General features: G+C 43.8%; 4 protein-coding genes across 10 annotated transcripts in view; 2 read left to right on the plus strand and 2 right to left on the minus strand.

Moving 5' to 3' along the window:
* The first annotated feature begins 7,123 nt into the window (after positions 1-7,123).
* LOC121549651 (clavesin-1-like) lies at positions 7,124-18,628 on the plus strand. Of its 2 annotated transcripts, none has more exons than XM_041861438.2 (6): positions 7,124-7,687; positions 11,072-11,642; positions 12,030-12,243; positions 14,095-14,205; positions 14,591-14,823; positions 18,014-18,628. In XM_041861438.2, the coding sequence occupies exons 2-6, from the start codon at positions 11,254-11,256 to the stop codon at positions 18,093-18,095; spliced, it is 1,029 nt and encodes a 342-aa protein (XP_041717372.1). In that variant the 5' UTR covers positions 7,124-7,687; positions 11,072-11,253; the 3' UTR covers positions 18,096-18,628. The 2 variants fall into 2 exon arrangements, with proteins under 2 accessions (XP_041717372.1, XP_041717374.1); XM_041861440.2 differs by having other exon boundaries at positions 7,129-7,687; positions 12,030-12,204.
* Positions 18,629-18,725: 97 nt separating this feature from the next.
* Positions 18,726-78,861, minus strand: LOC121549650 (aspartyl/asparaginyl beta-hydroxylase-like). 6 transcript variants are annotated; one of them, XM_045210368.1, is made up of 25 exons: positions 78,369-78,861; positions 56,064-56,255; positions 55,260-55,307; positions 54,408-54,476; positions 37,355-37,423; positions 34,904-34,930; positions 34,764-34,805; positions 33,780-33,821; positions 28,542-28,574; positions 28,426-28,458; positions 28,230-28,265; positions 27,876-27,929; positions 27,674-27,766; positions 25,549-25,590; positions 24,909-24,994; positions 24,698-24,784; positions 24,367-24,517; positions 23,936-24,072; positions 23,648-23,746; positions 23,341-23,430; positions 22,999-23,136; positions 22,297-22,432; positions 22,067-22,158; positions 21,404-21,537; positions 18,726-21,057 (listed from the first exon to the last, which is right to left on the minus strand). In XM_045210368.1, the coding sequence occupies exons 1-25, from the start codon at positions 78,406-78,408 to the stop codon at positions 20,907-20,909; spliced, it is 2,121 nt and encodes a 706-aa protein (XP_045066303.1). In that variant the 5' UTR covers positions 78,409-78,861; the 3' UTR covers positions 18,726-20,906. The 6 variants fall into 6 exon arrangements, with proteins under 6 accessions (XP_045066303.1, XP_045066304.1, XP_045066305.1 ...); XM_045210369.1 differs by having other exon boundaries at positions 55,260-55,304; positions 78,369-78,860; XM_045210370.1 differs by lacking the exon at positions 34,764-34,805.
* An 8,851-nt stretch (positions 78,862-87,712) lies between these two features.
* On the minus strand, positions 87,713-102,132 carry LOC121549652 (WD repeat-containing protein 48). Its single transcript, XM_041861441.1, has 19 exons — positions 102,055-102,132; positions 99,053-99,193; positions 98,563-98,638; positions 95,548-95,630; positions 95,115-95,244; positions 93,776-93,864; positions 93,469-93,570; positions 92,985-93,209; positions 92,245-92,319; positions 91,937-92,039; positions 91,227-91,324; positions 90,991-91,098; positions 90,789-90,885; positions 90,581-90,673; positions 90,268-90,373; positions 89,927-90,014; positions 89,098-89,174; positions 88,731-88,923; positions 87,713-88,451 (listed from the first exon to the last, which is right to left on the minus strand). The coding sequence occupies exons 1-19, from the start codon at positions 102,100-102,102 to the stop codon at positions 88,356-88,358; spliced, it is 2,028 nt and encodes a 675-aa protein (XP_041717375.1). The 5' UTR covers positions 102,103-102,132; the 3' UTR covers positions 87,713-88,355.
* Positions 102,133-113,994: 11,862 nt separating this feature from the next.
* The window catches only part of LOC121549653 (sodium channel protein type 4 subunit alpha-like), a 212,548-nt gene continuing 182,363 nt past the window's right edge, over positions 113,995-144,179 (plus strand). Inside the window, exon 1 of the mRNA XM_041861442.2 lies at positions 113,995-114,453. The gene's annotated coding sequence lies outside the window, so the exon portion shown is untranslated. The remainder of the gene's footprint in view (positions 114,454-144,179) is intronic.

The following is a 144,179-nucleotide window of genomic DNA, read 5'->3' on the forward strand; positions in this document are numbered from 1 at the left end:
TAGTTTCGATAATCTATCCCAGTCATTTGAAATTGATACATGCAGATTTCTCTCTAATGCATACATTTTATAAACCTTTGATTTTTGGAGGAACTATACAGTACCTTCAAATCAAATCTTTAAGAGCTACACATTCTCACACTATTAAACAGGTAGTGGGTACAGCAGAGAGGAAGAAGCGAAACGAGAGGGTTTACTCTGCCCAAAACACGCCCGGGAAGGTCAATGAGTGTCGAATTTGGTCAACACATTTTTTTATTTCAAATTTGCTACGTGAGGCTTATTTGATAATGGTTTCGTAATGCGCTGATATAAGTGGACACGTAGCCTGTTGTTCACACGCGTATCTGCCCTCTCATTGGCTAGAATGGTCCCACCGGATTCTCGCCTCCTCCCGCCTGCCTTCCATCTTTGAGGACATGTATTTCCATTGTTAGAGCTGTCACTCAACTATCTTGTCAAATATTATAGATAATCTTTGGGTACAGGTAGGGGTGAGGGTCACATGACTGAAAGGTCAGAGAAACAACTCTTCACCTTTGACCTCCAGATAAACCACAGAGTAGACGCCACACATATACATCCCAGAATCCTCTTGAGTCAGCCCAGTGATTGTCACGGTGAACACTCCATCTGTGTTGTTGTCATGGAGAGAGAACCTCCAAGTGTTGTGGTTGGATGTGACTGTAGCCTGTTGTAGACATGTCGAGGGTCGGGTCCCTATGCAGAAGTACTTCTCACTCTCCTTGTGCTGAGGCTTGTAGGGACAGCTTACTGACACAGAAGCTTGGCTGTTGCCCTGGACGAGGGCGCGGTTGTCACAGCACCAGTCTGCCAATCAACTGAGATACACATTTCAGTTCTATTCCATTTCTTCCAAGAGATTATCACACAAAGGGCAAATTCCTTACGGAAAAACCATATGAATTTCACGTAATCACTATTCACATGTAATCTTACGTGAAGTTAATGTGATAACATGTGACAACATGTAAAGATAACATGAAACTACACGTGAATGTTTCTTGCATGTGGAACTGCAAATTTCAAATGTGAATCTGCAATTCACATGTGAAAAGGTGGTGTTAACATGTGAACTCTATATTGAATACATGTGAACATATGTTTTCACATGTCAACAACTGACCTCACATGTCTCTTTTGTTTTCACGCGTGAACATTTCAGCTCAACATGGGAAAACAGCTATTTCACATGTGAAACAGCAAATTTCACGTGTTTTCTTTGTAAAGGAAGTAATAAAAATGGTATGGGGGTTTTAAAGTAAGTGGTTCCCTGTTCAGCTAAAATAGTGTACAAATCTTAAATAAATGACAATATGATTACATTAAACCTAGTTCTGACTCTTCAATAAAACCCCACCTGGGATTTGAACTCACAACTCCTGGGTTGAAGGTGCATTGATCTTTCTGCTGCACCACAAAGTCTGTAAGTCTGAGGCATTCTCAGAAGTCCCCTACACATTCATTACCTATAATACATCTCTGCAGTTAGCAAAATAGTTCCATCTGCACTGTTATTTTAGTTATTAATTAATCCGATTTTTCTCCCATCATTGATTTAATTGACTTATTTCAGCAATTTGAGGGTTTTCTGTATAGTTGTCTAATGTTGGTGGGGCATATTATTCTGTTTAATGTTACTCCTGAATCACTATGATAAATATAATAGTTTTTCTTGAGTGTATTGTGCAAAGCTGAAGTCCAAAGTGTAGGAATAGAGGTGAAATCAGTCATTGACACAAACATGGTGTAGCGTTGCAGGAAGATCGGAATGCCGTGAACCAAGAGGTTGTGAGTTTATAATCCCAGGTGAGGACATGTTGAATAATAATTACTGTATAAATACACACACACAATATAATCATGTATGTCAAATATGTAAATTGAAAACACTGCGATTATTTTGTGACGTTCCAGGGACATCCTAACGAGTCATTTTTGTTTCCAGGATATCATCTGTAAAATCGAATGTGAAAAATATTAATATGTGAAAGGTTATGTGATCACATGTGAAATATCACCACATGGGAAGTGTTCCAAAACCACATGGTTTCACATGATTTCACATGTGAAATAAATTGTTACGTTCAAAACGTGGAAATTTCACGTGAAATCATTCTATAAGGGATGTGCTGGACAAAGCGATTTGAGATACATTATATACAAATACACATGAAACGTTAGTACATGAGCTTAGTTATGTCAAGTTTAGTTATGTCATGAGTTTAGTCAATGCCATCTGTGTCTAAGTGTCTGTAGTCTGTAATGTTTATTTGAAATTGTTAAATGTGCCCGTGTCATATTTGTGTTGATGTTTGTGTAAAAAAAAAAAAATAAATATATATATATATATATATATATATATATATATATATATATATATATACACTACCAGTCAAAAGTTTGGACAAACCTACTCATTCAAGGGTTTTTCTTTATTTTTACTATTTTTACCAAAAGTTTGAGATTTGAGATTCTTCAAAGTAGCCACCCTTTGCTTTGATGACCGCTTTCTTAAAAGTTAATTTGTGGAATTTCTTTCCTTAACTTTTAAGAAGGCACACCTGTTAATTGAAATGCATTCCAGCTGACTACCTCATGAAGCTGGTTGAGATAATGCCAAGAGTGGGCAAAGCTGTCATCAAGGCAAAGGGTGTATATTTGAAGAATCTCAAATATAACATATATTTTTATTTGTTTAACACTTTTTTGGTTACTACATGATTCCATATGTGTGTTATTTCATAGTTTTGATGTCTTCACTATTATTATACAATGTAGAAAATAGTAAAAATAAAGAAAAACCCTGGAATGAGTAGGTATGTCCAAACTTTTGACTGGTACTGTATATAAAAAAAAGGGAACTTACCTTTGACTACTTGAAGTCTGACTTCTGTATAGATGTCTTTCCCATATCTGCTCACCGCACACCAGTATGTCCCAGCGTGTTGTAGGGTTAGTTTAGTGACATTCACAGTGAAGACTCTTCTCTTTATGTCATCATACAGAGAAAAGCTGCCTTTCTTAGTGTGGTGAACTCCCCATTGAGTTTCAATGACAATATCAGAGTAGTAACAGCCCCTATTACAGAGGTACTTCTGGTAATTCTCGTACCCACGGCCATAGGAGCATCTGATCTCTGCTTCTCCTCCCTCATATCCTGATACCACAATCTCATCTGCAATAGATACGCTCCACAGAGCAGCTGGAGAGAGACCACAAGTTCACATCAGACACAGATCTGCCTGTTAGTTATTAGCTGCTTCAGCACAGAGAACAATTAGCTATAAGCAACAGCAAATCAAATGTGTTTAGCAACTGCGACGGTGTCCAGTGTTCTTTAAAGAAGCTTTATTTTATGTTCTGTAGATTCGATGATGAACTCACCAAAGAGGCTAAAGAACACTCTTCGAAGACTTGTCATGATGAACTGCTGTCCTCAGTTTGTCTAAAGTGACTTTATTAAGCTGCTGTGTCCTGTCTCTCACCAGTTCGGTATTTCAGAATGAATCCTACTTCCTCCTAGTGAGGATAGGTTACCTAGTATCGGTGTGTGTGTGTGTTATTCTATTCTCTCCTCTTCAGTGTTTCCTGTGTGTGTCGGCTAGTTTCTGTTGGGGGACACCAGCCCTGCAGATCACACATTGTTGTTCACGCTCATATAAGGCAAAGGGTGTATATATACACCCTTTGCCTTGATGACACATTGTTATAATAATTGTTTTTTAAATATACAAGTAGGAAGGCCTTAAAATAAATAATCCACTTCTTTAGAGAGAAACATTTAGATAATGTTTTAGTAAAGTTGTAATCTGTTGGATGAGTGTGTTGGGGGTAACTTCCCCCCCCCCCCACACTACTATGGGGTAACTGGCCCCTGGGTGCTAGTTACCCCTTTATGGTTATGAATGTGTTTCTACCTGTCATTCAGACAATGACTAGCCCAGTTAGCGCTAGTTTATACTAACTTACTAGCTAACAACTTCACTAGCAGTAAATGCTAGCCTGCTACCAAGTTAGCATAAGCTGCAAGGAATGCTAGCTAGCAACCTTACTACCAGATCGTCTGAGGTAAAATACATTAAAAAGATAACGTAACTTAATTGCAGTTGTAAATGTTTCCACTAGTGACTGATAGCTTTACAGTTAATGTTACTTTATAGCCTTTTAGCTATTTTACACAGCATTTTATGTCATTTTTACATTTTAGTCATTTAGCAGACGCTCTTATCCAGAGCGACTTACAGTTAGTGAGTGCATACATTATTATTTTTTATATATATTTTTTTTTTTACTGGCCCCCCGTGGGAATTGAACCCACAACCCTGGCGTTGCAAACGCCATGCTCAACCAACTGAGCTACATCCCTGCCGGCCATTCCCTCCCCTATCCTGGACGAATTGTGCGCCGCCCCATGGGTCTCCCGGTCGCGGCCGGCTACGACAGAGCCTGGATTCGAACCAGGATCTCTAGTGGCACAGCTAGCACTGCAATACAGTGCCTTAGACCACTGCGCCACTCGGGAGACCACTAATATAGCTAGATAGCTAGATAGCTACAGTTAAAGTCGGAAGTTTACATACACCTTAGCCAAATACATTTAAACTCAGTTTTTCAGAATTCCTGACATTTAATCCTAGTAAAAATGTCCTGTCTAAGGTCAGTTAGGATCACCACTTTATTTTAAGAATGTGAAATGTCAGAATAATAGTATAAATAATTATTTCAGCTTTTATTTATTTCATCACATTCCCAGTGGTTCAGAAGTTTACATACACTCAATTAGTATTTGGTAGCATTGCCTTTAAATTGTTTAACTTGGATCAAACGTTTCGGGTAGCCTTCCACAAGCTTCCCACAATACGTTGGGTGAATTTTGGCCCATTCCTCCCGACAGAGCTGGTGGAACTGTGTCAGGTTTGTAGGCCTCCTTGCTCGCACACGCTTTTTCAGTTCTGCCCACAAATATTCTATAGGATTGAGGTCAGGGCTTTGTGATGGCCACTCCAATACCTTGACTTTGATGTCCTTAAGCCATTTTGCCACAATTTTGGAAGTATGCTTGGGGTCATTGTCCATTTGGAAGACCCATTTGCGACCAAGCTTTAACTTCTTGACCGATGTCTTTAGATGTTGCTTCAATATATCCACATAATTTTCCTTCCTCATGATGCCATCTATTTTGTGAAGTGCACCTGTCCCTCCTGCAGCAAAGCACCCCCACAGCATGATGCTGCCACCCCCCTGCGTCACGGTTGTGATGGTGTTCTTCGGCTTGCAACCTACCCCCTTTTTTCTCCAAACATAACGATGGTCATTATGGCCAAACAGCTCTATTTTTGTTTCATCAGACCAGAGGACATTTCTCCAAAAAGTACGATCTTTGTCCCCAGGTGCAGCTGCAAACCGTAGTCTGGCTTTTTTATGGCGGTTTTGGAGCAGTGGCTTCTTCCTTGCTGAGCGGCCTTTCAGGTTATGTCGATCTAGGACTCGTTTTACTGTGGATATAGATACTTTTGTACCTGTTTCCTCCAGCATCTTCACAAGGTCCTTTGCTGTTGTTCTGGGATTGATTTGCACTTTTCGCACCAAAGTACGTTAATCTCTAGGAGACAGAACGCGTCTCCTTCCTGAGCGGTATGACGGCTGCGTGGTCCCATGGTGTTTATACTTGCGTACTATTGTTTGTACAGATGAATGTGGTACCTTCAGGCGTTTGGAAATTGCTCCCAAGGATGAACCAGACTTGTGGAGGTCTACAATTATTTTTCTGAGGTCTTAGCTGATTTCTTTTGATTTTCCCATGATGTCAAGCAAAGAGGCACTGAGTTTGAAGGTAGGCCTTGAAATACATCCACAGGTACACCTCCAATTGACTCAAATGATGTCAATTAGCCTATCAGAAGCTTCTAAAGCCATGATATCATTTTCTGGAATTTTCCAAGCTGTTTAAAGGCACAATCAACTTAGTGTATGTAAACTTCTGACCCACTGGAATTGTGATACAGTGAATTATAAGTGAAATAATCAGTCGGTAAACAATTGTTGGAAAAATTACTTGTGTCATGCACAAAGTAGATGTCCTAACTGACTTGCCAAAACTGTAGTTTGTTAAAAATAAATTTGTGGAGTGGTTGAAAGACGAGTTTTAATGACTCCAACCTAAGTGTATGTAATCTTCCGATTTCAACTGTAGCTACGTTTTTAAGAGAGAGCTTTTCAAATGGCATCTTTCCCCGTTTTCAGTCACAGGTGGGAACTGGATTAGGTGTGAGCAGAGCAGCAGGTGGACTCATGAGTTGAGCTACAATTTTATTGGGGATAGCTTTATTTGTGACCTATGTACAAATTAGAATCGTGGAATAGCACAGCATAAGAGAGTTGCCACATCAATAGGTCGATTGAGGTTTTACAGACGTGTTTAATAACGTTTTATGTACACACTTTATTAGAATACTTATGAAATGCACATTGTTATATTTGGTAACATGTTTATTTTCCTTCGACTCCAACCCCATTCGATGCATTGAACAGATGTGGGTGGAGCAATGTCTATATGTAGGTCCGGTGTAGCTCAGTTGGTAGAGCATGGCGTTTGCAACGCCAGGGTTGTGGGTTCGATTCCCACGGGGAGCCAGTATGAAAATGTATGCACTCACTAACTGTAAGTCGCTCTGGATAAGAGCGTCTGCTAAATTACTAAAATGTATATAAGGGTGCAAATTACAGAAGGTCTTGAGGCCGATACGTACAGCGTAATAAAGAGCAGTGATACTAGCAAGAAAGAGTGGGTTTATTATTTTTATCTCTCAAGAAATCCAATTCATGAATGAAAATCCTTTTTGAAAAATGTCACTTTTTAAGTCACATTGGAATTGACTGGATTGAAATGGAATTCACCCCGTGATTACACCCAAATGGTCCCAAGTATTTAATAAATTATATGTTAGGCTTATTCTGGCATGTGCAATACGCTATAATAAATTATATTAGGTCTAGTGAAAAGGCAAAAACTTGACTTATTTGTCAAATGTGAAGAAATCAACTGTGCATGAACAGGACAAGGATGCGATGCGCGCGTCCTTCAGAACCCATATTCTAACCAAATAGGCATAATTGCGGCGAACGTAATTGATGGAGACTGCGTACATGTTTTATTGGAGGATTGAAAAGACCATGGGGATGAGAATAGCCTATGGTTTATGTCGTTAGACTGGTGTGATAGTTTGCGGCACAGGGCATTGATCACCGCGGGGTGATTCACCTTCTCTGTGGGTCTCCATCAATATGCTCTCAGTTTGCGTCCGCTTGGTCCGCCTCCAGGCAGAGCGCGTACAACTCCATTCGAAGCAGCTACAGCCGCGCATGGTCGCCAATCTGTCCCGTTTATCGGTCACAGAATCCTTTTAGGCAGCCTTCACCGGAGGATAGCCTACATTTGGACAACGCAGTCCCTTCCGGATTTCAAATAACATTTTACCGGGTATTCTTTCAAGGAATGATTCTCTTTTTCTTTATTTAGGCCAACGTTTTCCTTGACAACTGGATATTTTTTTATTTCTTGAAACCCCTATGGCCAGTCTTTATATCAATGAAATGATACGTCTGCTGTGCGGACCTGCGCGTCATCGGTTACCTTGCTGGTTTTCCCGGGCGTGGTATTCATGTAAGTATTTCATTTATCTCAACGTGGATTTATAAAATGTATATGGAAAAATTATTTATCAATATGTGGCAGGTTTTTACGGGTACATGGCAGGTCGTCCCGATTCACATTGTGGTGGGTGCAGAACGTCATGTGACGCAATTAATCCCTGAACGGCAGATGGATGGAATAGGTATTTGTGTTATTGAGCAGTGGCATAATATTTGTCGCAGCGTTTGCCCCATTAATTGGTGAGCATCACAGTTATCGATAACCTGCTTGTGTACCAGCTAGCTATACGTCAGTCTTGCTAATTATCCTTATTAGTAACATATACTTTTTTTTTTATATACAATAAGGTTTATCATAATAGCCTAATAATAATAATAATAATTAGTATTATTACATAATATTCATCAACTATGTTTGTTGTTAATCATATTTGAGTTTTACATCATATCAAATGCATATATGATTAGCCTACATATTGGCACTGCTTCATTTTAATGAATGCAAATGCATGCCGGTTATAATTGAACTCTTATGACCATGGCCAAGAAAATATAGCTCATGGGTTTCTCCATGAAGTCAGCAATACCCACCAGTGTTTGTGTACAGTGGCTTGCAAAAGTATTCATCCCCCTTGGCGTTTTTCCTATTTTGTTGCCTTACAACCTGGAATAAAAAAAATGTTGGGTGGGGGGGTTTGTATCACTTGATTTACACAACATGCCTACCACTTTGAAGATGCTAAATATTTTTTCTTGTGAAACCAACAAGAAATAAGACAAAAAAACAGAAAACTTGAGCGTGCATAACCCCCCTTCTGCAGCAATTACAGTTGCAAGTTTCTATAAGCTTGGCACATCTAGCCACTGGGATTTTTGCCCATTCTTCAAGGCAAAACTGCTCCAGCACCTTCAAGTTGGATGGGTTCCGCTGGTGTACAGCAATCTTTAAGTCATACCACAGATTCTCAATTGGATTGAGGTCTGGGCTTTGACTAGGCCATTCCAAGACATTTAAATGTTTCCCCTTAAACCACTTGAGTGTTGCTTTAGCAGTATGCTTAGGGTCATTGTCCTGCTGGAAGGTGAACCTCCGTCCCAGTCTCAAATCTCTGGAAGACTGAAACAGGTTTCCCTCAAGAATTTCCCTGTATTTAGCGCCATCCATTATTCCTTCAATTCTGACCAGTTTCCCAGTCCCTGCCGATGAAAAACATCCCCACAGCATGATGCTGCCACCACCATGCTTCACTGTGGGGATGGTGTTCTCGGGGTGATGAGAGATGTTGGGTTTGCGCCAGACATAGCGTTTTCCTTGATGGCCAAAAAGCTCAATTTTAGTCTCATCTGACCAGAGTACCTTCTTCCATATGTTTGGGGAGTCTCCCACATGCCTTTTGGCGAACACCAAACGAGTTTGCTTATTTTTTTCTTTAAGCAATGGCTTTTTTCTGGCCACTCTTCCGTAAAGCCCAGCTCTGTGGAGTGTACGGCTTAAAGTGGTCCTATGGACAGATACTCCAATCTCCGCTGTGGAGCTTTGCCGCTCCTTCAGGGTTATCTTTGGTCTCTTTGTTGCCTCTCTGATTAATGCCCTCCTTGCCTGGTCTGTGAGATTTGGTGGGCGGCCCTCTCTTGGCAGGTTTGTTGTGGTGCCATATTCTTTCAATTTTTTAATAATGGATTTAATGGTGCTCCGTGGGATGTTCAAAGTTTCAGATATTTTTTTATAACCCAACCCTGATCTGTACTTCTCCACAACTTTGTCTCTGACCTGTTTGGAGAGCTCCTTGGTCTTCATGGTGCCACTTGCTTGGTGGTGCCCCTTGCTTAGTGGTGTTGCAGACTCTGGGGCCTTTCAGAACAGGTGTATATATACTGAGATCCTGTGACAGACCATGTGACACTTAGATTGCACACAGGCAGACTTTATTTAACTAATTATGTGACTTCTGAAGGTAATTGGTTGCACCAGATCTTATTTAGGGGCTTCATAGCAAAGGGGGTGAATACATATGCACGCACCACTTTTCCATTATTTATGTTTTTGCATTTTTTGAAACAAGTTCTTTTTTTCATTTCACTTCACCAATTTGGACTATTTTGTATGTCCATTACATGAAATCCAAATCCATTTTAAATTACAGGTTGTAATGCAACAAAATAGGAAAAACGCCAAGGGGGATGAATACTTTTGCAAGGTACTGTATGTCATTGAAATGGTCAGCCCTTATGTATGACCCAAACCTGGGCACTGTTGGAATACTTAAAAAAATGCATCCTTCCTTCCTCCCCTTTCTTGGAATATCTACTGACCTGACATTATTTGATCTGTAATAGATACTGTGCTTGTTTTGGCCAGGAGCTCAACCGAGCTGAGTACCGGCACCTCAAAATTTCTACTGCATTATAGAATATTATCTCAAAAGTATTGTGGAGCTCCTGCACCTAAATATAACCAGTACCGGCACCCACAATGAGTACCATAACTTATTTTTGTCCAAGTCAAACACTGAATAGATGTGTAGTGGAAGCACTACTTTATCCGATCTACACTGAACAGAAATATAAACTCAACATGTAAAGTGTTGGTCCCATGTTTCATGAGCTGAAATAAACGATCCCAGAAACTTTCCATAGACACAAAAAGCTTATTTCTCTCAATTTCTGCGCACAAATTTGTTTACATCCCTGTTAGTGAGCATTTCACATTTGCCAAGATAATCCATCCACCTGACAGGTGTGGCATATCAAGAAGATTAAACAGCATGATCATTACACAGGTGCATCTTGTGCTGGGGACAATAAAAGGCCACTGTAAAATGTGCAGTTTTGTCACACAACACAATGCCACAGATGTCTCAAGTTTTGAGGGAGCATGCAATTAGCATGCTGACTGCAGGAATGTCCAACAGAGCTGTTGCTGCCTCCAACGTCGTTTTAGAGAATTTGGCAGTATGTCCAACCGGCTTCACAACCGCAGACCACGTGTAACCACACCAGCCCAGGACCTCCACAACCGGCTTCTTCACCTAAGGGATGTCTGAGACCAGCCACCCAGACAGCTGATGAAACTGAGGAGTATATCTGTCTGATTGGCTGGGCCTGCCTCCCCGGTGGATGGGCCTATGCCCTTCCAGGCCCACCCATGGCTGCGCCCCTGCCCATAGATTGAATTGATTTCAATTTATATGAACTGTAACTCAGTGAAATCGTTGAAATTGTTGCATGTTGCGTTTAAATTTGTGTTCAGTATAGTTGTGTTGGATCAGTACTTAGCCTATAGGCCTACTCTAAAGAAGAGAGGAAGAAAGTATGCATGTGTTTAATTTTCAAACAGGACCCTGCGATTTTTGTACTGGTGGACCAGTTATGCTAAACCTCTCTCTCATTATAGGCTAGACACTACAGGGGACACAGATCAAGTGTTGTACTGGAAAGACACGTGTGCCGGCAAGACGCCACCAATAACAATGTGCTGTACAGCAATCAAGACTGTTTCCTAAGCAGGCCTAAACAATAGTAGTTATCCAAAACACACATATAGAGAGAGTGTGAACTTGACTAAAGCCCCCCAAAATGACTCACTTGCAAGCGGGCCTGAGCTCCGAGACCACGGAGAAAGCTCGACAGGAGCTCAACGAGAACCCCGACACCCTCCACGCGGACATCCAGCAGGTGCGCGACATGATAGTGACACGGCCAGACATCGGCTTCCTGCGCACGGACGACGACTTTATCCTGAGGTTTCTGCGGGCGCGCAAGTTTAACCAGGCAGAGACCTTCCGGCTCCTGGCCCAGTACTTTCAATTCCGCCAGCAGAACCTGGACATGTTCCAGAGCTTCAAGGTGGACGACCCAGGGATCAAGCGGGCGCTGATGGATGGCTTTCCAGGTGTCTTAGAAACACCGGATCAGCACGGCCGGAAGATACTCATCCTTTTCGCCTCCAACTGGGACCAGGGCAGGTGAGTGTACGGATATTTTAGTATGCACATTTGTCTCAATAAAATGGCTTCAGTGATTTCTCACTGAAATGGCTTCAGAGATGTCTCACTGAAATGGTTTCTGTGATCTAATTGTTTCATTAATCAAATAAGCAATTGTGCTGTAGCTACTGATTGGTACTGATTTGATAGAATACTTTCAAACATTTAATTTGGAACTAAATAGCAAAACTCACATGCACAGAAACTTTACTCCGGCCCTTGTCTGGACAATGTCATTGGTCAGACACACCAGAACGGACCCAGAACAAAAATCATTGAATTATTGTAATAATCTTGATACAGTACAGTGCTGGATTGTTCTGGATTTTATCCCAATCTGATGTCTCTTTCTCTCTCTCTGTGAAGGAACTCTTTCACAGACATCCTCCGGGCCATCCTCCTCTCCCTGGAGGTTCTCATAGAGAACCAGGAACTCCAGATCAACGGCTTCATCTTGATCATGGACTGGAGTAACTTCTCCTTCAAGCAGGCTTCCAAGCTCACGCCTAACATCCTCAAACTGGCAATCGAAGGCCTGCAGGTAGGCCTGACCAGGGATGTGTTCAGTAGGCATGAACAGGTAGGCCTGACCAGGGATGTGTTCAGTAGTTTGGTCCTCTGTAGCTCAATTGGTAGAGCATGGCGCTTGTAACGCCAGGGTAGTGGGTTCGATCCCCGGGACCACCCATACGTAAAAATGTATGCACACATGACTGTAAGTCGCTTTGGATAAAAGCGTCTGCGAAATGGCATATTATTATTAATATTATTATAGTTTACCCATGCAATATGTGGAGCCATCGCACCCCATATGGCCGATTCTACAGTCAACTTTTTTTATTGCATCATTTCATTGTCCTTCTTTATCAGTTCTAAGGACAGAGACAGATAGACAGCGTATCCTGCCTTGCAATGTAGCCTATATGACTACCAGTAAATAAAGATTTCTATACAATATGATGATGATCCTCATTTTAGACCTACATAACGATGGGATGTCCTGTTGCTAAGTAACAAGGTGAAGCACAATGGTTAGTGTATGCCCTGATTTTAAATGCTATGATAATCAGACACTGAATGATGTGGACACATTATATGGGCAGATCAACAAGCAGACAGTGGATATATCAGGGAATATATTAATTTGAAGTTAATTACAAATAGATAGTGAGCCCAAAAGTGTTGTGAAAACACCAAATGCTTATGGCTTATGAGGAAATTATTTAGCATTGGCCATGATACGTCTGAGATGTACAACCAATCTATTGTAGGAGTATACCACTTTACAGAAAACTTTTTTTTTATGCTTTCACAATATTAAATCCCGTGAGACGCATAATTGAATGACCCAGCCGCCTTGTTTTACATGGTTTTGTCACGGGGATTACATTGTTGGTCTTACACTGCAATCATTAAAGGTGTCAATTGCAAGGGTGAAAGGGACATGTCCAAACAATGCACTGTAGCAGTGCTGCACACTGTAGATGGCTAGCACAGTTTCAAACAGCAAGGAAAATCCTCATTATCAGCATCTATTTAAGCAATAAAGCATGAGAAAGCGGGGGATTATTGTGTGAAGGAGCAGCCTTTAGAAGGGTGTTATTCACAATAATTCCCGGGTTCTGGGGCTACTACTTTTGTAAAATGGTTGCCAACATATAAAAAAAGATTAACAACATGTTTTCATTAACAGCGTTATTTTAATGAGTTTTATTTAATCCTTCCACCATAAAATATAGTCTGGGCAAAAGTCAGTCGTTAGTTCTGATATTCTGAAGTTGCTAGCCAAACAGGCTGGTTGTCCATTCTTCCGTTCTAAGCAAAACAGGTTGCTATGAAGGCTAGCTACTTCTCCTTTGCTAGCTAGCCAACTAAAGCTAACACACAATCACATCAAGCAGCTGAAATGACAACAAACTAGGCTGTATGAATTTGGAAATAATTTCTAGATGCTTTTTTCCCAGGGGAGATGAAGTTTATGCCTGTCTGGGCTGTTGGAAAGTGGACGCGCATTGATAAATCAAATGGAACTATTAACATGCATTACCCAGGGATTGTGGTGAATAGCTCCCTGCTCTCAACCAATCAGCATCCAGGATACAAACAACCTGTTTTATAATAGAAACTCTGTCATGCTCTTGGCCTGCTTCCCTAGGTCCCTTTTGCTGCAGGGTACTGTACTGTTAGGTCAAAAACCTTTTCAATAATAGAATGAATGCCATTTCATTTAGCTATAACAATCGAGAAGACCGAGGAACTGGGTTAGCCTACCATTTAATACATTTTTTTTGTTATGCCATTGAATTTCTAAATAATCTCTATTGCAACTAAAATAAAAGAGAGGGAGCAGAGTTTATGAAACAACATTTAGTAAAACATATAACTGTATTTGAGTATCTCAACCAATTTCCCCTTCCCTGCTTCACTACAGGACAGCTTCCCTGCTCGCTTCGGTGGGATCCATTTTGTGAACCAGCCCTGGTACATCCACGCCATGTACACCATTATCAAACCTTTCCTCAAGGACAAGACTAGGAAAAGGGTAATTGCCTTTTTCACTGCTTAGTCACCTTCTCTAACCCCTCCCCCCTTTTCCCATCCATCACTTTATAACTGCCTCAGTTGCAGTTCTATCGAGTGGTTACGCTCTGGCCTGCTAGAGGTACAACACTAATGAGCTGACGAAGCCAGATAAAGAGATGTCATTAAATGCCTTTGCTAGTTGAATAAAATGAAAGGTACCACAAAGGAGATGTATCATTTAGTACTTCAACCTTTCCTCAGGTTAGATCAATGGAAAAGCTAAAAGCTATTTTGTAATACAGCTTCCTTCAAAGATGACGCCGGTCAAACATGAAAAGGGAAAGTAAGATAACAGGAATTGTGGGAGTTCTGAAAATAGAGTCTGAAAACCTTCTTCCCATCAGATTTTCCTCCATGGAAACAACCTCAACAGTTTACACCAGCTAATTCTACCCGATTGTCTGCCGTCCGAGTTCGGCGGCACGCTGCCGCCATATGACATGGGCATCTGGGCACGGACCCTCTTAGGGCCCAACTACAACGACGAGACGGAGTACACACTCACCTACGACGCCCTCCACGTCAAAGAGAACTATGGTGGCGGAGACAAGGAATGTGCCGACAAACTTCTGAAAAGGTGAGCTACAAAAAAGGTGGCAAAATTCCAGTAATTATCAAACTGAAAAATATCTATGGGAATATATGGGATTTGTGGGAATTTACCGGAATGTTTGGACTATTCCCCTCCCTAGCTACAGTATAGTAGTGCAGAAAGCTAACAAAAAAGCTCAACAGAAAGTTAGAGAACACAAACGGTAAATCCAGAGCGGTCATTCTTCTCCGATAGTATTGACAGCCGATTGTTTGAAGTCTGCCAGGGCAATTACGCAGTCCAAAGACTTTCAGATAATGACCGCTATGGGGCTGATCACTGACTAGTGTGAACCCTAAGAAATGCCTGTTTCAATACGAGATGGTCATTACGCTTGAGATTTGCCCACTGCTGTCTCCTAAACAGCTCACTCACTCAGAGACCCACTGCAGTTTTCCATTAATCCTCGCCCCCCAGCTAAAAAAAAGACTCCTCTCTGAAACACAAAAGGTTACACCAGAGCTATGTATAGGAGGTACTGTATATGGCTCTGGGTAACATTACTTTTAGGTTCAGAGCTTTTGGACAACGTACCCTTTTACAAGCTGAAAGCTTATCTATAAGACTGAACATGTATACAGTACTGTAGATGGATGCTCTGTCGAAAGCAATGGGAAAACAGAATGTCTTAGAGACAGAGAGAGAGAGAAGAGAGAGAAATCTAAAAACCTTCTCCACATAAACTGGCCGCATGCACGACTCTCTCCCATCTGCAATCAACAGAAAGCCATGTAGTATCAGGTCTTGGGAGAGCGGGCTCCTCTGAATTTTTTTAATTAAAAAAGCATATAAGAGACCCTCTTCCTGACCCCAGCTAGTGTCTGCTCCAATCCCAGGGTTCCCCAGTTTCATTCGCTTGCCACAATAACCCAGGAGACGACATCTGGAGGGGGCGGGGCGTGGATGGGAGGTTGGTGCAAAGAACATGAACCTGCTCCCGCTACATGGCCAAGCTGCAAAGTCAAAATTGACTATATCGTGAAAATGTATTAGCACGGAAATGAGCGTTTAGTTCTTAATTTAAGGTTGAGTTAGGGCGAGCCACATGGTTAGGGGTATGGTTGAGGTTAGGGTTTGTTTTAAAATCAGATTTGTTTGGAGAAGTTGTCATACGGCCGGCTTTGTAGCTTGGCCGGATAGTGACAACCGTTGATGAGGGATACTGGGAATGCTTGCCTGTTATTGGTCATCTGAGATTGCCATTAGTGCAGCCAGTCAACATAGTAGTTATGAGCAATGAGATGGCATGAGCCCATGGACGCAACGATCGGATGGATAAAACAGATTATTGAAGATTGGGTCGTTTGTGGGTTGGTTGAATACGCTTAGTGTTCTCTGATTAGATCAAGGAGGGCTTGTTAGTCTTTGATTGCTGCTGTTTTGCTCCAGTGTGGAGTAAGTAAGCCATGTTGCCTGTAGTCATACAAGGCTGTGCAGCAGAAGGCCTGACAGATGTAACTGAGATTAAGGCTGCTAGTGAAGAACATCCTCCCAGAAACAAGATGGCAGAATAAACTCACCTCTTGGACTGTACTGACTAGTAGAATTTTGCTACAATTTGATTTGCAAAGCTCCAGATGTAAAGACCCTGCTATATAATCCAGTTCAATAGGTTAGCGACACCTGCTCTTTCCATGACATAGATTGACCAGGTGAATCCAGGTGAAAGCTGTGATCCGTTATTGTTAAATCCACTTCAGTCAGTGTAGATGAAGGGGAGGAGACCGGTTAAAGAAGGATTTGTAAGCCTTGAGACAATTGAGACATGGATTGTGTATGTGTGCCATTCAGAGGGTGAATAGACGAGACAAAATATTTAAGTGTCTTTCGAACAGGTTATGGTAGTAGGTACCAGGTGCACCAGTTTGAGTGTGTCAAGAACTGCAACGCTGCTGGGTTTTTCACGCTCAACAGTTTCCCTTGTGTATCAAGAATGGTCCACCACCCAAAGGACATCCAGCCAATTTGACACAACTGTGGGAAGCATTGGAGTCAACATGGGCAAGCATTCTTGTGGAACGCTTTCGGCACCTTGTAGAGTCCATGCCCCGACGAATTCAGGGATATTCGAAGGGCAAAAGGGGGTGCAATTCAATATTAGGAAGGTATTCCTAACGTTTTGTACACTGAGTGTACATGATCCGTGAAGCTCTATGTAGGTTTTATAAAGGATTATGGAGAGGCTTTATTAAGCTTTATAAGCTATACTTCTGCATTATGAGAGATAATGTGAATTGGGACCTTTCACTGTCATATAAGCGTTTCATTTTGAGAGTTGCATTCAACAATATGAGGCAAAATTGAAAACATTCAATTCAATGCTATATTCATCATCACGTTAAATCGGATAGATATTTAACAAAGCTTATTTTGGGATATCTAAATCTCAGTACTCTCAATGTGACTGTCCTTCCTTCCTTTAGCATTTACATTTTAGTCATTTAGCAGACGCTCTTATCCAGAGCGACTTACAGTTAGTGAGTGCATACATTTTTCATACTTAGCAGAGAGAGTTCTGGGTAGGCTCCATTTTTATCGGCTGTTGATTTTAATCAGTGGGCTTACAAGGGGAGAGGAGAGGAGGGAGTGGAGAGGAGCGGAGCGCTAATCTCCCCCACTCGTGTTAAACAGCACGGAATCAGGGATTTAGTCTTAGCCCCATTGGATTGCCCTCCTCAGCTTGGTCGTTGAGCTCATCTTTAATGGACCAGTCATAACCTAGCATGCTATAAGTACTTCCTGGTAGCTAAAAGAGACAAGAACACAGAGGCTTTGTGATGATGACGCATGGAAATGAGGGTAGATAAGAGCACAAGGAGGAGGAGGAGTGTTTAGGGACGAGGGGTATTGCGTCATGTATTTTACCATTGGCAGTCATGTGTTTTTAGGATATAAAAACAAGTGTGCTATTTTCCTAATCTGGATTTTCCCCCAAAATGGTTGGTTTTCAGTTTGTGTTCAGACATTATAAGGGGGGTGATCCAAACTTAGTCTTACAATGTATTATAATCACATCGTAATGCATCATAACCCCAGATACAGTACGTCTACAGTTCTCTCTTTGATCTCTATTACCCTGGTCCCTGCTGGACTTTCTCCATTATACTGCTGATAGTAGTCCATCTGTGTCTTACAGGAAATTACCATCTCTTACTGTTGTTGTTGTTTATCTCAGGTCCCAGTCAGCCGTGGAGCCGGGTACCCTACGGCAAGCAGACAGGGAGAACACGGCACAGCCACTCCTGGCTCTGGACTGATCTCTCCCTTCCGCCCACACTGGATCGAAACCCCTCTCATTAGGATTCCAACCCCACTGACTCCAAAACCTAAAGCTGAACTTTGAGAAAGTATCAAACTAACTCTAAACCATTGTTCACATGGAGCTGCTGTACTGAAAACCTCTCATCTCTCGACTTTGAGCCAGTGGCAGTTTCAGCTGTGCCATCCACTTTCACAGGCAAACCGATCTGTCACCAGCCATCCAAATCAATGCCGATAGGAGTAGAATGATTAAACGAATGTCAGTGTTACCAGTACCACTAGGAGGGACTGACTGACAAGAGTTAAATGTCAAAAAGTCCAGAGAACGCCAAACTGTATCTTACTGTTTTAGGGGCTGTCGTTACTATGAAAGTCAATATATTTCAAGATTGTATATTTATCAGGGCTACTGCACCATCGAACTGCAATGTATTTAAAGTAATCTTTAAAAGAATGTATAGAAAATGCATTTTCAGTTGTGTGCTAATTACGTGTGTGAATGTTCAGGTTGTCATTGAAAATCACACAAATGAGTAGAATTTCAAATGAGACGAATCAGTGTTACAATATACAAATGAAGCTACCTATGTAATTAATTAAAACTACACAAAATTCTGATCACTTGACACCATTTTGACCAAATGTTTAATTTACTGAAAAATAGCTTTACAATCATTCAGTGCAACTAATTACAACACACAAAATATAATTGAAAGAAACATTACTTACTTGGAAGGCCAGTTACAACAGTTGGAACAGCTCAGTGATATCAACACCATAAAAGTATTAACTTCATATCTAAGATGAGTGATAGCAATTCATAAGAGTACCATAAAAGGTGAAAACTCAAACGATGTGGCTTTGTGAAGGTGCTTGATTTGTTACCCTTGTAACTAAGGAAATCATTTGAAGCATGGAGGAGATAACTTGAGTGTCATCGTCACAACCCAAACTGATAACCACAAATACCCCAAGACACATTTACATTTACATTTTAGTCATTTAGCAGACGCTCTTATCCAGAGCGACTTACAGTACCAATGTCCATGAGACACAACCACAATGTTGAAAGGCAATTCAATGAGCCTAAGGGTTCGACATGGCATTATGATGTATTGACATGCTCCTCTGAAGTAGGGAAGTTGAGGGTAAAATGATGTTACCCAAGTTTCCCACTCGTAGTTCCCACTTGGAAGTTCATTATGAACGGTTTTGGACATCTGAATCTCGTATTGTGACGAGTCCCTGGGATTGCCAAGAATTTGTCAGATATATAATGTTTTATTGTCTCACAGGTGCATTTCATTGCTCCAATGAAGCTGACTACCATTGCCCATAGAGAGTGATTAAATAACATATCTAGAAGAATATGCTTTGGCACTTTTCTTTTGAATATCAACAACATTGGTTAGGCAAAGACCCTCTAATCAGCTCTGCTATACATGGAATGGAGCAGATCTGGGTCCAATACTTTCAAATACTCAAGTATAGTCTATGCTTGATTTAGCTTGGGGTTCTCCTTTTAGGGACTATTCCATTGGTTCCATTGTACAAGGCAAACTAAATTAAGAGCAGATGAAGTATTTGACATGTATTTGACCCAGGTAAGAATGCAGTGTGACAAGACTGGTGTACATTTAACATGCTCCTGCCGAAGTTTTACACAGGGAAATTGTAATTTTATAAAACATTAAAATGTTATGCATCTACAAAATACATGCCTTCAGTCACGTGTTCATATGACACATTTAATAATGTAAATTCACACATTTGGCAGGATTTTAAATGACAAAGACAAGCCTGTTGAGTAGAATGGTTTGTGTGCGCTCCCAGGTCAAGGTGCAGTTGAAAATAGCGTATATTGTTAGCGTACAAAAATAAGATGTGTCAGTCAAGGTTTTCTTGGCAATATTAATTCTGCAATAAAAACATATTCTTGGCATTGTGAAGTCCCATTCATTGATCTAAAGTGACATGCGAAAATCCTACAAGTGAAATGGAATGGCCTAATAAGTACTGTGTCTGTATTTTACAATAGTTTTTCTCCCAAAATACAGTAAGAGGCAGGTTACTGTATAAAGCCATGGAAGTTACAGGAAGTATATTCACAAATTACGTGTTAGAGAAACAACAGATTTAGGTTCCCACTTTCAGCTAGTAGAGGTTTAGCTAGCTTAGCAACATCTTAAAAGGATAGTTTTCTGTGTTTTAACCCATATCATTTACTTACCTCAAAAGTAATCAACTACATTTTCTTGAGGTAAGAAATGAATTATCCCTTTAAAGTATCAGTAAGTGTCCAACAGTAAACTCGCAAACTGCAATAGTACAGCTTTGTGAAGTTCATGTAGGTACTGTATGTTTCAGACATATAGCACTTTGGTTCCCTAATGAAAAAACAAGAATGCACTTGTGAAAAATTTACAACACAACCTACATGATATTCAACCCACACCTTACCGTTCTTATAAATTCATATTTATGCCTAAAAACCTACTTGGTGAGTACCACAGTTAGCAGTCAGTGTTCCCAAGGGTCGTTGTAAGGCTTTTTCCAATCTGAGAGGGCCTTTAGTAACTCTTCAAGATGGAGCCAAAATGGCGCCCTGGACTGAGCAAAGGCAAGTGTCACATTTGTCACGTTTGACCTAAAATGGCTGGCTGTGGGGTCAATACTTGTGAGGGAATGGGTTGACAGATACCTTGGACCCTTCTGTTCTCATGGGTTAAGCGTGTTAACCCCAGCACTCGAGTAGGCGACAGTCTGTCTGCACATCTGTCTGCCTGTCTGACAGTCTGTCGGACAGTCTAAATGGGGGAGAGAGTCTGCCGTTGGTACTGGGTGAGCTCGGGGTGCCACACATCCACGATGAAGATGAGCCGGTAGCTGTCGGCGTCCTGCCACACCTCATGCTCAAAGGAATCATCAAAGATTAGCACTTTCCCCTCCTCCCAAGCCCTGGAAGAGAACAGAACAAACCATAGCCTTTCTATTAATGAAGCCACATGGATGAGTTTATAAACCCAACAGCAGCTCCTCCAGTTAGTTTGGTATAAAGCTGAGAGGGATGGGGCTGGGGAAATGCAATCACTCAAATTCATAGGTGGAGCTATGGATGCAAGAACTTACAGTCCACAAGATCGACAAGATAACGTTAAAGATATTTTGCAACAATACTTAGTCTTGAGTGATATTAAGTACTGAGCACTCAAATGATAAGTCTCACACTGTACCAAAAACTAACAAGTGCGTGATGTTATTAGATGTAAAAAGGCATGACGTTGATAGCTGTGGAAGGTGTTACCTGGTGTCGTTAGTGCACCTGATCTTGCAGCCCGTCTTGGGGACGACCAGGCCCAGGTGCATGCGCAGGCGACAGTTGGTGGGCCCCGTGTGAGGCCAGACATGAGTACCAGACTGCATCACCGAGAACTTGATCTGGAACCCAGGGAGACAGAGACAGAGAGAGACAGAGAGAGACAAGAGACAGAGACACAGAGAGAGACAGAGACAGAGACACAGAGAGAGAGAGACACACAGAGAGAGAGAGAGAGAGATACAGAGAAAGAGAGAGAGAACAGAGACAGAGAGAACAGAGACAGAGAACAGAGACAGACAGAGAGGCGGTCATACACCCAGAGAAAGTGAACACAGCTGAAATTAAAGTATTTAAATGAAGTACGTAAAAAAAAAAGAATTCAGACAATTTATATTTGTTTTTGAAGCAACCTATTAGCTCAAAGGCACATTGGCCAGCCACATACAAAAAACACAAACATTTCCTATTTTTTCAACAGAAATTGAAAGAAATTGCAGTGAGTGCAGCATAGTGCCTTTGTAACTCCATCCATCTCCAGTAGGAGCCTGGAGGGCCAGACTGTCTCTCCATCTATCCTCCCCTGCTCTACAGCAGTGCTGGTTGCCTAATAGTTGGCATGTCAGTCCCGTCTGTGGCGGGGTGACCTACCTGTCCTCTCTTGCAGCCCGTAGCCTCCGGGTAGCGCTCCAACAGGCCACAGGTCTTTGGAACACTGCGGCACGACTCCCCTGCCTTCTTGCCTGCATGACCAGGAGGACAGAGAAACAAGGAATTAGAGGCCAGGTTCAGACACCACTAACCCCTAATCCTAAAGCACTTGTGGGGAGTTTTCAGTCTATTTGTAACAAAGGAAGTTGCCAGGTGTTTGATTGGTTTACCTTGCTGCCAGAGGGTAAACTGACCCCACTCCCCTTTTTCTCTGAGGTTCTCCTCCTCTGGAACAAAGAGGCCGGTGGTTTTATCCATCACTGACAGGGCCTCGTCCCTGATGGTCCTCCAGTTCCTCTCCAGGGTCTGTCCCGTTGACATAGAGACACGTTATTATATTTCTATGGTCTGCCCCTGGCACAGCAAAGGGGATACATGGTCAGAGACTGCTTTACGCCAGTTCAAAACTCAAACGAAGAAGAAAACGATTTTAAAAAAGCAGGCAGCCCATGTTCAATCAATCAATCAAATGTATTTTATAAAACCCTTTTTAAGCAGTTGTCAAAGTGCTATACAGATAACCAACCTTAAATCCCAAACAGCAAGCAATGCAGATGCAGAAGCACAGTGGCTAGCAAAAACTCCCTAAAAAGGCAGGAACCTAGGAAGAAACCTAGAGAGGAACCAGGCTCCGAGGGGTGGCCAGTCCTCTTCTGGCTGTGCCAGGTGGAGATTATAAGAGTGCATTAAGGCCAGATCGTTCTTCAGCTGTCCCTGCCCACGCTGTCACAGAAGTGATCAATGGAATAGAGAGGAAGTACTCCCTCTAGACTTTATTGAACTCCGTCACATTGATCAATCAACTATCAGGGAGAAAAGGCAACCAGCTGAGACATTATCATGTCTATCATAATTATCATCATTTACAGTACCTTGACTAGATCCATATAGCCAGTGTCCTTGGGCGTCCACCACGGCTGGGCTTTGAGACCGTCCACATTGTAGAGAGATCGCTGCCATACGGAGGCAAAGTGACCTCTTTGGTGCCCTATCTCATACCATTTGTAGGCCTGGAAGAGTATTCCAAAACCAACACATTTTAACTCACATACAGTATTTTCAAATGCTCTGTTTTTGTCTTATTGTCAGAAGAAAAATACTATTACGAGAAACCATACTGCTACAATACTCAGTGAAGTTACTATCTAGTGAATACTGCTGGTGCTGAGTCAGTATTGCTGTAAGCTTGGTGTCTGAGTTTGATCTTAACTCACACTGTCATCTCCCATTCTCTGTAAAGCGTCTCCGAGGTGGAAGTAAAACCTGCCGTCGTCTGTGCCAGGGTCTCCTGATTCCAAACCATCCTGCAGTGCAGAGAGAGGGGTTTCAGTGCAGAGAGAGGGGGTTTCAGTGCAGAGAGAGAGGGGTTCAGTGCAGAGAGAGGGGTTTCGGTGCAGAGAGAGGGGTTTCGGCGCAGAGAGAGGGGTTTCGGTGCAGAGAGAAGGGGTTCAGGATCAAAAGAGTGGTTTGAATCTGTGTGAGCATGATTGATTTATTATTTATTATACACACAGTACTTACCCTGAGGAATGGGATGCTCTCTGCTATCTTGTTTTCTGATTTGAGGATGAAGCCGTAATGGACTTTAGCAAAGCCGTCACTTGGTGCAATGGCCAACACCTACCGGGGAATAACATCATTAGAAATCATCAATTGTTAATCAAACAATCAATCATGACACTCATTGAAACTTCCCTACTGAAAATGGCCACATTCCATTTACAAATTACGACCACATTTAAATTGCAACACAATAGCGATACATTTTTAACACATTGTTTCACCAATGTGGTGACGACTTTGGCTCACCTCCTCGTAGACCCTCTTGGCGCTCTTGTTGTCTCCGATGAGCAGATGGGCCACGCCCAGATCGTTCTTCAGGGCCACGTCCTCAGGGAAGATCTGTACCAGTTTCTCCAACGTGGCCAAGGCACCCCTCATACGACCTACACCAGAGAGAGAGAGAGGAAGTCACCCTATGTACAACCAGACTCCCCAGTAATCTCAATTAGACTAAATATTCCAAAATACTGGAGATATAAAAAATATATACTCAATTAAATCTCATTGAGAAAGACAACCACTACAACCCCTTTCCCAAATGGTATTCAAACTAAGTACGCAGGAGAAATGGACAGTATAATATTCTCTCTCCCTTCAAAAATATGTGTTTGTGTGTGTGTGTTTGTGTGTGTTTGTGTGTGTGTGGTCACTCCAGTATGCTGGGCCCTGTGCGTTACCTAGGAACTGCTGACGCTCAGCCCGTTTCTTCAATGTGGCCTTGATGAGGTCAGGCGTGGCGTTGGGCAGCTCTGACGCCTCCTTGTATGTGCCGATGGCCTTCTGCAGCATGTCGTTGCTGAGCATCTTCTCTGCCAGATCATCCTCAGCCTGGACACACACAATGAGCCCCAGAACATTTCAGGCCTTTTCCCTATTTGTACATGGGTGCAATTTGTTTATGCTCATAGTATACAGTAGTGTAAACACTAAGTGTTAAAAATGTTAAAGGGTTACAATTTGTTTAACCAGTTCAATATAAACCAGGAAAATTGAGACAGTTGTTCTCACCAGAGCTTTCCCATAGCGACACCTGGGACTCTGGGGGTACTGCAGAACTAGAGTTTCAAAAGCCCGGACAGCCTCCTCCACTTTCCCCTGGGTGGTGAAACAAGACAACAACAGATCAGCATTGATTCAGCCATTTACTTTCAAGATACATGTTCATTAAAAACCTCACACAGGCTTATAAAGAGGACAACATCAGACCTTTTTTACTTACCTTTTTACGTAACTTCTCAGCAGCGTCAATCTCCGTCTTGATTGTTTTCTCAAATTTATTCAGGAGTTTGGGCTTCTTCTTTTTAGCTGAAACGAAGAACAGAACCTCAGTGAGGGATTGGTTGGATCACTCAAAGCGCGTGTGGCTGCAACCTCAGCATATGGCTACTGTATGCAGTTTCTCAGTGAAAATGGCAGAGCACACTGTAATCTCAGTTATGTTCTACTCTAAAGTCACTTCCTGATGCGTCACTCATTGTGACTGAGTGGGTCGTTTCAAGACATTTCAATGACATCAGTATTCACAGTTAAAAGCTTGACACAGCAACATCATTGGCAGGGCTAGGTGGGAGGCCATTAATGCCGACTGAGGACAATAACTACAATACTACGGTGCGGGGGTGGCCAACCCTCCTGGAGAGCTTCTGAGTGTACAGGATTTTGCTCCAGCCCTACACTTACACACCTGATTCAGTAAATCAAGGTCTCGGGGGAGGATAATTAGTAGGTGTGTCAGAGTAGGGCTGGAGAAAAAAAACCTGCGGCAGGGTAGCTCTCCAGGAGGGTCGGCCACCCCTTGCTATCCTGCTTCTATAAAGCTTGTGTTCGCCATAAAAATAAGGATTAAAAGAAACAATGACCTTTTTCTTTAAGCTTATCCTTGGGTTGGACCTCAGCATTTTCTGAAAGACATACAAAGGGAAGAAAATGACAGCTAGACTAATGCTATGAATGCTATCAACATACTGTAGCACCACAAATAACAAATATTGAATAACGCTTTTCAGATCCATGTAACTAAAGCACGGTCTAAAAAACATTACAAGATTTTCCATAGTGCTTTTAAAGGAAGACACATTTAAGCCCCAAGAACAGATCTGGTTTAAAAAGCATAATGATTTTCTTGGAAAAAACAAAGGTTTATATAAAGGATTCTATTGAGAATGGTGTCCACCAATTCAGTAAAGAAAATAATAATGCCAACAGCAGCAAACCAATGATTTATATACAGTATAAACTAGATGACTGTGCTGAAGCCACCGTGCTTCCATCTTGGCACTCCCCTACCATTAAATGCATCTCTACATTGGTTTTTGCCATGTTTATTATATTACAGATACCTAATGCATACTTTTAAATTATATGAGCTAAACATACAAAAATATATTTATAAAAAATATATTAAAACATTTTCCTCAAAGTATAATTTTTTGAAAGTTCTAATGTTACTGTCCCCATTTCAACAACAAAAAGACAGTCATTTTGTCCTTGAAACATTCAATAGAAATATTGTAGAATTCCATTCATTCTGGAGGACTGCTTCCTCTGGGGAGGACCAATATGGCTGAACAGTGGCTTCAAAGCCTCTCACTGACCAATACATAGCATTTACAACCCAGGGTTTACAAACACTCTGCAATAATAGACACTTGACATTGTAGAGGTCTGCTATTTTCATGATGTATATTGACTGCTCATATTGTACAAATCTCACAGATTACAATAAAACTGACAAGGCCTGATGAAAATGGCACGCAACCAGGAATAAACTGAAGAATTCATTTTAAATTGTGACATGAGCTGACATTTCTCAGCAGTGATGTAAGGTGATTATGTCACAATTGACTAGGCTTATTGGATACAGGCCATAGGCAAGGGATCTGGGGGGCTTTTCAAAGTGCACCCCACACTTCAACTTCAGACCAGTGTTTTTCCTTCTGCTGTATGTGGTCCTCTGTAGCTCAATGTGGTCCTCTGTAGCTCAATTGGTAGAGCATGGCACTTGTAACGCCAGGGTAGTAGGTTCGATCCCCGGGACCACCCATACGTAAAAATGTATGCACACATAACTAAGTCGCTTTGGATAAAAGCGTCTGCTAAATGGCATATTATATTATTATTATTAAAAATTACTGTATAGGCAGTGTTCCTCCCACCACAACATTGTCCTTGCAGTTCATGACCACAAGAGGATGCTGATGGGCCGGTATATCAGTCAAGGCTTATTAGGAGGAACTGAGTGACTTTGATACCTAGTCATGTAGTGATGCACGTCTATTGAACATCTTACTCCACTGTTAAGAGCCAACTCATGTGTCAACTAGTGGCAAAAAGTTATACTACTTCCCGCAGCTATGGGAACCACCCAAAAAAGTATCCAGCACAAACTCGCACAGCACAACCCTCAACATGCAGGTGAAGCCCTCCATAGAAAGGACAGTTACATAAGTGCCTTTGAGGTGGCCTTGAATGACTGGAAGCACTGGGATATGCCAACGGGGGCTATAATTACATACACGCTGCATTGAGCCCCCCGCCACGTCAAGCAAGCCTGCCTGTCAACTGCAGCTGTAGACGGCTGATCCGAGGTCAATAATGCAACTCTACTCTATACAATAACCTGGCCTGCATTAGAGTCCCTATTATAGTCACGTTATTTGACTGCCAACATTAACAGATTTATTATTCAAAATAGCTTTAGCTGTTGACATACAATGTATTTATGCGTGTTCAAATGTTTACTGTGAATAAAGCATAAACGTGTGTGTTGTTGGTGTGCCCACGTTCTGAATCTCCCTCTGGTGTTTTGTCCTCTATCACCACTGGCTCCTCTGCTACAATCCACATGCACAGGTTAGCAGGTACAGTGCAGTTAACGTAGGAAATCAACACTATTCAATGGTAGACACAGGAGCTCTAAGTGAGAATGTTCCTTTAAAAAGCAATGGTTTGAGACTATGGCACAAGACGTGTTATACTCCTAACCTTTCAGTTCTGGGACTGATTCAGCTTCCAGTTCCGGAACAGATTCCACCTCTGGTTCCACGTCAGCCTCCGGTTCTGGGACTGATTCAGCCTCTGCATTGTATCGCAATTGTACTAAAGATTAGATTTCAGTGCCCTTTGTAAGATTGGGGACTTGTCTAAGATATCACATTGGTGTGTGTTGTGTGCATCAGCAACCCACCTGCTTCCTGTGCCTCCTGGGAACCTGACTGGTCATTGTACTGCTCTGACTCTTCTGCAAGACAAGCAAATAAACACTTCATAAATACACAGACCCTTCACAGACCCTTCACAACGTCTAACTATTCACAGACCCTTCACAACGTCTAACTATTCACAGACCCTTCACAACGTCTAACTATTCACAGACCCTTCACCACGTCTAACGATTCACAGACCCTTCACAACGTCTAACTATTCACAGACCCTTCACAACGTCTAACTATTCACAGACCCTTCACAACGTCTAATAAAACACACTGTCACCAATGGTCATACTGAAACGTTTAAATGTAGAATCGGTACTGTAGCTTACCTTCTGTCTGCTGTGGCTGTGCCTTCTCAACCAATTCTGAAAATATACATCCACAGTTTATTTAGTGCAAAACGTTCTGCTTAGTGTTCAGTGCAAGGTCACAGTTAAGACCAGTTAACCAAGGAGAAGGCAGGGAAGGAGAAAGTAGAAGAGTCTATTTGGCCAATGAATAACAAAAACATTCTGAATATCTCACCTCCTTTTGTGTCAATGGCATCGTTTTCACCCTCTAAAAAAGAAATGCAAAACAGACTCATGTAAGTATGAATGACTTAAAAGACACATTGTAAAACAAATCGAAGACATACTAACCATAAGGATGTGTTGCTTCATCTCTACTATCATCTAAAAAAGAGAGACAGGACAGATCATTTAAAAACGTTAACAATCATGCTAAAACACACAGCAGCCTATAAGGGTACTGGCATGATAAGTAGTAGGAATGTAATGACTCTCGATTCAAATGTTTAAGATGCGACTAAATCGGTCTGCTAACCCCAAACCGATCTTAAATGTAGCATGGATCGGTCAGAAAATCGACTCAAACGTTACGAATCGCGATCAACTAAAATGTTTTGCTTATATGACTTTCTTTCTACCTTCCGAAAATACCTATTGTTTTGTGACAACTGATGCGTCCTCTCCTTCAGTGTCGAACTAAGCATGTAACTGTGTTGATCTATAAGTCATTTTGCATACTAGGCCAGGGTTCCACAATTGGCGGCCTGTGGTTTTATTTGGTCCCTCAAGTTTCGGAGCAAAAAATAATAATAATGATATACAGTACCAGTCAAAAGTTTGGACACACCTACTCATTCAAGGGTTTTTCTTTATTTTTACTATTTTCTACATTGTATAATAATAGTGAAGACCTCAAAACTATGAAATAACACATATGGAATCATGAAGTAACCCAAAAAGTGTTAAACTATGTGTTAAACTATATAAATATATAAATATTTTATATTTGAGATTCTTCAAAGTAGCCACCCTTTGCCTTGAACACAGCTTTGCACACTCTTGGCATTCTCTCAACCAGCTTCATGAGGTAGTCACCTGGAATGCTTGAAGGAGTTCCCACATATGCTGAGCACTTGTTGGCTGCTTTTCCTTCACTCTGCGGTCCAACTCATCCCAAACCATCTCAATTCGGTTGAGGTCGGGTGATTGTGGAGGCCAGGTCATCTGATGCAGCACACATCACTCTCCTTCTTGGTCAAATAGCCCTTACACAGCCTGGAGGTGTGTTTTGGGTCATTGTCCTTTTGAAAAACAAATGATAGTCCCACTAAGCGCAAACCAGATGGGATGGCGTATTGCTGCAGAATGCTGTGGTAGCCATGCTGGTTAAGTGTGCCTTGAAATCTAAATAAAATCACAGACAGTGTCACCAGCAAAGCACCCCCACACCATCACATCTCCTCTTCCATGCTTCACGGTGGGAACCAGACATGCAGAGATCATCCGTTCACCTACTCTGCGTCTCACAAAGACACGGCGGTTGAGTCTCAAATTTGGACTCATCAGACAAAAGGACACATTTCCACCGGTCTAATGTCCATTGCTCGTGTTTCTTGGCTCAAGCAAGTCTCTTCTTCTTATTGGTGTCCTTTAGTAGTGGTTTCTTTGCAGCAATTTGACCATGAAGGCCTGATTCATGCAGTCTCCTTTGAACAGTTGATGTTGAGATGTGTCTGTTACTTGAACTCTGTGAAGCATTTATTTGGGCTGCAATCTGAGGTGCAGTTAATTGCCGATTTCTGAGGCTGGTAACTCTAGTGAACTTATCCTCTGCAGCAGAGGTAACTCTGGGTCTTCCTTTCCTGTGGCGGTCCTCATGAGAGCCAGTTTCATTCTTTAAAAGTGCTTTCCTCTCCATCTTAAATAAGCATGCCCCATTCAAAAAATGCAGAACTAAGAACAGATATAGCCCCTGGTTCACCCCAGACTTGACTGCCCTTGACCAGCACAAAAACATCTGCATTAGCATGGAACAGCCCCCGCGATATGCAACTTTTCAGGGAAGTCAGGAACTAATATACACAATCAGTTAGGAAAGCAAAGGCTAGCTTTTTCAAACAGAAATTTGCCCATGCCCCCCCCGCTTCTCCTTCACCCAAATTCAGACAGCTGATGTTCTGAAAGAGCTGCAAAATCTGGATCCCTACAAATCAGCTGGGCTAGACAATCTGGACCCTTTCTTTCTAATATTAGCCGCAGAAATTGTCACAACCCCTATTACTAGCCTGTTCAACCTCTCTTTCGTATCGTCTGAGATCCCCAGAGATTGGAAAGCTGCCACGGTCATCCCCCTCTTCAAAGGGGGTGACACTCTAGATTCAAACTGTTACAGACCGATATCCATCCTGCCCTGCCTTTCGAAAGTATTTGAAAGCCAAGTTAACAAACAGATCACCGACCATTTCGAATCCCACCGTACTTTCTCCGCTATGCAATCTGGTTTCCGAGCTGGTCATGGGTGCACCTCAGCCACGCTCAAGTTCCTAAACGATATTATAACCGCGATCGATAAAAGACAGTACTGTGCAGCAGTCTTCATCGACCTGGCCAAGGCTTTCGACTCTGTCAATCACCGCATTCTTATTGGCAGACTAAATAGCCTAGGTTTCTCAAATGACTGCCTCGTCTGGTTCACCAACTACTTCTCAGATAGAGTTCAATGTGTCAAATCGGAGGGCCTGTTGTCTGGACCTCTGGCAGTCTCTATGGGGGTGCCACAGGGTTCAATTCTCGGGCCGACTCTATTCTCTGTGTATATCAATGATGTCACTCTTGCTGTTGGTGACTCTCAGATCCACCTCTACGCAGATGACACCATTTTGTATACATCTGGCCCTTCATTGGACACGGTGTTAACAAACCTCCAAACGAGCTTCAATGCCATACAACACTCCATCCGTAGCCTCCAACTGCTCTTAAACGCTAGTAAAACTAAATGCATGCTCTTCAATCGAACGCTGCTTGCACCCGCCCGCCCGACTAGAATCACTACTCTCGGCGGGTCTGACTTAGAATATGTGGACAACTACAAATACCTAGGTGTCTGGTTAGACTGTAAACTCTCCTTCCAGTCTCACATTAAGCATATCCAATCCAAAGATAAATCTAGAATCGGCTTCCTATTTTGCAACAAAGCCTCCGTCACTCATGCTGCCAAACATGCCCTCGTAAAACTGACTATCCTACCGATCCTTGACTTTGGCGATGTCATTTACAAAATAGCCTCCAACACTCTACTCAGCAAATTGGATGTAGTTTATCACAGTGCCATCCCTTTTGTCACCAAAGCCCCATATACTACCCACCATTGTGACCTGTACACTCTGGTTGGCTGGCCCTCACTACATATTCGTCGCCAAATCCACTGGCTCCAGGTCATCTATAAATCACTGCTAGGCAAATCCCCGCCTTATCTTAGCTCATTGGTCACCATAGCAACACCCACCCGTAGTATGCGCTCCAGCAGGTATATCTCACTGGTCATCCCCAAAGCCAACACCTCCTTTGGCTGCCATTCCTTCCAGTTCTCTGCTGCCAATGACTGGAACGAACTGCAAAAAGCTCTGAAGCTGGAGACACTTATCTCCCTCACTAACTTTAAGCATCAGTTGTCAGAGCAGCTTACCAATCACTGCACCTGTACACAGCCCATCTTTAATTAGCCCACACAACTACTTCATCCCCATATTGTTATTTATTTTGCTTATTTGCACCCCAGTATCTCTATTTGCACATCATCTTCTGCACATCTATTACTCCAGTGTTAATACTAAACTGTAATTATTTTGCACTATGGCCTATTTATTGCCTTACCTCCATAACTTACTACATTTGCACACACTGTATATAGATTTTCTATTGTGTTATTGACTGTATGTTTTGTTTATCCCATATGTAACTCTGTGTTGTTGTTGTTTTTAATCGCACTGCTTTGCTTTATCTTGGCCAGGTCGCAGGTAGCTTAGTGGTTAAGAGCGTTGTGCCAGTAACCGAAAGGTCGCTGGTTCTAATCCCCGAGCCGACTATGTGAAAAATCTGTCGATGTGCCCTTGAGCAAGGCACTTAACCCTAATTGCTCCTGTAAGTCGCTCTGGATAAGAGCGTCTGCTAAATGACCTATTTATTTATTTGTAAATGAGAACTTGTTCTAAACTGGCTTGCCTGGTTAAATAAAGGTGCATTTAAAAAAAAAATATCATAGCACTTGATGGTTTTTGCAACTGCACTTGAAGAAACGTTCAATGTTCATTCCAGGTGACTACCTCATGAAGCTGGTTGAGAGAATGCCAAGAGTGTGCAAAGCTGTCAAAGGCAAAAGGTTGCTACTTTGAAGAATCTAAAATACATTATTTAAAGAAAAACCCTTGAATGAGTAGGTGTGTCCAAACTTTGTACTGTACTGTATATAAATAAATGTTTTCATTGTTTGTCATAAAAGACCATAACAACACCAGGAAAATCAGCACCAAGTGATTTTAATTTTGGAAATCTATTCCCAAGTATTACCACACATAATAGAGAGACACATGATCATATACAAATGTAAGCAAGGTTCGAAGAATTATGTTTTAGTCAAATATTATATATGTTTGGGCTTCTTGCGGTCTATTCACAGTCTGCTAATTATTTGTGATTATGTTCCAGCCTCCCGACCATCAACTCAAGAAAAAAAAAATGTCCAGCGGCTGAATCTAGTTGAGAAACCCTGCTGTATATGGTAATTTTTAGATATACAGAGTAAAGTATATCATTTCATAATGAGGAATCACTTTTGTGAGGTGCACTGCATGGCCAAAGCGGGAGGGGAAAAGAAGCTCACTAAACTTCCAACCGGTCAAAGCCATTCAATTTTGAGATGAGGGTGAAATCCATAGTTGTGCTACATATTCATTGGCTATGTCATTTGTAAACAATAAATATTGATACATTACTGGCTCAAAACACTTAATTTGCAAAAATGACAAGTTAATTTGAGGATAATTAACATAGCAGGTTAGGAGAATTAGGTTAAAGTTAGTAAAAGGGTTAGCAAAAATGCATTAAAAGAAAATCTACTTTTAATGTTAATTTGACAAAAGCTGAATCCCTTCTAGCCATGACCCAGATCAGGTGTCTACATAGTATATACACCATAGACGTACATCACACGTGCACGTCAGCTCAGACAGATCCAGCTCAGAGGCCCATCAGCAGCAGATTTTAATTTTGAATGGAAAATGAATGTGTTTATGCAACAAATGTTAATGCATCAAATTGCATCGATTCGTTCTCTAATCAAACCGAATTGAAACAAATAGTTTCAAACTAAAACGTATCGTTTCTGTATTATATCAGAGCCCATGTATCTAGATATGTATCTAATCATCTTAAACGGGAGAGATGCACATCGCTAATGAGTAGATACAGTACAAGTATGTATAAGAGTCCGTTTTGTGATTCATAATAACATGTTGTGATAGCCATTGCTAAAACATTGCATGTCATTTATAATTGTTGTCACGTTTCAGTAAGAGGAGATGCAAAACATACCTGGGATAAAATCATCTGATATCGGGGGGAGAGGGACAGCAGCTGAAATGATATTGACATGAAGCTTGAGGAAGATAGAATAAATACTGAAACGTGGAAGGCAGTCACACCATACTGTACAGCAGAAGCTTTTTAACTAGGGTTAAACTGAGCTTGATGGGAAAAAAACTAAGCCGGTTTGCAGTTATGTGCTTAGCCTATTGCTGTAGCAGCCATTGACAGCTACAGTATGCTTTCATTGGCAGGAAGAAGGCCAATCCAGTGTCTTCCCATTACGACCAGGTGGGTCGTATCAGGTTGTGCAGTTTCCAGAAACACTCCTGCTGCCTTTTCGGGTGGTTCCTGCCTTTCTTTGTGACACACCCAATTGCAATTACTTTTTCCAGGTGGTTTTCAAGGCCCCCAAAGCAACATCCATTTTCTATTGGAAAATGGGCCAAGCAGGTTACTGGTCCTGCCATTGCTTTGACCTCTCCAATCCTTTCAGAAGGACGAGTCATCACAGTAAGTATAAAGGTATGGTGTTAAATGAATGGAGCCTAGCCATTCCCCCATCTTTCCAAAGGTATTATCATGACATATGCAGCAGTGCAATCTCTATACAAAAAAACCCCAATGTTGTTATGATAAGATCTCTGAATCTGAATTGCAGCTTTTGATTGAATTCCAAATCAGAGATTTAGTATCCATCCTAAATGGATTGGGCCAATGGTTCTTCTATGGGTTCATACGTTGAGGTTTGGTAGAGACATAAGACAGCCATCCATTATTTGTCCATCATTTTTATGCTATGTGCGTAGAAAGTTGAAATTAGTAAAAAAAAAAGAAATCTTGATTAACGGATGTGTAATGTCTTCTTCAGGCATTTCATCCATCTCTGTGAGGCCGGGACCAAGGAGGATACATGACTGAGGTGAGTGGAGGGAAAAGCACTACAAGATCTTGACTACCTCTATCATGTACAATAGTCTGATTCACACAAACCTTGGATTTCAGACTCCACATCCGTGTTTTGAGCTCCATCAACTGTTATGAGTAATGACATTACAAAAGGTTAGTGGTTAGGTTAGTGAATGTTACAGTCTGATGGTTAAGACAGAGAGAGAGAAAATATACCGACTTACCATCATCATCAGGAGTGGGGACAGCATCTGGAAGGAACAGACAGGACATGTATTGCAAACTGACAGAAACCAATTATATTCTGTGATTCCATAATTCTGCAATGAAGCACAACGACAGAGTGAGTGGAAGGTATTTGTCTCAAGAGTCACAGTGAACATATCTCTCCACTGAAACTGTATGCCAGCAGATTGACACATTGGTGGGACAGCGTTTAGCTACACATGGAGGAAATGGAACAGCAGTAGATATGAGCCATGATGACAATATGTACCAGGTGATAATGAGGTGGTTTACATTCGTACCCTGGTGGGATTGGGACGGACAATGTTTTATCAAGAGGGGTATTCACCTTCCTCTACCTGGACAGCAGGCCTCAGAGAGAGCCTCAAGTTATCCTGCCTCAACCTCCAGTTTCCCCACAAAAGCTTCCTCAGAGGTAGCTTCCGATAATGACCGGATCTCCCTCTGCATCCGGACTCTCCCCTTCAGGGGCCTGCTGTTCCTGTGATGGGGTCGGTGGATGCTCAGTCCCCTCTGCGTCCGGACTCTCCCATTCAGGGGCCTGCTGTTCCTGTGATGGGGTCGGTGGATGCTCAGTCCCCTCTGCGTCCGGACTCTCCCATTCAGGGGCCTGCTACTCCTGTGATGGGGTCGGTGGATGCTCAGTCCCCTCTGCGTCCGGACTCTCCCATTCAGGGGCCTGCTGTTCCTGTGATGGGGTCGGTGGATGCTCAGTCCCCTCTGCGTCCGGACTCTCCCATTCAGGGGCCTGCTACTCCTGTGATGGGGTAGGTGGATGCTCAGTCTCCTCTGCATCCGGACTCTCCCATTCAGGGGCCTGCTGTTCCTGTGATGGGGTCGGTGGATGCTCAGTCCCCTCTGCGTCCGGACTCTCCCATTCAGGGGCCTGCTGTTCCTGTGATGGGGTCGGTGGATGCTCAGTCCCCTCTGCGTCCGGACTCTCCCATTCAGGGGCCTGCTACTCCTGTGATGGGGTAGGTGGATGCTCAGTCTCCTCTGCATCCGGACTCTCCCATTCAGGGGCCTGCTGTTCCTGTGATGGGGTCGGTGGATGCTCAGTCCCCTCTGCGTCCGGACTCTCCCATTCAGGGGCCTGCTGTTCCTGTGATGGGGTCGGTGGATGCTCAGTCCCCTCTGCGTCCGGAGTCTCCCATTCAGGGGCCTGCTGTTCCTGTGATGGGGTAGGTGGATGCTCAGTCCCCTCTGCGTCCGGAGTCTCCCATTCAGGGGCCTGCTGCTCCTGTGATGGGGTCGGTGGATGCTCAGTCCCCTCTGCGTCCGGACTCTCCCATTCAGGGGCCTGCTACTCCTGTGATGGGGTCGGTGGATGCTCAGTCCCCTCTGCGTCCGGACTCTCCCATTCAGGGGCCTGCTACTCCTGTGATGGGGTCGGTGGATGCTCAGTCCCCTCTGCGTCCGGACTCTCCCATTCAGGGGCCTGCTACTCCTGTGATGGGGTCGGTGGATGCTCAGTCCCCTCTGCGTCCGGACTCTCCCATTCAGGGGCCTGCTACTCCTGTGATGGGGTCGGTGGATGCTGCTCTTCTTCCTCAGTCCCTTCCGTTGTCTGGACGACTTCCTCCACAATGGGCTCGGCTAAAAGTTGAATTTTACAATCCAAGGACATTCGTTTAGGGCAGGGACTATATCCTTATGAAGACATGTTTGTCGAAACGCATCGGTCGTAAGTGGGAGTTTGACTGATCTTCGAGATACAAACCACAGGTTACTTTGCTTTTTGTCATTCATTTTTAAGACTAGGTGTGTACTGCATGTCCAGGCAGTGCAGCACAACCCCTTCATAGTTAGTCATTTTAGCTCTATGGGGTTCTGCTGGCCGGAGGTCATGCATACGTTTCTCATTCAAATATCTTCCTATCCGTGACGGTCTCTGACCAAACACCAACGTCAGGCTAGATAATGTCTACCGGTTGTGGGTCATTCCATGGGTCCTACAGTGCAAACTCCGCCCACCACGTTGGATGAGCTTATCCAACGCACCTATTCTAGGTGGTGTTTTAAGACGTTTATCCGGCTAACGAAACATGGATGGTTAGCTGTAGGACAGGACAAATGCCTTTTCTGATAACAAATAAGCCCAGAGGGCGTCATTTGAGTGACAGTTACACCCAACCTAACCCATTCTACACCCACTCTAAACTGTCCCCTAAAAAAAAATCTGGTGAGGATATGTACACAGGCATCTTTGACATTCCGGTAATTATTTCAACGTAGTATCATTTCCTCATTGTCTCTTGGTAATGGAAGATGGAACAGATCACATTATCCGTCTGTGTTTTTGGAGTAAGAAGAGTGTGTTCGTTTACGTAAGATAATACCTTGCTATATGTAATGTGAAGGGACACTATGTTTGGTCCTTGCACAGAATCCCTGAAAAACAAATCAGCCTCAAGAAGGTGTGGTCTTACCTGGTTCTTTCACAGCAGATTCCTCCTTGGTTTCCCTCAGCACCACAGAAACCGGCCTCTCCTTCAGACCTGTTCATTTGTAAATGTTCATGCGGGCACGTGAAACATTAGGTAAAAAGAAATATGCCATTTCTCACCACCACACAACTCTAGAAACCCAATCTCGGCTAGTCTATTTGCAACACAGACAAAAAAAATAGCTATTTCACAAGAGTATCATTTTCGACTGTCAGGAATATGATTCATTTAAAAACATTAATACGTTTGAAGAAGTGAGAATAACCAAAGACTTAGGCCTAAGTCTTTTGTAGAGCCCGACCGATATATTGGTTCACCGATATTAATAATCTGCCTTTTATCGATATATTGCTATCAGTCGATAATTCAACCGATAACCAATATTCAATAAATAGGATGAAAAAAGGGACAGTTTCTATAAAGATTAAGGGAAATGAAATGAAAGAAGTCATCAACAATGCACAACTGACTTGGGTTTACAGCTTGTCGTACCAGTGCCTGACCCAGCAGGTATGGGAACACTTCCATGGGCCATCAGTCACACAGCAGGATATGACATCCTGAACTATTAACCCCCTCCCATCTTGTTTGGTTATTTTAAGAGGATCCTTTGACAGTCCTGGCCATGCCCTAAGCAATGTCAACATTGACAGTTTATCAATCACATATCAGGGCTACTGGGAATCTGAGAGAATAGAGCTCTACTTACAACACTAACGTAAAGAACATCAAATATGTACTACATGCTCCAAGATTAAACATGTTGGGGTTGGGCTACAACATTTTGTATGAAAGTTGCTATAGATAAAGTAATTATTGCTATTGAACGAGCACACACGCCAATTTGAGAACAGATCTTTAATAAATCAGAGAGGCTTTACATTTTGAGGACACAAGCTTTCCTTATCTGGTATCATTTCATTTTTGGACCATAAACTGTAAGTCAGTAATGACTTCAGGTTTTCAGCAGGACTACCAGCACCTGATAAGATTTTAGTTTCATCAAATCAAGAAAAGGCCTTAATCTGATTATGAAAATACACCTCAGCTGTTTCAAACACAAAGACACAAAAAACAAAACAAAAGTATTTTTTCTGTCATACAATTTCTAAATAATACCTTTACAGCAATAAAATACAGTACAGGTAGGATTTACAACTGGTAAATGGCAATAAGAGTGCTCCAAAAGGAGTTGGTAGGTTGTTCCACCCGGAGAGTTTCACCCTTTCACCAAAACAGCATAATCAAGTCTAAATAATGTACAGCCTGGTTTCATAAGACTTCTCACATAATATGCAAAGAAGCACCCAGGATATACTGCAGATACATGTTCTCTCTAAAGAAACAATCTTATTGTCATCATACATAAACACCTAGCTAGCTAACACAATACATATTATTTAACTAGCATATAACTGGAAAGCGAGAACTGACAGCACACAGTTGATAGTTAACAATTTAGGCTATAGCGCTTGTATTTAAATCTGTATTTATGATAGGTATTTTAAAAGACATTTGAATTCACTGAGAAACACCTTAAAAACAAAAACAGAAATATTCTCTGTTTCATTTTCAAATGGAAAAAAACTCACTTCAAGCAAATTATTATACTTCATGTCTCTAGTCTGAAATTGTATATGGTTTTTCTGTCATTATCTTTTGACATTATGACATTACCACTTTTATGTCAGAAAAATGGTAGGATGATGTAAATGTTTGTAGCAAAGTAAAAAAAAATATATAAGTTAATTGTCACTCTTATATTGCATTGTAACTAGTTTTAAAGTAGAGTACGCACATTCTGTGACTTGCAGGTTCAGGGTACAAAAAGTACACTAATGAAAGAAAGACAGACACCCACACACTAATGAATGCTTCCGCAGTTTTAATGAATGCTCCCAGAGTTGTATCTGTGGCAGCACTTATCAGTGCGCAGGTACCAATTTGTATTTCATTATTACATTGTATTGTGGGATAACAGTGGAGCGAAAGGGGGAACCCAACCCTCTGATTTGTATGAGCCAATGTCCAAAACAAAAGTCACAGACCACCACAGACCAGCCATAACATATTTAGCACTGAAAGTGATTGAGTTCAGCACCACCAATTCCTAGCCCCTCCTTAGACACACTTGTAGATCTGAAGGGGTGGGATAGGCGTAAGCAATATGGCGGAACATCCATCCAGCCAATCAGAAGCAAAGGTGAAGCAAACACTGCATTGTGTATACCTTTCTGATCCCTTCAGATATACAGGATTGTCTTTAGGGAGGATTTATAACATCAGCCTGATCTGCGCAGTTTCACTTCTTGTTCACCTTGGTGGCTTTAGGCTTTAAGGTTTATTAGGCTAGAAGGTTTATTGCAGCCAACTTTTCCTCATTCATGATTATTTCCTTCTTGTTTGTAGTAGTGCAGTTGTTTGTATTCTTCTCAGGCATCTCTTCTTTAGCCTGTTTGGACTTTTTCTCCTCTTTCACAACTATCTCCATTTCTCCACTCTTTTTCAGCTCTCTCCTTCCCTGTCTTGACCTTGGTTAACTGTTCCGTCTCGACCTTGGCCTTTGCAGTCTTTTCTTTGACTAAGCGCTCATTCGCTAACCACTCTTTTTCTTTAGCAGCTCTCTCTTTGGCTCGTTGCTCTTTCTCCGCTCTCTCCTTCTCTGCCCTCTCTTTGGCCACCCTCTCCTTTTCTGATTTTTCCTTGGCTACCAGTTCTCTCGCCACCCTCTCCTTTTCTGATTTTTCCTTGGCTACCTGTTCTCTCTCTCCATCCTCTCCTTTTCTGATTTTTCCTTGGCTACCTGTTCTCTCTCAATCCTCTCCTTTTCTTTGGCGGCCTGTTCCTTCTCAATCCTCTCCCTCTCCTTTTCTTTGGCGGTCCGTTCCTTCTCAATCCTCTCCTTTTCTGCTCCCTCTTTCTCCATTCTTTCCAGCTCTGCCTTCTCCTTTTCTATCCGCTCTTTTTGTCTCTCCTCCTCAGCTTCCCGCTCTTTCTCCAGCCTCTCTTTCTCCAGCCTCTCTTTCTCTGCTTGCTCCTGTGCTCTCCTCTCAGCCTCTTTTCTCTTCTTGTTCTCTTTCCTCCCCCTCTCTTTCCTCCCCCTCTTTTTCCATCCTAAGATGAGCCGCTAGCATTTCCTGGCCTTTTTGTGCCGCCTCTTGCCTCTTAAGCTCCAGAGCATTGACAAATTGTCTCTCTTCCTCCTCTTCGGCCATGATCCTCCTCACTTCAGCCAGAGCCATTGCAGAATTTTTTTGGCTTCAATCTTCTCATGGATCATCCTCAACTGTTCCTTTAATGTGCCTTTAATTTCCTCCCAAGTTCTCTAGTTGGATGCTCTGGGGGTTGGAAACTTGTTTTAAAGGGCAGTATGTCAACACCCCTTCCATTTTCCACTGCCCATGCCAGAAGGTTTAACATTATGCTATGTTTAGGGCTGTCAAATGACAAAAAATAAAACATTTGAGTTAATTTGCTGTGATTAATCACAAATTCGGAATTTGCTCAAATTAAGCTGCAAAGTAAGTTTGTTTTTATAAAAAGCATTAGGAGAATATTTCCAAATACCAAATTTAACAGCATGTTAATTTTCAAAACCTTAAATTTCTAAAAAATAATACAAAAATAAACACAAGTTGACAGTGTCCAAGAGCAAGCTGGAAAGTGAAAAATGGCTATATTGTGAAAATGTATGAACACGAAAATGTGCTTTTTGGTTAAAGGGTTAGGTAAAAGGTTAGCAGAATGGTTAAGGTTAGATTTTTAGCAGAAATGACAGAAGTTCCGGCTTTGCAGCTTGGCCAGTTGCTTAGAAACTATTTAACGCTGCCTGGTTGCTTTAGACCTTAAGCTCCATCTTAGAATTACCCTTAAAAAAGGTAGAATCCGCAGTCACCCTGCCTCCGTTTTGGATGGCCTGGAGAAATGTAACCACTCTCAAATTCATAGACAGAGCTATGGATGCAAGGACTGACCATCCATGATATCAAAAGTTTTTCAACAGGGAAAGTAAAAAAATGCCTGGAGTGCATCTTTAAAGCTAGAATCCTTAGTTGAGACATTCGTTTTTGGACTTAAATGAATCATATACAGTGGGGAGAACAAGTATTTGATACACTGCCGATTTTGCAGGTTTTCCTACTTACAAAAGGTACACTTCAACTGTGAGAGACGGAATCTAAAACAAAAATCCAGAAAATCACATTGTAGGATTTTAAAGTAATTAATTTGCATTTTATTGCATGACATAAGTATTTGCTACATCAGAAAAGCAGAACTTAATATTTGGTACAGAAACCTTTGTTTGCAATTACAGATATCATACGTTTCCTGTAGGTCTTGACCAGGTTTGCACACACTGCAGCAAGGATTTTGGCCCACTCCTCCATACAGACCTTCTCCAGATCCTTCAGGTTTCGGGGCTGTCGCTGGGCAATACGGACTTTCAGCGCCCTCCAAAGATTTTCTATTGGGTTCAGGTCTGGAGACTGGCTAGGCCACTCCAGGACCTTGAGATGCTTCTTACGGAGCCACTCCTTAGTTGCCCTGGCTGTGTGTTTCGGGTCGTTGTCATGCTGGAAGACCCAGCCACGACTCCATCTTCAATGCTCTTACTGAGGGAAGGAGGTTGTTGGCCAAGATCTCACGATACATGGCCCCATCCATCCTCCCCTCAATACGGTGCAGTCGTCCTGTCCCCTTTGCAGAAAAGCATCCCCAAAGAATGATGTTTCCACCTCCATGCTTCACGGTTGGGATGGTGTTCTTGGGGTTGTACTCATCCTTCTTCTTCCTCCAAACACGGCGAGTGGAGTTTAGACCAAAAAGCTATATTTTTGTCTCATCAGACCACATGACCTTCTCCCATTCCTCCTCTGGATCATCCAGATGGTCATTGGAAAACTTCAGACGGGCCTGGACATGCGCTGGCTTGAGCAGGGGGACCTTGCGTGCGCTGCAGGATTTTCATCCATGACGGTGTAGTGTGTTACTAATGGTTTTCTTTGAGACTGTGGTCCCAGCTCTCTTCAGGTCATTGACCAGGTCCTGCCATGTAGTTCTGGGCTGATCCCTCACCTTCCTCATGATCATTGATGCCCCACGAGGTGAGATCTTGCATAGAGCCCCAGACCGAGGGTGATTGACCATCATCTTGAACTTCTTCCATTTTCTAATAATTGCGCCAACAGTTGTTGCCTTCTCACCAAGCTGCTTGCCTATTGTCCTGTAGCCCATCCCAGCCTTGTGCAGGTCTACAATTTTATCCCTGATGTCCTTACACAGCTCTCTGGTCTTGACAATTGTGGAGAGGTTGGAGTCTGTTTGATTGAGTGTGTGGACAGGTGTCTTTTATACAGGTAACGAGTTCAAACAGGTGCAGTTAATACAGATAATGAGTGGAGAACAGGAGGGCTTCTTAAACAACAACTAACAGGACTGTGAGAGCCGGAATTCTTACTGGTTGGTAGGTGATCAAATACTTATGTCATGCAATAAAATGCAAATTAATTACTTAAAAATCATACAATGTGATTTTCTGGATTTTTGTTTTAGATTCTGTCTCTCACAGTTGAAGTGTACCTATGATAAAAATTACAGACCTCTACATGCTTTGTAAGTAGAAAAACCTGCAAAATGGGCCGACACTTTTCTCCGTGTATATCAATGATGTCGCTCTTGCTGCTGGTGACTCTCAGATCCACCTCTACGCAGACGACACCATTTTGTATACATCTGGCCCTTCATTGGACACTGTGTTAACAAACCTCCAAACGAGCTTCAATGCCATACAACAATCCTTCAGTAGCCTCCAACTGCTCTTAAACACTAGTAAAACTAAATGCATGCTTTTCAATCGAACGCTGCTGGCACCCGCCCACCCGACTAGAATCACCACTCTCGACGGGTCTGACCTAGAGTATGTGGACAACTACAAATACCTAGGTGTCTGGTTAGACTGTAAACTCAACTTCCAGACTCACATAAAGAATCTCCAATCCAAAGTTAAATCTAGAATCGGCTTCCTATTTCGCAACAAAGCCTCCTTCACTCATGCTGCCAAACATGCCCTCGTAAAACTGACTATCCTACCGATCCTTGACTTCGGCGATGTCATTTATAAAATAGCCTCCAACACTCTACTCAGCAAATTGGATGTAGTCTATCACAGTGCCATCCGTTTTGTCTCCAAAGCCCCATACACTACCCACCACTGTGACCTGTACGCTCTTGTTGGCTGGTCCTCACTACATGTTCGGTCGTCAAACCCACTGGCTCCAGGCCATCTATAAATCACTGCTAGGCAAATCCCCGCCTTATCTTAGCTCATTGGTCACCATAGCAGCACCCACCCGTAGTCTGCGCTCCAGCAGGTATATCTCACTGGTCATTCCCAAAGCCAACACCTCCTTTGGCCGCCATTCCTTCCAGTTCTCTGCTGCCAATGACTGGAACGAATTGCAAAAATCTCTGAAGCTGGAGACTCTTATCTCCCTCAATAACTTTAAGCATCAGTTGTCAGAGCACCTTACCGATCACTGCACCTGTACACAGCCCATCTGAAATTAGCCCACCCAACTACCTCATCCCTATATTGTTATTTATTTTGCTCTTTTGCACCCCAGTATCTCTATTTGCACATAATCTCTTGCACATCTAGCATTCCAGTGTTAATACTATTGTAATTATTCTGCACTATAGCCTATTTATTGCCTTACCTCCATAACTTGCTACATTTGCACACACTGTATATATATTTTCTGTTGTATTTTTGACTTTATGTTTTTTTTACCCCATATGTAACTCTGTGTTGTTTTTATTGCACTGCTTTGCTTTATCTTGGCCAGGTCGCAGTTGTAAATGAGAACCTGTTCTCAACTGGTTTACCTGGTTAAATAAAGGTGAAATAAAATAAAAATAAAATAAATAAATAAATAAAAGTATCAAATACTTGTTCTCCCCACTGTATACCCATTGATTCTTGAAGAATATAACTTCTAAAATGCCTCATGAGCTTAGTTCAACTGTCTTAACCCATCAGACTCCACAATACAAGCTTGTTTTACGCCAATGTTTGTAAACAACGCAAATGTCAACAAACACTGTATAGGGTTCAGGCATAGCAATGGTATAGTTATCCAAATCAGCCATCTGATTCACGCTGTAATTGGCTATCGTGGTTCTGCAGCAGACATATGCAGTAGTTCTGCAGCAGACATATAGTGAGCAATATGTTTGGAACATCGAATCACAATACATATAGAATCGTGAGAATCGCAATACATATCGGCACGTAAGTGTCATGATAATATCGTATCATGTAGTCCCTGGCAATTCCCAGCCCTACCCAATAACCCACAATAAAACCAAGTAACGTGCATGATTTGTCATTGTCAAAACCCACCAACAATGAGAGAGCAGTGGACTTAGCTATCCCACCAGGTTTACTCCTCCATTAATGTTTTTGTTGCCATTTTAACGGCACGATTTATTGCATCCATTTTTCTTTTCTCTTCCCATAGGTTTCTTAACTGACATTTTGTTGCCGGGTTGAATTAGATTTTTTTTTATATACGTTTTCTCTTCCAGTAGTCTTCTAGAAGTAACTGTCAAAGAATAAATGCCATTAGTTTTATCTAGCTTCTCTGCTAGAAATGTACAGTTGTTTTGGTAAGTGTGTAATGTTCATACCATAACTGCAGCAAATCACTTAAGGTTTTCCCTTACATGAGGAAAATGTTTGAGGGGCTAAATGTAATGTTCCCAAACTTGGTTGGTCTGTGACCCCATTTTGATATGTTTTTCCACACCATGTAACAAAAGTGACATAAATCAACAGCCAATGTTTACTTTCTTATTTGGGGCTATGACACCATTACAAAATCAGTCTGACAGTACTTCATTCTGAAGACGGTATGGTTTGAAGTGATTGAAATGCATCAGAAAGGTATTGGGAAGTTCAGAAGATCATCAAGCAATAATTGTGTATGATTTTCTGTGTACAACAGAACACCATCTTTGCTTTCAATGATGTTCATTTCCCCCCAGTCTGATTTGGTGCCTGGTCCTGTCCAGTTGGATTGTGAGCAGTGTAGAGGGAAACAGAAGACACATACACTACCGGTCAAAAGTTTTAGAACACCTACACATTCAAGGGTTTTTATTTATTTTTTACTATTTTCTACATTGTAGAATAATAGTGAAGACATTAAAACTTTGAAATAACACATATGGAATCATGTAGTAACCAAAAAGTGTTAAACAAATCAAAATATATTTTATATTTGAGATTCTTCAAATAGCCACCCTTTGCCTTGATGACAGCTTTGCACACTCTTGGCATTCTCTCAACCAGCTTCATGAGGTAGTCACCTGGAATGCATTTCAATTAACAGGTGTGCCTTCTTAAAAGTTAATTTGTGGAATTTCTTTCCTTCTTAATGCGTTTGAGCCAATCAGTTGTGTTGTGACAAGGTAGGGGTGGTATACAGAAGATAGCCCTATTTGGTAAAAGACCAAGTCCATATTATGGCAAGAACAGCTCAAATAAGCATAGAGAAACGACAGTCGATCATTACTTTAAGACATGAAGGTCAGTCAATATGGAACATTTCAAGAACTTTGAAAGTTTCTTCAAGTGCAGTCGCAAAAACCATGATGAAACTGGCTCTCATGAGGACCACCACAGGAATGAAAGACCCAGAGTTACCTCTGCTGCAGAGGATAAGGTCATTAGAGTTACCAGACTCAGAAATTGCTGCCCAAATAAATGCTTCACAGAGTTCAAGTAACAGACACATCTCAACATCAACTGTTCAGAGGAGACTGTGTGAATCAGGCCTTCATGGTCGAATTGTTGCAAAGAAACCACTACTAAAGGACACCAATAAGAAGAAGAGACTTGCTTGGGCCAAGAAACACGAGCAATGGACATTAGACCGCTGGAAATGTGTCCAAATTGGAGATTTTTGGTTCTAACCGCCGTGTCTTTGTGAGACGCGGTGTGGGTGAACGGATGATCTCTGCATATGTATTTCCCACCGCAAAGCATGGAGGAGGAGGTGTTATGGTGTGGGGGTGCTTTGCTGGTGACACGGTCTGTGATTTATTTAGAATTCAAGGCACACTTAACCAGCATGTTTACCACAGCATTCTGCAGCAATACGCCATCCCATCCGGTTTGGGCTTAGTGGGACTATCATTTGTTTTTCAACAGGACAATAACCCAACACACCTCCAGGCTGTGTAAGGGCCATTTTACCAAGAAGGAGAGTGATGGAGTGCTGCATCAGATAACCTGGCCTCCACAATCCCCCGACCTCAACCAAATTGAGATGGTTTGGGATGAGTCGGACCGCAGAGTGAAGGAAAAGCAGCCAACAAGTGCTCAGCATATGTGGGAACTCCTTCAAGACTGTTGGAAAAGCATTCCAGGTGAAGCTGGTTGAGAGAATGCCAAGAGCTTGCAAAGCTGTCATCAAGGCAAAGGGTAGCTATTTGAAGAATCTCAAATATATTTTGATTTGTTTAACACTTTTTTAGTTACATGATTCCATATGTGTTATTTCAAAGTTTTGATGTCTTCACTATTATTCTACAATGTAGAAAATAGTAAAAATAAAGAAAAACCCTTGAATGAGTAGGTGTTCTAAACCTTTTAACCGGTAGTGTACGTGTTTCTGAGAGTTTCTTCACTTTCAGGAATGGGGTCATAAAAGCTTATATCTCCAACCATTTAAAAAGTTAGAGCCACATTTGTAGGAAGAAAACAGAAACCGTTCTGTTTGTCACACTCACATTTAATATTGAATATCGGAGGTTACTTACGTAACCGCGGTTCTCTAAACCAAGCGGAACAGTTTCTCTCGCGACCCCATTTTCAAATCAGGCGAACCCACATGGGGTCGCGACCTCTAGTTTGGGAAACGCTGCACTAAGGTAAGGGGAAATCATTCTTTAAGGTAGATCCTTAAGGAAAACCCTTAAGATGTTTTATGCAACCAGGCACAATACTGTTTACCACTGTAGCGAAGTCTTCAATCATTTAACCAACTCAAAAATGGTTGTCTGTATTGCGTGTATCCCTTTGTGTAAAGGGTGGTGTGACCAACCTACTATAGTAAGAAAGGTGAAGATGCACAGATGCAAAAGAGAACATTCCGGTTCCTTTCTTATTACTTCACATCTATGGAAATAAGTGTTTGGCGCTAGGAACACAAGCATTTCGCTACACCCGCAATAACATCTGCTAAGTATGTGTATGTGACCAATAACATTTGATTTATGATTTATTTAAGTGTTAAAAGCAGCCACAGCCTGCTCCAAAAAAACACACACCGACAGGAGGAGATGTGAATCAACGCAACGTACTGATCTAATGGCGGATGATTCCACAACTCTTTATGGAGTTAATTCATCCAAAACAACTCACTCCAGTCATTTCAACACCACTAAATCAAAACGAAACAAATCACATCAGAAAAACAAGGTTATTCAGACTATGGCACACATTAGGTATTAGGACAACCAATCAATCTTAAATACCATTCTCAATCCAGCGTTTTTGTCACGTTTTAAAACCAAGAGGGATGCAAGCAAACACAAACCAGTTGTCAGTTTTGACAAAGCCTGTGCACGTCAGGTAAAACAACCACAAACCAGAGAAGTTCACTTTATTCTTACAACCAAATGCAACATGCTGATACCTTTTGTTCTGTTCTTTTTAGAAGCCACCTCTCCAGAACTCATCTGATTTGGGAGAGGAAGAACAGTAATAGAACAGCGAGGCCATTAGTGCTAATTCACAATAAATTACAGCCATGGTTGATAGTTAGCCTGTTAGACCCTTAAAATTCAGTGACCTTTAAACTTGCCGGAATACTTAGTGTAGCCCCCAGTGCCCTTTGCTTTAGGAAGGGATTAAAGACGTAGCACAGTAGTTAGAAATACAATGGGTGTGAAAACGGTGGCACACACAACTATGCAGTTAGGCCTACGTGAAAAGTTATGTGAGCAAATGTTACCACATATCGTATAAACTACTCACAAGGTAAGACAATGGTAAGCTCTACCGTTAAACAACTACTCAAACAAGTAGCTTTGCAATAGCCACCCTCTTCGTCCGCTAACCCAAAATCTTTCAAGTATATTCAGCAATTAGACTTAAGAATGCAAAGTTGTCCTGAATGCAAACAACTTTAGTTTGGGTCAACATTAATGGTTTTGGGGTTATTACAAATACTGTATTTCCTCATACAATGTTAAATCTACGTACCTCTGACTCTTGTCCATGCCCCACAGAAATGTGGTCTGATGCAGAATCAAAACTCAACTTCTCCAAAAGTATGACTGATGATTGTATTCATGAATCAATGAATGAATGAATGTTAACCTCACACATATGCAAACACAAGCAAACACATAACCTTTTTTTTTATCCTGAGAGTAAAACTAAATGAAAAATGGAAACAAACTAAATATCAGGTAAAGTACCTTCAGGTTTGACTTTATCTAGCATCCACAGGCTTGTCTTTAATTTTTTTCAAAGAAAGGAAGAGCTTTTAGCTTCAGCAATGGTCAACAACAATGTAGACTACTCATACAACAGACTCACAACCATTAAAAGAAGTAGGCTATCTTTTGGCTTTTCTGTTTTTGGAACAGGAACCTCTAAAATTATGGTGGAAAATAAGTATTTGGTCACCTACAAACAAGCAAGATTTCTGGCTCTCACAGACCTGTAACTTCTTCTTTAAGAGGCTCCTCTGTCCTCCACTCGTTACCTGTTTTAATGGCACCTGTTTGAACTTGTTATCAGTATAAAAAGACCTGTCCACAACCTCAAACAGTCACACTCCAAACTCCACTATGGCCAAGACCAAAGAGCTGTCAAAGGACACCAGAAACAAAATTGTAGACCTGCACCAGGCTGGGAAGACTGAATCTGCAATAGGTAAGCAGCTTGGTTTGAAGAAATCAACTGTGGGAGCAATTAATAGGAAATGGAAGACATACAAGACCACTGATAATCTCCCTCGATCTGGGGCTCCATGCAAGATCTCACCCCGTGGGGTCAAAATGATCACAAGATCATCAAAAATCCGAGAACCACATGGGGGTACCTAGTGAATGACCTGCAGAGAGCTGGGACCAAAGTAACAAAGCCTACCATCAGTAACACACTACGCCACCAGGGACTCAAATCCTGCAGTGCCAGACGTGTCCCCCTGCTTAAGCCAGTACATGTCCAGGCCCGTCTGAAGTTTGCTAGAGTGCATTTGGATGATCCAGAAGAGGATTGGGAGAATGTCATATGGTCAGATGAAACCAAAATATAACTTTTTGGTAAAAACACAACTCGTCGTGTTTGGAGGACAAAGAATGCTGAGTTACATCCAAAGAACACCATACCTACTGTGAAGCATGGGGGTGGAAACATCATGCTTTGGGGCTGTTTTTCTGCAAAGGGACCAGGACGACTGATCCGTGTAAAGGAAAGAATGAATGGGGCCATGTATCGTGAGATTTTGAGTGAAAACCTCCTTCCATCAGCAAGGGCATTGAAGATGAAACGTGGCTGGGTCTTTCAGCATGACAATGATCCCAAACACACCGCCCGGGCAACGAAGGAGTGGCTTCGTAAGAAGCATTTTAAGGTCCTGGAGTGGCCTAGCCAGTCTCCAGATCTCAACCCCATAGAAAATCTTTGGAGGGAGTTGAAAGTCTGTGTTGCCCAGCGACAGCCCCAAAACATCACTGCTCTAGAGGAGATCTGCATGGAGGAATGGGCCAAAATACCAGCAACAGTGTGTGAAAACCTTGTGAAGACTTACAGAAAACATTTGACCTGTGTCATTGCCAACAAAAGGTATATAAACAAAGTATTGAGAAAGTTTTGTTATTTACCAAATACTTATTTTCCACCATAATTTGCAAATAAATTCATTAAAAATCCTACAATGTGATTTTCAGGATTTTTTTCCCTCATTTTGTCTGTCATAGTTGACGTGTACCTATGATACATTACAGGCCTCTCATATTTTTAAGTGGGAGAACTTGCACAATTGGTGGCTGACTAAATACTTTTTTTCCCCCACTGTATATCTATATATAGAAAAATTAACTTTGAAGAATTAGATCAATTCTGAACAGGGAACAACTTGAATCCACTACTGAGATGTCATTGTACCATACAAAAGCCTGCAGGAGCTGCAGTTCGTCTTACATCATACACATTTAGTCTAACCACAAAATAGAGAGGATTTAGGCTCAAAGCTTGAATTGGGCAGGATCGTAGACTAGCAGGTCAACTACCTCTGGATGGAGAAAACAGATGAACAGTCTAATTTAAAATGGAACATTTAAAAAGAATCCAGCCTCTCTAAACTCAAATTGCACAATTTGAGTTCGAACTCAGGCCTTCGTTGGCTACACGAGCCAAAACTCCTATCTTTTCTCTCCTTCTTCAAAATGAGAGGCAACAGTGCAACACAAGCTAATTCAACCACAGTTTTGACTGAGGTGTTGCATGAGGTTTTTTCTACTATGATTTGCTTCCAGGTCAAAACACCACGTGATTGATACGATACAAGTCTTCTACCTCTGATCCCTGACTGCTGGCAAATCGCGTTTTCAAAATCCCTGGTGCACACGCAAACAGAGCTAAGGGTCACAGTCCAGAGAAAGTTGATTCTCACACAAAGTGTGCCCATGTCATGCCCACCATAAATCAATTGTCTTACTTAAAAACACATACGCAACACGCAGACAAACAGGACAATTGTATTCCCAAAGGAGAATTCAATCATTCTGGAAAAGAAATAACTCGGGGAAAGATACCTTTGGTTTGGATTATTTTATTGTCCTCTAATTATGTCAAAGGAAAGAAGAATCATTAGCTACAGTGACATATTTTGACATAGTATGTTTTTTTTAAAGGACTGGTCCATTTGCTAGGCAATATGCAGGAGTTGAGCAACAAAAAAACATTTTAGGCCAAAGGGCAACACGCACAGGGAGCAACCAACCAGGACGAAGTACCTTTTTTCAGCCTTTCCTTTTTGGGAGCAGGAACTTTTACATCTAACATACAAACAAAACAAAAAATGAAATTAGAGACAGCATGGACCATGTCGGAGGGGACTGTACGTGCCAATTTCAAAGAGTGCACTGTGCATCATACTGCCAATTTAACACAATCGCTCAATCAATATCAAACAGAAACCAGTCACTTATTCCTGTCATGATCCTTTCCTGTACAAAAATGCATAAAATACTTCATCGATGCCCATAACCGTTGATAGTGACCATGCTTGTAGATCATAGACACTACACATAAGAGTTCAAACAACATATTTATTCGATAGACAGACGTTTAAACTACCTCACAACATAAACAAAATGCAGTGTTCAGATATTTTATGTCAAGATATTAACAGGCTTACATCTTGCAATATGCCTCCTTAAAATAGCTGTTTCATAAAATGGCCTAAACTGGGCAATTGTCCCTCCAGTCTGAAACAGAAATAGACCCCTCTTAGTCACCATGACCTTCGGTAAATAAAAACTGAAAACAGTCTGAAACCCCTCCGTAAATACTTAGCCCACATGACCACAAGTCAACGTGGACGACATTCCTAAACTCTGGGGTTCAGGCTGACCTTTATGGGGCTGTTTAGCAAGAGATGGGTGAACGTTTGGATTGAAGATAAGTTCCCATAATAGCATGGTGGTATATTAGCAGTTATAGTTTAACAAACATTTGCAACAAACAGAAGTATCAAAACATTAGTTCCACATTCAGAGAATAGGCCCTGCTCAAGTATTCATTCCCATTGCATCATTCCAACAACACACTCAGTGTTTTCACTTCCCATATGTAAGCCTAATACCATCAAGTCATAGGAATTTAGGCACATCAGTCTTCCTAGACCTACTTCTGGGAAAAGAGAGGCGACTGCTAGACTTAGGACAGACAATGCAAATAGATACAGCACGCTTTGAATTAAGTTTACATTACTACCAGCACAACAAGCTAATTAAACAAAGGTGATCATCACTGACGTCATCTGTTATAGAGTATAAAAACTGCATGAAATGCAGTATCTAACATTGCTTTGCTTAAAAGCTACATGACATCATATTTCTTTTCTAATTAAACTAGGAGTCACCTGAACTGCAACATCCAACGTTATCAGAAGCCTGAACAGTGTTATGCGGATGGTTATATAGATAGAATAAATGGAAATAGCTCATTACAGTAAAAGGAATTACTGTAAGGCTTAAGAGTATAGATTAAGTGATTCATTTACATTTAAAAAATGTATTACAACTAAACGCGAAACAGTTTAACTGGCAAAATGAAAAGATTAGAATAGCACAAAGGATTAATTCAGGCCAGAACACAGATGAGCAAAGAATTAGTGCATCACAAAGACGGTGAGAAGGACAGATTGCAGAATCTTAGAAAAAGTGCAAAGCATAGTCCCAAAAGTCCAGGTCAATATTCCCAATGGCAAGCGCCATCGCAGCAAGGCCAAAGTCGAGGAGGACAAAAACATAATATCCTTTTCTCAGACACACTGTCCTTCCTTTGACAGGACCAGCGCCAGATTCAACTTCCTCCAGTTACAGTTGGGGGGGGGGGGGGGGTGACCTTTGACCTCACCCAGTAGACTAGTCTCGTTCTGCTCCTCATGGATGGCAGGCTAGGAGACGAACGCTCAGGAGCTTTTGGCTATTGATCCTGTAGGTCTAATATAACGCCCTGAACCCCACCGTCGTTCTGGGACGTACCATCCTCCTCCTCTGCTCTCTGACTCTCTGGATCCTTCTCTACGGGAGGTGTGATCACGTCATAGAGAAACGTGAAGAAGCCGTAAAACCAATCAGAGCCCTCCTCGGCTAAAATACCGAAGACTTCCTCTAGGGAATCTGCGTTTTCATTAGTAATTTCACCGCCATCTTTGGTCAAGCCTGACAAGAGAGAGAGAGGAGAAAAACAAAGGGAAGGGAAGAGGAGCGAGAGAGAGAGAGAGAGAGAGAGAGAGAGAGAGAGAGAGAGAGAGAGAGAGAGAGAGAGAGAGAGAGAGAGAGAGAGAGGGGATGAGAGAGGATGAGAGAAGAGGAGCGAGAGGATAGAGAGAGAAGCAAGAGAGAGAGAAGAGAAGCAAGAGAGAGAGAAGAGAAGCAAGAGAGAGAGAACAGGAGCGAGAGAGAGAGAGAGAGAGAGAGAGAGAGAGAGAGAGGATGAGAGAAGAGGAGCGAGAGGATAGAGAGAGAAGCAAGAGAGAGAGAAGAGGAGCGAGAGAGAGAGAGAGAGAGAGAGATTGGATAGAGGATGGAGAGAGAGGGGGAAGAGGAGAGAGAGGGGGAAGAGGAGCGAGAGGATGGATGGAGAAAGAGAGGGAAGAGTGACAACAAAATACCCTCTTTAATAGTTGAGAATAGCTCTCTCGAAGTGCAGAATTACGAAAGGTCGTTGCCAACTATGCTCAGGGATTGTTGTCGGTAAGGTACAGTCATGTGTTCTGGTCTTTGATTGGTTAAGACTTTATTAGTCCCTTTATTTGTTAGGATACAAAGGACAAGAGCTATTAGGCTAGGCATTGTGTGAAATGGGAAGTGTCAATAATAAGCCAGTATTTTAGATACTGTACATGCAGCAGGTGAACAACGTTGCAATATTGTTGGTTTTCAGCGCAACTGCACTACAGAAATGTAGATTGTTGTTGCAATGGTTGTTGGAGTTAAATAACGCTGTGTAGATGCTGCCAGAGGACTTCAAGCTCTTTTGAGCCGCATACTAAACTAAATAGCTACTTCTGAACAACAGGAGTACTTACATGGAACTATTTGTTTATGTGAAGTTTTAGTACCGATTCATAGGGAAGTTAACAAAGATTGGCTGTTTTTAAAGCCACACACTTGGGTTTTTCCAATTGAAGTAAGCTCATGGCACTGGTACTCAAACACAATAAAACCAAGTCAGTCATGCATGAGTAACATTTTAGAGATCACTATTAGAAAATGCACTTGCCGAGTAGTACTTTGGCGTCCTCCACATCGAAGTCGCCATCGCCATCTGCGTCATACGCTGAAAGTTTACCTGCAAAAAGGGAATAGTCTTAAAGTCATGTCATAAAAAAAATTCCACAAATAAGCCTGTTCTTGGCCTTTCCATCAAAATCATTGCGAGGGGGGGTTGACTCAGAAAATACCAGTCTAAGGGACATACACTTCCTCTGTAATTACAAACAGTTAATAGGTCATTGTGATTGTTTTAAATGTGATCCTCCTGGTTTTAGTGATACTTCACTACTTGCCAATGAAGTCATACTATGGTGTTCAGAGTGGAACCGTATCTTATCTACAGCTCAGCTCTGAATTTCTTCTGCATTTCTGAGAGGGAAGTTGTGGTCATGGTGATACTGCTGACCTGCAGTCACTAGCTCTCCCACAGTCAGACTGATGTAGCCAACAACCCCATGGATAGGACGCTAGTCTGTCACAGGACCTTGATGAAATCAAGCTATACCTTCAATCCAAACAATTTGCTTCTTCAAAATCAGATATGAGAAATAAAACATTTAGTATGAGTCAAATAAATAAAAGGGACAAGTAAAGAGAAGCCATGCAACATAATATATATATATATGCCATTTAGCAGACTCTTATCTAAAGTGACTTACAGTCATGTGTGCATACATTTTCGTATGGGTGTTCCCAGAGGGAACATCAGCAAGCTAAGACAAGTGCATACTGCTAAATCATTATTTTGAGGCATATTATAACGTAACCTATTCAAAACTAATAACCGATAGAACTGAAGGTATTTTTGTGAAGTATGATGCTTGAATTGTTTGGTGATACATGCAAGTAAAGACCATACCTTGTAAAACCTCTGAAAAGTTATAACGGAATTCCTTTGCTCTCTCTGCTTGCAAGATTTAAAAAGACACACACAGGAGCAGTTTGTTTAAAGGGGCATCATCAGTAACAGTGTCAATATTACGTCACGTTACACATATTCAATACACATTCTTTTTTTTTCTTTTTTTTACAAAAACTATTACTAATTTCAGTAGGAATTCCTCTTTCCCCTTAATTTTCTTCTTCATAAGGTGCCTGAAATGTGTTTATTTCTAAACCACATACAACATTTCAGTTCCTGTATTATTCAGAGAAGGCATTAAGTGCAGTTCTCATGCACCTACAGAAAGGTTTGTGGTCAGAACATCATCTAGAGGGTATTCCTCAATTTAGGCTAAACATTGCAGGTTGAAATGTAGCATACAAACAGCCCAATGCCCTACATTCTACATGATATTATACTGTATATTGCAATACATACATTTTGTAACGTTGTGCATTCTTATATTTAAATCAGATATAACTTATTTCTTATGCTATTGTAAGACAATAAGAGGCAATAGTTTACTTAATTTACAGCCTGCAGATAGTTACTTAGAAATAACTTCTGTACACTTTGTTTTCTTTGAGATTCATTGACATACGTGTCACTACCATTTGATAGTTAGTAGTTACCAATAGTGTGTAATTCTTTGAGGTGAGTATTGTAAAACACAAAGTTCCTTTGTTAATAACATGTCAATACCAAGTACCAGCTTAAACCGGGCTGTAAAATAAAGCATTACTATTTATCATAGGGATGAGGGGAGGTCAGGTGACTCACCGATGACGTTGTCGTAGTCCACCAGGTCAAACCACACCACGGCCACGGAGCTCCACACCCCCAGCAGAGCCAGCACCATGAACCAGGTGAAGATCTTTGTGCCGCTAAAACCACCAGCACCACCACCACCCCCACTAGCAGCAGTCTCCATTTTCACGCCATTCTTATTCACCACTGCTGCGGGCTTCACCTCTGGAAAAGAAAGGACAAAATGAGTATGTTAGTCATTCTGACTGGAGCACAGGCTACCGGGACATATCTCAGTCACTCTGACTGGAGCACAGGCTACCGGGACATACAGTGCCTTGCAAAAGTATTCAGACCCCTTGGATTTCTACACATTTTGTTGTGTTACAAAGTGGGATTAAAATGGATTTCATTGTAATGTTTTCTCAACAATCTACACAAAATATTCTGTCATGTGGAAGTGGAAGATTTAACATATTTCTTTGAACAACTAATAAAAATTAAAGTCGTTGCATAAGTTAACACACTATTGGTAGTTTGTTGTAACCAAGTATTGGTGCTAAACTGTGTGTTATTGGATGCCAGCATGCTAGTTAGCTATGGCGTCATAGTTAGCTAGCTGAATAAAGTAAGTTGAGTCTAGTCCTTGAAACATTGAACCGCTGTAGTTTACATCAATTCTAATTTCTAAAGTGGAAGTTGGGAGAGTTTTATTCGGGTGGTTCAGTGAAACAATTATAGTTTCTGAAGTGGAAGTTGGGAGTTATATTTTTTTTTGGGTGAGGGAGGCCTTGCTCTCTCCTTTCCCAGATGTTTAGTTCATTTCATTCCGATCTCCTCTGCATTATTGTAGCCATCTGCTACAGCCTGTCAACTATGCCTCTGCCTATCCCTGTTCTCTCCTCTCCGCACAGGCTACACAAACGCCTCACACCGCGTGGCTGCTGCCTCTCTAACCTGGTGGTCCCTGCACGCACCACACACCTGGAGTTCCAGGTCTCAGGCAGCCTCTGGAACTGCCGTTCTGCTGCCAACAAGGCTGACTTCATCCCAGCCTATGCTACCCTCCAGTCCCTCGACTTCCTGGCGCTGACGGAAACATAGATTACCACTGAAAACACTGCTACTCCTACTGCTCTCTCCTCGTCTGACCATGTGTTCTCGCATACCCCGAGAGCATCTGGTCAGAGGGGTGGTGGCACAGGAATCCTCATCTCTCCCAAGTGGTCATTCTCAATTTTTCCCCTAACCCATCTGTCCATCTCCTCATTTGAATTCCACGCTGTCACAGTCACTAGCCCATTTAAGCTTAATATCCTTGTCATCTATCGCCCTCCAGGTTCCCTTGGAGAGTTCATCAATGAGCTTGACGCCTTGATAAGTTCCTTTCCTGAGGATAGCTCACCCTTCACAGTTTTGGGGGATTTCAACCTCCCTACGTCTACATTTGACTCATTTCTCTCTGCCTCCTTCTTTCCACTCCTCTCCTCTTTTGACCTCTCCCTCTCACCGTCCCCCCCTACTCACAAGGCAGGCAATACGCTTGACTTCATCTGTACTAGATGTTGCTCTTCTACTAATCTCACTGCAACTCCCCTCCATGTCTCCGACCACTACTTTGTATCCTTTTCTCTCTCGCTCTCCTCCAACACTACTCACTCTGCCCCTACACAGATGGTAACGCGCCTCCGCAACCTTCGCTCTCTCTCTCCCACTACTCTCTCCTCTTCCATCCTATCATCTCTTCCCTCTGCTCAATCCTTCTCCCTCCAATCTCCTGATTCTGCCTCCTCAACCCTCCTCTCCTCCCTTTCTGCATCCTTTGACTCCCTGTGTCCCCTATCCTCCCGGCCGGCTCGGTCCTCCCCTCCAGCTCCATGGCTTGACGACTCATTGCGAGCTCACAGAACAGAGCTCCGGGCAGCTGAGCGGAAATGGAAGAAAACTAAACTCCCTGCCGACCAGGCATCTTTTCACTCCCTCCTCTCTACATTTTCTTCATCTGTTTCTGCTGCTAAGGCCACTTTCTACCACTCTAAATTCCAAGCATCTGCCTCTAACCCTAGGAAGCTCTTTGCCACATTCTCCTCACTGCTGAATCCTCCCCCCCCTCCTCCCTCTCTGTGGATGACTTCGTCAACCACTTTGAAAAGAAGGTTGACGACATCCGATCCTCGTTTGTTAAGTCTAATGACACTGCTGGTCCTGCTCACACTGCCCTACCCTATGCTTTGACTTCTTTCTCCCCTCTCTCTCCAGATAAAATCTTGCGACTAGTGACTGCAGGCCGCCCAACAACCTGCCCGCTTGACCCCATCCCCTCCTCTCTTCTCCAGACCATCTCCGGTGACCTTCTCCCCTACCTCACCTCGCTGATCAACTCATCCTTGACCGCTGGCTATGTCCCTTCCGTCTTCAAGAGAGCGAGAGTTGCACCCCTTCTCAAAAAACCAACACTCGATCTCACTGATGTCAACAGCTACAGACCAGTATCCCTTCTTTCTTTTCTTTCCAAAACTATTGAGCGTGCCGTCTTTAGCCAACTCTCTTGCTATCTCTCTCAGAATGACCTTCTTGATCCAAACCAGTCATGTTTCAGGACTGGTCATTCAACTGAGACTGCTCTTCTCTGTGTCACGGAGGCTCTCCGCACTGCTAAAGCTAACTCTCTCTCCTCTGCTCTTGTCCTTCTAGACCTGTCTGCTGCCTTTGATACTGTGAACCATCAGATCCTCCTCTCCACCCTCTCCGAGCTGGGCATCTCCGGCGCGGCTCACTCCTGGATTGCGTCCTACCTGACCGGTCGCTCCTACCAAGTGGCGTGGCGAGAAGCTGTCTCCGCACCACGTGCTCTCACCACTGGTGTCCCCCAGGGCTCAGTTCTAGGCCCTCTCCTTTTCTCCCCTATACACCAAGTCACTTGGCTCTGTCATATCCTCACATGGCCTCTCCTATCATTGCTACGCTGACGATACACAACTAATCTTCTCCTTTCCCCCTTCTGATAACCAGGTGGCGAATCGCATCTCTGCTTGTCTGGCAGACATATCAGTATGGATGACGGATCACCACCTCAAGCTGAACCCTGGCAAGACGGAGCTGCTCTTCCTCCCGGGGAAGGACTGCCCGTTCCATGATCTCGCCATCACGGTTGACAACTCCGTTGTGTCCTCCTCCCAGAGTGCGAAGAGCCTTGGCGTGACCCTGGACAACACCCTGTCGTTCTCCGCTAACATCAAGGCGGTGACCCGATCCTGCAGGTTCATGCTCTACAACATTCGGAGAGTACGACCCTGCCTTACACAGGAAGCGGCACAGGTCCTAATCCAGGCACTTGTCAACCCCGTCTGGATTACTGCAACTCGCTGTTGGCTGGGCTCCCTGCCTGTGCCATTAAACCCCTACAACTCATCCAGAATGCCGCAGCCCGTCTGGTGTTCAACCTTCCCAAGTTCTCTCACGTCACCCCCCTCCTCCGCACACTCCACTGGCTTCCAGTTGAAGCTCGCATCCGTTACAAGACCATGGTGCTTGCCTATGGAGCAGTGAGGGGAACGGCACCTCCGTACCTTCAGGCTCTGATCAGTCCCTACACCCAAACGAGGGCATTGCGTTCATCCACCTCTGGCCTGCTGGCTCCCCTTCCTCTGCGGAAGCATAGTTCCCGCTCAGCCCAGTCAAAACTGTTCGCTGCTCTGGCACCCCAATGGTGGAACAAACTCCCTCACGACGCCAGGACAGCGGAGTCACTCACCACCTTCCGGAGACATTTGAAACCCCACCTCTTTAAGGAATACCTGGGATAGGATAAAGTAATCCTTCTAAAAAAAAAAAAATATTTGGAAAGTGGTTATCCCACTAGCTATAGGGTGAATGCACCAATTTGTAAGTCGCTCTGGATAAGAGCGTCTGCTAAATGACGTAAATGTGCCCTTGAGCAAGGCACTTAACCCTAATTGCTCCTGTAAGTCGCTCTGGATAAGAGCGTCTGCTAAATGACTAAAATGTAAATGTAAATGTAAGTATTCAGCTCCCTGAGTCAATACATGTTAGAAACACCTTTGGCATCGATTACAGCTTTGAGTCTTCTTGGGGAAGTCTATAAGAGCCTTGCACACCTGGATTGTGGAATATTTGCCCATTATTCTTTTCAAAAATGTTGAACTGTCAAGATGCTGGGGATCATGGATAAACAGCTATTTTCAGGTCTTGCCATAGATTTAAGTCAAAAATGTAACTTGGCCACAAAGGAACATTGTCTTCTTGGTAAACAACTCCAGTGTAGATTTGGCCTTGTATTGTAGGTTATTGTCCTGCTGAAAGGTGAATTCCTCTCCCAGTGTCTGGTGTAAAGCAGACTGAAGCAGGTTTTCCTCTAGGATTTTTCCTGTGCATAGCTCCATCCCGTTTCTTTTTATCCTGAAAAACTCTCCAGTACTTGCCGATGTCAAGCATACCCATACCATGATGCAGCCACAACCAAGCTTGAAAATATGGAGGCAGTTACTCACTCAGTGATGTGTTGGATTTGCCCCAAACATAAGGCTTTGCATTCAGGCCAAAAAGTGTGTTCTTGCACTGGCTCAATGCACACACACTAGACTCTACCCACACACACTACAGACAGTACCCCTACCCCACATGTACATACTGTATTACCTCAACTACCTCGTACCCCTGCACATTGACTCAGTACCGGCGCTCCTTGTATATAGCCTCATTATTTTGGGTGACTATTTTATTTTTTGCAAATTTTTCTTACTTTTTAACTCAGCATTGTTGGGAATGGGCTTGTAAGTAAGCATTCCATGGTAAAGTTTACACCTGTTGTATTCGGCGCATTTGACCAATACAAATTGATTTGATTCCATTGCAGTGTTATTTTGCAGTATTACTTTAGTGCCTTGTTACATACATAAGCATGTTTTGGAATGCTTTCTGTATATTTGTATTCTTCCATTCACTCTGTCATTTAGGTCATTATTGTGGAGTCACTACAATGTTGTTGATCGATCCTCAGAGTCCTCCCGTTTCCTCCCACTGAACTCTGTAGCCGTTTTAAAATCACCAATGGGCTCATGGTAACATCCCTGAGCAGTTTCATTCCTGTCCTGCAGCTCAGTTCAGAAGGACGATTCATGTCAACCCCTATTATTTCACAGAGTGAGTCCATGTAACTTATCTGATTTGTTAAGCCAAACGTTATTTCTGAACTAATTTAGGCTTGCCTAAACAAAGGGGCAGAATACTTATGCAACAACTATATTTTAGTTATGAATTTTTTATGCACTTTTTTCTTCCACTTTGACATTAGAGTACATTGTATACATTGTTAATCCCACTACGTAACACAATAAAATGTGAAGGAATCCAAAAGGGTCTGAATACTTTTGCAACTATTCAGACCCCTTGACTTTTTCCACATTTTGTTATCGCATTATTCTAAAATGGTTTACATTAGTTTTTTTCCTCATCAATCTACACACAATATCCCATAATGACAAAGCAAAAACAGGTTTTTAGAATTTTTTGCACATTTATAGAAATACCTTATTTACATAAGTATTAAGAACCTTTGCTATGAGACTCAAAATTGAGCTCCGGTGCATCCTGTTTCCATTGATCATCCTTGACATGTTTCTACAACTTGATTGGAGTCCACCTGTGGTAAATTCAATTGATTGGACATGATTTGGAAAGGCGCACACACCTGTCTATATAAGGTCCCACAGTTGTCGGTACATGTCAGAGCAAAAACCAAGCCATGAGGTTGAAGGAATTATCCGTAGAGCTCCGAGACAGGATTGTGTCGAGGCACAGATCTGGGGAAGGGTACCTTCATTGAAGGTCCCAAAGAACACAGTGGCTTCCATCATTCTTAAATGGAAGAATTTGGAATCACCAAGACTCTTCATAGAGCTGACCGCTCGGCCAAACTGAGCAATCGGGGGAGAAGGGCCTTGGTCAGGGAGGTGACCAAAAAGCCGATGGTCACTCTGACAGAGCTCCAGAGTTCCTCTGTGGAGATAGGAGAACCTCCCAGAAGGACAACCATCTCTGCAGCACTCCACCAATCAGGCCTTTATGGTAGAGTGGCCAAACGGAAGCCACTCCTCAGTAAAAACCACATGACAGCCCGCTTGGAGTTTGCCTAAAGGTCTCTCACACCATGAGAAACAAGATTCTCTGGTCTGATGAAACTCATTGGCCTGAATCCCAAGCTTCACGTCTGGAGGAAACCTGGCACCATCCCTACGGTAAGCATGGTGGTGGCAGCATCATGCTGTGGGGATGTTTTTCAGTGGCAGGGACTGGGAGACTAGTCAGGATCGAGGGAAAGATGAACAGACGAAAGTACAGAGAGATCCTTGATGAAAACCTGCTCCAGAGCGCTCAGGACCTCAGAATGGGGCGAAGGTTCACCTACCAACAGGACAATGACCCTAAGCACACAGCCAAGGCAACGCAGGAGTGGCTTCAGGACAAGTCTCTGAATGTCCTTGAGTGGCCCAGCTAGTACAGTTTGCCGGACAGTAGCAGAAGGAACAGTCTATGGCTTGGGTGGCTGGAGTCTTTGGCAATTTTTCTGGCCTTCCTCTGACACCGCCTGGTATAGAGGTCCTGGATGGCAGGGAGCTCTGCCCCAGTGATGTACTGGGCTGTCTGCACCACCCTCTGTAGCGCCTTGCGGTCAAGGGCGGTGCTATTGCCATACCAAGCGGTGATGCAGCCAGTCAAGATGATCTCGATTGTGCAGCTGTAGAACCTTTTGAGGATCCGAGGTCCCATGCCAAATCTTTTCAGCCTCCTGATGGGCAAGAGGTGCTGCCGTGCCCTCTTCACGACTGTGTTGGTGTGTGTGGACCATGTTAAGTCCTTAGTGTTGTGGACGCCAAGGAACTTGAAGCTCTCGACCCACTCGATAGGGGGTGTGCTCTGCCCTCTTTCTTCTATAGTCCGTGATCAGCTCCTTGGTCTGACGTTGAGTGAGAGGTTGTGGTCCTGGCACCACACTGATAAGTCTCTGACCTCCTCCCTGTAGGCAGACTCATCACCGTCGTCGATCAGGCCTACCACCGTCGTGTCGTCAGCAAACTTGATGATGGTGTTGAAGTCGTGCGTGGCCACGCAGTCATGGGTGAACAGGGAGTACAGGAGGGGACTGAGCATGCACCCCTGAGGTACTAGGGGTGTAGTTGGACAAAACTTAATGTTTAATTTTTATTGGCCAGTCTGAGATATGTTTTTTTCTTTGCAACTCTGCCTAGAAGGTCAGCATCCCAGAGTCGCCTCTTCCCTGTTGACGTTGAGACTGGTGTTTACGGGTACTATTTAATGAAGCTGCCAGTTGAGGACCTGTGAGGCATCTGTTTCTCAAAATAGACACTAATATATTTGTCCTCCTGCTCAGTTGTGCACGGGGCCTCCCACTCCTCTTTCCATTCTGGTTAGAGCCAGTTTGCGCGGTTCTGTGAAGGGAGTAGTACACAGCGTTGTACGAGATCTTCAGTTTCTTGGCAATTTCTAGCATGGAATAGCCTTCATTTCTCAGAACAAGAAAAGACTGACGAGTTTCAGAAGAAAGTGCTTTGTTTCTGGCCATTTTGAGCCTGTAATCGAACCCACAATTGCTGATGCTCAAGATACTCAACTAGTCTCAAGAAGGCCAGTTTTATTGCTTCTTTAATAAGCACAACAGTTTACAGCTCTGCTAACATAATTGCAAAAGGGTTTTCTAATGATCAATTAGCCTTTTAAAATGATAAACTTGGATTAGCAAACACAACGTGCCATTGGAACACAGGACTGATGGTTTCTGATAATGGGCCTCTGTATGCCTATGTAGATATTCCATTAAAAATCAGCCGTTTCCAGATACAATATTAACAATGTCTACACTGTATTTCTGATCAATTTGCTGTTATTTTAATGGACAAAAAGAAAATGCTTTTCTTTCGAAAACAAGGAAATTTCTAAGTGACCCCAAACTTTTGAACGGTAGTATATATATATATATATATATATATATATCAGTTGAAGTCGGAAGTTTACATACACTTAGGTTGGAGTCATTAAAACTCATTTTTCAACCACTCCACAAATTTCTTGTTAACAAACTATAGTTTTGGCAAGTCAGTTAGGACATCTACTTTGTGCATGACACAAGTAATTTTTCCAACAATTATTTACAGACAGATTATTTCACTTATAATTCACTGTATCACAATTCCAGTGGGTCAGAAGTTTACATCCACTAAGTTGACTGTGCCTTTAAACAGCTTGGAAAATTCCAGAAAATGATGTCATGGCTTTAGAAGCTTCTGATAGGCTAATTGACATCAATTGAGTCAATTGGAGGTGTACCTGTGGATCTATTTCAAGGCCTACCTTCAAACTCAGTGCCTCTTTGCTTGACATCATGGGAAAATCAAAAGAAATCAGCCTCAGAAAAAAAGTTGTACACCTCCACAAGCCTGGTTCATCCTTGGGCGCAATTTCCAAACGCCTGAAGGTACCACGTTCATCTGTACAAACAATAGTACGTAACTATAAACACCATGGGACCACGCAGCCATCATACCGCTCAGGAAGGAGACACGTTCTGTCTCCTACAGATGAACGTACTGCTGCGAATCAATCCCAGAACATCAGCAAAGGACCTTGTGAAGATGCTGGAGGAAACAGGTACAAAAGTATCTACAGTGGGGAGAACAAGTATTCGATACACTGCCGATTTAGCAGGTTTTCCTACTTACAAAGCATGTAGAGGTCTGTAATTTTTATCATAGGTACACTTCAACTGTGAGAGACGGAATCTAAAACAAAAATCCAGAAAATCACATTGTATGATTTTTAAGTAATTAATTTGCATTTTGCATTGCAATACTTGTTCTCCCCACTGTTTATCCACAGTAAAACGAGTCCTATTTCCATTGTTATGTTTGGAGGAAAAAGGGGGTTGCTTGTAAGCTGAAGAACACCATCCCAACCGTGAAGCATGGGGGTGGCAGTATTATGCTGTGGGGGTGCTTTGCTGCAGGAGGGACTGGTGCACTTCACAAAATAGATGGCATCATGAGGAAGGAAAATTACGTGGATATATTGAAGCAACATCTCAAGACATCAGTCAGGAAGTTAAAGCTTGGTCGCAAATGGGTCTTCCAAATGGACAATGACCCCAAGCATACTTCCAAGGTTGTGGCAAAATGGCTTAAGGACAACAAAGTCAAGATATTGGTGTGGCCATCACACAGCCCTGACCTCAATCCTATAGAAAACGTGTGGGCAGAACTGAAAAAGTGTGTGCGAGCAAGGAGGCCTACTTTTATTTTATTTTATTTTTATTTCACCTTTATTTAACCAGGTAAGCCAGTTGAGAACAGGTTCTCATTTACAACTGCGACCTGGCCAAGACAAAGCAAAGTAGTGCAACAAAAACAACACAGAGTTACATATGGGGTAAAAAAAAAACATAGTCAGAAATACAACAGAAAATATATATACAGTGTGTGCAAATGTAGCAAGTTATGGAGGTAAGGCAATAAATAGGCTATAGTGCAGAATAATTACAATAGTATTAACACTGGAATGCTAGATGTGCAAGAGATTATGTGCAAATAGAGATACTGGGGTGCAAAAGAGCAAATTAAATAGCAATATAGGGATGAGGTAGTTGGGTGGGCTAATTTCAGATGGGCTGTGTACAGGTGCAGTGATCGGTAAGGTGCTCTGACAACTGATGCTTAAAGTTATTGAGGGAGATAAGAGTCTCCAGCTTCAGAGATTTTTGCAATTCGTTCCAGTCATTGGCAGCAGAGAACTGGAAGGAATGGCGGCCAAAGGAGGTGTTGGCTTTGGGAATGACCAGTGAGATATACCTGCTGGAGCGCAGACTACGGGTGGGTGCTGCTATGGTGACCAATGAGCTAAGATAAGGCGGGGATTTGCCTAGCAGTGATTTATAGATGGCCTGGAGCCAGTGGGTTTGACGACGAACATGTAGTGAGGACCAGCCAACAAGAGCGTACAGGTCACAGTGGTGGGTAGTGTATGGGGCTTTGGAGACAAAACGGATGGCACTGTGATAGACTACATCCAATTTGCTGAGTAGAGTGTTGGAGGCTATTTTATAAATGACATCGCCGAAGTCAAGGATCGGTAGGATAGTCAGTTTTACGAGGGCATGTTTGGCAGCATGAGTGAAGGAGGCTTTGTTGCGAAATAGGAAGCCGATTCTAGATTTAACTTTGGATTGGAGATTCTTTATGTGAGTCTGGAAGTTGAGTTTACAGTCTAACCAGACACCTAGATATTTGTAGTTGTCCACATACTCTAGGTCAGACCCGTCGAGAGTGGTGATTCTAGTCGGGTGGGCGGGTGCTAGCAGCGTTCGATTGAAAAGCATGCATTTAGTTTTACTAGTGTTTAAGAGCAGTTGAAGGCTACTGAAGGATTGTTGTATGGCATTGAAGCTCGTTTGGAGGTTTGTTAACACAGTGTCCAATGAAGGGCCAGATGTATACAAAATGGTGTCGTCTGCGTAGAGGTGGATCTGAGAGTCACCAGCAGCAAGAGCGACATCATTGATATACACGGAGAAAAGTGTCGGCCCAAGAATTGAACCCTGTGGCACCCCCATAGAGACTGCCATAGGTCCAGACAGAGTACCTGACTCAGTTACACCAGCTCTGTCAGGAGGAATGGGCCAAAATTCACCCAACTTATTGTGGGAAGCTTGTGGAAGGCTACCCGAAACATTTGACCCAAGTTAAACAATTTAAAGGCAATGCTACCAAATACTAATTGAGTGTATGTAAACTTCTGACCCACTGGGAATGTGATGAAAGAAATAAAACCTGAAATAAATAATTCTCTCTACTATTATTCTGACATTTCACATTCTTAAAATAAAGTGGTGATCCTAACTGACCTAAGACAGGGAATTCTTACTAGGATTAAATGTCAGGAATTGTGAAAAACTGAGTTTAAATGTATTTGGCTAAGGTGTATGTATATATATATATATATATATAATAAATGACAGTGGAGGCTGCTGAGGGGATGACGGCTCATAATAATGTCTGGAACGGCGACGGAAACGAATAGTTACCGGAGTGTAACTCCAGTTCTATGAGTGGAGCGGAGCCCCATAGGGGAGCTCTGCTCCTATTGGTTTACCCTCTGCCCTAAGGCAGCATCAGCCTGAGACAAAATTATGCACACACCTGCAGCCAATAGGAGTACAGGTGTCCCTATAAGAGGGGATGCCTCCCCTCAATCAGCCTCCCGAGATATTTTTCTTCAGCGAGACTAGAGAGGGTTGGCAGGGCCTTAAGTCCTATGGGGCTCCGCTCCACTCATAGAACTGGAGTTACACTCCGGTAACTATTCGTTCTATATCGTGGAGCTCCGCCCCATAGGGGAGCTCTGCTCCTATTGGTTTAAGGCGGAGCGTAGCGCTCCAAAATGTACTCCCTGCCGAGCCCAACACTTCCCATCGAAACGAAAAGGTCAGGCCTAGCAATGGCTGCGACCAAGTCCCGCAGTACTGCAACTAAAAACCCCTACGGGCGTCACAATATACTGCGTCATCGGTTAAAGACCCGCCCCACCTAGTCCAATGGCAATGCCAATGACTAGTGGGCAGATCACCAGAATAGAAGCCATACTAATCTGTACTAGCAGATAGATGTGCCTCAATATCCTGTGAAAACACTACCGACCACTAATGGAATGACACCAAGTGTCACTCTACATTGTGAACGCGGTAGACCGCCTCACTCACTCAATGGAATCCCAGAGATTAGTGGGCAGGAACAAAACATGGGTCATACTAAACTGAACAAGCAGATAGATGACCTCACATTCTGTCAATCAACACATGCCTCTACTGTACTGAACCTGTCAGTCAGGAGTCATGCCACAAAATATGTTTTCTTATCCAAAGCGGACATGATGGAAACCTTGTCCATAGTCCTGCTTTTTCCTCTCTTCCTAGCTCAAGATCTCCCTTCAGTTATGCTGAGTACAGACCGAGCCAAAGAGTTAGAAAACACATCTGTCAAAAACACGTCTTCCTAACCAAAGCGGACCTGATGGAAACCTGTGTCCACAGTCCTGCTTCTCCTCTCTTTCTTGCTCAAGATCTCCCTTCAGCCACGCTGAGTACAGATCGAGCCAGAGAGTTAGAAGACATATCTAAGAGATAGAAACTGATAAATGGAGACGGCGTCGACCAGGATGCTGCTCTACAGATTTCCTCTACCCCTGTTCCTCTGAAAAGGGCAGTAGAAGCCGCTACTCCACGAGTAGAGTGAGCTCTGATACCCTGAGGCAATTGCCGCCCGCTGCCTCATAAGCTGTCTCAATGCCTTCACAAAGCCAGTGAGACAACCGCTGTTTTGAAAGTGGTCTACCTAGTGCAGCCGCACCGTGACACACAAACAACTGAGGCGATGACCTAATCACTGCTGTGCGCTCGACGTAACACGCCAAAGCGCGTACCGGGCACAGGCGATGGAGCTTTTCCTCACTCCTCTCTCTATGAGGAGGAGGAGAAAAAGCCCACAGCTCCACGGTCTGTGACCTATATGAACTCTTAATAACCTTCGGCACAAATGCCGGGTTAGGACGTAACACTGCTCTGCTCAGGTCACCATTGATGGCCAGGCAGTCAGGTCTCGTCGAAAGAGCACACAAATCACTGACCCGCTTAGCTGTAGTCAAAGCGAGCAACAGTGCTGTCTTGATAGACAGCATCTTGAGGGGTATTTCATTCAATGGCTCGAACGGCGACTTACATAGCGCTTCGAGTACCAAAGCCAAATCCCACTGAGGAAGCGTGACTCTAGGTGTTGGCCTAAGTCGCCGCGTTCCTAATAGGAAGCGTTTCACTCGAGGGTGGCTAAAGACATTGTCTCTGCCAAACCCCTCATGACAAGCTGAAATCGCTGCTGCAAACACCCTAATAGTGGCAGGCGATTTTTGCTTATCAAACATGAGCTGTAGAAAAAAGAGAATACTCTCCACCTGACAGCTCATGGGGTCTACACCTTGTGTGACACACCATCGTGAAAACACGTTCCATCTACTGGCATACATCTTAGAAGTGGAACTGGCACGTGAACCCTGTATGGTCCTGATCACTGCATCAGATAACCCATGGCGCTCTAGCCTGTCCCTCTCAGCAGCCAGGCCTTCAGTGGTTGGCCGATTATGGGCAATTTCCCTATCGTGCCTCCCGCCTGAGACAACGCGTCCCGTCGATGTGGAATTGGCCAAGGTGGCGCAATCAACATCTGACTCATCTCCGCAAACCAAGGAGCCCCCGGGCGATCGGGCGCTATCAGTATCACTGACAGCCCCCCTGACCTCACCCTGGCTATCAGTGGGAGAATGCAGGACAGCGGAGGGAATGCATACAGGAGAACTCTCGGCCACGGTTGGTGCGCAAAGGCGTCCCTTCCCAGTGGCGGTTCGTCCTGTTCCCTCAGAGAGAACCACAGAGGACATTGCGCGTTCACTCGTGACGCGAATAGGTCCACCTCGGCTCTCCCGAATTGTTCCCAAATCTGGAGAACAATGTCCGGATGCAGACACCATTCGTCGTCTCGAGGACCCCCTCTTGACATGAGGTCTGCTCCTACGTTCAAGTAGCCCGGAATGTGTGCTGCTCTCAATGAGCGAAGGTGCTCGTGAGCCCACAGCCACAATTCCTCTGCCGCCCGATGGAGAGCAGGAGACCTGACCGCATATGCAGGAGTCCCAGCGGAACCACAGAGTGGGCTGACGACATGAGACCCAAAAGTGACATGATCGACAGCGCCGTCACCGTGTGATTCGGACGACACTTCCTCAGGGCTAGCAACAAGGCTACCCTTCGGGGGTCCGAAATTCGAGCCCTCATCCTCACAGTGTCTAGCTGTATCCCCAGGTAGACAATCTGATGAGTGGGCCAGGGCGCGCTCTTTTTCCAATTCACAGCAAACCCCAGACTTGTGAGATGCATCACTGTCTGTGTTGTGTGAGTGATCGCCAGCTCTGCTGACGGGGCGAGAACCAGTAGATCGTCCAGGTAGGCTAGTAGCCGTATTCCCTGACGACGCAACGGTTCCAATGCCGCCTCCACACACTTGGAAAATGTGCGAGGTGCCAGGGCGTACCCAAATGGCATCCTCGTGTATTCGTACGCCACCCCTTGAAAGGCGAACCGCAGAAACTTCCTGTGACGCGGCTGAACCGGCACATGAAAGTACGCGTCCTTTAGGTCTATGCTCGTACAAAAGTCCCCTCTCTGGACACATTCCAGCAGACGTTTTGTCGTTAGCATTCGGAAGGGCCGTTTGGTTATGCTCTCGTTGAGAATGCGTAAGTCCAAAATCGGCCTCACTCCCCCCGTCTTTTTGGGCACTAGGAAATAAGGCGAATATAGCCCTTTGCCAAAAGTTCCGTAATCTCTGTCATCAGAGCGGCCACTTTGTCTGGCGTTTTCATCACCGTCTCCACCACTCCCCTGAACGGGGGTGGGGTCCGGTGGAATTGGAGAGCATAACCCTTCTGCAACGTCTGTTCTAGCCAGCGTGAGAGGGTGCAGCTTCTTCGCCACTGCCAGCAATGCAGGGAAAGCGGCTGAGCATGAAGCTGTGGTGCATCCAGTAGGAAGGACCTGTATTCCTCTATGGCCCTTACCACCACTGTTCCCCAACATTGAAGTGGTGGAACAGCCCAAGGTGGGCCTCCCGTGAAAGGGAGAGGAACCATCACAGCGTTCTGAGAGAGAAAGAGGAGCAGGGACGTCGGTTAAACTCGTAACCGTCGTATTCCTGCCCTCCTTGAACGCATCGCGGGTCTGAATTGCGCTGACCGAGGTCACAGCCTGCGGCAGGGCACCATCCCCAGCAAGCGATTGCGTCATATTAAGTGACTGCAATTCGCTATCAGAGCCCTTCACTACAGTACTCCTAGAAGTCTGTAGTATGAGGTCTCGATGAGGTAAAACAAGGCGGCGCCTTGATACCTTCTTAACTTTCACCCTCTGTGTGTGTTCAACTCTGCACCCCTGGTGGGTTGATTCACACTCAGTGTGGTGAGTACTAGCTCGTTCTGTCAGGGGAGCTGATACTTTGGTTATTCCCATAACCCTAGTAATCCGGCCCTCCGTGAACGTAGCATGGGTCTGAATCGCATTAACCGAGACCTTGGTCTGCGATAATGCGCCGTCCCCAGATAGCTGCTGTGTTACAATGCCTGGGGGCGCCGATACTCTGGACACCTTCGTGACCGCGGTAATCGGGCCCTCCGTGAACGCAGCATGGGTCTGGCTCGTACTAGCGGAGACCTTAGTCTGTGCTAGTGCGCCATCCCCAAATAGCGGCTGCGTCCTCATGTCAGAATCTGACAGGGACTACTGCCTGCTATGTAAAGCACTTCTTATACGTGAAGTGTGATGTGACGACCTGATTGAGGTCTTATGGATACCTACTCTAAGTGCCTGTTCAGCAACGCACCCTCGGTGGGCTGAACGGCTCTTAGAGTGGTAAGGAAGAGAGGGTGAGATTTGAACGCTCTCGGACGTATTATGGAAAAGAGGCTCTTTTTTGACAAAGTCAGGTGGAGCCAACTCTTTATTAAATACATCAACAAAAGGCATTTACATCAACACCCATCCCTTCAACCGAAGGGTGGGGGGGAACAGTGGGCACGTTCGACACCATCGATGCGTCCTCCATCCACTCCCCCGCGTCCCGTCACGTACGCCTCCTCTTGCCTCCCTTGGAGGGCCAGGTCGGCGTCCTCGTCACCTCCCTCGCCGGCTGTAGTGGGGCTACCGTAGCTGCTGGAAGGGCGGGGCCCGTTCCCTTGCTGCTCGTGGCCGCCGGATGACGCCGATTACGCCGCCTCGCCGTAGACCCCGGTCTACTTGGAGGGGCGGAGGTAGATGGCCTTTGGGATGGAGCGGGGCCGAGTCGTCCTGCCAACGGCAGGTGCTTGGCCAGCTGTTTCTTCTCCTCCTCCAGCTTGGAAAAACGCTCCGTCGCCTCTTTGACTGCGACCCCAAAGAGGCCATCGTCAGAGAGGGTGGCGTTCAAGAGAGACGTCCTGTCTGCCTCTTTCATGGATGTCAAGGACAACCAGAGGTGTCGTTCCCCGACCACCGAAGTCGCCATGGACCTCCCCGCGCAGACTGCGGACGCCTGTGTCAGGTGGAGTATGGCGCCAGAAATTCTGGACGCCTCCTCCACCTCCTCCGGTGCCAGCTCTGTCTTGCCCGTGGTTAAACGGGACAGAGAGGCCGCCAAGAGGGCAATGTTGTTAGCTGCTGCTACAGCTTGGGCTCCCAACCCAAAGGACTTCTCTAACAGTGACGCTGTGAGTCGGTCCTTCTGGGATGGCAACGTGGCCTTCTTGGAAGAGGGCCAAGGGCTCGAACCCGGTACGAGATACGCCGCCATGGCGCTCTCTAACCTGGGGATTCCCTGACCCTGGAACCTTCCTTCCACTCTCGTGAATGGGAGATACGCTTTTACTGGCGAACGCGCCGCTAAAGGTGCCTCCCACGAGCCTCCAACGTACCTAGCCAAAGAAGGCATGGCAGGAGCCACTGGCTCTGCCGCCTTCCTTGGCCTGGAATAAGGACCGCCCTCCATCATATCAACCTCCGGTGCGGAGGGAAGAGGGGGCAGCCTTATCACCAGCCGTTGAGCAGCTCTCTCAATGAGACCCGGAAAATCCGATCTCAGAGAGGCTGCAGCGAAAGAGAGAGCTTCTGATCTCTCAGAGCTCGTATCCCCTTCGCTATAGGGACTACAAGCCCTCTCGCTCTCCAAAGGAAAGGGGGGCTTGAAAGTATGAGGGACGGGGTCCGACTGTTCCATTGGAATGCCAGACCCCTCCTCAAAGTCCCTATCTTCCCCCGAGTCTGCGCCGTCGGACGACGCCTCTGAAGCAGAGGCTAGTATCGACAGCACGTCCTCAAGGGGGATGTCCTCCCTGAAAAACGCCCAACGCTGCTTCCTCTCCTTTAAAGAAAGGAGGGCGTAGGAGGCGCAATTCGGGGGACTGCAGATGCCTTCCTTGGCATGCTGGGATCCCAAACACACGAAACACAGGTCGTGGTGGTCACCGGCCGCCATGGAAGTGCATCTGCACTGAGCTCTGAAAAGAGCTTTTGGGGGTGGAAAATCTCCCGGTGTGCTCATTTAGACGACGTTGATGACTGGAATATCAACGGCGTTTTCGTCCTGAGTCTTGTGCTTCGTCTCTTCTTGGCTCTTCAGTCTAGTCATCCAGTCGCTGAAGAAAAAGGGAGGGAGGCTGATTGAGGGGAGGCATCCCCTCTTATAGGGACACCTGTACTCCTATTGGCTGCAGGTGTGTGCATAATTTTGTCTCAGGCTGATGCTGCCTTAGGGCAGAGGGTAAACCAATAGGAGCAGAGCTCCCCTATGGGGCGGAGCGCCATGATATAGAACCATGTGTTTGATGCATTTGATAACACTCCACCTACTCTGCTCCAGCCATTACCATGAGCCCATCTTCCCCAATTAAGGTGCTACCAACCTCCTGTGATATAAGACTTCAAAGTTAGTTTACAACGCTACCCATTTAGAATAAGTTGCTGGCCAAGGTTGCTCTGTCGACTACCTTTTGTAATAGCCCTACAGTCCGTTACTGCAGACACTCGTCATATCAGACAATGCTCTGTTAACCAGAATAATGCAGTTCCTCATTCTAGTCTATTCCATATTATAAACTGGGTGGTTCGAGCCCTGAATGCTGATTGGCTGGAAGTCGTGGTATATCAAACCGTATACCACGGGTATGACAAAACATTTATTTTTACATTGTAACCAGTTTATAATAGCAATAACGCACCTCGGGAGTTTGTGGTATATGGCCAATATACCACGGCTAAGGGCTGTATCCAGGGACTCCGCGTTGCATCGTGCATAAGAACAGCCCTTAGCCGTGGTGTATTGGCCATTACCACACCCCCTCGGACCTTATTGCTTAATTATTGTTTAATGGCACCACACTGTAGGTTACCATTCAACACTTCTGAATGAAGCAGTTAAGCAGAATCATTAGACTACCATTTATAAATTCCCTTGACCCTACCTATGATTTCTTCAGCCAATATGGCTTCTTCACAGATAGGTTCCTCCATCAGGGCAGATGAAGTGGGATTCACGATGAGCGAACTCCTCGATTTTTCCCAGTTTCTAACAAATCTCTCCTGCCTGAATGAGGCATAGAGTGGCCACTTGGTCAGCTGGAACTCGATCCTGGCCAAACTAGCCCATGAGACTCTTTTTTTAGAGCCGTCAAACAAATATGGGGAGGGCATGCCGTGTGTGTGAGACACTACTCTGCCATAGTCAGACAGGACAGAAGGGGGACTGTGAGGAACAAGGGGCGCACAAAGACATTGCAGCAGAGTTGGCACGAGTCCTAACAGACAATGTAACAACATGACAGTGGCCTTTTGAAATGTCTTCAACGGTCTTTAGAGAAGATCTGCTGCAGAGGTTGAACTTCTCTTGAATTTTGAGCACATTGCACAACAACAATTAGAGATTGCTGTAAACAATGTTTTAAAAGGTTGCTTAAATGTGTGTGAAGGAGCAGCTCATGAATAGTCTGGCACACCCATTCTGGTGCTGGAGTAGTGTTTTATTGGCATACAAACTTCCAACCATTTAACCTAGTCTAAATATGTTGATACCATACCTTTAGGGAGGACACTGTGCAATACATGGCACTCTCGACTGCTTCCAACAATGGGGCACTTAATACGCAAGTTGCCATGATATAGATCAATGCAATTTGAAAACTCACAGTCATCATTACACATGCAGTCTTCTACAATGAAGAGCAAGATGTGCCGCTCTGTTCTGGGCCAGCTGCAGCTTAATTAGGTCTTTCTCAGCAGCGCTTGACCACATGGCTGGACAATAATCAAGATAAGACAAAACTAGAGCCTGCAGGACTTGCTTTGTGGAGTGAGGTGTCAAAAAAGCAGAGCATCTCTTTATTACAGACAGACCTCTCCCTATCTTTACAACCATTAAATCTATATCACATCTGCCACGATGATCCTCAAAACGTGGGCACCTCAGGGGTGCGCGCTCAGTCCCCTCCTGTACTCCCTGTTCACCCATGACTGCATGGCCAGGCACGACTCCAACACCATCATTAGTTTGCCGACGACACAACAGTGGTAGGCCTGATCACCGACAACGATGAGACAGCCTATAGGGAGGTCAGAGACCGGTCTGTGTGGTGCCAGGATAACAACCTCTCCCTCAATGTGATCTAGACAAATGAGATGATTGTGGACTACAGGAAAAAAAAGAGGACCGAGCACGCCCCCATTCTCATCGACGGGGCTGTAGTGGAGCAGGTTGAGAGCTTCAAGTTCCTTGGTGTCCACATCACCAACAAACTATCATGGTCCAAAAACACCAAGACAGTCGTGAAGAGGGCACGACAAAGCCTATTCTCCCTCAGAAGACTGACAAAATTTGGCATGAGTCCTCAGATCCTCAAAAAAGTATACAGCTGCACCATCGAGAGCATCCTGACTGGTTGCATCACTGCCTGGTATGGCAACTGCTCAGCCTCCGACCGCAAGGCACTACAGAGGGCAGTCCAGTACATCACTGGGGCCAAGCTTCCTGCCATCCAGGACCTCTATACCAGGTGGTGTCAGAGGAAGGCCCTAAAAAATGTCAAAGACTCCAGCCACCCTAGTCATAGACTGTTCTCTCTGCTACCGCACGGCAAGCGGTACCGGAGTGCCAAGTCTAGGTCCAAAAGGCTTCTTAACAGCTTCTACCCCCAAGCCATAAGACTCCTGAACAGCTAATCAAATGGCTACCTGGACTATTTGCATTGTTCACCCCCCACCCCCTCTTTTACGCTGCTGCTACTCTCTGTTTATTATCTATGCATAGTCACTTTACCTCTACCCGCATGTACATATTACCTCAATTACCTTGACTATCCTGTCCCCCCCCACATTGACTCTGTACCAGTACACCCTGTATATAGCCTCGCTACTGATATTTTACTGCTGCTCTTTAATAATTTATATATCCATTTTTTACTTAACACTTATTTTTCTTAAAACTGCATTGTTGGTTACGGGCTTGTAAGTAAGCATTTCACTGTAAGGTCTACACCTGTTGTATCTGGCACATGTGACAAATACAATTTGATTTGATATGTTTTGACCATGACCGTTTACAATCTAAGGTAATGCCAAGTAATTCAGTCTCCTCAACTTGTTCAACAGCCACACCATTCATTACCAGATTCAGCTGAGGTCTAGAACTTAGGGAATGATTTATACCAAATACAATGTTCTTAGTTTTAGAGATGTTCAGGACCAGTTTATTACTGGCCACCCATTCCAAAACAGACAGCAACTCTTTGTTAAGGGTTTCAGTGACTTCGTTAGCTGTGGATGCGTCTATGGGATTCTGGCCCATGTTGACGCCAATGCTTCCCACAGTTGTGTCAAGTTGGCTGGATATCCTTTGGGTGGTGGACCATTCTTGATACACGAGGGAAACTGTGGAGCATGAAAAACCCAGCAGCGTTGCAGCTCTTGACACACTCAAACCCGTGCGCCTGGCACCTACTACCATACCCCGTTCAAAGGCACTTAAATATTTTGTCTTGCCCATTCACCTTCTGAATGGCACACATACACAATGCATTTCTCAAGGCTTAAAATCCTTCATGAACCCATCTCCTCCCCTTCATCTACACTGATTTAAGTGGATATAACAAGTGACATCAATAAGGGATCATAGCTTTCACTTGGATGTACCTCGTCAGTCTATGTCATGGAAAGAGTTCCTAATGTTTTGTACACTGTATTTCAGCCATCATGACTTAAGACTATAATGACTTCCTCTAAGGCCATCGGCTAATCTTCATGTGTTTATAATAATGTAAGGTTATCGGCTAATCTTCCTTTGTGTTAACCTAATAATAATCCTATTTTTCAATAGGTGAGTGCATCAGAGTAGTAGGTCCATAAATGGCGGCCAAAGATTTCAGCAACAATCTGTCTAACAAAGGATGTTACAAAAGCATGGACCATTAAGATTAAGAACTGTCAGGCATATGCAAGCCTGCAAAATGTTTCTGTAGGTGGTTGATGTTGCCTTGGCTGTTGTGACACCCTTGTGTAGATTCACTGTCTATTTGACAATAACAGCACAAACAACACATTCAGTTCACAGTATGGCAAACAGGGCCAAGCATTACATTTACATTTTACATTTTAGTGATTTAGCAGACGCTCTTATCCAAAGCGACTTACAGGAGCAATTAGGTTTAAGTGCCTTGCTCAAGGGCACATCGACAGATTTTTCACCTAGTCAGCTCGGGGATTAGAACCAGCGACCTTTCGGTTACTGGCACTACGCTCTTAACCACTAAGCTACCTGCCGCCCATTAGTAGGCTATACCTTCCTATCAGATATTACAATAACAGTGCATGCTGACTTTTTATGATAGCGTCACATGCACTGCAGTGTGACAGACGACTTCCCATGTCTTTGCACTTCTGATTGAAACCCACTTCCCACTTAGGGGGAAATCCTTGGTATAAGCTAAGTCAGTTCGTGCAATGAAAACGCATTTAAAATCCATGCATTGACTTATAAGAAGGAACTGTATTATCCATAAGTCACAAGACAGGACTCTTTCCACTAGTTTAGACTCAGTCCTCACTAAGACACTCTTCTTCGAAGATAATTGAAGAGGAGTAGGCTATTAGTGTGAAAATGTTAGGCAACCCTTTAAAATCACACAAAATCCATTGCACAGTTAGACAGGCTTTTTACCAGATATGCGTGTCCAGGGATGGTCTGGATGATTGACATGGTGTGCACTGGGAATATGGAATAATTTGATGACCATTCACTAAATTCCCCAGAGGCCAACATAGCATCATTCACATTCATCATCATTTGAGAAGAGAGAAACACGAAGCCTTAACCAACCACAGAAGACAAATAGCTAAACATATAAACTCCCTTCTAAATGTCGTGAAGACATTAACTAACACGCTGACACAGTGGACAACAGTGAACGTTAGCAGCGGGGCTACATTGTAACAGTCCCTAGTTGCTACATTGTAGCGTTCCAAAATAGATTCTGCACAATTGGCTCGAGGAAAGAACATTATCAAAGACATTATTATTTGCCTAGTTATCGTACAGTTGCATAACTTGCTAATAAATATTTAACAAGCTAGACTTGCATAATCATTTAGCGTACGAGCTATGCTTTTAGCTAGTTAGCACAGCGAAGGGTACCGACCTTTTTTGGCTTGGTTTCTGAAATTCTTCCTTGGAGCCATCGTAAGTGCACGGATGCTGACTGTTCAAAGGGTTAGAAATGTTCAAATAATTAGCCTGTAAGCTCCCTTCTTGTTCCCTAAATGAATTTCTGATACCACCTTGACAGAGGTAGCTTCCTAGTGCTTACTATTCCAACAAAAAATCATGTCCTCATGGATACTGACAAGCTAAAGTCCATGGTAACCAGTTTACTATTGAGTGATCTTAAATTCCGCCAGTCCACGACAGGGAATGAAATCATGGGCGGAGTTTTCAGCGGATTCGTTTTTGTTGTAATTCAACCTCTTGGACCACTACACGTTGGGAGTGCCCAGAGATTCCGCCCTGCAGCTTTTGATAACAGCAAAAACGTGGCAAGATTTTTTAAAGTGTCCACTGTCTATCGCGAAATCTTCACATAACATAAACATCAAAGGGGTTTAGGTGGCTGCTGGCTGGAAACACGAGGAGGTCCTATCCCCCCCTCATCACCATTATGTATGTTTCCTGTCACATAGGCAGTGGACCTGGGAGGGACATAGAGGGCTGTTATGTATCCAACCTGAGACAGGCGGGGATTCCTCTGCCTGGGTACCCTGATGGGGATGCCTGCAGTATCTTATGGGGGGTCAGATCCAATGATGTATACAAACCCTGGATTGTAATGCTATGTATTGGCCAGTGAGAGGCTTTGAAGCCACCGATCGGCCATATTGGCACTCCCCAGAAGGAGCAGTCCTCCATAGGAATAAATGAAATATTTCAATTAAATATTTCAAGCACAAAATTACATGTATTGAAGTATTTTAGTTGTTGTATTGGGGACTGTAAAATCTTTATGTTTATATCACATAATATAATTTAAAAGTATGCATTAAGGTGTAGGCTTGGGTGGTATCCAGATTTGCATGTTGTCATACCGGGATTTTCGGTTTTACCAGCATAGCACACAAGGGGCGCTAAAAACGCAAGAAAAGCCCATTGGGCCTCTATTACCAGAATGCTAACAAAATTATCACAAACTAATAGCGAAATCACAGATGCTGGCTAACGAGCGAGAACGAACATAAACTAATTGCAAAGACAAGCAAATCCAGCTCATAAAGTTATACAAGCATAGCTAGTAGCTACCGAATGTCATTTTCGGTGAGTGTGGACATTTACAAGCGACAGTGAATGAGAGAAACTGTGCAAATGAACAAAGTTGTGATGCATGCTTTTCTGAAGGAAGAGCAGATGGGAGAAGAACGGAGACCAAAAAACAGAAAACGCTAGTAGGAAGCATAACAAAAAAAAAGGCAGCTGTACAGATACCTCATCCAGAGCTCTTTGACTTCTGGCAGAAAGCCATTATAAGATATCTGATGTCACCTCGTGCGCCGCACAACAGACTCGCCGATAGATATGGAACACTATGGCCTCACCAGCTCGCTTTCTCTTATTGTGCTATATTCACAAACAAACACGTAACTGGCTCAACTGTTCTGGGGAACTATGGTCAGTTTAATAATTTAAAATAATTTGACAGATGAAATGAAGAACGCAATCTGCTTTATCTCCTAAGGTATTGCACAAGTTGACTGCAGGTAATAACTAAAAAAAGTCACAACAAATATTCATATTTATTGAAAAACTTCAAAGAAATTGTTTCGATGGTATTTACGGTATTGAAAAACCCTCCTTTTATTTATTTTTTATTTTACCTATTGGGGATTTATTATTCTCCTAAATTGATGGGATGACTAACTTAGAAAGAATGCATTCTTGACTGGGCTAATGTAGGTTGTGACACCTGGCAAAGCTGTGATTGATGTGAAGAGCTGTTTTAGGGGGTAAAGGGAGATAAGGATTTGTGTCTCCAGATGCTGGAATATACTGGTTCTTTGTGATCTGTGAACCTTCCTTGGACGTAGGAATGATGTCTAAGGGAGCTGGCTCTTCTCACTATGACAGGTTGTTATGATATGGACATATGCCTGGTAACAGAGATGCATCAACGGATTGGCTGAGTAAAGTTTAAACCACACTCAGTCCTTTACTCTGATTGGCCAGCAGAGAAGTGGGAAACTTTCTCTGTCAGAGTATTTGAGTATTGAATCTGAAACAATGTTTTAGTTCTCTGAAGTGCCCTGCGAGGTATTTCAAAGAGCCCGTATATACGAAACATCATATTTACCATTGAAGGTTTTTGCATTAATTAAAATAACTAGTATATCTTAGAAGTTGTGTTGACCTCTTTTGTTCCTAATGCCAGATTTGAATTGACGCAACTTTGACATACTTTTATTTAACCAGGTAAGCCAGTTGAGAACAAGTTCTCATTTACAACTGCAACCTGGCCAAGATAAAGCAAAGCAAAGCTTTTTCCAAATACCCCGGTATACGGTGTACCGCCCAAGCGTATTAAGGTGTCTGTAATAGAATAAACATAGCAAAAAGAAATGTAGACATTAATAAATGCATTTCTATAGCTTCCAAAATATTTTTTTACGATGATGGGGGTGTGCCAAGATGGAACCATGGTGGCTTCAAAACAGTGCCCCCTGTTTGTCATCTAGTGTACATATAAATAACTGGTCAGATCTAACCATGTAAGGCAGTGTTCCCTAACTGGCGGCCAGTGGCCTGAATTTCAAATATTATATCTGTTTGGGCTTCTTGCTGTCAATTTGGAGTCTACAAATTATTTGTATTTATGTTCAGGTCCCCTGACCATCCGCTCAATAAATAAATCGTCCCGCGGCTGAATCTAGTTGATGATCCCTGATGGGCTCCCTGGAGACATTCATTTGGAGAGAGATGTAGATAGAGAGAGAGCTTCAGGGATGACTATACAATTGCAAGAAATGTATTAAGTTCTTTGTAGCTAGCTAACTTTTTAGTTTGGATCCCGCGACACAGTTGGCATCAGTTGCTGGGATTGCTAGTCTTTGTCCAGTGATCCTGCCGATCAAGGACGGGTCTGAGGAGCTATTTGGCGGGGCAGCTAGCCTTGCTGCTAGCTAGCAGCATATCAAGCTAGCAGGGTTTTCTTGAGGGCTTGAACGCAGCCCGCGATGCGGTTAGCCATTGTGGCTGGGACCACGGATTGTCCCGGGTTTGTGGATGTCTAGATCCCTGCTGTTTGTTGTTTTCAATCTTCCCTGTGACCTGCCCTGTCTGGAACTGCGAGGAGTAACAGCGTGACCTACGTTGCTAGCTACCATGACAAAGACCAAAGCCGGCGGGAATACCATTGTCGAGGACAGTGGTGTCTCTCTATCACACATGAAGGATCTTTTAAACGAACAAAAATAGTTCTACAAGCAGTTGTTACAACAACAAGAAAATAGCTTCAAGTGCTTTGTCCAAATACTGGTGGATTCGACTAATACAATAATGGACGACCTGACCAGAGAGGTCCAGGACCTAAAGAACAGTTTGCAGTTCTCCCAGGGTCAGCTCGATGAGTTGAAACAGGAGAATGGCAAGATTACAGCAATCTGTAAGTCATTGAGAGAGGACATCAGTTCTGTCTGTGAATCCATGAGAACAATGACGGATAAATCAGATCTCGAGGGACAATGGTTGTGGACGGAATTGCAGAATCTCAGAATTGCAGAATCTCCACATGAGACCTGGATGGTGTCTGAGGACAAAGTGAGGGAAATGATCTCTGAGAAATTGAAGATGGACCACAGGAAGATTGAGGTGGAGTGCGCCCACAGGACTGGAAAACCCACCACCGGCCCAGGTGACAGGCCCAGGCCGATAGTGGTCAAGTTTCTGAGGTTCAAGGACAAGGTAGCTGTTCTGGAAAGAGCTAAGAACTTGAGAGGAACGTATATCTTTCTCAACAAGGACTATCCTGAAGCTGTGCTCCAGAAGTGGAAAGAACTTATCCCAGCCATGAAAGCTGCCAGAGCGTGTGGGGACATTGCTTACATCCGCTATGACAGGCTCATTGTCCACCCTCCCTCCCAGAAGCCTGGAAGGGATAAGAGAGCCAAGCCTATGGGTTTGTAGCTTCAACCCCGCAGCACACACACACACCAATTGATGAATGGACTGCTGAATGTATCTTTTTTTCTCTTGCTTTGTTTGCTCTTTCCAGTATTATGTCTATCTCTGATAAGCTACCAAGGAAAAGGCTGAAAATAGCCCATATTAATATATGTAGCCTTAGAAATAAGGTTCATGAAATCAATAACTTGCTAACATCAAATAACATTAATATATTAGCCATTTCTGAGACTCACTTAGATAATTCATTTGATGAGACAGCAGTAGCAATACAAGGACATAACATCTATAGAAGAGACAGAAATGCTTATGGGGGTGGTGTTGCTGTATATATTCAGAGCCATATCCCTGTAATGCTTAGAGAAAATCTTATGTCAAGTGTTATTGAATTGTTGTGGTTGCAGGTTCACTTGCCACATCTAAAGCCTTTTCTTTTGGGGTGTTGCTATAGGCCACCAAGATGCCAACAGTCAGTATTTAAATAATATGTGTGAAATGCTTGATAGTGTATGTGATGTAAACAGAGAGGTCTACTTTCTTGGGGACCTGAATATTGACGGGTTTTCATCAAGCTGTCCGCTCAAGAGGAAGCTTCTTACTGTAACCAGTGCCTGTAATCTGGTTCAGGTTATTACTCAACCTACCAGGGTGTTTACAAACACTACAGGAACAAGATCATCCACATGTATCGATCACATTTTTACTAATACTGTAGAACTTTGTTCTAAAGCTGTATCCGTACCCATTGGATGCAGTGATCACATTATAGTGGCTATATCCAGGAAAGCCAAAGTTCCAACATCTAGGCCTAAAATAGTTTATTATTGATCATACAAAAGATTTTGCTGTGACATGTGGATGATGTAAAAAATATTTGTTGGTCTGATGTGATTAATAAGGAGCATCCAGATGCTGCACTTGATGAATTTATGAAATTGCTTCTTCCAATTATTGATAAACATGCACCTGTTAGGAAACTGACTGTTAGAACTGTTAAGGCTCCATGAATTGATGAGGAATTGAAAAACTGTATGGTTGAAAGAGATGGGGCAAAAGGAGTGGCTAATAAGTCTGGCTGCACATCGGACTGGTTGACAGACTGCAAATTGAGAAATGATGTGACTAAACTCAACAAAAAGAAGAAGAAACTGTATTATGAAGCCAAGATTAATGATATAAAGAATGATGAAGAAAAAAAACTTTGGAGTACTTTAAATGAAATTATGGGTAGAAAGACAAATTCAACTCCATCTTTCATCGAATCAAATGGCTTATTCATCACAAAACCATTTGATGTTGCCAATTATTTTAATGATTACTTCATTGGCAAAGTGGGCAAACTTAGGCAGGAAATGCCAACAATGAAAAGTGAGCCATCGTATTCATGCATAAAAAAACAAATAATTAAAGAAAAGCATTCCAAATTTGAATTTTGTAAAGTTATTGTGGGAGAGGTGTAAAAATGATTGTTATTGATCAATAATGACAAACCTCCTGGCATTGACAACTTACAGTGCCTTGCAAAAGTTTTCATCCACCTTGCGTTTTTCCAATTTTGTTGCATTACAACCTGCAATTTAAATGGGTTTTTATTTGGATTTCATGTAATGAACATACACAAAATAGTCCAAATTGGTGAAGTGAAATGAAAAAAATTACTTGTTTCAAAGATCTGGTGCAAGATCTGGTGCAACCGATTACCTTCAGAAGTAACATAATTAGTTAAATAAAGTCCACCTGTGTGCAAAAAAAATATCAGAAACTTTGAACATCCCACGGAGCACCATTAAATCCATTATTAAAAAATTGAAAGAATATGGCACCACAACAAACCTGACAAGAGAGGGCCGCCCACCAAAACTCCCAGACCAGGCAAGGAGGGCATTAATCAGAGGCAACAAAGAGACCAAAGATAACCCTGAAGGAGCTGCAAAGCTCCACAGTGGAGATTGGAGTATCTGTCCATAGGACCACTTTAAGCCGTACACTCCACAGAGCTGGGCTTAACGGAAAAAAGCCTGAAAAAAGCCATTGCTTAAAGAAAAAAATAAGCAAACATGTTTGGTGTTCGACAAAAGGCATGTGGGAGACTCCCAAACATATGGAAGAAGGTACTCTGGTCAGATGAGACTAAAATTGAGGTTTTTAGCCATCAAGGAAAACGCTATGTCTGTCGCAAACCCAACACCCCTCATCACCCTGAGAACACCAATCCAATTGAGAATCTGTGGTATGACTTAAAGATTGCTGTACACCAGCGGAACCCATCCAACTTAAAGGAGCTGGAGCAGTTTTGCCTTGAAGAATGGGCAAAAATCCCAGTGGATAGATGTGCCAAGCGTATAGAGAATTACCCCAAGAGACTTGCAGCTGTAATTGCTGCAAAAGGTGGCTCTACAAAGTATTGACTTTGGGGGGGTGAATAGTTATGCACGCTCTAGTTCTTTTTTTTTGGTCTTGTTTGTTTCACACAAAAAAAATATTTTGCATCTTCAAAGTTGTAGGCATGTTGTGTAAATCAAATGATACAAACCCCCAACAAATCAAGGTTGTAAGGCAACAAAATAGGAAAAATGCCAAGGAGGGTGAATACTTTCGCAAACCACTGTAGATGGAAAGCTACTGAGGATGGTAGCTGACTCTATAGCCACTCCTATCTGTCATATCTTTCATCTGAGCCTAGAGGAAAGTCTTTGTCCTCAGGCCTGGAGGGAAGCCAAAGTAATTCCGCTACCCAAGAATGGTAAAGCGGCCTTTACTGTTTCTAACAGTAGACCTAGAAGCTTGCTGCCAGCTCTTAGCAAACTGTTGGAAAAAATGGTGTTTGACCAAATACAATGCTATTTATCTGTAAATAAATTAACAAGACTTACAACATGCTTATAGGGAAGGGCACTCAACATGTACTGCACTGACACAAATGACTGGTGATTGGTTGAAAGAAATTGATAATAAGAAGATTGTGGGATCTGTACTGTTAGATTTCAGTGCAGCCTTTGATATTATTAACCATAACCTGCTGTTGAAAAAACCTGTGTTATGGCTTTTCAACCTCTGCCATATCGTGGATTCAGAGCTATCTAATATAACTCAGAGAGTTTTCTTTAATGGAAGCTTCTCTAATGTCAAATATGTAAAGTGTGGTGTACCACAGGGCAGCTCTCTAGGCCCTCTACTCTTTTCTATTTTTACCAATGACCTGCCACTGGCATTAAACAAAGCATGTGGGTCCATGTATGCAGATGATTCAACCATATACGCATCAGCAACCACAGCCAATGAAGTCACCGAAACCCTTAACAAAGAGTTGCAGTCTGTTTTGGAGTGGGTGGCCACTAATAAACTGGTTCTGAATGTCTCTAAAACTAAGAGCATTGTATTTGGTACAAATCATTCCCTAAGTTCTAGACCTCAGCTGAATCTGGTAATGAATGGTGTGGCTGTTGAACAAATTGAGGAGATTAAATTACTTGGTGTTACCTTCGATTGTAAAATGTCATGGTCAAAACATATAGATTCAATGGTTGTAAAGATAGGGAGAGGTCTGTCCGTAATAAAGAAATGCTCTGCTTTTTTGACACCACACTCCAAAAAGCAAGTTCTGCAGGCTCTAGTTTTGTCTAATCTTGATTATTGTCCAGTGCTGTAAGGAAAGACCTAGTTAAGCTGCAGCTGGCCCAAAACAGAGCGGCACGTCTTGCTCTTCATTGTAATCAGAGGGCTGATATAAATACTATGCATGCCAGTCTCTCTTGGCTAAGAGTTGAGGAGAGACTGACTGCATCACTTCTTCTTTTTATAAGAAACATTAATGTGTTGAAAATCCCAAATTGTTTGCATAGTCAACTTACACACACACTTACCCCACCAGACATGCCACCAGGGGTCTTTTCACAGTCCCCAAATCCAGGGGTCTTTTCACAGTCCTCCGTTCCATCTCACATTGCGCAAATAAACAGCAAACCTGGTTTCAAAAAACAGATCAAGCAACACCTCACGGCACAACGCCTCTCCCCTATTTGACCTAGATAGTTTGTGTGTATGTATTGATATGTAGGCTACGTGTGCCTTTAAAAAAAAATGTATAAATGTATGTAGTTCTGTCCTTGAGCTGTTCTTGTCTATTAATGTTCTGTATTATGTCATGCTTCATGTTTTGTGTGGACCCCAGGAAGAGTAGCTGCTGCTTTTGCAACAGCTAATGGGCATCCTAATAAAATACCAATACCAATATATATATACTGTATAGTTGAGCATTTACACATTGCACATACTTGCAGATGTACAGACCCACAGATGACAGAGCTCAGACCATGACAACTGGGCTCCTGCTTCCAGCAGCATTTGTATTCCATGACAAATATGACATTCCACATTGCAAGTGGTAGCCTTTTGTGTCCTGGAATTCTGCAATGTGATTTCTGACCTTAATTCTCTGATCAATGCAATTAATCTTGCTCTGAAATTCAAAACATGTTGATCTCATTGTCATGTTGGCTAATTTATTAAGCGCTTATTTACTCAAAATATATATTTAATTACAATCAGCACGTGGGTATATAAGGGGTTGTGGATACAGTGTCATAGAATTCTTTAGTAGCTTTTTTTAATATAGAGATTATTCAACAACCAAAGTTTCTTTAGGATTAAAACCAAATAAATTGTTTATTATAATACATTTGCTATAACACTGTGCAATTCACATTGTTGGAGTGTTCCATTGAGAGCACAGTCTTCATTTTGTTTGCATAAAAAAAATAAGTGAGATTCACTCCACTTTCCTCAAGAATATACCCCCATAAACGTTGTCAGTGTATAATGGATATAGGCCGATTTAGCAGCAGACTGTCATAGGTAATGCCAATGACAACAATTTAGCTTTGCTCTCAAATACAGTACAGTAGCCTATAAACATCCTGATTCAGTGGGTCCTTTAATTGAACATACCCGTTGCTTCTTGACATTTGTGATATAAATTATATATTTTTAACATGAGAAAGCACCCTTTTGAAAATAACATAGGTTTTGCTAAAAAAAAAGGAAATATAATGTTCCTGATGATCAGAAGTACAACTTGTGCCAAGTTGCCTATAAAATAATTACAGTCTATTTACAAAAAGAAAGAGCTTCAGTAATTTAATAACAGCATTAGCTAAAGAGATAGTTTGGGGGATGTGTCCTAGTATGTGTCCATTTGCTGAGAGAAGCTTCACCCAGCAGCCTTCAATACATCAGCCAGTTGCCAAACAGAGGTAACTGAGGGATATGACACAAGCCATAAAATAAACATCGTCATGTCTTTACATTCTGTCATGTCTTTGATTGGTTTGAATGGTCGCCTGACTATCCAGAACATTTTCCTCAGTAAACCCTTTCCTAACCATGGACGAGGATGAAGGGTGGTGATAGGTGGTCGGAAACAAGCACGTTCCAGGAATGTATATTAAAAAAAAGAAAAAAACATACTCATGTCACAAAGTGAACCCCCAAGCACAGCGACTTTCTCAAGCTGGTCGTCACGCCCTCAAGCTGGTCGTCACGACATCTCTCTCGGAAGACGGCATGTCAATAAAAATCGTACTTACAAAAAAGGAAAAAAATTAACAAAAAGGAGGCGAGGAAATGTAAAAAGTAAAACCTAAATGACAAAGAACCTTAAAACGCCCTGGAAATGTCTTCAGTCCATTCACTGTACACAGTAACAATAGTTTCCCTCCTTTCTCCTTGTGTGTTCTGGCTGATTGGAGAACGGTGATTATTGTGTGACGTTCTGGCTACGGACCAAACGGATGCCTTCTGAAGGGTTATAAGGCTCTTAACAAGGAGTCGTTGAACACAGGTTTGTGTTACTAACACATGGATCTGGTTGGATGAGTTTGAACAGTCCATGTTTGGTGCCAGATGATGATGAAGGAGGAGGAGGAGGAAGAAGAGGTCAGGATAGCAGAAGATGACACCGGCGACCTCACGTGGACTTCTGCCGATAGTGAAGGGTTAGGTCTCCGCCGCTCTTCCAGATAAAATGCTTGACCGTCCGCAGATCCATGTTGGGATCCAATACCTACAGACAACGAAAAGTGGGAACATATATCAATACATTTTAGTCATTTAGCAGACGCTCTTATCTAGAGCGACTTACAGTTAGTGTATTCATCTTAAGATAGCTAGGTGGGACAACCAAATCTCACAGGCATAGTAAGTACAGTTTGCCTCAAAGTAGCTGTCAGCAAAGTCAGAGCTAGAAGGGTTTCAGGTGCTTTCGGTAGATGGGCAGGGACTCTAATACAAGAAGTAACACAAATGCAGCACGTGGGGACTGTCCCGTATAAGCGTACAGTACCTGGTCCTGACAGAGCAGCTCAATCTTCTCCTCGGCCAGCATGGCCACGTCCTCCTCCTCCTTCTGCTCGCTGGGCTTCTCGTTGTTCCCCGAGGTCCCCGTCTGAGACTCGTTGTCCAGGTTGATGATCTTCTCGTATACGTGCTCCATCACCTTCCTCACCTGGAGCATGTCGCTGGCCGACAGGCGGTCCCTACGGAAGAACCACAACGTTGGAATATAATTTCAAGCTTAGAACATTGAACAGTGAGATAAATAGTTCAAGTGAATGATACCATTAGGAAAAAAAATTTGCAGGGAAGGATGAACATGCATCACTAATAGGAACAGAGAAACGGGTTCAGTCGGTTTTAAATGCTGTACTTACTTCTTTAAGGTTTTTGCACCAGAGGAAGAATGAGGCTGGAGGTAGAATGGGATTTTGTTGAATTTGGGCATGTTTTTCTAAAACACAGGGAAGAATCATACATGGGAATCATATTGTATCAACACTACACAATTAGCTATAATACTGTAATGTTGTAAGATATATATATATACACTACTGTTCAAAAGTTTGGGGTCACTTAGAAATGTCCTTGTTTTCGAAAGAAAAGCCATTTTTTTGTCCATTAAAATAACATCAAATTGATCAGAAATACAGTGTAGACATTGCTAATGTTGTAAATGGCTATTGTAGCTGGAAACTGCAGATTTTTAATGGAATATCTACATAGGCATACAGAGGCCCATTATCAGCAACCATCAGTCCTGTGTTCCAATGGCACGTTGTGTTTGCTAATCCAAGTTTATCATTTTAAAAGGCTAATTGATCATTAGAAAACCCTGCTGACCTTCTAGGCAGAGCTGCAAAGAAAAATACATATCTCAGACTGCCCATCTTAATGTTCTTTTTATTGGCCAGTCTGAGATATGGCTTTTTTCTGGCCATTTTGAGCCTGTAATCGAACCCACAATTGCTGATGCTCCAGATACTCAACTAGTAGATATTCCATAAAAAATCTGCAGTTTCCAGCTACAATAGCCATTTACAACATTAGCAATGTCTACACTGTATTTCTGATCAATTTTATGTTATTTTAATGGACAAAAAAATGGCTTTTCTTTCGAAAACAAGGACATTTCTAAGTGACCCCAAACTTCTGAACGGCAGTGTATATATTATATTTATCATTAATAAAAAGTTGAGTGCTCACATCCACGGTGATGTCGATGACCCACTGTGGCACGGTCTCGTTGAGCAACATGGACTCAGTCTCACCACCCGAGTCTCGACACAACAACCTGGAGAAAGAGAGCCTTGATTAAGCCTGAAGGTCCAAGTGGGTGGGGTTTGCACTTTTAGAAATATTCCATTGGTTCCATTACACCAGCAAAAGCTCAATTGAGTGCCGCTTAAGTACAGTATTTCAACGAAAACCAATACTATCTCCACCCATGTCGGACTATGACAGGGCAGTTTAGCACAGACTTCAATAGCAGCTTGGATGGAAAATGTTCATATTTCATGTACTGTAAGTAATGCTGTGTATTTGACCTGAATAAGGTCCTTCCCCCTGTCTCTCCAAAGATGACTGGAGTGTGAGGGGGAACCAGGAAGTAGCCGTTCCCTTTCTGTATCCTGCTCTCATGCTCCCCGTTCACTGTAGACACACACGCGCGCGCACACACACGCGCGCACACACACACACACACACACCATCAGAACATAGACTATCACTGATAGATTTCATTCAACTCAATAACGTCAGAATAATATCACAAAGGTTGTCTGCATTACATTATTAGAGTAGTATTTGCAAGTGTGTGTGTGTGTGTGTGTGTGTTTATGTGTGTGTATAACAGCCCACCGTGATTCATCTCTGTTTCTTCATCCATAGGGTTGATGTGTGTCCGAGGCCAATACTCCAGTAAGGCCTGCAGCAGCAGTCCACCCAGGTTCACTAGAAGAGAAGACAACTCTATACGGACGGTACTGCACATACACGACCACATTCAGTTTGGCTGATTAAAAAGTCAACTTGATCTTGCAAGTCAGTAACAAAAAAAAACGCTCACATTTGGGGTCAGCCCCATCAGGACTGGAGAAGCCTGCATCTTTGGCCGACACCCACGCAGCAAAGCAGTCGCTCTCATCCAGCGTGATGGTCAACATCTACCCAACGGAATATGTGCATTAGAATGCCGGCATATCACTGTTCTACCTATTGCTATTACTGTCCAAAGCTTACAACGTAAAAAGAGGGCAGGATCATCTTACCCCAGTTTTAAGATCCACAGAGAACCAGTTTGGCACATACACCATTTTAAACCTCTTTTTAATCTCTTCGTCAAACTCCATCTTTCCCAGGTCTTCCCCTTTACACGCCTGGATGAGGACAAGAGGTATTCAATCAAACAATATGGCAAACAATGGAGAGATGGAAGAGAAATGAAAGATAGCAGAGAGATGGAAGAGAACCCAAATGTAAAAGACAAAAGGCAATGGGCACGCACCTTTAAAACATCCCAGTATGCAACGTTGTTGTTAGTATCTTTGGTTAGTATATGTCTCTTGTCGTTCAGAATGTGGCACTGAATAATGCTGGCTCCGCCTAGTGGACAGAAATACACACAACACCCATTTAGGCCTAGAACATACATAGTGTACAAAACATTAAGAACACCTTCCTAATATTGAGTTGCCCCCCCCATGGACTCTACAAGGTGTCGAAAGCGTTCCACAGGGATGTTGGCCCATGTTGACTCCAATGCTTCCCACAGTTGTGTCAAGTTCGCTGGATGTCCTTTGGGTGGTGGACCACTCTTGATACACACGGGAAACGGTTGAGCGTGAAAAACCCAACAGCATTGCAGTTCTTGACACAAACCGGTGCGCCTGGCACCTACTTCCATACCCCGTTCAAAGGCACTTAAATATTTTGTCTTGCCCATTCACCCTCTGAATGGCACACATACACAATCCGTCTCAATTGCCTCAAGGCTTAAAAATCCTTCTTTAACCTGTCTCTTCCTCTTCATATACACTGATTGAAGTATATTTAACAAGTGACATCAATAAGGGATCATAGCTTTCACCTGGTCAGTCTGTCATGGAAAGAGCAGAATGTTTTGTACACTCAGTGTACAGTATCTGTTATATTCTAAATACCTTCAGAATTTGCAATGCAAAGATTATTGGGAGACTTGTGAAGTGAAATGTTTACCTTTAACAACCTGGTCGGGCTGTGTGCAGAGAGGCGTCAGGGGAGTAGTGCAGTCGTTGTCGTAATCTCCAGATGCTCTGAAATTATGAATTCCCTTCAGAGACTGCAATGAATCACGACAGGAAACATAAATCAGGGCGTGAACATTGCATTAAAAGTATACAGACGCAAGGTTTTCTTAGAAGAGACACAGGCTATATCTTTGTTTCTACTATGTTATGTCCAGTATAATTCTACTTCCATGTAATCCTAACATATCAACTACTCATATTAAACCTCTGTTGTTCCACTCCAGCTATGCAGCTTACCCATTTGTTGACGGTGGACTTGGTGGTGGAGACCCAGAGGGCTGTGGGGGGGTCAGCTGAGCGGTCCAGCTCCATCTGAACCAGGGAGACACAGAGCAGACACTTCAAGGTCCAATGCAGCTGTTTTTATCTCAATATCAAATCATTTCTGGGTAACAATTTAGTACCTTACTATGATTGTTTTAAATTAAAAAGGTACAAAATAAAGAAAAATAGCTTCTTAGCAAAGAGCAATTTCTCAAGCAAGAATTTTGCTAGGACTGTCTGAGTGGTCTGAGTTGGGAGGGGAAAACGGAAAACTAGCTGTTACTGCCAGAGAGGTTTGGAACTCTTTTTCTTATTGGTCAATTAACTAATTTACCACCTGGTGATGTCACCAGGCAGGCCAAATCTCCATCCTACCAAAACAGGCTGTAATTTCAGGTGGTCTTTTCAAACAGCTCTTACACTAAATGGGCACTATCATCATTTTCACAAATTCACAGTATTATTCCGACCTCATAGTGTGTACATATAAAAATAAAACAGGAAAATCACATTTTGGACTGCACTGGGCCTTTAAGGTTGAGATAAGCAAAAACATTTTTGTTAATGTTACACTGTAACATTATGACTGGACTGTATATGGCTCAAAAATACTTAAGTCCAATAAACATCTAGGCCTAATATCTACAAGTTAGCCTTTACAACTACATTTCCCAGCATGCCCTCTGCTCGGAGTATCCCAGTAACCCTCTCACCTTGAGGACAGGGGCCTTCTCCTCACAGATGAGCATGCGGAGGTCTGGGTTCCTCAGGTCGGTGCAGTAGATCTTGCGGTCGCGGCCACCAGAGTAGACGTGCGTGAAGGCCTCGTTGACCTGCAGGGCCCACACGCCCTCATCGTGCACCCGGTAGGTAGCGATGCACCGCTGCTGCCCCAGCGACCACAACCGGATGGTCCCATCCGAGCTGCCCGAGAGACACTGGGCGGGAAAAGTGAGCTGTAACATTAGGAATGCTAAATTCCCCAAACGTTCAAAATCCCTGTTGAAAATTCCAGGTTGGAGGCTTCCCTCGCAGTTTATTCCCTGCTGATTCCAGAAATCCACCAAATGTTTTTTTGTTTTTGTTTAAGTCCTCTTTATCCTTATATGAGGCATAAGGCTTCCACAAAAGAGTACCATTGTGGCTGACATTTTTAAGGGTGAGCGACAAGATGAGATTTCTAAGGGCCATCCTTACCTGAGTGCCATCCCTGTTTAGCAGTAATGATTTGACGTTGTCTGTGTGACCTTTCAACTTCATCAGTTTGGCACAGGTTCGAGGATCCCAGACTCTCAGTACCTTTAAAATGATACATTCACTCTTTATTATTTATGAGGTATATGAAAAAAAATTAAACGGCTGCATTGGACCTTTAAACACATCTCAATTTAGAAAATGGCAGTAAAATAAATCAGCTTCAGTTAGCTGGAAGTATTATACCAATCTCATCACACCCCTGGAAATGTTAAGAATATATCAATACAAATGTGATTTAAGAACCCACCTTTTCAGTGGACCCTGACACAATGACGGTGCCCATCTGATTCATAGCCAGACTGTAGATGGAGTCTTTGTTCCCACTCAGTGAGGAGGCTGGGAGAAGACAAAAACAGCAACACTCAGGTCCGTCTCAACAGACTTCTGGTCAGTCAGTAGCACTTGAAGACCAGTAAAGATACCCAAAGCCATCATTCAAATTGATGTGTACTTCAGGACATTAACTGTATTCGAATAACCATTCTAACATACTGTATACTACATACTTAATGAGTATATACTACATACTATTAGTTCATTTTAGAATCCTGTAAACGAACGGTATCCTTTCAGTTGAGTGTACTAGCGCTTCGCCTGTCTACAGGAAGTTGATGCTGTTGCTAAGCAACTTCTTGCTAGCTTGTTAGCATAACAAATACTAGCTAGACATCTTACGACTTCATTAACAATGCCCATTGAGAACGCACAATGACTATATAACTTAGTTAAGAATGACGTGAATAATCAAGTCAATAAATGTTGGGTAGTTAGTGAGATAGCATATAGTTAATATACTGGCAAGTTCGATGTATTAGTAGCCAACTAACTTTAGGTAGCTAGCTAACATAACCGTACATACGAGCAACAGCTGTAATGATATGATATGCTATGCGGTTCGTAAGGCTAGAGTAGCTAACAAATTGTCAGCCAACATAACGTGTAACGTAACTTATTTGAAAAGTCATTAGTTTATGATATTGCTCAACATTTTCTTAACATTTGTCATAATTAATTAAAGCAATAATTTGTATCCGCTCTCGTCGGACTTCGACGGCATCTTCAAATCTGAAAATGTTGTGAAGCCACGCCCATTTTCTGAAGAATTGCATTATGGGCCCTAAAAGCACAGAAATAGTGTCTACTGCTTGTATACTTCGTATTTTGGTGAATGTAGTACGACATCCGGGAACTTTTGGCATACTAACTATATCCATACTATGACCAATAAGCATACTACATACTCAATTTGCGTCACAAATAGTAGGTTAGTGCGGTTAGTATGAGTATTCGAACAAAGCTATTGTCTTCAACGACCGATTCCTCCAGATATACAGTACATCTATCTATATCTGTACAGTACATTCCAAGTAGTCCAGTGAACATTTAAAATACTCCAGGGTGTGCCTGTGACATGGTAGCTGAGTCACTTTCATTAGGGGATGCAACAGAAAACATTTGAAAACATTTTGCAAGAGGAAAATAAAATTAGCATTTCTTATTGGAGTCCAGGTAATCCCTCCCCTGTTTAGTCATTTTTTTCAGTTTGGTGCTGAATGAACATGATCCAGATGAGAGAGCATACTCACTGGTGACTGTGTTATTGGAGGCAGTCAGTGCCGTTAGCGTGTTGACGTCCCATAGGAAGATCTGTCTGTCCAGCCCCGCTGAGGCCACCAGCTCCTTGTCCTTGGCATAGGCTAAGGCTTTGACATAGTCCTGTACAGACAAAACCATAGGGTGTTAGGCGGTCACACATAAAATATGATGCCAAGTCTCAGTGCTTTTAAATGGTTCCGATTGTGCTTTAGCCTATCCCTTGAGATGTGCATGCTAAATCTAATGTAGCTGAAGACAAAGTTGTATTGTAACTTTCGCTTGAAATATGCATTGATCTCAAAGGAAGATTTGTGTGATCACTGAAGTTATGGGTACTTATCTCAAGACAGCATTCAGGCCTTTGTGATGGGATAAGAGGTGAGGTATTTTGGAGCTATCAGTATACAGTATGGTATTGCTTACCTTGTGTGTTCGCAATGTGGACATGCAGAATCCCTTATGCGCATTCCAGACTTTCACTGTGGTGTCTGAGGAAGCAGATATCACTGGAATACAGAGAGTGAGATTATTCAAACACAGGATCAATAGGAAGAGGCAATATGGCTTTAAAAGCATCCCTTTTCAAAAGGCAAAATACTACTTCTTTATAAAAATGGCTTGCAGGCTTAACTGCACCAGACTGCAGATTGCACCTGTACACAGCCCATCTTAAATTAGCCCGCCCAACTACCTCATCCCTATATTGTTATTTATTTTGCTCATTTGTACCCCAGTATCTCTATTTGCACATCATCTCTTGCACATCTATCATTCCAGTGTTAATACTAATTGTAATTATTTTGCACTATAGCCTATTTATTGCCTTACCTCCATAACTTGCTACATTTGCACACACTGTATATATATTTTTTCTGTTGTATTTTTGACTTTGTTTTATTTTACCCCATATGTAACTCTGTCTTGTTGTTTTTATCGCACTGCTTTGCCTTATCTTGGCCAGGTCGCGTTGTAAATGAGAACTTGTTCTCAACTGGCTTACCTGGTTAAATAAAGGTGAAATAAAAAAATAAAAATAAACTGCAAAACATTCTAAATATATACAGTGCCTTCAGAAAGTATTCACACATCCTGACTTTTTTCACGTTGTTGTGTTATAACCTGAATTTAGAATGGATTACATTTAGATTTTGTCACTGATCTACACACACTCCCCAATAATCTCAAAGTGGAATTATGTTCTTAGAAATCTTTACAAATTAATTAAAAATGAAAAGCTGAAATGTCTTGAGTCAATAAGTATTCAAACTCTTTGTTATGGCAAGCCTAAATAACTTTAGGATTTTTTTTATTGACTAACCCATCGCTGTACCCCACACATTTAATTATGTGGGTCCCTCAGTCGAGCAGTGAATTTCAAACACAGATTCAACCACAAACACCAGGGATGTTTTCCAATGCCTCGCAAAGAAGGGCACCTATTGGTAGATGGGTAAAAAAAAAAGAAGACATTTAATATGCCTTTGATCGGGGTGAAGTTATAAATTACACTTCGGATGGTGTATCAATACACCCAGTGACTACAAAGATACAAGCGTCCTTCCTAACTCCGTTACCGGAGAGGAAGGAAACCGCTCAGGGATTTCACCATGAGGCCAATGGCTTTAAAATGGTTGCAGAGTATAATGGCTGTGATAGGAGAAAACTGAAGATGGATCAACAACATTGTAGTTACTCCACAATACAAAACTATACTGAACAAAAATATAAATGCAACATTCAACAGTTTCAACTATTTTACTGAGTGACACTTCATATAAGGAAATCAGTTCATTAGGCCCTAATCTATGAATTTCACATGAGTGGGCAGGGGCGTAGCCATGGGTGAGCCTGGGAGAGCATAGGCCCACCCACTGGGGAGCCAGGCCCAGCCATTCAGAATGAGTTTTTCCCCACAAAAGGGCTTTATTACATACAGAGATACTCCTCTGTTTCATCAGCTGGGGTGGCTGGTCTCAGACAATCCCACAGGTGAAAAAGCCGGATGTGGAGGTCCTTGGCTGGCGTGGTTACACGTGGTCTGCGGTTGTGGGGCTGTTGGACGTACTGCCAGATTCTCTAAAACGATGTTGGAGGCGGCTTATGGTAGATAAATAAACATTACATTATCTGGCAACAGCTCTGGTGGACATTCCTGCAGTCAGCATGCCAATTGAGACATCTGTGGCATTGTGTTGTGTGACAAAACTGCACATTTTAGAGTTGCCCTTTTATTGTCCCCAGCACAAGGTGCACCTGTGTAATGATCATGCTGTTTAATCAGCTTCTTGATATGCCACACCTGTCAGGTGGATGGATTATCTTGGCAAAGGAGAAATGCTCACTAACAGGGATGTAAACAAATGTGTGCACAACATTGTTGAAAGATAAGCTTTTTGTGCGTATGGAACATTTTGGGGATCATCAAACATGGGACCAACACTTTACATGTTGCGTTTATTTTTGTTCAGTATAAATGACAGAGTGAAAAGAAGGAAGCCTGTACAGAATACAAATATTCCAAAACATGCATCCTGTTTGCAATAAGGCACTAAAGTAATACTGCAAAGAACTGAGCTTTTTGTTTGGGGCAAATCCAACACAATACATCACTGAGTACCATTCTTCATATTTTCAAGCATGGTGGTGGCTGCATCATGTTATAGGTATACTTGTCATCGGCAAGGACTAGGGAGTTTCTTAGGATAAGAAACAAACGGAATAGAGCTAAGCACAGCCAAAGTCCTAGAGGAAAACCTGGTTCAGTCTGCTGGACAATAACCTAAAACTCAAGGCTAAATATACACTGGAGTTGCTTACCAAGACAACATTGAATGTTCCTGAGTGGCCTAGTTACAGTTTACTTAAATTGGCTTGAAAATCTATGGCAAAACTTGAAAATGGCTTACTAGCAATGATCAACAACCAACTTGACAGAGCTTGAATAGTTTAAAAAGAATAATGGCCAAATATTGTACAATCCAGGTTTGCAATGCTCTTAAGAGACTTACCCAGAAAGACTCACAGCTGTAATCGCTGCCGAAGGTGATTCTAACATGTATTGACTCAGGGGGTTGAATACTTTTTAATCAAAAATATATTTGTGATTTTTTCTTCCACTTCGACAAAGTATTTTGTGTAGATCATTGACAAAAAATGACAATTAGATCAATTTTAATCGCACTTTGTAACAAAGGAAATGTGGAAAAAGTCAAGGGTTGTGAAAACATTCTGTAGGCACTGTACAAGCAAATATCCACAAAAATGGTTTTGCCAATTTGCATGTGATGGAATTGTCCTAAAATGTGGTTGCATTTCAGTGATAATTCTTTAATAATAAAAAATATAGGCTATCCATTCTGAGGGTTAGGGCTCTGTTCGACACTGTTCTCAGACAATTTAACCCCTTAAACGCTGGTTTAACACATCACACTGACTCACATGTCTTCCCATTGCAACAGAGGACGATGTCATTGACCCAGTCCGTGTGGTGTTCCATCGACGCAATGTACGGGTCCTGCTCCAATAAAGAAGGCTTATGCTGCAATATCAGTGGGTTTATGCAAGTATTCTATGACAATCAATTACAATAACAGCACAACAAAAAGTCTGGAGCTTTTCATTTGAACATTGACCATAGGTATTGTTCTGTACATCTATGCATCTGACATATCAGCTCTTTCTCAATTCTTCTTTCCTCGACACCTCACATCCCCCGATATTGGAGAAGAAAGTCAGAGGGGAGGGCCTCTCCTCCAATACAGTTGAAAAGTAGGAAAAGAGATAGGATGAAAGCAATCAACACATTTTGACTTTGTGGATGTGTTATTTAGTGGAAATTAGCACAGTGTGACCTAGACGGAAAGGTTTCAAGTGGTCAAGATAGGATGGCATCCTGCCAAGTTAAGTGTGTAGGTGACGGACAGGTTACCTTGTGCTGGTTGACGCTCCATATCCTAATGATGGAGTCTCGGCCAGCTGTGAAGAGGCGGGTCAAGGCCGGGTCGAGCTGCAGGGCATTCACCCCATTGCGGTTATACTTCTCCACCTCATCCCTAATCACATACGATACCTGCACATAGAATTGGATATGAGTGCAATTTGAACCACATAACAATAAAATGAAGATGGTACTGGGGTTGTTTCTGGAGAATCCTTGACATTGATTTTTATGAGTTACTGTTCATATAAGGAAATCAGTCGATTGAAATAAATTCATTAGGCCCTAATCTATGGATTTCAGATGACTGGGAAAACATGGAGTGCACGGTTGGACGTACTGCCAAATTCTCTAAAACAATGTTGGAGGCGGCTTATGGTAGATAAATGAACATTCAATTCTCTGGCAACAGCTCTGGTGGACATTCCTGCAATCAGCATGCCAATTGCACACTCCCTCAAAACTTGAGACATCAGTGGCATTGTGTTGTGTGACAAAACTGTACATTTTAGAGGGGCCTTTTATTGTCCCCAGCACAAGGTGCACCTGTGTAATGATAATGCGGTTTAATCAGCGTCTTGATATGCCACACCTGTCAGGTGGATGGATTATCTTGGCAAAGGAGAAATGCTCACTAACAGGGATGTAAACAAATTTGTCCACAACATTTTAGAGAAATAAGGTTTTGGGGATCTTTTATTTCACCTCATGAAACATTGGACCAACACTTTACACGTTGCGTTTATATTTTTGTTCAGTATATAATAACATGTAGGCACTGGTCTTGGCACTGTTGCTGAAACCTCTCAAGTGTCATAAATGGCTTGTAAACACTGGTAATGTATATTGGTCAAGGATATACTGTATGTTGAAATGGATTATGGTACTTATGTAAATTACGCTAAACCAGGGGTGTCAGGTGTGGTAATTGTCAGTTATAGGAAGTCCAGCCGTTTGCTGCTCATATTCATCCATAGATAAATATTAACCTTCCAATTAAACACATAGTCTAAATGTATGTTCTGAGAGACCATAGCCTGTTGACAGACATTGATGTTATAATTGCACTATATTCAGATTGCCGTGGCTCTGCAATGGCATGCAAATGGATTTCCAGGTGCAGCATATACATTTGCAGATATCTACAGTGACTTCAGAAAGTATTCACACCTCTTGACTTCCGTTGTCTTACAGCCTGAATTTAAAATGGATTAAATTGAGATTTTGTGCCACTGATCTACACACAATACTCCACAATGTCAAAGTGGAATTTTGTTTTGAGATAATTTTTTAACAAATTAATAAAAAAAATGTAAAGCTGGTATGTTTTGAGTCAATAAGTATTCAACCCCCTCGTTATGCCAAGCCTAAATAAGATCAGGAGTAAAAATGTGCTTACCAAGTCACATAATAAGTTGAATAGACTCACTCATAAAAAAACATTATTTTTAAATGACTACCCCATCTCTGTACACCACACACATACAATGATCTGTGAGGTCCGTCAGTCGAGTAGAGAATTTCAAGCACAGATTCAACCATGAAGACCAGGGTGGTTTTCCAATGCCTCGCAAAGAAGGGCACCTATTGGTAGATGGGTAAAAAACAGCTGACATTGAATATCCCTTTGAGCATTGTGAAGTTATTAATTAGGCTTTGGATGGTGTTTCAATACACCCAGTCACTACAAAGATACAGGTGTCATTCCTAACTCAGTTCCCATTTTCAAGCATGGTGGTGGCTGCATCATGTTATGGATATGCTCCTCATCGGCAAGGACTAGGGATTTTTTTAGGAGGATAAAAACAAATGGAATAGAGATAAGCACAGGCTAAATCCTAGAGGAAATCCTGGTTCAGCCTGGTTTCCAACAGAAACTGGGAGACAAATCCACCTTTCAGCAGGACAATAACTTAAAACTCAAGGCCAAATATACACTGGATTTGCTTACCAAGACAATATTGAATGTTCCTGAGTGGCCTAGTTACAGTTTTGACTTAAATCGGCTTGACAATCCATGGCAAGACTTGAAAATGGCTGACCAACTTGACAGAGCTTGAAGAGTTACAAAAAATATATAAATGGGCAAATATTGTATAATCCAGGTGTGCAAAACTCTTAAAGATTTAACCAGAAAGACTCACAGCTGTAATCGCTGCCAAAGGTGATTCTAACATGTATTGACTCAGGGGGTTGAATACTAATCTAATCTCTGTGTTAGTGTTTTATCTTTCATTAATAAAAAATACAAAAACTGACAATAGAATATTTTGTGTAGATCCTTAAAAAAAGAGAAGTCAATTAAATCAATTTTAATCCCAATTTGTAACAACAAAATGTGGAAAAAGTCAAGGGGTGTGAATACTTCGAAGGCAATGTACATACAAACAAACAAAGTAAATCATATTGCATCAGGGGACAAGGACACTAACTTGTTGACCATCATTGAACATACTGCATGCCATCATTCGTAAAGCATGTGTGTGACAGGAGTTTGCTGACGTCGGGCAAAAAAGGATCAAGCCTATGCAATTGTAATCGGACAAAAATAATTGCACCATCCGACTGGTTAAATACCACTAAAGGGGATGTGATTTTCTAGCTAGCTCGTGATGTGATGGTGGGCGCGGGGGAAATCTTCAATGTCTCTAGTTAGCTGCAATAACAACGCCACATAATCCCACGTTCACATGCAAATCCCTTGACCACCCATTAAACCCGAGACACGGTCTCGGTCAACCGAATTCAGTAATTTGCAGCGGGCCGCAGAATCTATTGAGTAGCAGCAAGCTAAACTAGCTAGCTCTCTTCTAGAATTACAATGCCAGAGCCAAGGGAGGAGTGACCGGCTGCACTTGCCCGCCACACGTTGAGTGTTCAAAGACATCCATGGATGAGCAGGCAAAATATACATCTCCACGGATAAGTATCGTGTATGAATGCAAGTTGGAAAATCTTTACTGCATGACAAGATAGATACATCAGTGATTTACCTGGACTTTTCTCCGCCCAGCAGCATTCTGCCTGTGATGAGTCGCCATTTTACATGATGACAGTTTGACGTCACTTCCATAAAGCGGTTGTCACTAGTTACCACAGCCACAAAGACATAAACCCCGCCTATTTCTAAAATGTTCAAATGTCTGTTTCCAGTTGTATTAGTCATATGTACAGGAAACGCATAGCATACATCATCCAACGAAATGCTTTCTCGCAGGTTCCTTCTCGACAATGCAACAACAATAAGAAATAATAAAAGATAAGAATACGAACATAAAGTAAATGTTAGTAGAATAGAATAATATATGTTAGAATAGAATAAAAAATGTTAGCATAGGTATAACACAGGAAGGCACAATGTATAGTCCAATATTTACATGTGTTTTGGGGAAGGCGGGATTGGGGGGCAAGTGTTTAAATTGAGCAGTATAATAAGAGTTTGGTAGCAGCAGTTATGATGCGTGTGTAGCATGAATGTATATCAAAGGAGGCTGGTGGGATGAGCTATAGGAGGACAGGCTCATTGTAATAGCTGGAATGGAATAAAAGGAACGGTATCAAACACATCAAACACATGGAAACCACATGTTCGACTCGTTCCATGAATTCCATTCCAGCCATTACAATGAACCTGTCCTCCTATAGCTCTTCCAACCAGCCTCCACTGATGAAGATGTGTGTGTGTGTGTGTGCATATGTCTCTGTGGGTGTGTGCATGAGTGAGTGCATGTGTGCTAAGGTCCAGAGAATAAGAGCAGGAGGTCCGTCCAGTTCAAGTGTTCAGCAGTCTGATGGCTTGAAGATAGAAACTGTCTCTGAGCCTGTTGGTGTCAGACCTCATGCTCCGATACCGTCAGCCCGACGGTAAGGGAAATAACAGCTTGTGGTGGGGTGTGTGGGGTCCTTGATGATGCTGCATGTCTTCCTCAGGCACTGTTTCGAGTAGATGTCCTGGATGGGTGGGAGCAAGGTCCCAGTGATGTACAATTTAACTTATTTAAATTAGATTTTAAACCTTAACCCTAACCTTAACCACACTGCTAACTTTATGCCCAACCCTAACCTTAAATTAAGACCAGAAAGCAATTTTTAAGATACAGCCAATTTTGACTTTGTGGCTGTGGTAACTAGTGACCCCAGAGATTATCAAGGAATTATTCGGGGTTTGAAACTATCCTGCAATCTGTATTGTACTGGAACTATTTTATTACAGCGCATGGCGCAAGTATATTCATGGCGTCATGCAAAAGATGATTGGGCAAGTCGGTCCGGGTGCATCCTTCGTAACAAGTCCAGTGAAGACAGTCTCTTGTGTTATGTTACTTATTGTTTCACCATCTGCAGCTCTGCATCTTGACGACATCAAGCTAGGTGGGTGAGATACGTCATGCTCTACGAACTGCATCCTCATGGGCCTCGATTTCACTGGTCAGCTCTGCGACCTCTCGTGTAAAAGCTGCCTGGGGGTGGAATATAACAAGCTGTTTCACCCGGAACATACTCGGCTGTAGGGTTAAAACGCATCGTGCGCATCAAGAGTCTCTGATGCCTCAAAGGCACTGAGTCAAGGTCTTTACAGTTCATTAGTGGAATAAGAAGTTTGTGATCCCTCCGCGGTGTGAATGTATCGGGGCAATCATATTCTGGCTTTAACTGTCCATCTTGTATCTGTAGTAGGACCCCACCTAACCCATTACTACTGGCATCTGCACTGACCATGGTAGGTTTTGTCATGTCATAGAATGCCAAATTCAGGTGACTCTGTGACGAGTTGCTTTACCTTCCTCAAGGCCTCCTCCTGCACTGCACTCCATGTCCATGTAACGTCACTCTTGAGCAGGTCGTTGAGTGGTTTGTTGACATCGGCTAGACCCGGCAGGTACCTGTCTAGGTAGTGAATCATACCCAACATCCTCCTCAGATCAGATACATTACTTGGCGGCTCCAGCAGGGTGATGGCCTGGATCTTGGTCTCATCAGGACATGCCATTCTCATCGATAAGAAGTGTCCTAGGTAGTTAAGCCGTTTCTGACGCAGTAGACATTTGTCTGGGTTGAGCTTCAAAACCTGCTTTCTCCAGTGTGTATAGGGTTTTCTGGAGTCTCACCTCATGATCCTCTGGCGTGTCTGAGTAAATAAGTATATCATCTTGGTCCTTCAGGAGCTCTGTCATCTCGCGCTGGAAGATTTCTGGAGCACTACTGATTCCAAATGGAAGTCTGTTGAAATAGTACCTTCCAAAAGGCGTTATGAATGTGGTAAGCTTGGCACTCTCTCTGGTTAGTGGAATCTGCCAGAAGCCACTTGCTGCATCTGAAAGCACCTTGACACCAGCCAGCTTTGGCAGGATATCGTCTATGGTGGGTAGAATGTATTTCTCCCTTCTCACTGATTTGTTTAACCTTCTCAGGTCAGCACATACCCTCCGCTGGTCTTTGTTTTTCTTGGGTACCAGAACTATAGGAGCACAGCGCTCTGTAGGCTCCCTGATCTCCGTGATCACACCACTCGCTACCATGCAGTCATGCTCCTTTTTCGCTTTGCGGCTTGGGCACTGACACACGTCTGGCTGTGTTTACACTGTAGGGCATCTTTCAGGCTTATTTTGATTGGTTTTATCTTCAGCTTGCCCACGTCTGCAGGATGAGCACTCTTGAGCTGCTCTGTGCTTTTCATCTCTTCTATTCTCTTCAACAAGACCACTGCAACGCCTAGCATTACGGCCTAGCAGATGGCTTCCATGCCACCCCTTTATCACATACACTTTGAACCTAAACCGCTGTCCTTTTTCAAATAGTAGTAACTGTAAAGTGACCCATACAGTTCAGTTTCCCCCACCGGTATGATGGTCGCCATATGGGCAGACAGAAGTTAAAACTTGCCACCTGTCCCCCTGTGAAAGGAGGGGAAAAGGGCACTGAAAATCAACATCTGTCCACCTCAGTACAGTCCACCTCAGTAATTCTAAACTGTCGAGTTTAGTTACTGTACTCTTCAGTGGTGGCATGTTTTTCAGTGTGCTAGAAATATTTTCCAATATTAAAGTCTATTGCAGTACCTTTTACTAGCAGTTTCACTGTCCGTCCATTGTTTGTCATCAAAATCTGTGACTTTTCCCAGGATATGGAACTCGTCTTCTTTTCCTCCCTCGTTGAGTGCAGTAACCTCGTTGACCACACGGCAGCGACAAACGACCACGAAATGCCCCAGCTTCCTACAGTTGCGGCATTCTACATTCTTAGCAGCACACCTGTCCTCTTTAGCATGTACCTTATCACATCTGAAGCATTGGCCCCTTTGATTTGTCCATGCCCGTTTCTGTGTCTCTGTTTCTCATTGTGCACCATGTGTTTGTATGCTATTTCACTGAGCTGTGCACCGTTAGCATTAGCCCCTTGTTCGCTAACATGCCCCTTTACTTTCTCTGACTGCCTCACAAGCTCTACCACTTTGTCGAGCGCCAAGTCAGGCATTAGTTGAAGCTTCTCTGACAACTCCTTATCTAATATCCCTATGATCAACCTGTCGCGGATATTTTCGTTCTTGGCAGTGTCGAAATCGCATGTATCAGCTAGTGCATTCGAAAAGTATTCAGACCCCTTGACTTTTTCCAAGTTTTGTTATGTTACAGCCTTATTCTAAAATGTATTAAATCTACAGACAATAGCCCATAAAGACAAAGCAAAAACAGGTTTTTATAATATTTTTGCAAATGTATAATAATAAAGAAATTGGAAATATTACATTTACATAAGTATTCAGACCCTTTACTCAGTACTTTGTTGAAGCACCTTTGGCAGCGATTACAGCCTCAAGTCTTCTTGGGTATGACGCTACAAGCTTGGCACACATGTATTTGGGGAGTTTCTCCCATTCTTCTCTGCAGATCCTCTCAAGCTCTGTCAGGTTGGATGGGGAGCGTTGCTGCACAGCTATTTTCAGGTCTCTCCAGAGATGTTCGATCGGGTTCAAGTCCGGGCTCTGGCTGGGCCACTCAAGGACTTTCAGAGACTTGTCCCGAAGTCACCCCTGCGTTGTCTTGGCTGTGTCGCCACAATCTGAGGTCCTGAGAGCTATGGAGCAGGTTTTCATCAAGGATTTCTATGTACTTTGCTCCGTTCATCTTTCCCTCAATCCTGACTAGTCTCCCAGTCCCTGCCGCTGAGAAACATCCCCACAGCATGATGCTTCCACCAATATGCTTCACCGTAGGGATGGGGCCAGGTTTCCTCCAGATGTGAAGCTTGGCATTTAGGCCAAAGAGTTCAATCTTGGTTTCATCAGACTAGAGAATCTTGTTTCTCATGGTCTGAGAGTCCTTTAGGTGCCTTTTGGCAAACTCCAAGCGGGCTGTTATGTGCCTTTTACTGAGGAGTGGCTTCCGTCGGCCACTCTACCATAAAGGCTCGATTGGTGGAGTGCTGCAGAGATGGTTGTCCTTCTGGAAGGTTCCCCCATCTCCACAGAGGAACTCTGGAGCTCTGTCAGAGTGACCATCAGGTTCCTGGTCACCTCCCAGACCAAGGCCCTTCTCCCCCGATTGCTCAGTTTGGCCGGGCGGCCAGCTCTAGGAAGAGTCTTGGTGGTTCCAAACTTCTTCCATTTAAGAATGATGGAGGCCACTGTATTCTTGGGGACCTTCAATGCTGCAGACATTTTTTGGTACCCTTCCCCAGATCTGTGCCTCGACACAATCCTGTCTCGGAGCTCTTCCTTCAACCTCATGGCTTGGTGTTTGCTCTAACATGCAATGTCAACTGTGGGACCTTATATAGACAGGTGTGTGCCTTTCCAAATCATGTCCAATCAATTGAATTGACCACAGGTGGACTCCAATCAAGTTGTAGAAACATCTCAAGGATGATCAGTGGAAACAGGATGCACCAGAGCTCAATTTTGAGACTCATAGCAGAGGGTCTGAATCTGACTTTTGTTTTTCAAATTTCACCTAAAATGACATACTCAAATCTAACTGTCTGTAGCTCAGGACCTGAAGCAAGGATATGCATATTATTGATACCATTTGAAAGGAAACACTTTGAAGTTTGTGGAAATGTAATATTAATGTAGGAGAATATAACAAATTAGATCTGGTAAAAGATAATACATTTAAAAAAACATGCATTTGTTTTTTTTGTTTTTTGCATTAGCTTTGCAATGCAAGAGAAAGGCCAGACAGTGATGTAGGAATCTTGGTGTAATTTAGATTCTGTCCACAAGATGACAGCATTGTGTGTGAACAGTTTCAGACTGATCCAGTTAAGGATTACAACACTACACAATATTTTGTATCAAGTCTGCCAGGAGTTTTCCCAAATGTCCGAATTGGTCAATTTATATATTTTCAAGTACATAACTATAGAGAACATACAAAAATGCTATGGTAATAAAAAGGAGCCAGAGACAGCAGTGGGTCAAACTGTAGAACCCAGTTTCTACATTTGAAATTAAAATTGATTTTATCAAACAAAACTATGCTACATTTGATCTCTGGGACCCTCAGGATGACAAATCAGAGCAAGATTACTGAATGTAAGTACATTATTTACCTTCAGAGGTGAATGTATCAAACCAGTTGCCATGACAAAAGTGTTTTGTTGTTGTGCACTATCCTCAAACAATAGCATGGAATGTTTTAGCTGTAATAGCTACTGTAAATTCGACAATGCAGTTAGATTAACAAGAATTTAAGCTTTCTGCCCATATAAGACATGTCTATGTCCCGGAAAGTTGGATGTTGTTTATAACGCCATTCTAGTCACATACAGTGGGGAAAAAAAGTATTTAGTCAGCCACCAATTGTGCAAGTTCTCCCACTTAAAAAGATGAGAGAGGCCTGTAATTTTCATCATAGGTACACGTCAACTATGACAGACAAATTGAGATATTTTTTTCAAGAAAATCACATTGTAGGATTTTTTATGAATTTATTTGCAAATTATGGTGGAAAATAAGTATTTGGTCACCTACAAACAAGCAAGATTTCTGGCTCTCACAGACCTGTAACTTCTTCTTTAAGAGGCTCCTCTGTCCTCCACTCGTTACCTGTATTAATGGCACCTGTTTGAACTTGTTATCAGTATAAAAAGACACCTGTCCACAACCTCAAACAGTCACACTCCAAACTCCAGTATGGCCAAGACCAAAGAGCTGTCAAAGGACACCAGAAACAAAATTGTAGACCTGCACCAGGCTGGGAAGACTGAATCTGCAATAGGTAAGCAGCTTGGTTTGAAGAAATCAACTGTGGGAGCAATTATTAGGAAATGGAAGACATACAAGACCAGTGATAATCTCCCTCGATCTGGGGCTCCACGCAAGATCTCACCCCGTGGTGTCAAAATGATCACAAGAACGGTGAGCAAAATCCCAGAACCACACGGGGGGACCTAGTGAATGACCTGCAGAGAGCTGGGACCAAAGTAACAAAGCCTACCATCAGTAACACACTACGCCGCCAGGGACTAAAATCCTGCAGTGCCAGACATGTCCCCCTGCTTAAGCCAGTACATGTCCAGGCCCGTCTGAAGTTTGCTAGAGTGCATTTGGATGATCCAGAAGAGGATTGGAAGAATGTCATATGGTCAGATGAGACCAAAATAGAACTTTTTGGTAAAAACTCAACTCGTCGTGTTTGGAGGACAAAGAATGCTGAGTTGCATCCAAAGAACACCATACCTACTGTGAAGCATGGGGGTGGAAACATCATGCTTTGGGGCTGTTTTTCTGCAAAGGGACCAGGACGACTGATCCGTGTAAAGGAAAGAATGAATGGGGCCATGTATCGTGAGATTTTGAGTGAAAACCTCCTTCCATCAGCAAGGGCATTGAAAATGAAACGTGGCTGGGTCTCTCAGCATGACAATGATCCCAAACACACCGCCCGGGCAACGAAGGAGTGGCTTCGTAAGAAGCATTTCAAGGTCCTGGAGTGGCCTAGCCAGTCTCCAGATCTCAACCCCATAGAAAATCTTTGGAGGGAGTTGAAAGTCTGTGTTGCCCAGCGACAGCCCCAAAAACATCACTGCTCTAGAGGAGATCTGCATGGAGGAATGGGCCAAAATACCAGCAACAGTGTGTGAAAACCTTGTGAAGACTTACAGAAAACGTTTGACCTGTGTCATTGCCAACAAAGGGTATATAACAAAGTATTGAGAAACTTTTGTTATTGACCAAATACTTATTTTCCACCATAATTTGCAAATAAATTCATAAAAAATCCTACAATGTGATTTTCTTGAAAAAAATATCTCATTTTGTCTGTCATAGTTGACGTGTACCTATGATGAAAATTACAGGCCTCTCTCATCTTTTTAAGTGGGAGAACTTGCACAATTGGTGGCTGACTAAATACTTTTTTCCCCCACTGTATCACATATTGAGCAGCAACCGTCCCGGTATAGGGACACCAATCCTGTAGAGGATAAGATATTTCTGTTTGTTATTTTTATACATTTGCAAACATTTCTAAAAACCTGTTTTCGCTTTGTCATTATGGGGTATTGTGTGTAGATTGATGAGGAAAACAATTAATTCAATCCATTTTAGAATAAGGTTGTAATGTAACAAAATGTGTGTAGTATCGAGTCAATGCTGGCAATTATTGCTGATAAACAAAGGAGTCCGCTCATACTGAACCTTTGATCATAAGTTTTATTCATATCACAAGATTCCAGCATGAGTTTACAGGTGTCAAGATCACCCGGAGAACGGCGTCCCAGATTGCAATGGCCGCTCTAACCTCTTCTTCCTTTTTACCCAGTATATATAATCTTCCCAAGATATGGGTGGCTCCCTCTACTGTCCAATCCCCTGTCTACAACACACACTTCCTGTATTTTGTATGTGGCGTCACACTAAAACCGGCTCTCTTTCTGCCAAATAAACCTCCTCTCAGATTCCACTTAAAAACATTAACAAAGTCATAATTTTCCACATATACGACATGTGGAAAAGGGGAAGGGGTCTGAATACTTTCCAAATGCGCTGTAGGCTTCTGATGTATTCTTCTGTGGTTTCTGCTGGCTTTTGGGTGCACTGATGAGAGTGGGGTGTTTCATAAATAGTGTTCACTTTGGGCACAAAATAATTGTCCAGTTTACCCATAACAATCTCATAATCATTGTGATCCTCCTCCACAGAAAACATGAATGTATTGAAAACTTGTTCAGCTTCTTTCCCCAGCGAATAAAGCAGAGTACAAACCTGTACCACTCCATCTTCTTTGTTTAGCTTAGTTGCTATACTGCAACGATGAAATCGTTGGTGCCATTCTGGCAAGTTCTAGCATGTTCTGGGCGACCAAAGTCGACGTTTTCTGGAGGTGGAAACTTAGCCATCGTTGCTGATCTTCTGACAACATGGTGTTATGCTTTATATGAAGAATCCGGATGCAAATATCACTTTGGTTGACTTTAATGAAACAATAAGTAACAACAAAGGAGACTGAGCGGCAGAGCTGCAGATGGTGAAACACTATGTGACAGTATGCAGCCAAAGGGCCAGACAAGGTAAAAGTCTACTAGACATCCCGACAGAACCTCCCAACCTCACAAGGACTAGTGTTGTATGGTAATAGAATAGCAGTGCCTCAAGACATGAGAACAGAGATGTTAAAGACACGACGGCCATCAGGGTGTTGTGAAATGCCGGGAGCGAGCTAGAGGTTGTGTGTGGTGGATTGGAATAAGTGAAAACATCCAGGAAATAGTCAGTACATGCAAAGAATGCCAGGAGTCCAAACCTACTCAGAGGGGGGAACCTCTGTTCACCACTCCACTCCCCAGTCGCCCATGGGAAAGAGTAGCAGCTGACATACACTACCAGTCAAAAGTTTGGATGTACCTACTCATTCAAGAGTTTTTCTTTATGTTTACTATTTTTTAAATTGTAGAATAATAGTGAAGACATCAAGTAGTAACCAAAAAAGTGTTAAACAAATGAAAATATATTTTATATTTGAGATTCTTCAAATAGCCACCCTTTACCTTGATGATAGCTTTGCACACTCTTGGCATTTTCTCAACCAGCTTCACCTGGAATGCTTTTCCAACAGTCTTGAAGGAGTTCCCACATATGTTCAGCACTTGTTGGCTGCTTTTCCTTCACTCTGCCGTCCGACTCAGCCCAAACCATCTCAGTTGGGTTGAGGTCGGGGGATTGTGGAGGCCATCACTCTCCTTCTTGGTCAAATAGCCCTTACACAGCCTGGAGGTGTGTTGAGTCATTGTCCTGTTGAAAAACAAATAATAGTCCCACTAAGCCCAAACCAGATGGGATGGCGTATCGCTGCAGAATACCGTGGTAGCCATGCTGGTTAAGTGTGCCTTGAATTCTAAATAAATCCCAGACAGTGTCACCAGCAAAGGACCCCCACACCATAGCACCTCCTCCTCCATGCTTTACGGTGGGAACTACACATGCGGAGACCATCCGTTCACCCACAGCGCGTCTCACAAAGACACAGCGGTTGGAACCAAAAATCTCCAATTTGGACTCCAGACCAAAGGACACATTTCCACCGGTCTAATGTCCTTTGCTCGTGTTTCTTGGCCCAAGCAGGTCTCTTATTATTATTGGTGTCCTTTAGTAGTGGTTTCTTTGCAGCAATTCGACCATGAAGGCCTGATTCACACAGTCCCCTCTGAACAGTTGATGTTGAGATGTGTCTGTTACTTGAACTCTGTGAAGCATTTATTTGGGCTGCAATTTCTGAGTCTGGAGTGGTTGAAAAACGAGTTTTAATGACTCCAACCTAAGTGTATGTAAACTTCCGACTTCAACTGTATATTACTAATTCCAATTTGTTGTGGCTAACGTTGGCTAGGTGGCTAACGCTAATGTTAGTTGAGTGCCGAATGTTAGCGAGGCAAGGGGTTATGGTTAAGGTTAGGATTAGGGTTAAGGTTAAGGTTAGGGTTATGAGTTAGATTAAAGAGTTAAGGTTAGGGTTAGGGGAAGGGTTAGCTAACATGCTAAGTAGCTACAAAGTAGCTAAAAAGTTGTAAGAAGGCTAGTTACAAAGTTGCTAATTAGCTAAAATGCTAAAGTTGTCCGTAATGGAATTCGAACATGAAACCTTTGGGTTGCTAGACATTCACGTTATACGTCCACCCATCCAAAGTAACCTTCTGTCTTATGAAACCATACCAAACGTAACATATCATACTAAATTGAGTGTCCCAGATTTACTATTACTATGTTATGTCTAGTGTATGAGACCATGCTGCAAGTACTTGTTATATTTGGAATGCTTAGCAGGACAGGAAAATGGTCCAATTCACACACTTATCAAGAGAACACATGATCATCCCTGCTGCCTCTGAAGTAGTGGACTCACTAAACACTAATGCTTGTTTATAAATTGGGTACTTTTCCCACCACTGGCTGTGACAAACGATGGCTGAGAATTGGGATGCCTGTGTAAACGCAGCCAATGACTATTTATCAAGTTGATTAATTATGACATCTATGTGATATAGGCTAAGTATCTCCATTTTGCATGTGACTCGCCAGCCTCTTAGGACCAGGGTGGCAGTGACGCAGACTCAGGAGGGTAGGCCTACAACATGTAGAACTTTGCATATAGTAATAATGAGCAATTCCTTCTTCTGCATGCCAGAGAATAAAGTATAGCTGTTCTACACAACATAGGCTATTACTTCAATTACAGTATTTATCCGATATTAATCCAACAAGTAGGCCTAGTAGAAGGCCTACTGTAATGTATGCTGGTCAGTGCAATTTACAACAGGCTGTTCTTACTCTTTACCAGCAGAGGGGGTAATGAACCCAAGTTTGGAAAACATTTCAGTGGAGTTGAGACACTATGGCTGCGTTTATACAGTCAGCCCAATTCTGATATTTTTTTCCTTCACTAAATTGGCCTTTTAATCAATCACTTTAGATCTTTTCATATAATATATTTTTCAGAGCTGATCTGATTGGTTAAAATACCAATTAGTGAAGCAAAAGATCAGAATTGGGCTTCCTGTCTAAACGCAGCCCACAAGGCATCGACACACATTATAGCAGGGCTCTCCAACCCGGTTCCTGGGGAGCTACCCTCCCTAGGTTTTAGCTCCAACCCCAGTTGTAACTAACCTGATTAATCTTATCGACCAGCTAATTACTAGAATCAGGTGCGCTAGATTAAGGTTGGAGTGAAAACCTATAGGACGGTAGCTCTCCAGGAACAGGGTTGGAGAGCCCTGCATTACAGGCTACCAGATGGGTGGTGGAACTTTATAGAACATTGTATTATTGACTCATATTGTCCTAACCATTAAGGGTAAGCTATAGTGCTACGTTAAATCAACCCAGGAGTAAAACAAACGTTTTGTTGCCATGACAACATAATAATCTTGATTGGCCTCATAATCCTCCTGAGTCTAGTTTTTCAAAACAACATTGGTCCTGATGTTAACTTTCGGAAGAAAAGTTAAGCGGTTAGCTAATTATATCGGGGAAATGGATTCCACAAGTCACTATATAGTCTCCATCAGGAGGAGGCATACACTCACTAATAGTTTAGTTAAATAATAATATTCAAGATCAATCAAATGGCCTAACCCTTTAATCCTAACGTGCTAGGCCTATATTTCAACTGTCGGCTATTTAAAAGCGCAATGTGCTGCTATGACACGTCTAAAGCCAGCAGGATTACAGACTCATCATAAGGAGTTTTTAATAATACTGTTTCATTATCTAGACTTCTTTGCTCATCGTCATTCCGTCTCTACATTATTTAAACTTAGTAGCCTATTATTGCATGCTAGACTATAACTTTATTAGCCTGTGCCCTCCTGAAGAGCACAGCCGGTGATGTGATGTACTGTCCGAACATCACAGACAAATGGGAGTAGGCGTTACCTCGGTACGTCTGACTTCCTCACTTCGCAGCTCAAGGGCAATCAAATGGTCCAGACGCGTTTTCCGAGAGAGGTTACAGAATCTCTCTTGCGGTAAACCGTCGCGCGTAAAGTTGTTATAGCCTACTTGGACTAAATCAACAGCTGTGTGGACAACGACTGTTTCTGCACGGAGCATATGACATAATTTATTTGGAGTCTAATTATTGGAAAGTGCAATAAAAGATAAATCGGTCAATTCAGAACCGTAAGAAATATGCCTAATAATAAGGAGTTGGGTTAACATCTGGTAGGATAGGCGCGTTTTTTTCTGATAATTGGGTGCACCTTGCATTAACAAAAACATTTCTCTCTCGAATTAATTATAACACTTTTCAAATAAGGTATTTCAGATGGTCTGGAATTGTGTAAAGAGTGTTCGACATGGCCTTATTTTGGGTATCTCTACCAGTGGATGGAAATGCCAAATTTAATTGAAATAGACTGGGGGACGCAATGCTGTAAAGAAAGGAGTTTCACATGTAAGTAGCCTATTTTCATCTACCTTTGCTGTCCAGTGCCGGTTCATAACCTCAACAAAATATGTCAATAGATTCCAACTGGCCCTATGCTTTTTCTTTAAATAAAGAATTTAGCTAAAGTGTAGGATATGGTTAACAAAATATGCGTCTATTGATTTACGTTGACTGTTAGCCTAATTTTAACCTTTTGGAGGGGCCAATAGGCTATTTCATATTTTCAAACAGGCTAATGAATATCATATATGGGATATCATTCATGGAAATTATACTTAGGCTACGATATTTTAGCTTTTTCATTACAGCCTAAGATGTTGGGTTGTTTTCTTATTACTTTATACACAGTTGACTTGGCATATGAAGTGGTGAAACAAAACTTGTGCTTTCATTTACAGTTAGAAGATTATAGGCTTAGCCACTAGTTGTTTAAGTTGAAATAATGTTAATTTGGTAAAGGGTTTTCGAAAATGCGCAACCTTTAATGCTTTGAATATGTTGTTTGGAAATCACGGTGGCGCGAGCACGGGGGATTAGTCCCCCCACTTGGTAATCATGTTTAGAACCACTCTTTGGTTGATTACATGGGTTGAAATGATTAGGGAGCGGGAGTAGAACAAAAGGTTCAAGTCTTCAAAGCGGTGACGGTGTCGTGGTTTTTCTATTCACATTTGGCACAACAACCAAGAAAGGTTAGGATTTGTGTTGGTTAGGTTTGTGTTACACTTTGCCCCGTCAGCATTTATTTTATTTGTGGCCAGCTCTAAACACTTGTCCTTTGTCTTTATGTGATCCAAAGTGTGATTCCAATTTATATATAGGCTACAGTATTAAAATACGTTTTTACATCAGCAAACATAAAATAAGAGCAGCATTGGACACACCGCCAATACAACTTTAATAAAGGACAACAGGTGTCTGCAGGCTATGCCTCCATGCAATAGCCAGGGTAGCCTACATCTGAGAGTACCATCGCAGTTCAAAAGCCGTGACACTGAGATGTTTGTTCAGTGTACCAGCAAGCTGTTCTCCTGAATAACTGACCTTTCGAAGTGTATGTAGTTGGCTAAGTAGACGCGGAAGCTGTCAGGGCTTGGAGCGCGCCGTGGTTTTACAGGCGACGCGTACCGCTGTGCTCTTGTCCAAGGTCCTGAAAGTCAAGACAGTAAACGGGTGATTCTGTTAAAGTCGAATTTCGTACTAGGTTAAAACCCTTTAAAGTTTATAATATATAACAGAACTGGGACGAATGTTGTTTTATCTACTGCACTTGCCGAAAGCATTTGCTTCAACAGCAGCAAAATAATAGAGTTTAATGAGGATAAAAAGAAAGGAAAAACAAGAACTGATTCATGTTAAAAACATAATTATATATAGATATTAATATATATTTAAAAACATGAATAAGATATAGGCTAATATATATATAAATATACAGTACCAGTCAAAAGTTTGGACACACCTACTCATTCAAGGGTTTGTCTTTATTTTTACTATTTTCTACATTGTATAATAATAGTGAAGACATCAAAACTATGAAATAACACATATGGAATCATGTAGTAACCAAAAAAGTGTGAAACCAATCAAAATATATTTTATATTTGAGATTCTTCAAATAGCCACCCTTTGCCTTGCACACTCTTGGCATTCTCTCAACCAGCTTCACGAGGTAGTCAACTTGAATGCATTTAAATTAACAGGTGTGCCTTCTTAAAAGTTACTTTGTGGAATTTATTTCCTTCTTAATGCATTTGAGCCAATCAGTTGTGTTGTGACAAGGTAGGGGGATATACAGAAGATAGCCCTATTTGGTAAAAGACCAAGTCCATATTATGGCAAGAACAGCTCAAATAAGCAAAGAGAAACGACAGTCCATCATTACTTTAAGACATGAAAGTCAGTCAATACGGAAAATGTCAAGAACTTTGAAGTTTCTTCAAGTGCAGTCGCAAAAACCATCAAGCACTATGATGAAACTGGCTCTCATGAGGACAACCACAGGAATGTAAGACCCAAAGTTACCTCTGCTGCAGAAGATAAGTTAATTAGAGTTACCAGCCTCAGAAAATGCAGCCCAAATGAATGCTTCACAGAGTTCAAATAGCCAATCCTTGCCTTGATGACAGGTTTGCACACTTTTGGCATTCTCTATACCAGCTTCACCTGGAATGCTTTTCCAACAGTCTTGAAGGAGTTCCCACATATGCTGAGCACTTGTTGGCTGCTTTTCCTTCACTCTGCCGTCCGACTCATCCCAAACCATCTCAATTGGATTGAGGTCAGGAGATTGTGGAGGGCAGGTCATCTGATGCAGCACTCCATCACTCTCCATCTTGGTAAAATAGCCCTTACACAGCCTGGAGGTGTGTTGGGTCATTGTCCTGTTGAAAAACAAATGATAGTCCCACTACGCCCAAACCAGATAGGATGGCGTATCGCTGCAGAATGCTGTGGTAGCCATGCTGGTTAAGTGTGCCTTGAATTCTAAATAAATCCCAGACAGTGTCACCAGCAAAGCACCCCCACACCATAACACCTCCTCCTCCATGCTTTACGGTGGGAACTACACATGTGGAGATCATCCGTTCACCCACACCGCGTCTCACAAAGACACAGCGGTTGGAACCAAAAATCTCATATTTGGACTCCAGGCCAAAGGAAACATTTCCACCAGTCTAATGTCCATTGCTCGTGTTTCTTGGCCCAAGCAGGTCTCTTATTATTATTGGTGTCCTTTAGTAGTAGTTTCTTTGCAGCAAATCGACCATGAAGGCCTGATTCACACAGTCCCCTCTGAACAGTTGATGTTGAGATGTGTCTGTTACTTGAACTCTGTGAAGCATTTATTTGGGCTGCATTTTCTGAGGCTGGTAACTCTAATTAACTTATCCTCTGCAGCAGAGGTACATCTGGGTCTTCCATTCTTGTGGTTGTCCTCATGAGAGCCAGTTTTATCATAGCGCTTGATGGTTTTTGCGACTGCACTTGAAGAAACTTTCAAAGTTCTTGAAATGTTCCGTATTGACTGACTTTCATGTCTTAAAGTAATGATGGACTGTCGTTTCTCTTTGCTTATTTGAGCTGTTCTTGCCATTATATGGACTTGGTCTTTTACCAAATAGGGCTATCTTCTGTATACTCCCCCTACCTTGTCACAACACAACTGATTGGCTCAAACACATTAAGAAGGAAATAAATTCCACAAATTAACTTTTAAGAAGGCACACCTGTTAATTGAAATGCGTTCAAGTTGACTACCTCATGAAGCTGGTTGACAGAATGCCAAGACTGTGCAAAGCTGTCATCAAGGCAAAGGGTGGCTATTTGAAGAATATCAAATATCAAATATATTTTGATTTGTTTAACACTTTGGTTACTACATGATTCCATATGTGTTTTGATGTCTTCACTATTATTCTACCATGTAAAAAATAGTAAAAAGAAAGAAAAACTCTTTAATATATATGTATATATATATATATACACTACCAGTCAAAGGTTTGGACACACCTACTCATAAAATCGTGTGTCCTCGGTTGCAACATTCACTGCCGAGTTCCAAACTGCCTCTTGAAGCAACATTAGCACAATAACTGTTCTTCGGGAGCTTCATGAATTGGGTTTCCATGGCCGAGCAGCCGAGCACAAGCCTAAGATCACCATGCGCAATGCCAAGCGTCGGCTGGAGTGGTGAAAAGCTCCCCGCCATTGGACTCTGGAGCAGTGGAAACGCATTCACTGGAGTGATGAGTCACGCTTCACCATCTGGCAGTCCTACGGACAAATCTGGGTTTGGCGGATGCCAGGAGAACGCTACCTGCCCCAATGCATAGTGCCAACTGTAAAGTTTGGTGGAGGAGGAATAATGGTCTGGGGCTGTTTTTCATGGTTCAGGCTAGGCCCCTTGGTTCCATTGAAGGGAAATCTTAATGCTAAAGCATACAATTATATTCTAGACGATTCTGTGCTTCCACCTTTGTGGCAACAATTGGGGAAGGTCCTTTCCTGTTTCAGCATGACAATGCCCCCGTGTACAAAGCAAGGTCCATACAGAAATGGTTTGTCGAGATCGGTGTGGAAGAACTTGTCTGGCTTGCATAGAGCCCTGATCGCAACCCCATTGAACACCTTTGGGATGAATTATAACGCAGACTGCGAGCCAGGCCTTATCGCCCAACATCAGTGCCCAACCTCACTAATGCTATTGTGGCTGAATGGAAGCAAGTCCCCAAAGCAATGTTCCAACATCTAGTGGGAAGCCTTCCCAGAAGAGTGGAGGCTGTTATAGCAGCAAAGGGGGGGACCAACTTCATATTAATGCCCATGATTCATATTTATGTGGTGATAATAGTGCATAATGACACAGCACTTATGTAAGACATAAAAAAATGTAAACAGAAAAGTGCAACATGTTTGGATGTGCTATGTCTAGAGCGTTCTCCACTAATGTGACATCATACTACACATCAGATCGATGTTATGGCTGAAGCTTTTGTTTTCCATTCTATTTCTCCCATAGGGCAGCGCACAATTGGCCCAGCATCGTCCGTGTTTGGCTGGGGTAGGCCGTCATTGTAAATAAGAATTTGTTCTTAGCTGACTTGCCTAGTTAAATAAAGGTTAAATAAAAAAATATATAAAAACACCACACCATGTTGCCCTAAGTCAGGTATCTAGAAGTGGAGCCTCTGACTGTGCTATGAGGGGGTTTGTTGGTTATATAAAATACCAGGCTCATGCATGCTTGTTATGTGGTTGCACATGATTAACAGCCTTTGTATTTGCATAAAACTGTCAAAACATCATCAACGCCTTTGGCAAGACATCCACAACTCACGCTGCCTTGCTTGACTGTGTGTGTGTATATATAGAGAGATAGTTATGAATTCATGATTATGAGTCTAAGCAAAAGGTTTAATTTGTTGAAGTCTTGTTATTATCAGCAATAGGCACATCTGGAATGTTCTCTCAAAACTTGTCTTATCGACCCCCAGCAGCGTTAGGGAAAGAAATGAGGGCAAATGCATTCACATGCTCTCATTTCATTGTTATTGAACACTACAAATGGATAGCACTTATCATTTTATCCCATGGTTTGTCTAAATCTTACGCCAGGGCTATAGCCTATGGGGAGGATCCATCCGAGTGTAGAGGTTTCATCAGGGTCCCTATTGTTGTTTTTCCAAACGCTTCAGTGTGCTATGATATAAATGATATGCTAATGTTTTATGACTCTGGTGGTGAAGCAAAGGAGTCCAGTCAATCACAGAATGGGCATGCCCGCATTACATCTCTGAAAATGTATTGGCAGCAGACCAGGTTGTTGTGAAACATTGTATCCCACATGTATTTGTTTGTTGTGGTTTTCAATGGTAGAAACATAATCCTCATCATTTTGACATGACCAGCATCTGTTTCACTAAAGCAAAGCAAGCCATGACTCTCTAATAGCAGATACCACCGATGACCATGGGTTCATTATTTGTTTTGCAGCTCATGGTATTCTCTGTGTGAATACAGACATTATTTCTGTGATTTATTGGATATTGCTTGGTGTCACAAGTGTAGAGAGTCGCAGGTTTAGAACTATTGAATTTATTAAAGCACCATAGCTTAAAGTGGGACGAAACCCACAGTGCAAAATATAAAGTACTCAGGAATTAGTAGGAGATACCTCTCAGCAAAACAAGCAACATATACAATGACTGACAAAGACAAATGACAGAGGTAGTATATATACAGTGATAGAGTGGGGATTGAAACCAGGTGTGTGTAATGATGACAAGACAAGTCCGGGGTTGATGAGTGAAGGGCATTTGCCAGCAGCAGGTTCGGCAGCAGCTAGAAGGCCTACGACGCTGAACGCCTGTGCTGGACAGGAGGGGGAGCCAAAGCGAAGGCTGGTGTGACAGTACCCCCCGAGGCACTGCTCCAGCAGCGGGGCGCCGCCGACCTTGAGGACGACCCCGGAGACGCGATGCGGGTCGGTCGGGACGTCGCCTGTGGAAATCCCGAATGAGAGAACGGTTCAGGATGTCCCGTGCCGGAACCCAGCACCGCTCTTCGGAACCGTACCCCTCCCAGTCGACCAGGTACTGGAGAGACCCCCCACGACGCCTTGAGTCCAACAGGCTGCGGACGGAGTACGCCGGGGCTTCCTCAATGTCCAAGGGAGGGGGAGGTGCGTCGTGGGGTCCAGCACTAGCCAAGGGACCAGCTGCCACCGGCCTGAGGAGAGATACATGAAATGAGGGTGAGACACGGTAATTGACGGGGAGCTGTAATCTGTACGTCACATCATTGATTCTCCTCAGGACTTTGAACTGCCCCACAAACTGCGGGCTCAGCTTCCGGCAGAACAGGCGGAGGGGCAGGTCCTTCATAGAAAGCCAGACCCTGTCACCGGGTTGAAAGACCGGGGCCACACTGCGGTAACGATCGGCCTGCACCTTCTGCTGGAGGACGACGCGTTGGAAATGGGTGTGAGCTGTGTTCCATACCTCCTCGGCGCACCGGGACCAGTCGTCCACCGCAGGAGCCTCGATCAGACTCCGGTGCCAGGGTCGGCTGATAGCCTAGAACACACTGAAAGGGTGTGAGGTTAGTGGTGGAGTGACGGAGGGAGTTTTGTGCGTATTTTGCACAAGGCAGAAACGCAGCCCACTCCCCCGGCCGGTTCTGACAGTAACTACGAAGGTACCTACCCAGTTCCTGATTTACCCTTTCCATCTGCCCATTTGATTGGGGACGGTATCCGGAGGTGAGGCTGACCGTGACCCCCAGTCCTTCCATGAAGGCCTTCCCGGTATTCCTCCGGGATAGTGACGTGGGTGGCCTGGTCCGGACTTTCCACAGAGGTGGCACAGACACCTCCCCTGACACTCCTGCGACCAACCCAACAACCTCCTTTCTGTCCACGATATACTGGGCTTATGCAACTGTAGCCAGGGGAAACCTACAACTACGGGGTGTGCAGGAGAGTCTAAGATGAGGAAAGTGATGCGTTCATGGTGGTTGTGATTAATTGTGAGGGAAATGGGAATCGTGGTCTGGTGCACCAGTCCTGTTCCTAGAGGATGGTTGTCTAGGGCATGGACTGGGATGGGGGGTTGTAAAGGGTCTAGAGGAATGCGTAATGATAAGGCCACTGACCGGTCTAGGAAATTGCCTGCAGCATCTGAGTCCACTAGGGCAGGACTCAGTGGGGGACCAGGATAGTCAGGGAAGGTGACAGGGAGGAGGACGGGCTGGGTGGACAGAGAGGAGCAAGGCATGTCCACGCCTACCTGGGAAGGTGCAGGAGTGCTCCTCGGCCTGTCGCTTCCTCGCCTGGCAGTAGGAGCAGAGACCCTGTTGACGGCGGCGTTGACGTTCCGCAGGGGGAAGGTGCGTCATGCACACCTCCATGGGCTCAGTCTCGCTGGAGGTTCCTGGGAGAGACCTGAACCCCCGGGATGGGCAACGACGGGCACGCAGGAGATTATCCAGGCGGATGGCCATGGCGATGAGCTGGTCCAGCGTGAGGTCCTCATCGCGACAGGCCAGCTCGGTCTGGACATCCACCTGTAGCCCGCTGCAGAAAACCGTCAACAGGGCCTGGTCGTTCCAGCCAGTGGACTCAGCCACCGTCCGGAAATCCAGAGCGTACGCAGACGCTGTCCTGGACCCCTGGTGTAGACGGAGGAGATGCTCACCTCCCTCTCTGCCCTCTGTTGGGTGGTTGAAGACGGCACGGAATAATTGGGTGAAGCGCTCATAGGACTGCACTTCTGGACCGTCCCTCTCCCAGACGGCATGCGCCCACTCCAGAGTGGAAATTACAAACTTTAGAGAAGCCTTTTCAAACCTCAAATACACTACGACTTTCATTTACTGCATTGCTGGAAACTTATCCTGCAACAGGGTGATCAAATTAAGATCCTACATCTGAATGATGTACTGACTTCAGCTGCTCTGAGTCATGTAGGTTACACAAGCTGTCAGCAGATCTTTCTTCACAACTCTCATTGCTAGAATTAGCAGTGTGCCATACTTAGAACTCCATTTGCATTTATAGATTTTCATTTATTTGAAATGGATTTGAGCATTTTCCCCTCTCAACTTTGCCTTCATGCTACACAATCGCATGTATATTTTTTACTGGGTTGGGGTGTGGTGTAACTCACACCAATCATGGTGGTGCCGTTGCACTATTGACCTGTCACTAATCACCAGGGAAACGATTGTAAACAACTTTGTCTTATCTTTCAACCACCTCTGTCTTTGTTGCTCTACTGTAATAACCCTTTTGGGTGGCCAATAAACAATCTCTTAAAGAGACCAATTTAAAGGCCAAATGGTTTGTCAGTGTTTTGACATGTGCCTTCTGGAGGATCCTGAGGGGGTTGATATGAGGAATGGTTTAAAGGATGACCTTGATTACCATCTTGTTTGCCTGAGATGACCCCTATGTCAAGGGATTTGTCTGCGGCCTAAGTTTAGTTACGGGTCCCATTTGATCTAAGCTATCTCAGTGGCTAAGAACACAGATTAGTCAATGGCCACGCAGTAATCTCTACTTTTAATGGTTCCCCCTGGGAACATGACAGACTGCTCTATTTGATTGTATATGTAACGATGACGCTGGGAGTAAGGAAGCAGGTGCAGGTGGAGAGTAAAAAATTAATAAATAATAATAATAATAATAATAACATAGAGTGATACAAAACAAGAGAAGCATCTGGACATGAACTCAGAACCAATACTGCCGCAGGACAACCCAGAGGGCGAGGAGCGGGCCGGTCCGGACGGCAAAGGTGGAAATCTCTGATAATGTTGGGATCTAGGACATCGTCCACCTGAACCCAACACCGCTCCTCTGGACCGTATCCCTCCCAGTCCACCGGCCTGAGGAGGGAAACATGAAAAGAGGGTGAGATCCAGTAATTAGTGGGGAGCTGTAATATATATGTTACCTCGTTGACCCTCCGGAGGACCTTGAATGGCCCCACAAACCGGGGTCTCAGCTTTTTACAGGACAGGCGGAGTGGGAGGTTCCTGGTGGAGAGCCAGACACGATCATCAGGATGGAACATGGGAGCCTCTTTCTGGTGGCGGAGCCTCACGTGGGTGTTGTTCCAAACCTCTTCTGCGTGCCTGAACCACTCGTCCACCGCAGAGGCTTCGTTCTGGCTCTGGGGTTGGCTGATAACCCAGAACACACTGGAAGGGAGTCAGCCCAGTGGAGGAGTGACACAATGAATTCTGAGCGTACTCCGCCCAGGGAAGGAATCGGAACCACTCCCCCTGCCGGTCCTTGCAGTGACTCCTCAGGAACCTCCCCAGCTCCTGGTTCATCCTCTCCACATGCCCGTTAGACTGAGGCCAGTACCCGGAAGTGAGGCTGACCATGACCCCCAGCTTCATGAAGGCTTTCCATACCCTTGACGTGAATTGGGGGCCATGGTCGGAGATGATGTCCTCCGGAAGGCCATAGTGCCGGAAGACCTGCTGGAACAGTGCCTCAGTGAACTGGAGAGTGGTAGGGAGACCAGAAAGAGGGATAAAATGGCAAGATGTTGAGAATCTGTCCGCAACCACCAGAATGGTGGTGAAACCATCAGATGAGACCAGGGACGCTGAGGCACGGGAAGGGGAACAGAGTTTCCCTGTGAGATTTAGTTTGGGGACATACGGAATAGGAGTTGATGTAGCGAGTGACGTCCTGCACCAAGGTGGGCCGGAGATAGATTGAATAGTGCGATGTCCACAGGACTCTCAACCGACGTGGAACCACAGGGGAAGGGAAAGCAGGTCCTCCCTCATTCGGGTGCCCAGTCTGTGATTGTTATCCTCGACCATGAGATGGTGGGGTTATGGCGTTGGAGCCATGGAGAGCCGAGGATGATCTTGTGTACGGGTGCACTGATAATAATATGCCATTTAGCAGACGCTTTTATCCAAAGCGACTTACAGTCATGTGCGCATACATTTTTACGTATGGGTGGTCCCGGGGATCGAACCCACTACCCTGGCGTTACAAGCGCCATGCTCTACCAGCTGAGCTACAGAGGACCACACTGATGATGAAGAAGGGAATGCTTTCTTGATTTATGGACTCCACGGTGATGGTGTGTGGTGTGATAGTCCCAGAGGTCGATTATCTAGCGCTTGAACCGGAAATAGAGAGGAGAGCAGGTATGAGGTGATGTTCAGAGAGGAGGCAAGGGCCTGGCCCATAGAATTCCCTGCAGCACCGGAATCCACTAGAGCTGTAGAAACAGTAGATGAGGGACAGCCAGTTAGTGAAATCGATACTAAAAAGTGATTTAAATAAATTCATTTGGCCCTAATCTTTAGATTTCACATGACTTGGAATACACATATGCATCTGTTGGTCACAGATACCTTTAAAAAAAGGTAGGGGCGTGGATCAGAAAACCAGTCAGTACCTGGTGTGACTACCATTTGCCTCATGCAGCGCATCATCTCCTTCGCATAGAGTTGATCAGGCTGTTGATTGTGGCCTGTGGAATGTTGTCCCACTCCTCTTCAATGGCTGTGCAAAGTTGCTGGATATTGGCGGGAATTGGAACGCTGTCGTACACGTTGATCCAGACCATCCCAAACATGCTCAATTGGTGACATGTCTGGGGAGTATGCAGGCCATGGAAGAACTGGGACATTTACTGCTTCCAGGAATTGTGTACAGATCCTTGCGACATGGGGCCGTGCATTACAATGCTGAAACATGAGGTGATGGTGGCGGATGAATGGCACGACAATGGGCCTCAAGATCTCGTCACGGTATCTCTGTGCATTCATATTGCCATCGATAAAATGCAATTGTGTTTGTTGTCCGTAGCTTATGCCTGCCTGCCCATACCATAACCCCACCGCCACCATGGGGCACTCTGTTCACAACGCTGATATCAAGCAAACTGCTCGCCCACACGACGCCACACACATGGTCTGCGGTTGTGAGACAGGTTGGACGTACTGCCAAATTCTCTAAAACGACATTATGGTAGAGAAATTAACATAAAATTATCTGGCAACAGCTCTGGTGGACATTGCACGCTCCCTCAAAACTTGAAACATCTGTGGCATTGGGTTGTGTGACAAAACTGCACATTTTAGAGTGGCCTTTCATTGTCCCTGGCACAAGGTGCACCTGTGTAATGATCACGCTGTTTAATCAGCTTCTTGATATGTGTGATGAGGTGTGAATGACAGAGTCAGGTGCAGGAGGTAAAACACAGAAATCCAGAGGTTATTCAGTGTACATGAATAAAGCGCAGCAAGCGTCAAAACGAAACTAGCACAAGGGAAAAATCCACCTTGGCTACATACAAGGAAAGAGTAGCTCAACCGAGCTACTCACTCTCACAATGAACAATCAATCACAAAGGACAAGGGGGCAGAGGGAACACTTATACACAGACTAATGAGGGAATGAGTACCAGGTGTGTGTGATTGACAAGACAAGACAAGACAAATGGAGTGATGATAAATGGAGCGGTAGTGGCTAGTAAGCCGGTGACGACGAACGCCGAAACCTGCCCGAGCAAGGAGGAGGGGCAGCTTCGGCTGAATTCGTGACAATATGCCACACCTGTCAGGTGGATGGATTATCTTGGCAAAGGAGAAATCCTAACTAACAGGGATGTAAACAAATTTGTGCCTAACATTTGAGATAAAGACATTTTTTTATGCATATGGAGCATTTCTGAGATATTTTATTTCAGCTCATGAAACATGGGACCAACACTTTACATGTTGCGTTTATATTTATGTTCAGTGCATACTGATCACGCAGCTTCCCAAGTCTTTTTGAAGAGACAAGCCTTTGTCAATGGACAAAGAAAAGTGATTCATACCTTGTTATGGAATGGCCCCTTTTGACCAGATTTGCAGTGTTTAAATGCTGTATTCAGAGTAAGGTTAGTCATATAGCACAAGATAATAATAATAATAATATGCCATTTAGCAGACGCTTTTATCCAAAGCGACTTACAGTCATGCGTGCATACATTTTTGTGTATGGGTGGTCCCAGGGATCGAACCCACTACCTTGGCGTTACAAGCGCCGTGCTCTACCAGCTGAGCTACAGAGGACCACAATGATATCTCGCTTCGTCCCATGAGACAATATGAGTGTAATACGGTCTCATTAGATGGTATCAGTAGGCCTTCATGATTTTGTGTACAAGTGGAATTAGTATATGAGAGATGAGAGGAGTTTTGATGAACTCAGTCATGAAATAAGAGCCCAGGACTGAATAAACACGGGTGGTCAGACAGCAGGAATGTGCTACCACTGTTCTAACCGGTGTTGGGAATGTAAAGGCTTTGGGAGATGACCAAGTCTCACCAGCAGTAACAGCAGTCTAAGTCCCCTGCCTTTTCATTTGAGATTTGCAGGCCGACCGGCATTCAGTCAGAAGGGTTCAAGCGCGGTATGACCTTACAATAATGAGTTGGAGATTTGTGGCATTGATAACGCTCAAAGGCACTATAATTACGCAAAAAGGCCAGAAGGCGTGTGGTATATGGCCAATATACCACGGCTAAGGGCTGTTCTTAGGTACGACGTAACGCAGAGTATATTGGCCAAATACCACAAACCCCCGAGGTGCCTTATTGCTATTATAAACTGGTTACTAACGTAATTAGAGCAGTAAAAATAAATGTTTTGTCATACCCGTGGTAAATGGTCTGATATACCACGGCTGTCAGCCAATTAGCATTCAGGGCTCGAACCACCCAGTCTATAAAATAATGTTAATAACACATCAACATAAGACACAGCAATAAATGCAATTCCACAGAGGAAGTACATTGTCTGAATCCCTGTGTGGTTTAACTTACAGAATGCTAACAACATAAACAGAAGAAAGGGGATGTTTTTATTCGCCATTGACAAATATCTTGTTGGAGTGAATTAAAAAGCTGTCCTTGAGGTTTCAACGGTTCTTTCGTCAGTAAATCATTCCTTGGTACCCATTTTGATGTTTAAACCAAGTTAAAACACGGAGTAGAGGGGACACTTAGCTTTGAGGCTATACATCACTGGTTTACAGACAGGATGTCCTTGTGACTTTAGTGTTCTGCTTTCTGATATCGCCAGCTCCATTACTAGTTGTTGTTCAGTTGGGCTAGTTTTGCAGAGTTTCCCTTCAGATAGGTCCTTTTCAATAGGACATTTATTTTAGAATGGGAGTATTTAATTCATTGGACATTTCACTACATGTATCTCTTTTAGTTGATATTTTCAGAAATTAAAGGATATTTGAGGGTTAAGAAGAGCAAAGGAGGGATGTTTTGTCAGCGTCAATCATACATGTACATATTAGTCACTTTACCCCTACCTACATGTACATATTACCTCAATTACCTCGTCTAACCTGTACCCCTGCACATTGACTCGGTACCGGTACCCCCTGTATATAGCCTCGTTATTGTTATTTTATTATTACTTTTTAAAATTTTATTTAGTACATCTTGTCTTAACTCTTATTTTTCTTAAAACTGCATTGTTGGTTAAGGGCTTGTAAGTAAGCATTTCACGGTAAGGTCTACACCTGTTGTATTTGGCGCATGTGACAAATACAATTTGATTTGATCATTCAGTACATACTTTGAACAAAGTCGAATGTGGCAGACACGGAAGGGGGGAAACACTGTACATATCTCTCCATAGATTGTGACATCGCCTCCATCGTACAGGAGAGGAGGCACACAGCTATTATTGGAAGCCAGTTTGGATGCATTATGAATTACACACGCACTGATTCTGGCATCCACCCTAGTCTATGTCGGCAGTAGGCTCGGGGGAAATATGGCCATCACACTTGTAGTAGCTAGATGAGCTGCGCTGCCCTCCAACAGTGTTTCACATGTCTGACAAGCACAGACCGGGCTGAGATTGGCAGACTTAAATACTAGAAATGCCAGATCCTGTAGAAAAGTGCAACAACAATGTCCCGCTGGGCACAGATGTCAGTTCAACATCTAGTTTTGATTTACATTTGGTTGAGTTGTCAACTAACTTGAATTCAATGTGAAATCAACAAAACATTTCACCATGTCATTGGATTTAGGTTAAAAGTTGGGTGACTTTTTGCAAATCCAATCAGTTTCCCACATTGATTAAACGTCATTACATTGATTTGTTTTGGGTTGAAATGACGTGAGAAACCTGTTTTTGCCCAGTGGGGTATGAGATTTAGTTGGTATGTGTGTTTGTTTGTTCGTTTGTGTGTGTGTGTATGTGAGCACATGCGCGTGTGTGTGTGTATTAAGAAAGTGTATGTTTGACCATAAAGTATTTTTAACACATGGCTGATCCGTTACAAATGTATTGAAACTACAGATGAAAACGACAAGTCAAGACATACATAAGACCAGATTGGAGTAGATTGAACAACCCAAAAAGGAAAGTAGTGCGGAGAAAAACGGAAAAACAACATGAGACCGAGCCTCATGACAGTGCACAAAGCCCTGCATGAGCTTCATCAAGCCACTGAGTTCTACTAAAGAGGCGACGCTGATCTTTTAGCAGGAAACTAATGTGACAAGGTGGGGAGGAGAGGATTCAAACAAGATGAATCTAAGTGGGTCGCGAGAGCATGAGGCAATTCTGCATCCATAAAACAGACGGAAAGGGAGTGAATCAACGTAAAGGCTATTAGGATGATCAAGATCATGTCATTTTAGGACCAGAACGGGGCCAAAACAGAGTTTGTTGAATATATGCAAAGGCAAGGCTTTCTGCACCGTTGCTTTGTCTCAAATATGCACATATTAGGTCAAATGTAGGGTTGGGGTTTGAAATTCCTGTATTTCTCGGCTATTACCAACTCTAAATATGTCAGTGACAGTAGTTTTTGTATTTTATCTGTATGTAGTGGCTATGTGTTTGACTATGTGTAACGATGTTGTGCGAAGGAAATGAACAGAACTAACTAGCAGTGAGCTTTGTTTTGATTCAACATTGACTCAGTAGGCGTCATTCTAGCCTCGGGGGAATCCGGTAAAACATTATTACTAAGATGGACAATTTAATAATTTCTAATGAAGTGGATTGTGATTTGCCTCAAAAGTGGAAGTGGGTGGTTTGTTATGACGTACGCATTACATCAAGATAATGCCTTAAGGATATCAAAGGGGAAAAAATCAAAGGGGGGGAAATGCTGTGCCGCTTCACTTACAACACTGTCACGATCGTTGAGAGACGGGTCAGACCAAGGCGCAGCGTGGAATGCATACATGTTTATTAACGAATAAACACTCACGACAAAAAACAACGTAACGTAAAGCTCAACACAGGCTAAACACAAACAAGCCAAACTAAAGTCAAGATCCCACAACTAAGGTAGGCAACGATCGACAGCTGCCTCTGATTGGGAACCACACCCGGCCAACATAGACATACAATGATATAGAATGTCCACATCGACATACACACACATGATATTTACGCCCTGACCAAACTACCTCGAGAATAACAGTCTCTCCAGGTCAGGGCGTGACAGTACCCCCACCCAAAGGTGCGTACTCCGGCCGCACCAACCTGACTCATTAAGGTAGGGTCTGGGTGGGCATTCCGCCTCGGAGGCGGATTCGGCTCCGGGCGTGACGACCTCTCCCTCTCTGCCTCCCTGTTGCGCCCCTGGTCTGGTCTGGACCTCGGCACGATGCTTCCCCTCTCCTTCCTCCCACGATACACCAAGCCCTGTCTGGACCCTGGTGTGGGAGACCCCAAACCTGGAGAGGGGCTGACGTCTGGGCCTGGATCGGCAATCCTCCCGCGATGCACCAAGCCCTGTCTGGACCCTGGTGTGGGAGGCCCCGACCCTGGAGAGGGGCTGACTTCTGGGTCTGGAGTGGAGCCGCTGACCAGAGCTGAGCTGGACCCCGGTGGAGCGGACTGCTCTGGCTCCGGAGTGGAGCCGCTGACCGGAGCTGGACTGGGCACTGGTGGAGCGGACTGCTCTGGCTCCGGAGTGGAACCACTGACCTGAGCTGGACTGGGCACCGGTGGAGCGGACTGCTCTGGCTCCGGAATGGAACCGCTGACCGGAGCTGGACTGGGTACCGGTGGAGCGGACTGCTTTGGCTCCGGAGTGGAGCAGCTGACCGGTACTGGATCAGGCACCGGTGGAACGGGCACGGGCCGTGCTGGACTGGGAACACGCACCACTGGCTTGGTGCGAGGAGCAGGAACGGGCCGGACCGGACTGGGAACACGCACCACTGGTCTGGTGCGAGGAGCAGGGCCGGGCCGGGCCGGACTGGGGACACGCACCACTGGTCTGGTGCGAGGAGCAGGAACTGGCCGGGCCGGACTGGAGACACGCACCACAGGTCTGGTGCGAGGAGCAGGGACCGGCCGTACTGGACTGGGAATACGCACCACTGGCTTGGTGCGAGGAGCAGGTACGGGGCGTACCGGGCTGGCGACACGCACACTGGTTTGGTGCGAGGAGCAGGGACGGACCGTACTGGACTGGGAACACGCACCACTGTCTTGGTGCAGGGAGCAGGTACGGGGCATACCGGGCTGGCGACACGCACCACTGATTTGGTGCGAGGAGCAGGGACGGGCTGTATTGGACTGGGAACACGCACCACTGGCTTGGTGCGGGGAGCAGGTACGGGGCGTACCGGGCTGGCGACACGCAAAACTGGATTGGTGCGAGGAGCAGGGACGGGCCGTACTGAACTGGGAACACGCACCACTAGCTTGGTGCGAGACACAGGTACGGGCCGTACCGGACTGGACACACGCACCACTGGCTTGGTGTGAGGAGCAGGCACGGACCTTACCGCACTGGGAGCACGCACCACTGGCTTTGTGCGAGAAGCAGGCACGAGGCGTACCGGACTGGGAACCGGCGCTGGAGGTCTACGACTGTACCAGTCCTTTACTCTCCGCGCCCAATCCTCCTCCAGTGAGGACTCCTCCTTGAGCCCCCCACGAGTGCAGTGATCGGGGCTCTTCTCTATCGATCCCCGACCACCCTTTCAGCCCCCCCCAAAAAAAATTATTGGGGCTCTCTCGGGCTTCCTCCTCGGCCGGCGCCTTCTGTGTTGCCGTTGCTCCTCTCTAACCCGGGCTTCCTCTGTCTGTTCCCAAGGACGGCGATCCATCCCAGCCTGGATCTCCTCCCATGTCCAAGATCCCTTACCATCCAGGATCTCCTCCCATGTCCAGGATGTCTGCTCCTGGCCACACTGCTTGGTCCTCGTTTGGTGGGATCTTCTGTCACGATCGTTGAGAGACGGGTCAGACCAAGGCGCAGCGTGGAATGCATACATGTTTATTAACTAATAAACACTCACGACAAAACAACAAACAACGTAACATGAAGCTCAACACAGGCTAAACACAAACTAGAGTAGAGATTCCACAACTAAGGTAGGCAAAATGGCTACTTAAGTATGATCCCCAATCAGAGACAACGATCGACAGCTGCCTCTGATTGGGAACCACACCCGGCCAACATAGACATACAATGATATAGAATGTCCACATAGACATACACACACATGATATTCACACCCTGACCAAACTACCTCGAGAATAACAGTCTCTCCAGGTCACGGCGTGACAAACACATACTGCTCTGTCACATGGGAGGCAGCGAAAAGTATGCTTTCAAGTTAGCTATCGCCCATGTAAGCTTTTCCATGTAATCTCAGAATATGACTGAATGTGGTCTCTCCTGTCTCCTTCACCAAGGTAGACAGCAACAAAGATGGTAATAATAATAATAATAATAATAATAATAATAATAATAATAATAATAATAATAATAATAATAATAATAATAATAAAATGTAACTCTGACCTTGGCTATGCTAGCCTACATTAACAGTACCAACTTCCCCCTCACAACCCTACCTGTAGCACAGACCATATCGTCATCCCTTATAGAACACTGATGGGACCGACGCTGGCTTGAACCTGGGTCTCCTTCTGAGCTAAAGCCTAGGCATTATCTCAGTGAGTCAACATAAGGGGAAGGGGAAAGCGGGATTTCTAGTCAGTTGTACAACTGAATGCATTCAACTGAAATGTGTCTTCCTCATTTAACCCAACCCCTCTGAATCAGAGAGGTGCGGTATATCTGTCTCAGGCAAGGTCATCAGACGAGTGTGTTTCTGAATAACTTCTGTTACAGTAACCGGAGTCATGGCTGTGTAAACACCATGCTCATTTGCTTGTTTGGACTATGATACATATGTTATTACTGTTGACGCTTCTGTTTTTTCCCTCCCTATCAGTCTACTGAACTTTGCTCACGTTGACAGTGAATTTGATCTCGATGTTTCCCCGGTAGCTCAGTAAACACTGGGATGGCGATTGGAGACTCACCCTGAACTAGAGTAAAGGGGTGACAGGGTTTCTTCCCATTACACTATCACTCTGCTGCCTAGTTGACATTCAAGGCTGCACAAGTAATTGGCAAAGACAGGGAACCCTGAACAATGATTCATATACAGTGCCTTCGGAAAGTATTCATACCCCTTGACTTTTTCCACATTTTGTTAGGTTACGGCCTTATTCTAAAATTGATTAAATTGTTTTTCCCCCTCATCAATCTACACACACAATACCCCATAATTTCAAAGCAAAAACTGTTTTTTAGAAATATTTGATAATTCTTAAAAAATACAAAACTGAAATATCACATTTACATAAGTATTCAGACCCTTTACTCAGTACTTTGTTGAAGCGCCTTTGGCAGCGATTACAGCCTCGAATCTTCTTGGGTATGACGCTACAAGCTTGGCACACCTGTATTTGGGGAGTTTCTCCAATTCTTCTCTGCAGATCCTCTCAAGCTCGGTCAGGTTGGATGGGGAGCGTTGCTGCACAGCTATTTTCAGGTATCTCCAGAGATGTTAGATTGGGTTAAATGCCAGGCTCTGGCTGGGCCACTGAAGAACATTCAGAGGGCTCTGGAGCACGTTTTCATCAAGGATCTCTCTGTACTTTGCTCCATTCATCTTTGCCTCAATCCTGACTAGTCTCCGAAGTCCCTGCCACTGAAAAACATCCCCACAGCATGATGCTGCCACCACCATGCTTCACTGTAGGGATGGTGCCAGGTTTCCTCTAGACGTGACGCTTGGCATTCAGGCCAAAGATTTCAATATTGGTTTCATCAGACCAGAGAATCTTGTTTCTCATGGTCTGAGAGTCTTTAGGTGCCTTTTGGCAAACTCCAAGCAGGCTGTCATGTGCCTTTTACTGAGGAGTGGCTTCCGTCTGGCCACTCTACCATAAAGGCCTGATTGGTGGAGTGCTGCAGAGATGGTTGTCCTTCTGGAAAGTTATCTCATCTCCACAGAGGAACTCTAGAGCTCTGTCAGAGTGACCATCAGGTTCTTGGTCACCGTCCTGACCAAGGCCCTTCTCCCCCGATTGCTCAGTTTGGCCAGGCGGCTTGTTCTAGGAAGAAGTTCCAAACTTCTTCCATTTAAGAATGATGGAGGCCACTGTGTTCTTGGGGACTTTCAATGCTGCAGAAATGTTTTGGTACCCTTCGCCAGATCTGTGCCTCGACACAATCCTGTCTCTGAGCTCTACGGACAATTCCTTCGACCTCATGGCTTGGTCAACTGTGGGACCTTATATAGACAGGTGTGTGCCTTTCCAATTAATGTCCAATCAATTGAATTTACCACAGGTAGACTCCATTCAAGTTGTAGAAACATCTCAAGGATGATCAATGGAAACAGGATACACCTGAGCTCGATTTCGAGTCTCATAGCAAAAAATATCTGTGGAATTAGAACTGATTGACTGTGGAGTGTGGACGCCACACACTGACAATGAAGACAAAATAGCAAAAACGACCAATCCTTTCTGATCTCGTTTCAAGCTAAATTAAAATTAATCTGAACTTTCATGCCCACTGAAGAACACATACTGTGCAGTGAAGGCTTAAAGCGGAGCACTCTGCAAAATGACTGAGCTAAAGGTAGGCTATGTGTGGGAGTCTGAGAGCCATTTCTCCTCATTCATTGGTACAGTATTCTGCGATGCAGGGAAGGTGTCGTAAAAGTACTATATTTTATACTGGGGGGCCAGTATAAAAAAAATATGTATTCACTAACTGTAAGTCGCTCTGGATAAGAGCGTCTGCTAAATGACTAAAATGTAAAATGTAAATATGACCAATAGTCTTAAAAAGGGCTCAATATCTGATTTGTTGATTTTCTGTTGTTTTTTTGCAGTTCATTTAAGTACATTAAGAGCTTCAAAATGGTGTATCATACACTATATTGGCACAAACGCAAAGCTGTTTTTGGGATGTTTTAATCCAGGTGTTGCAAACTGCAACCTATGCCTAAGGCTAAAGCAGCACCATAGACATAGATTTTTTCTAACCATATGTGGCATGCCAAAGGAGAGAGTTGGTCTCCACTCTTCTGGGAAGGCTTTCCACTAGATTTTGGAACATTGCTGCAGGGTCTTGCTTCCATTCAGCCACAAGAGCATTAGTGAGGTCGGGCACGGGTGATTAGGCCTGGCTCGCAGTCGGCATTTCAATTCATCCCAAAGGGGTTTGATGGGGTTGAGGTCAGGGTCCATTCTCTGTGCAGTCCATTCAAGTTCTTCCACACCGATCTCGACAAACCATTTCTGTATGGACCTCGCTTTGTGCACGGGGGCATACTGAAACTGGAACGGGCCTTCCCCAAACTGTTGCCACAAAGTTGGAAGCACAGAATCGTCTAGAATGTCATTGTATGCTGTAGCGTTAAGATTTCCCTTCACTGGAACTAAGGGGCCTAGCCCGAAACATGAAAAACAGCCCCAGACCATTATTCCTTCTCCACCGAACTTTACAGTTGGCACTATGCATTGGGGCAGGTAGCGTTCTCCTGGCATCCGCCAAACCCAGATTTGACTGTCGGACTGCCAGATGGTGAAGAGTGACTCATCACTCCAGAGAATGCGTTTCCACTCCTCCAGAGTCCAATGTCGGCGAGCTTTACACCACTCCAGCCAACGCTTGTAATTGCGCATGGTGATCTTAGGCTTGTGCTCGGCTGCTCGGTCATGGAAACCCATTTCATGACGCTCCCGACGAACAGTTCTTGTGCTGACGTTGCTTCCAGAGGCAGTTTGGAACTCAGTAGTTAGGGTTGCGACCAAGGACAGACGATTGTTACGCGCTACGCGGTGGTCCCGTGCTGTGAACTTGTGTGGCCCACCACTTCGCGGCTGAGCCGTTATTGCTCCTAGACGTATACACTTCACAATAAAAGCACTTACAGTTGACCGGGGCAGCTCTAGCAGGGCAGAAATTTGACTAACTGAATTGTTGGAAAGGTGGCATTCCTATGAGGGTGACACGTTGAAAGTCACTGAGCTCTTCAGTAACGCCATTCTACTGCCAATGTTTGTGTATGAAGATTGCATGGCTGTGTGCTCGATTTTATACACCTGTCAGCAACGGGTGTGTCTGAAATAGTCTAATCCACTAATTTGATATGGTGTCCACATAATTTTGTATATATAGTGCATATAGCCATACTGAAAATTGGACCTAGCCAGTTCAACCTCTCACTTTGACCAGTCTTAACTGGACGGTTTTGTTGGAGCTCATCGTTATATTCTTATTTTTAACCAATGGGTAGGCTTTTTCCTCACTGCCAGAGTGTAGAATTTAAAAGAGATTCCTAGAGGCCTGTGGGTAAGAATCAGTGAGACAATGGCCATTGTCCATACTAGCATACCATGCACACTTGGAATAAGCAATGTATTGGGCTTGCATTCTAAGTTATATGCCAGTGCTGTTATTGGAACAGACTACGTTATGTTCCATTGCGAAAGGTCCACTGTTGTATTGGAACAGAGCCTATGACACTGGACAATAAGAGTATGCAAGATGCATGACCCCTCCAAACTGAATTACACTTGTCACTGTACTCCAACTGACCCCAGCAACTGTGTGTATGTGTGTGTGTTATTTAGCGAGCAGGGGCGTCTAATAATATCAGAGTTTGCCTTGTCCACCACGGGGGTCCTGGGATAACTCGTGGTTGGCTTTGGCCCGGCATGGTGCGAGAGTGGCTGAAACAACACCCCCCTGAAAGGTGCAGGACATGGGTGGCGGCGAGCTGCTGGTTGATAATCTTTAGACGGGGGATCAAAGAAAAGTGATAGCTGAGCAGCGAAGCACTTCCACAGGCGAGATGGAAATTCAGGTTATAAGGCTAAGGATATAAGGCTGGAAAGAGGGCCAAACCAAGGGCCGGGCTGACCCAATGCCTTTCATCAACAGGCAGGCAGGCAGGCTGGCATCAAGGCACACACACTACATGTTAATGTTTTTTAATGTATTTCAATTAAAGCATTCAAAGTATTTTGTCTATAATGTCTTTTTCGTTATGTGTCGAACCCCAGTAAGACTAGCTGTTGCCATTGGGATCAGCTAATGGGGATCCTAATAAATCACATCAAAATCAAGGCAGGCAGACACAGACAGGCAAACAGACAGACAGGCAGGCAGACAGGACTTTCAAATCAGGCACCACTACGGACAGCACATCCATTTGGACACGACCCCCTCACAACCTGCTGACACCTGTATGGTGTCTAGTTTAGGACACCCTCAGCCTCACGCCTCATGCCTCACGCCTCATGCCTCATGCCTCATGCCTCATGCCTCATGCCTCACCCCTCCTTGAGTCAATGGTGTCCAGTTTAGGGTAACCTCAGCCTCACGCCTCACGCCTCACGCCTCACGCCTCACGCCTCACGCCTCACGCCTCACGCCTCACGCCTCACCCCTCCTTGAGTCAATGGTGTCCAGTTTAGGGTAACCTCAGCCTCACGCCTCACGCCACACGCCTCACGCCTCACGCCTCACGCCTCACGCCTCACGCCTCACGCCTCACGCCTCACGCCTCACGCCTCACGCCTCACCCCTGCTTGAGTCAATGAGGGACTCTCACCAAAAAGCACTGACACTTACATTAGCTTCCATCATGGAAAAGCAGCCATACAGAGCCAGATGGCAGAACAACAGCCGGGGCGTCCGTGCCTTGTCACATCCTTCTCTGGCTCCATGGCAATCTATCTGGTCTGTGGTCTGCCTCCTAGACTCCCTGACTCTCTGTCTTTCTCTGTTTTAAAAAAATCCTCTCTCTCTCTCTCTCTCTCTCTCTCTCTCTCTCTCTCTCTCTCTCTCTCTCTCTCTCTCTCTTTGTCCCTCTCACTATCTCTCTCTCTCTCTGTCTCTCCACCTCCACACACTGGCTGGGGATTGACTGAGACGCTATGTTTTTAATGGTGCAATTCACCTCATTTTTCATTCTAGTGTTTTCACCTCTTAGCACAGTCATCCTCTCTCAATTTGTCAATAACAGTCAAATTAACTAGAGCACAATTATGTGGCAGCATTCATATCACCATAAAATGGTGTGAAACATAATGTTTATTATTTTCCAAGGACCTCCAGAGTGGAATTCAATCTGAACAACACCACACATGGGACTGGTTTCCCGGATATAGAATAAGCTTAGTCCCGCACTAAAAGCTATTTCAATGGATTTTCCATTGAGCATGATTTTTTGTCAAGGACTAGGCTTAATCTTGTCGGCCCTTAATGTAATTTTAATTATTCTGTCTTGGTTGTCGAGTCCTCCCATTCTATTGTTTCCAGTCCTGACATGTGGAGTCATCCTTGATGAGCCTTGCTTTAATGTTCTTTTAAATGTTGCCTAAATGTTGCCTAAATGTGCCTAAATGTTGCCCAAATGTTGCCACCAGAATGGATCAGGCCACACAGAGTATACAGTGCCAAGCAAAAGTATTAATCCCCCTTTGTCACACCCTGACATAGAGATCTCTAGTTGGGTTGGTCAGGGTGTGAATATCTATGTGAATATCTATGTTATCTATATCTATGTTGGCCGGGTGTGGTTCCCAATCAGAGGCAGCTGTCGATCGTTGTCTCTGATTGGGGATCATACTTAGGCAGCCATTTTGCCTACCTATGTTGTGGGATCTTGTTTCAGTTTGGCTTATTGGATGTTTTAGCCTTTTGAACTTTACGTTCTGTTGGATTTTGTTATTTTGTCTGTGTTTCTATAATAAACAACTATGTACACAAGGAAGAAGCCCAGGCAGGAGAGGATCAACGGCGACGCCGAAGTGCTCAACAACGAAGGAGGCCCGAGAGGCAACCCCAAGAAAAAAAATTGGGGGGCACACGGGGTGGTCGACGAAGCAGCAGGATGCCGTGAAAAGGTTGACTGTAGAGGAGGAGGAAGCCGCTATAGTAGAGGCCCTCCAAGACCTGCAGCTCAGCAGTCTGAGAGAGGAGACCACCACAATGCGGGGGCTGTTAGCTCAGAGGGAGCAGGAGTTCTCCCTTCAGCGGGAGGCGCTACAGGAGGCTCACAGGGAGAAGGAGTCAGTGGATGCACTGAGAGAGGAGTTGGCCAGGCAACAGGAGGAGCTGAGAGAGGAGTTAACCCTTCAGCAGCAGAGAGCTCAGTACTTACAGTGAGGGAAAAAAGTATTTGATCCATGCTGATTTTGTACGTTTGCCCACTGACAAAGAAATGATCAGTCTATAATTTTTATGGTAGGTTTATTTGAACAGTGAGAGACAGATTAACAACAAAAACATCCAGAAAAACGCATGTCAAAAATATTATAAATTGATTTGCATTTTAATGAGTAGATAAGCTTGTAATACCAACATACCAACATGTTTCAAGCAGACCACCATAGTCCCCGTGCCCAAGAACTCTAAGATAACCTGCCTAAATGACTACCGACCCGTGGCACTGACGTCTGTAGCCATGAAGTGCTTTGAAAGACTGGTCATGGCTCACATCAACAGCATAATCCCAGAAACCCTAGACCCACTCCAATTTGCATACCGCCCCAACAGATCCACAGATGATGCAATCTCTATCGCACTCCACACTGCCCTTTCCCACCTGGACAAGAGGAACACCTACGTGAGAATGCTATTCATTGACTACAGCTCAGCATTCAACACCATAGTGCCCTCTAAGCTCATCACTAAGCTAAGGATCCTGGGACTAAACACCTCCCTCTGCAACTGGATCCTGGACTTCCTGACGGGCCGCCCCCAGGTGGTAAGGGTAGGTAACAACACATCTGCCACACTGATCCTCAACACGGGGGCCCCTCAGGGGTGCGTGCTCAGTCCCCCTCCTGTACTCTCTGTTCACCCATGACTGCATGGCCAGGCACGACTCCAACACCATCATTAAGTTTGCCGACGACACAACAGTGGTAGGCCTGATCACCGACAACGATGAGACAGCCTATAGGGAGGAGGTCAGAGATCTGGCCGTGTGGTGCCAGGACAACAACCTCTCCCTCAACGTGACCAAGACAAAGGAGATGATTGTGGACTACAGGAAAAAAAAGAGGACTGAGCACGCCCCCATTCTCATCGACGGGGCTGTAGTGGAACAGGTTGAGAGCTTCAAGTTCCTTGGTGTCCACATCACCAACGAACTATCATGGTCCAAGCACACCAAGACAGTCGTGAAGAGGGCACGACAAAGCCTATTCCCCCTCAGGAGACTAAAAAGATTTGGCATGGGTCCTCAGATCCTCAAAAAATTCTACAGCTGCACCATCGAGAGCATCCTGACTGGTTGCATCACCGCCTGGTATGGCAACTGCTTGGCCTCTGACCGCAAGGCACTACAGAGGGTAGTGCGTACGGCCCAGTACATCACTGGGGCAAAGCTCCCTGCCATCCAAGACCTCTATACCAGGCGGTGTCAGAGGAAGGCCCTCAAAATTGTCAAAGACTCCAGCCACCCTAGTCATAGACTGTTCTCTCTGCTACCGCACGGCAAGCGGTACCGAGTGCCAAGTCTAGGTCCAAAAGACTTCTCAACAGCTTCTACCCACAAGCCATAAGACTCCTGAACAGCTAATCATGGCTACCCGGACTATTTGCACTGCCCCCCCCACCCCATCCTTTTTACGCTGCTGCTACTCTGTTAAGTATTTATGCATAGTCACTTTAACTCTACCCACATGTACATATTACCTCAACTACCTCAACTAGCCGGTGCCCCCCGCACATTGACTCTGCACCGTTACCCCCCTGTATATATAGCCTCCCTACTGTCACTTTATTTTACTTCTGCTCTTTGTCTTTCTCAACACTTTTTTTTTTTTTTGTTTGTTGTTTTATTCTTACTTTTTTGTTTAAAATAAACGCACTGTTGGTTAAGGGCTGTAAGTAAGCATTTCACTGTAATGTCTGCACTTGTTGTATTCGGCGCATGTGACCAATAAAATTTGATTTGATTTGATTTGATTTGATTTGATTTAATGAGGGAAATAAGTATTTGACCCCCTCTCAATCACAAAGATTTCTGGCTCCCAGGTGTCTTTTATACAGGTAATGATCTGAGATTAGGAGCACACTCTTAAAGGGAGTGCTCCTAATCTCAGTTTTTTACCTGTATAAAAGACACCTGTCCACAGAAGCAATCAATCAATCATTTTCCAAACTCTCCACCATGGCCAAAGAGCTCTCCAAGGTTGTAGACCTACACAAGGCTGGAATGGGCTACAAGACCATCGCCAAGCAGCTTGGTGAGAAGGTGACAACAGTTGGTGTGATTATTCGCAAATGGAAGAAACACAAAATAACTGTCAATCTTCCTCGGCCTGGGGCTCCATGCAAGATCTCACCTCGTGGAGTTGCAATGATCATGAGAACGGTGAGGAATCAGCCCAGAACTACACAGGAGGATCTTGTCAATGATCTCAAGGCAGCTGGGACCATAGTCACCAAGAAAACATTTGGTAACACACTACACCGTGAAGGACTGAAATCCTGCAGCGCCCGCAAGGTCCCCCTGCTCAAGAAAGAACATATACATGCACGTCTGAAGTTTGCCAATGAACATCTGAATGATTCAGAGGAGAACTGGGTGAAAGTGTTGTGGTCAGATGAGACCAAAATGGAGCTCTTTGGCATCAACTCAACTCGCCGTGTTTGGAGGAGGAGGAATGCTGCCTATGACTCCAAGAACACCATCCCCACCGTCAAACATGGAGGTGGAAACATTATGCTTTGGGGGTGTTTTTCTGCTAAGGGGACAGGACAACTTCAACGCATCTAAGGGACGATGGATGGGGCCATGTACCGTCAAATCTTGGGTGAGAACCTCCTTCCCTCATCCAGGGCATTGAAAATGGGTCATGGATGGGTATTCCAGCATGACAATGACCCAAAACACACGGCCAAGGCAACAAAGGAGTGGCTCAAGAAGAAGCACATTAAGGTCCTGGAGTGGCCTAGCCAGTCTCCAGAACTTAATCCCATAGAAAATCTGTGGAGGGAGCTGAAGGTTCGAGTTGCCAAACGTCAGCCTCGAAACCTTAATGACTTGGAGAAGATCTGCAAAGAGGAGTGGGACAAAATCCCTCCTGAGATGTGTGCAAACCTGGTGGCCAACTACAAGAAACATCTGACCTCTGTGATTGCCAACAAGGGTTTTGCCACCAAGTACTAAGTCATGTTTTTCAGAGGGGTCAAATACTTATTTCCCTCATTAAAATGCAAATCAATTTATAACATTTTTGACATGCATTTTTGTGGATTTTGTTGTTGTTATTCTGTCTCTCACTGTTCAAATAAACCTACCATTAAAATTATAGACTGATCATGACTTTGTCAGTGGGCAAACGTACAAAATCAGCAGGGGATCAAATACTTTTTTCCCTCACTGTAGAGCAGAGGCTGACGAGGCCAGGTTGCAGAGCAGAGCCAACTCCCCGCACTCGCTTTGAGGAGCGTGTGACCGTGCAGGCACCAGGCACTGTGCCGCCAGGGCGCCTTCACAGACCCGTGGTGCCTGTTTCCAGTCCGGTACGGCCCGTGCCTGCTCCTTGCACCAAACCAGTGGTGCGTGTCTCCAGTCCGGCATGGCCCGTGCCTGCTCCTCGCACCAAACCAGTGGTGCGTGTCTCCAGTCCGGCACGGCCCGTGCCTGCTCCTCGCACCAAACCAGTGGTGCGTGTCTCCAGTCCGGCACGGCCCGTGCCTGCTCCTCGCACCAAACCAGTGGTGTGTGTTTCCAGTCCGGCACGGCCCGTACCTGCTCCTCGCACCAAACCAGTGGTGCGTGTCGCCAGCCCGGTACGCCCCGTACCTGCTCCCCGCACCAAACCAGTGGTGCGTGTCTCCAGTCCTGTACGGCCCGTACCTGCTCCCCGCACCAAACCAGTGCTGTGTGTCTTCAGTCCTGTACGGCCCGTACCTGCTCCTCCTATCAAACCAGTGGTGCGTGTCGCCAGCCCGGTACGCCCCGTACCTACTCCCCGCACCAAACCAGTGGTGCGAGTCTCCAGTCCTGTACGGCCCGTTCCTGCTCCTCGCACCAAACCAGTGGTGCGTGTCGCCAGCCCGGTGCGCCCCGTACCTGCTCCCCGCACCAAACCAGTGGTGCGTGTCGCCAGCCCAATACGGTCCACTCCAGTGCCAGAGCAGTCCGCTCCACCGGTGCCTAGTCCAGCTCCGGTCAGCTGCTCCACTCCAGTGCCAGAGCAGTCCGCTCCACCAGTGCCTAGTCCAGCTCCAGTCAGCTGCTCCACTCCAGTGCCAGAGCAGTCCGCTCCACCGGTGCCCAGTCTAGCTCCGGTCAGCTGCTCCACTCCAGTGCCAGAGTAGTCCGCTCCACCGGTGCCTAGTCTAGCTCCAGTCAGCTGCTCCACTCCAGTGCCAGAGCAGTCCGCTCCACCGGTGCCCAGTCCAGCTCCGGTCAGCTGCTCCACTCCTGTGCCAGAGCAGTCAACTCCACCGGTGCCCAGTCGAGCTCCGGTCAGCTGCTCCACTCCAGTGCCAGAGCTGTCCGCTCCACCGGGGTCCAGTTCAGCTCCGTTCAGCGGCTCCACTCCAGTGCCAGAGCTGTCCGCTCCACCGGTGCCCAGTCCGGGTCCGGTCATCTACTCTCCCACACCAAGGTCCAGACAGGACTTGGTGCATTGCGGGAGGACTGCAGAGCCAGAACCAGACGTCAACCCCTCTCCAGGGTCGGGGCCTCCCACACCAGGGTCCAGACAGGGCTTGGTGCATCGTGGGAGGACTGAGAGGGGAAGCATCGCGCCGGGGTCCAGACCGGACCAGGTGTGCAATGGGGAGCCAGAAAAGGAGAGGACAGTAAGGTTGACGTCGCGCCCGGAGCTGGAGCCGCCACCGAGGCTAAATGCCCACCCGGACCCTCCCCTAATGAGTCAGGTTTTGCTGCCGGAGTGGGCACCTTTGGGGGAGGGGGGGAGGGGTGCGGTACTGTCACGCCCTGACATAGAGATCTCTAGTTGAGTTGGTCAGGGTGTGAATATCTATGTGAATATCTATGTCATCTATATCTATGTTGGCTGGGTATGGTTCCCAATCAGAGACAGCTGTCGATCGTTGTCTCTGATTGGGGTAATGGACATACACAAAATAGTCCAAATTGGTGAAGTGAAATGAAAAAAAGAAGTTGTTTCAAAAAATTATACAAAATAAATAACAGAAAAGTGGTGCATGCATGTGTATTCACCCCCTTTGCTATGAAACCCCTAAATAAGATCTGATGCAACCAATTACCGTCAGAAGTCACATAATTAATTAAATAAAGTCCACCTGTGTGCAATCTAAGTGTCACATGATCTGTCACATGATCTCAGTATATATACACCTGTTCTGAAAGACCCCAGAGTCTGC

This window comes from Coregonus clupeaformis, chromosome 34, assembly GCF_020615455.1.
Source record: "Coregonus clupeaformis isolate EN_2021a chromosome 34, ASM2061545v1, whole genome shotgun sequence".
Taxonomy (NCBI): domain Eukaryota; kingdom Metazoa; phylum Chordata; class Actinopteri; order Salmoniformes; family Salmonidae; genus Coregonus; species Coregonus clupeaformis.

Coding starts and splice junctions, on each gene's coding strand:
- LOC121549651 (XM_041861438.2), top strand. CDS start 11,254: ATGACTCACTTGCAAGCGGGCCTGAGCTCCGAGACCACGGAGAAAGCT. Junction 12,244..14,094: donor TGTTCAGTAGGCATGAACAG/GTAGGCCTGACC, acceptor GCTTCACTACAG/GACAGCTTCCCTGCTCGCTT. Junction 14,824..18,013: donor GCCGACAAACTTCTGAAAAG/GTGAGCTACAAA, acceptor TGTTTATCTCAG/GTCCCAGTCAGCCGTGGAGC.
- LOC121549650 (XM_045210368.1), bottom strand. CDS start 78,408: ATGGCTCCAAGGAAGAATTTCAGAAACCAAGCCAAAAAAG. Junction 37,424..54,407: donor GGACGCCAAAGTACTACTCG/GCAAGTGCATTT, acceptor ACAAATGAACAG/GTCTGAAGGAGAGGCCGGTT. Junction 22,433..22,998: donor GCTATATGGATCTAGTCAAG/GTACTGTAAATG, acceptor TCAACGGGACAG/ACCCTGGAGAGGAACTGGAG.
- LOC121549652 (XM_041861441.1), bottom strand. CDS start 102,102: ATGGCGACTCATCACAGGCAGAATGCTGCTGGGCGGAGAAAAGTCCAG. Junction 95,245..95,547: donor CCACATTGCGAACACACAAG/GTAAGCAATACC, acceptor TTGTCTGTACAG/GACTATGTCAAAGCCTTAGC. Junction 90,374..90,580: donor AGAAACAGAGATGAATCACG/GTGGGCTGTTAT, acceptor GTGTGTCTACAG/TGAACGGGGAGCATGAGAGC.